At 34.5% G+C, this 143,530-nt stretch overlaps 15 protein-coding genes across 19 annotated transcripts; 8 read left to right on the plus strand and 7 right to left on the minus strand.

Moving 5' to 3' along the window:
• The first annotated feature begins 14,044 nt into the window (after window positions 1-14,044).
• On the plus strand, window positions 14,045-15,904 carry LOC133824809 (cytochrome P450 71AU50-like). Its single transcript, XM_062257781.1, has 2 exons — window positions 14,045-15,009; window positions 15,170-15,904. Exons 1-2 carry the CDS (start codon window positions 14,113-14,115, stop codon window positions 15,782-15,784), a joined length of 1,512 nt encoding a protein of 503 aa, XP_062113765.1. The 5' UTR covers window positions 14,045-14,112; the 3' UTR covers window positions 15,785-15,904.
• Window positions 15,905-16,063: 159 nt separating this feature from the next.
• Window positions 16,064-19,472, minus strand: LOC133824804 (dihydrolipoyl dehydrogenase, mitochondrial). Its single transcript, XM_062257777.1, has 3 exons — window positions 19,314-19,472; window positions 18,114-18,426; window positions 16,064-17,615 (listed from the first exon to the last, which is right to left on the minus strand). The coding sequence occupies exons 2-3, from the start codon at window positions 18,393-18,395 to the stop codon at window positions 16,365-16,367; spliced, it is 1,533 nt and encodes a 510-aa protein (XP_062113761.1). The 5' UTR covers window positions 18,396-18,426; window positions 19,314-19,472; the 3' UTR covers window positions 16,064-16,364.
• A 2,747-nt stretch (window positions 19,473-22,219) lies between these two features.
• LOC133825857 (transcription termination factor MTERF2, chloroplastic-like) lies at window positions 22,220-23,407 on the minus strand. Its single transcript, XM_062258750.1, has one exon. It carries the CDS (start codon window positions 23,405-23,407, stop codon window positions 22,220-22,222), a length of 1,188 nt encoding a protein of 395 aa, XP_062114734.1.
• Window positions 23,408-26,730: 3,323 nt separating this feature from the next.
• On the minus strand, window positions 26,731-28,432 carry LOC133824802 (uncharacterized). Its single transcript, XM_062257775.1, has one exon. It carries the CDS (start codon window positions 28,221-28,223, stop codon window positions 27,030-27,032), a length of 1,194 nt encoding a protein of 397 aa, XP_062113759.1. The 5' UTR covers window positions 28,224-28,432; the 3' UTR covers window positions 26,731-27,029.
• Window positions 28,433-33,890: 5,458 nt separating this feature from the next.
• LOC133824803 (scarecrow-like protein 14) lies at window positions 33,891-36,448 on the plus strand. The gene has a single exon (XM_062257776.1). It carries the CDS (start codon window positions 34,141-34,143, stop codon window positions 35,998-36,000), a length of 1,860 nt encoding a protein of 619 aa, XP_062113760.1. The 5' UTR covers window positions 33,891-34,140; the 3' UTR covers window positions 36,001-36,448.
• A 5,090-nt stretch (window positions 36,449-41,538) lies between these two features.
• Window positions 41,539-46,342, plus strand: LOC133824811 (coatomer subunit beta-1-like). Its single transcript, XM_062257784.1, has 4 exons — window positions 41,539-43,836; window positions 44,329-44,841; window positions 45,670-45,755; window positions 45,845-46,342. The coding sequence occupies exons 1-4, from the start codon at window positions 41,791-41,793 to the stop codon at window positions 46,047-46,049; spliced, it is 2,850 nt and encodes a 949-aa protein (XP_062113768.1). The 5' UTR covers window positions 41,539-41,790; the 3' UTR covers window positions 46,050-46,342.
• Window positions 46,343-48,405: 2,063 nt separating this feature from the next.
• On the plus strand, window positions 48,406-54,840 carry LOC133824812 (uncharacterized). The gene is made up of 6 exons (XM_062257785.1): window positions 48,406-48,623; window positions 50,742-50,888; window positions 51,630-51,806; window positions 52,990-53,088; window positions 53,220-53,462; window positions 54,162-54,840. Exons 2-6 carry the CDS (start codon window positions 50,850-50,852, stop codon window positions 54,591-54,593), a joined length of 990 nt encoding a protein of 329 aa, XP_062113769.1. The 5' UTR covers window positions 48,406-48,623; window positions 50,742-50,849; the 3' UTR covers window positions 54,594-54,840.
• An 895-nt stretch (window positions 54,841-55,735) lies between these two features.
• Window positions 55,736-58,651, plus strand: LOC133824813 (uncharacterized). Its single transcript, XM_062257786.1, has 3 exons — window positions 55,736-55,879; window positions 56,441-56,526; window positions 57,307-58,651. The coding sequence occupies exon 3, from the start codon at window positions 57,346-57,348 to the stop codon at window positions 58,519-58,521; it is 1,176 nt and encodes a 391-aa protein (XP_062113770.1). The 5' UTR covers window positions 55,736-55,879; window positions 56,441-56,526; window positions 57,307-57,345; the 3' UTR covers window positions 58,522-58,651.
• A 2,515-nt stretch (window positions 58,652-61,166) lies between these two features.
• Window positions 61,167-63,773, plus strand: LOC133824814 (rhomboid-like protein 14, mitochondrial). Of its 2 annotated transcripts, none has more exons than XM_062257787.1 (2): window positions 61,167-61,561; window positions 62,577-63,773. In XM_062257787.1, exons 1-2 carry the CDS (start codon window positions 61,355-61,357, stop codon window positions 63,396-63,398), a joined length of 1,029 nt encoding a protein of 342 aa, XP_062113771.1. In that variant the 5' UTR covers window positions 61,167-61,354; the 3' UTR covers window positions 63,399-63,773. The 2 variants fall into 2 exon arrangements, with proteins under 2 accessions (XP_062113771.1, XP_062113772.1); XM_062257788.1 differs by having other exon boundaries at window positions 61,408-61,561; window positions 62,539-63,773.
• A 4,771-nt stretch (window positions 63,774-68,544) lies between these two features.
• Window positions 68,545-74,429, plus strand: LOC133824815 (uncharacterized). Its single transcript, XM_062257789.1, has 3 exons — window positions 68,545-68,901; window positions 69,027-72,417; window positions 72,908-74,429. Exons 2-3 carry the CDS (start codon window positions 69,058-69,060, stop codon window positions 74,108-74,110), a joined length of 4,563 nt encoding a protein of 1,520 aa, XP_062113773.1. The 5' UTR covers window positions 68,545-68,901; window positions 69,027-69,057; the 3' UTR covers window positions 74,111-74,429.
• An 18,118-nt stretch (window positions 74,430-92,547) lies between these two features.
• On the minus strand, window positions 92,548-95,800 carry LOC133824817 (uncharacterized). Its single transcript, XM_062257791.1, has 6 exons — window positions 95,564-95,800; window positions 95,285-95,455; window positions 94,599-94,778; window positions 94,232-94,321; window positions 93,551-93,670; window positions 92,548-92,893 (listed from the first exon to the last, which is right to left on the minus strand). Exons 1-6 carry the CDS (start codon window positions 95,747-95,749, stop codon window positions 92,831-92,833), a joined length of 810 nt encoding a protein of 269 aa, XP_062113775.1. The 5' UTR covers window positions 95,750-95,800; the 3' UTR covers window positions 92,548-92,830.
• A 2,070-nt stretch (window positions 95,801-97,870) lies between these two features.
• LOC133824818 (uncharacterized) lies at window positions 97,871-100,135 on the minus strand. Its single transcript, XM_062257792.1, has one exon. The coding sequence runs from the start codon at window positions 100,084-100,086 to the stop codon at window positions 98,242-98,244; it is 1,845 nt and encodes a 614-aa protein (XP_062113776.1). The 5' UTR covers window positions 100,087-100,135; the 3' UTR covers window positions 97,871-98,241.
• A 15,631-nt stretch (window positions 100,136-115,766) lies between these two features.
• Window positions 115,767-118,674, plus strand: LOC133824820 (uncharacterized). Of its 4 annotated transcripts, none has more exons than XM_062257796.1 (4): window positions 115,767-115,874; window positions 116,333-117,085; window positions 117,186-117,838; window positions 117,920-118,674. In XM_062257796.1, the coding sequence occupies exons 2-4, from the start codon at window positions 116,347-116,349 to the stop codon at window positions 118,382-118,384; spliced, it is 1,857 nt and encodes a 618-aa protein (XP_062113780.1). In that variant the 5' UTR covers window positions 115,767-115,874; window positions 116,333-116,346; the 3' UTR covers window positions 118,385-118,674. The 4 variants fall into 4 exon arrangements, with proteins under 4 accessions (XP_062113780.1, XP_062113779.1, XP_062113781.1 ...); XM_062257795.1 differs by lacking the exon at window positions 115,767-115,874 and adding an exon at window positions 115,906-115,959; XM_062257797.1 differs by lacking the exon at window positions 115,767-115,874 and having other exon boundaries at window positions 115,966-117,085; window positions 117,186-117,347; window positions 117,471-117,838.
• A 3,495-nt stretch (window positions 118,675-122,169) lies between these two features.
• Window positions 122,170-123,903, minus strand: LOC133825858 (uncharacterized). The gene is made up of 2 exons (XM_062258751.1): window positions 123,673-123,903; window positions 122,170-123,552 (listed from the first exon to the last, which is right to left on the minus strand). The coding sequence occupies exons 1-2, from the start codon at window positions 123,901-123,903 to the stop codon at window positions 122,170-122,172; spliced, it is 1,614 nt and encodes a 537-aa protein (XP_062114735.1).
• A 7,547-nt stretch (window positions 123,904-131,450) lies between these two features.
• Window positions 131,451-134,487, minus strand: LOC133824821 (14 kDa zinc-binding protein). The gene is made up of 5 exons (XM_062257798.1): window positions 134,250-134,487; window positions 134,082-134,139; window positions 133,123-133,212; window positions 131,846-131,963; window positions 131,451-131,742 (listed from the first exon to the last, which is right to left on the minus strand). The coding sequence occupies exons 1-5, from the start codon at window positions 134,447-134,449 to the stop codon at window positions 131,675-131,677; spliced, it is 534 nt and encodes a 177-aa protein (XP_062113782.1). The 5' UTR covers window positions 134,450-134,487; the 3' UTR covers window positions 131,451-131,674.
• Between the last annotated feature and the right edge of the window lie 9,043 nt (window positions 134,488-143,530).

The raw sequence follows: 143,530 nt of genomic DNA on the forward strand, positions 1-143,530 counted from the left end.
GTCCAAGGTCTTAGAATAATTGGGTCATTACAGTTGGTATCAGAGCCAGGTTCCATTTACATGAAGTTCTCCTTGATACACACGCTCAAGCTCCGAATCTAACCGCCAATGTAAGTATTTATGTTTTAGTTATTATGTTTCTATGTTTAGCTAACATTTTAGTCTTATGTTTTCAGTTAAGATATGGATGGAGCTTTAACATATAACGATATCTGAGCCATTAAGGCCTTAAAAAGGATTAGAGAACCAAGAAATACAGTAAGAATATTGGAAAGAATCACTCAAAGATTACTTTTATTCCATAATCAAATAGTTCATCTCCAAATGACTAAGCAAATAATGATGAGAGCTACGGAATAATATATTTTAGTAATTAGGCTTTTTAAAGATTTTCCTTTTATAATTGCTGCTTTGGAAGAAATATGGGAGACAATAGATGTTAAAGATAAAATACCAGTGGTGATAAGATATTATTTTCTCATAATTAGGTTTACCTCTAAGATGGAATTCCAATTCACAAGAGAACAAAAGAATAGAATCTTTACGAATATTCCCCGAGGAATTTTTTAGGCTCACGAAAATGATGATTATGAAGAGATAGATGATGACACGTTAGATGAAGGATCTGATGTAGAAGATCCTGATTTTTAGAATAGATTAGTTTCTTTATTTATTTTAATTATTATTTTGCCTTTATGATTGTACTTAGTGAAAACTGTTTTTCGAAATTAATATTATTGTTATTTTGATGACATGTATGAGTTTGATTTTATTTTGCAATTATAATAAATAATGACTAAGTTCGGTGAGGGTGGATACAAATCAATGAACCAGGGTTCTATATAGAGAGTTAGGGGGCCATAGTAGTGGGAACGATTTTACTGATCCCAGCACTCCCTCGGTATGGTTAACTTTGGAACAACGATGAGTTTCGAGCCTGAGAATTAAGTCATATAGGATAATTAGAAACACCCTTAGAAAATAATAAAGATGGCTTATTTTTCTAAGTTTAGAAATACACCCTAATTACAAAGAAGGCTTATACAATTCTTTTCATAAGAAGTCATAATTAATAGGTCCGAGTTATGTTTGCTTGGATTAAGTTTTTTAAAACTTATTAAGGTATGTTCTAACATGTTTTTCTCGACTGTTAGAACTCTGCTGAAGATGTCGCTCAGAAGATCTGCTCGCAACAATGTCAATGTCTCCAACGTCGCTCTTGAGAGCAATGAAGCCCCTCCAGTTCGCAGAAGAGGAGTGTGTGCTAATGCCAACCAAAATGCACCGCCGCCAATTGACAACGTTGCAGAAATTGCCAGATTACGGCAGCAAGTTGAGGAATTACTGCAACAACATCGACAACAAGCTCAACCTCAAACTCAGCCTCAGCCGCAACCACAGTCTCAGCAAATGGCTCAAGCACCCCATCAAGTAGGTCTTTATGGGGATGGCCAATGGCGAACTATGCGTCATATCCAGCTCAGCACATGGAGCCAATCTACGAGCGGTTTCGTAAGCAACACACTCCAAACTTTGAAGGAACAACAGACCCCTTCGAAGAGGAAGAATGGCTCAAAAATGTAGAGCCGATCCTATCCCATATGAACCTCGGCAACGCAGACCGCATATCCTGCGTTTCATCTCTGCTTAGAGAAGGATGCTAGAATATGGTGGGACCTAGTACAGTAGACTCACGGTGTCGCCACCATGACTTGGACCATATTTGTGGAGCTTTTCCACAAAAAGTACTACAACTCAACTGTCATCGCTACAAGGGTCGAGGAGTTCACTGGTCTAAAGCAAGGAAGTTTATCAGTAGCAGAATATGCTCGGTAGTTCGACCGATTAGCCAAGTTTGCACCAGAGATGGTTCCAACTGATTTTCTGAGGGTGACCAAGTTCGTTAGAGGACTTCGACCAAAGATTGAGCTAGGGGTTAAGCTAGCAAACCCGAGAAATACTACTTATGACGATGTTATAGAAACAACAATAGAAGTGGAAAGGCTTCAAGCGAATGTTAGTAAAGAGGAGGCCAGTAAGCCTCAGCCTAAACAACAGAATCAACCTCAAAATAGTCGGAACAACCACAACAACAACAACTAGCAGTCCAGCAATAATAATGGTCAGAAGAGACGGCATCTTGACAATAAGCAGTGAGACAACGATAAAGGGCACTGTAACGCCCTGGATAACCAAAACCGCTACACTGTGTGTTTGAAATAGTGTGAGACTTGCTAATCAAGTCATTTAAATAAAAATGTGAACCTAACGACACAAACATGTTATGTTTAAAAGATTTTGGTTATAAAAGAATAATTTTCATTAAAATAAATGCTTGGTACATGGGATCCCAAATCAGGGTTTAAATAACATAATTACTAAATTTCCAAATCAAATAAATAATCAAGCCACTCTAATGGCAAAATACACATTTTAGGTTTTCGTCCCTGTACAATCCCTCAATCGTGGCGGTCAAGCAGCTGGCAATATACACCTCGCCCCAAGAGCTCTCCAACTCATGGTCAACTCATCTTACCCTTGCCTTTATCTGCACCACGTAGCACACATGAGCCGAGGCCGAGCAAGAAAACATAGTATCATAGCATAATCGGTATCAACAACTAAATGGTTTACAGAGTATAAACAAATGATCTATAAGACATTAATCAATTACCCAGCAAGACATAGCATTCATTCAATCCAGGACATCAGTCAATAATCAATGATCTAATTCCAGATATTCAACATATCATACACAACATTTAACAATGGAATACAAGTTAAGCAACCACTAGGGTTAACGCCCGTAGGTCGTACCCTCTATTTAAAACACTGTTTATGGCTCGCTTAGGCCAAGCCCAGTGTTATACCCACTGACTTCGGCCAGCTTAACCGAGCTTAGTGATTATTAAGTTGTCCTCAGCTACTAGTGGCCAAGTCGCACCCTGTGCGCAAGTATTGATTTCGGCACCCTTAGGCCGATCATCACATGTCCCCATGGCATCATACCACTTTGTGACATTCATATAATTATAGGGAGTCATTAGTCCCAACATATTCACATGGTTTATCACAGTCATATAACAATGCATACAAATATAGGGAACACTTATGTAACGACCCAAATTCGCTAATAGGGCTTAAGGGCCTTGATTAGTGTGCCGGGAGGGCATAAATGGGATTAGAGTGGATATTGTTGACTTCAATGTGTGAATATGTGATTAATGTTGATTATATGATAGTTGATGATATTATGTGATAATATAAAATAAATATGTGATACATGTAAGAACCACATTATTATGTGGGCAGGTTCGCAGAGCACGACTCAAGACGATCCTAGGGTCAGATAGCGGGAAAAGTCACAACGGGACTTGAGATATGACTTTGGATAAGTCAGGGGTATTTTGGGTATCAGGTAGCGATTTGGACTATCGGCTTATGAAAATAAATATATGGAGATATATTTGAGGTTAGGATGTCTAGGCGGAAATATTGGGGGATTTTACCGTTTTGGCCTCGGGGACGGTTCCGGCACCCCGAGCCTTGGGATTGACTTAGCAATAAGATAGACTTAAGGAAACTTTTAGAAGAAAAGATAAACCGACCAAAACTCTCTACCTCAGTTCTCTCTCACTCTCAAGGAAAACACTGAAATTCTAAGGGAAAATCAGCTGAAGCTTGGAGGATTGAGGGATTAATCTAGAGGCTTAGCTCAGGAACCAATCAAGACTAAGGTAAGGGTTAATCCATGTGTTTTCCAGAAGTTTAATCTTGTGTACCAACTGGTTATTGAGATGCTGTCCAATTAATGATTAGGGTGGAAATTGCGCTGGGAACTTTGGGAATCAGCTAGACTTTGGATAGAGGGAAGATTCTGTTAACAAGGTAAGCTCTTCTTCATGAATTAGAGGTTTGAATTTGAGTTCTTGACTGGTTGTAACAGGGTGTTTGTGTTCATAGAGTCTCAAGGATTGGAGGTGAATCTTCTATGGTTTACTGAGCTGAATTTCTGTTGAAATTGTGTAGCATGAGTTGGGGATATGTTGGGTGTTGGAGTAGGAAGCTTAGGGGTGGTTTTGGTTGAGGTTTTGGGCTTTAAAATGATGGGTTTTCTGGGCACGAAGAGAAGGGCCGCGGCTCTGTTCTAGAGCGCTGCGATCCTAGGATGAAAAAGGGCCAAGGAGGCTCGGCCATGGGAGGGCGCCGCGGCACCCAAAGCAAGGGCCGCGGCGCGTGTTTTGTTTGAGATGGCAATGGTTCTGTTTTGAGGCTAGGGCCGCGGCTAAGCTTCAAGGGTCTCAGCCCTTGGTTGCACACATGAGCTTTTGAGGGTTTTAGGCACGGGAAAGAGGTCTAGTGTGCTCGGGATTGATTTCACCACCGTGCTTGGTGGAATTTGGAGTCCCGGGAGTTATTTTGGTAATCGGAAACCTATATTCGAATATTGATGGCACTCTATACTTTGGTTGTGACTAGGTGATAAAGGCTTAGGCTCGGGAACAGATTGTGCCTGAGGGGAGTGGCTCGTAATCAATAACCGTACAGACTAAAGGTAAGAAAACTGCACCTGGTTGAATATATGTGACGAGATTAAGGGCTCCCTATTGTAAACACTTGAAAAGATGGTATTAAGCCATGCAATCCATTTAGTGAACCAACAGCCTAAGGGTGCCAAGGGTTTCACTAGCGCACAAGGCGCATGTAATGCCCCGAATTCTCCGATGTGTTTAACGGTGTGAACAGTAGGCCGGGAGGGCCATACTTGCTTAAATATGTTATTAATTGATTAAATGCATGTATCTGTTGATTATATTATGATATAATGTGAAATGCATGCATATGTGTCCATATTTTTTTATTACAGGGGTGTGATGGTAATTTGGCCCGTTGATGGTAAATTAATTATTTGTACGCATGTTGGTAATATAGATTGAGACCACATTATGATGTGGGTTTGTTCGAGCCATTTGGCATGAGACGATCAAGGAACGTTGAATATCGGTTTGGTCATAACGGGCTTAAGCTCGGGGCTCGGGGTGAGTCTCGGGGTGTTTTAATGATTAGAGTGTTACCGGGCATTAAAGGGTAACAGGATGTAAAATATTGGTGTTTGAGAATATTGAGATTAGCGGGAATTGGGAAGCGTTAATTATCATTAACGGGATTAATGGAAAGTGCCAAAATTACCCTTGAGTTGATTTTAGAAGCTTTAAAGGACCTAGGGGTATAATGGTCTTTTGGCTTGGTTATATGAGCTTGGAAGGCTGTAGAGAAAACAGAACCAAAACAGAGTGTAAGCTTCTTCCTTCCCGTACCTTCACCTACCTTCATCTTCTTTGTGAGATTTGGTGATCTTGTTGAGGATTTGAGCTTAGGAGCTAAGCCTTGGTACTTTGGGAGAGTGTTCCACTGTGGAAGAGCACCATAACCTGAACTTGAGGTAAGTTTTTAGCCTTTAGTTTCCATGTTTACTCTGTTTTCATTTTAGGATTTCAGCTTTAGAATTTGATGTGGAAAGTGAGGATTAAAGGGAGTTTTCATGTTGTTTTTTATTGGGGTTTGATGAGGGTGAGCTATGGGTGTTATTTGGGGGTTTAATTGTGTGTTTGGAAGAAGTTTAGAGAGGGTTTGAAGGGCTGGTTTGAGAGGAAAGAGCTCAGGGAAGAAAACTGGTTCGTGTGGCCGACTTGGCCATTCTGGGCTGAGCGCCGCGGCGCAGCAGGGGAGCGCCGCGGCCCTTGGCGTCTGGCAGGGGAGGCCCCTTCTGTCTGAAGGGCGCGCCACGGCGCAGCAGGGGAGGGCCGCGGCCCTTAAGGCCAATTTTGCCAAAAATGTGTTTTTAGCATGGGGATTCAAACCTAAGGTCTCGGGATTGAACCTACTACCCGGTTGAGTAGTGTTTAAGGTCCCGGAGGTTAAGTTTTGGTTTGGGAACCTTTTATTATTCATTTTATTGATGGAATCCCATAATTTGGTTATGACCAGGTAACCGCTAAAGGACCAAAAAGTCGATCGTTCTTAGGGTCACTCTTTTATTTGTTCTTGCTCGAACCGGAGGTAAGAAAACTGCACCCCAAGTGTGACATGCATGGATAGTTGTAAGGCATGTTGATTGTGTAATATGGACACGGATTGAATATGGATGCTTAGCGTATGTTGTTCGCTTGTGCATAGCACTGACTAATTAGTCAGGTTTGGCAAAGGTGCTAGTATCAACTGTGAGGCTGTGACTGATTAGTCAGGTTCGGCAGTGGTACTGGGCACTGGTCACGTTGTACTGACTTGTCAGTCAGAATTGGCAAAGATGTTAGTGTCAGCTGAGAAGCTGTGACTTATTAGTCAAGTTTGGCGGTGATACTGGACACTGGTCACTTAGCGCTGACTTATTAGTCAAGGATGGACTTAGCGTGGTTCACGCTAGCCAATAGAGATTAGATCTAATCGATTATTAGCATTGAATGACTCAAGGAGCATTAATGCCTGACCGACCCTGAGGGTCGATGAACAAACAGAGCTTGGAGGCTAGTGGCTTACCTAACAGCCACTCTCCCGCTAGAAAAGAGAGCTTGGAGGCTAGTGGCTTACTTAACAGCCACTCTCCTGCTAAAAACATGTGATGTTCATTTGCTTGTTGAAAGCTTTATGTTCAATATGATTATAATGATAATCATTTGATAATGTTTATGAGAAGTGTTATGTTTTCTTGCTGGGCTTTGGCTCATGGGTGCTATGTGGTGCAGGTAAAGGAAAAGAAAAGCTCACCTAGCCTTGAGTGGAGAGCTGGTGTGGTGGTGTGTACATATGCGGCCGCTTGACCACCACGGTCAAGGTATTCTCAGAGGAACTAGGGGGTTTACCCTACTTTTGCCGCTTAGGTCGGCGGGATTGTAAATTTAAAACTGTAATGACCATTTTGTACTGAGAATCACTTGTAAATGTTTTGTTTAGCTCTGCAGAGCAGTTTGTAATAAAATCTCCATTTCCTTTTTATTGGTTTTGTACCCTAACCTGTTAATCACACTTAGAGCACGTTTTTGACCAAATGACTCAGGCAATGAGTCAAATTTCTGGTCCACCGTTCACCGTAACTGTTCTGGGGTAGCCAGGACGTTACAGCGCAGCTCGGCCACTGGTAGCCGAGGACAGCTTATTATGCACTGAGCTCGGTTTAAACGGGCCGGAGTCATTGGGTTAAACAGAGGGTGCGGCCTAAGTCGTCGGCCCTAAATATTTTGTGATATGAGTGTAATATGTGATTGATTGTATCTTGAATCTGAATGTATGTGCTGAATATCTATTGTGAATTATTTGATGGGAATACATGCTTAATGAATTAACTATCTATTATCATTGATTGAGTTGTATAAGATGTTTTCTTGCTGGGCCTTGGCTCACGGGTGCTATGTGGTGCAGGTAAAGGCAATGGCAAGTTAGACCAACCTTGATTGGGGAGCTCAACGAGCAGAATGTACATAGCCAGTTACTCGGCCGCCACGGTTGAGGTTTAGGCAGGGACGCGAGACCTGAAGACTGTCTATTTTGCCTTAATATGGCTAGTGATTACTCATGTACTTTTGGGAGTCTGTAAACTTATTTTAACTCTGTTTCTTATGGGAGTCTGTAAACTTATTTTAACTCTTCCATCAAACAAACAATTAGATCTAGATATTCCCATTGCATTGAGAAAAGGAACTAGAATATGCACCCAACACCCCATTTCCAAGTTCATCTCTTATTCAAAATTGTCATCTTCATTTAAAGCTTTTACCTCTAGTCTATCAGATGTTGTGATTCCCAGGAATATCGAAGAAGCACTTGATTCTCCCCAATGGAAAGCAATAGTGCTTGAAGAGATAAGAGCAATCAAACATAATGGAACGTGGAATTTAGTGGAGTTACCACCAGACAAGAAGGTAATAGGGTGCAAATGGGTGTTCACAGTCAAGTACATTGCAAATGGATCTCTTGAGAGGTACAAAGCTCGATTAGTTGCCAAGGGATTTACTCAAACCTATGGAATTGACTACACGGAAACATTCGATCCAGTTGCCAAACTCAACACTATCAGAGTTCTTCTCTCGCTAGTTGTTAATCTGGATTGGGAATTGCATCAACTTGATGTAAAGAATGCATTCTTGAATGGGGATCTTGAAGAATAAGTGTATATGAGTCAGCCTCCGGGATTTGAAGAGTCTTTCATGACAACCACAGTTTGCAAATTGAACAAATCACTCTATGGCTTAAAACAATCTCCTCGAGCATGGTTCAATCGTTTCTTGAGAGTTGTCAAAGGGCTTGGATACATACAAAGTCAGACTGATCACACTCTCTTTGTTAAGCACTTAGGAAGTGGAAAAATCGCGGTATTGATCGTATATGTTGATGACATAATTATCACTGGTAATCACACTGAGGAGATGAACTCAATCAAATAAATGTTGGCAAATGAGTTCGAAGTTAAAGATCTCGGTGCTCCCAAATATTTTCTGGGTATAGAATTTGCTAGAAGGAAAAAAGGTATTTCTGTGTCCCAGAGAAAATACACTCTAGACCTTCTAAAGGAGACAGGCATGCTCGGAAGCAGGCCCAGCAAAACACAATTGAGCTCGGAGATAAAAGGAAAATGTTTGAAGGAAGTCCAGTTGACAAGGGGAGGTACCAACAGCTGGTAGGAAAACTCATCTACCTCTCACATACTAGACCCGACATTGCTTTTGCAGTGAGTCTAGTCAGTCAATACATGCATGATCCGTGTCAGGGACATCTCAATGCAGTGTATAGGATTCTGAGATATCTCAAGCAAACACCAGGAAACTGTATTTTCTTCAGGAAGACAACTAAGAGAAAAGTTGAAGTGTTCACAGATGCAGACTGGGCTGGCTCAGTTGATGATAGAAAGTCTACATCTGGATATTGCACAATGGTATGGGGGAATGTTGTCACATGGCGAAGTAAAAAGCAAACAGTGGTCGCAAGAAGCAGTACAGAAGCAGAGTATAGAACCATGGCTCATGGAGTGTGTGAAGCTATATGGATCAAACGTCTACTAGAAGAATTGAGGATTGAATATGAAGCCCCTATTCAACTCTACTGTGACAACCAATCTACCATCAGCATTGCACATAACCCTATACATCATGACAGAACTAAACACGTGGAAGTTGACCGTCACTTCATTAAAGAAAAAATTGATGGAGGAATTATCAGCATTAGATATGTCCAAACTGATCAACAATTAGCTAATATTCTCACAAAGGGACTTTTCGAACAAGCATTTGATTTCCTAGTAAACAAGCTTGGACTCATCAATATTTATACTCCAACTTGAGGGGGAGTGTTGACAGTTAGAGAAATAGAGTATTAATGATTTGATCTTTTGGGTTTCCTAGGGGTATAGGAATCGTTTCCTATTCTGTTTTTTAATGTAGTGATTCGTGTATAGCCTATATATAGTTCTAGCCATAAGTTGTATAAAAGTATATCAGAAATAAAATATAAAAAAAAAAGTGTGATTATTTCTCACCATTTCATTACTGTCAAATAATTATTTGATCCATATACTCACAAATTGTACAATCTTCATCTACTATGCTATGCTGGGAGAAATCTTTGAAGTTACTATAATTTTAATATCAATTTACAAAATATGCATTAGATGTAGAATTGAGAGACATTAATGAGTATGTAGTAGTTAGAATATTAGGAATCAACCTAACCCCAACCCAAAACTATTTTAATTCCCATGTATGGAACACAGATTTCTCCATACCAGAGATTGAAAAAACTTTGAATTATAAGAAAAATGGTTAAAAATGTCCCCTTTAAAAAATAAAAAAATCTCAAGTTTGTTAATTATAAAGCAAAATTATTGAAACCAATAAAAAAAATTACTACTTCTTTCCATAGCAAAATACTTACAAGTTAGCTAGGTTCTTCACTTTGGCAAAAACAAGAAGATTTAGATTTTTTTTAAAAGTTTTAATTATTTATTACTTATTAAATATTATATAAGAATTTTTTTTGTTTATACTTTATTAGACATTGTATTTTGTGTTATTAACTATTTAGATTATATGTTTAGATAAATTATTTTTTGGACCTTGTGCTTAGCAAAATACTTCAATAAATTATGGATGTTTAAGTCTTTTTTTTTAAATATATATATAGTGATCAAAATCGAGTTTATGATTTTATTTTTTTTTAACGTAGGGTTGTATTTGAGGAAATTTTTTTAATTTAGCTTTAGATGTAGAAATGAGAGATATTATAGAACATCCATTATTAGTTTCAATAGAATTCTTATCGCTGTTTAGATATTTTAGATCAATTTAATCATGTAGGTATTGGTCTTTGTCTCAAAGTTTCTCTTTGGAAAAATAAATTTGGCTCATTTAATTAAGTTCGTCCTTTTTTGAGTTTTTGCTTATTTTATGGAATAGTTATTTTCTAGTTTTTTCTTTTGTAAGAAAAATCTTTGTTAGTAATTATGAAAATGGATTGATTAGTAAACTTATACTATTCTTTAAAAAGAATACACAACTAAAATTAGCTCATTAAGTTGATGTCTTTTATTTTATGTGATGAAAATGATTTTAAAAAATATTTTATGGTATGTTTTACTAAAAAGTTTTAGTAATCTGGTCAATTTAATGACAATTGTGTCAAGACATGTATTGAGGCTTACCCTAATGAGCATTTCTTATGAGAAATTTACATAAATATGGGAAATATAAACATAGTTTCTATATTTATGGGGGAAAATAATTATATAAAATAGGGCTCTGCAAAAATTTTTACAACCCGAATAAACCGCCCAAACCAACTAGAAAAAACCGCCAAAAAACGCAACCCGAATAAACCGACCAAAATTTAAACCGTCCAATTGTTACATTGGGCGGGTTGAAAATAATTATCAACCCGCCCAATTAAGAATTTATTATTTTTAATATATTCAAATAAATATATAAATTAATTAATTTTTGTTTTAATTTTTTTACTATAAATTTAAAATATTGTTTTAAGCTTAAAAATATAAACTTCACACTATTAGTACTAGTAGTTAAAAGAAAAAAATTACAAAATTGTTAAAAAAAAAAATACCACTTTTGTTTAGGCGGGTTGACCCGACCAACCTGCCCAACCCGACCAACCCGCCCAACCCACAAAAAAAAAATACAATTTCGGTTTGGGCGGGTTAACCCGACCAACCCGCCCAAATTATTGGACGGGTTAAAAAAAATATTTCTTAATTGGGCAAGTTACGGATCACTTTTGCTAACCCGATTATGACATTGGACGGGTAAAAATGCTTTGTAACCCGACCAACCCGTCCAATGCTCAGCCCTATAAAATATGGTAAGTTTTGAAGAAAAAAATGTTTAAAATATGGTAATTCCATAGATTATAAAAAATAAATTACCATAATCATAAATACACAAAACTCTCTCTCACTTTCTCATGTCTCTCCCTCACGACATCTCTCTCTATTTTCTATTTTCTTCCTCTCCCCTCTCCCATTTGGTTCTCTCATCTCAGCCCTTTGTCGGCGATGCTACCTCCGCCCCTGCCCTTAACGATGATGACCCACCTCCGCCCCTCTAGTTCTTCTTCTTCTTCTTCAGATCTAGTTTTATTTTTATTCTCTTTATTCTTGTTCTTCTTTTTCACATCTGGTTTTGTCATTTCAAATATGATTTCGCACTCCATATTTAATTTTTTTTTACTTCTAAACCTAACTGTAACCAGTTACAGTCACGGTCTGTTATGAATTCTGGGTTTTTTTTCCAGATTTGTTTAAGTAACCGGGAACAATGACGTCTGATTCTTTTTATTCATATCTGATTTTTTTTAGATTTAGTTGTAACCAGTTACAATAACGATTAATTAAGATTTGTTTGTTTAGATCTGATTTTATTTTCACACCTGACTAGGTAACCAAGTACCATGGCGATTGGTTCTTTTTTTTTAATCTGAATCTGTAACCAGTTATGATTATGACAAGTTTAACTTTTTTGTTTGTGATCCTATTTGTTTCCAGGTTTGGCTAAGTAACCAATTACTATCGCAACTGGTTCTTTTTTTTTTCATATCTATTTTGTTTTTCGAGACCTATCTGTAACCAGTTACCTTCATGATCAATTTAGTTTATTTTTTACATATCAGTTTTTTTCTTCCAAATCTTACTAAGTAACTAGTTACAATTCAGTTGATATTTTGATAACGGTACATTACTAAAAAAATCAAAATTATTTTTATAGCTGTAACTAGTTACTACAACACCACTTTAAAATAAAACTTATTTTTATCGTTATAACCAGTTACCACACATTACTAAAAAAATTGACAATGGCATAGGATTACTATCACAAAAAAAATCAAAATAGTTTTGATAGTGGTAACCAGTTACAGCAGATAAAAATGTTGATTGAGGAAGATAAAAAATGGAAGAAAATAAGAAGTAATGGGAATAAAATATATGGTGATTAAGGTCTCAGATTTTTTTTCTTCAAAGAATTATGTAAGAAAAATATATTTTATAAAATATGAATGATAAAAAATAATACAAATAGATTAAAATTATAAAAATAATCTCAAAACATATCAAAACTAACTACTAAAAATGTATAAAAGATAAAATATGGTATTCAAATAAAATTTTATAAATATATGAGGGAAAACTCCAATAATAATGTAAATAAAAAAAATATGCCATAAAAAACTGAAGGAAAAAAAATTGCCATATGTTTCAAAGTTTAAGAATAAATCTCATATATGGATTAATTTCCTCATTTCATATTTGAACTTGTTGAGTTTTTTGTTTTTTAATTTGTTAAATAATATTTTCATATATTAGTATTTTTTTTTATTAGTAATAATACTTTCACATGTATATTTAGTATTTAAAATGAGTATAAAAATCAATTTGAGTTTCAACAAGTACAATTAGACATGGAACATGTATAATATATGCTAACTCAATTTAATTAAAAGAAATTTTTAAAAATGACCTCTCTTTTTTAAGTGATTTTGTACTTTGGCCTACATTTGATATTTTTTTGCAAAATGACATATATCTAAAATTCGACTAGTTATCTAAATATTTTGACCAACTGTCTAAATTTTCAACCACCTGTCTAAATTTTCAACCACCTGTCTAAATTTTCGACTAGCTGTCTAAATTATGAGATGTCATTTTGCAAAAAATTATTAAAACTAGGCTAGACTACAAATAACTTAAAAAAATATATGATATGAGCTTTATGAAACGCATTCACATCAGCAGCAAAATAAGTCCACCAAACATATATGTTACACATATATTGTACAATTTTCAAGTTTTAATTTAAAGATAGATCTATTATATTATTGTATGGTAGGGGCTTCAAAAAGATCCCACCGGTGGGGATCTTTTGTATTTCCGACCTGTGAATAATTTTCGGCGCGATTTTTTTTATGATTGTGTCTATTGTAGTTATTTAGAGCAACCTGCAAATTTTTAGAAAATTCCGAATAATTTACAGTGTCGAAAACTAGGTTCAAACATGTTATTTTCCACGCACGTAAAAAAATTAGTCACACGTGCAACAACCAGTTTTTAAACTAGTTTTCAGTACTGTAAATTATTCAGAATTTTTTGAAAATTTGTGCTCTAAATAACTACAATATACACGGTCATAAAAAAAATTGCACCGAAAAGATTGAGAACACAAAAGAGCCCACAAGTATGCCTCTTTTTGAATCCCCTACCACATAAATTTCCTGTACTCTTTTTTATAATTTTTAATTTTGTTTATCTGAAAAATATCAAAGGCATCCAATCCACTTGTATCCTATCTTCACAGCTAAGTGTCAGCTTGAAAATCCATTTATTGATCCCAAGTTGTGTGGATAAATAACTAAGCCAATATCTCAATCAATTGCCATGAAGATCTTACATTGGAAATGTCTTGTTCTTGTCGGCCATAAAATATAAAACAATAATCCTACATTTGAAAAACATGATATCTATCCCAAGTTGTGCGGATAAATAACTAAGCCAATATCTCAAATAAATAACTAAGCCAATATCTCAATCAATTGCCTCAATTCTAAACACACCCAAAAGAAACAATGACTGATTGGCTATGGAAAGTAGTAACTTTAGTGCTCTTTCTAGTTGGTTTTGGTTATGTTCTAAGGAAGAAAACCAAAGAGAAGAAGAAGAAGAATCTTCCTCCTGGCCCAAAAGGGTATCCATTTCTTGGAAGCTTGAACCTATTAGGCAAACTCCCTCATCGAGATTTGCAAAAATTGTCCCAAAAATATGGTCCAATCATGCATATCAAACTTGGTCTAATTCCCACCATTGTTGTCTCCTCTCCTAAGGCTGCTGAGCTTTTTCTAAAGACTCATGATCTTGTTTTCGCCACTAGACCACCTCATGAGGCCTCCAAGCACATTTCTTGGGAGCAAAGGAACCTGTTATTTGCTCCATATGGCTCTTATTGGCGCGACATGAGAAAAATGTGCACACTCGAGCTTCTGAGTCCTCTCAAGATCAACTCTTTTAGAGATATGAGGAGAAAAGAGATCGGCCTTTTTATTGAGTTTGCAAAAAATGCTGCTTCTGTTTGTGTTGCGGTCGATCTTAGCGCCAAGATCACAACAACCAATGCCAACATGAGTTGTCAGATGGTGTTTGGGAAGAAGTACTCTGATGATGAGTTAGATCCAAGAGGTTTCAAGGCAATTGTCCAAGAGTTTATGCACTTGACAGCCACTCCTAACTTGGGAGATTACATTCCTTTCCTTGCTCCACTTGATTTGCAGGGCTTGACAAAGCGCATGAAGGCTGTTAGAAAGGTGTTTGATGACTTCTTTGATAGGATCATTGATGAGCATCTTCAATCCAAAGATAAAGATCATGACCATGAAGCCAAGGATTTCGTCGATGTCATGTTGAGATTCATGGACTCTAAACAATCTGAATACTGCATTGACCGATCGGATATCAAAGCTATAGTTCTGGTATTTACTTTTGGTTATCTAGGTCTCTCAAAAGATTTCATTTTTTAAAAAAAAAAATATTTCAAAAATACGATCTATAAATCTAAATACCAATTAAACAAAAATATAGTTGTAAAAAATATAATTTTTTATGAATAAAAAGTCATACTTAATTATGCAGGACATGCTTGTAGGATCAATGGATACATCAGCAACAGCAATAGAATGGGCAATGTCAGAACTCATCAAGCACCCAACAACAATGAAAAAACTCCAAGAAGAGCTCAAAATCATGGTGGGCATGGAAAGAATGGTGGAAGAATCAGACTTAGAAAAGTTGCCCTACTTAGACATGGTGATAAAGGAAAGCATGAGGCTTCATCCAGTGGGACCATTGTTAGCTCCCCATGCAGCCATGGAAGATTGCACAGTAGATGGCTTCCACATACCCAAAAACTCACGTGTGATCATAAACATTTGGACAATTGGGAGAGATCCCAAGTGTTGGAATGAGCCAGAAAAGTTTTTCCCAGAAAGGTTTGTGGGGAGTGACATAGATTTGAAAGGTAGGGACTTTGAGCTCATTCCATTTGGATCTGGAAGAAGAGGTTGCCCTGGAATGCAGCTTGGGCTGACTGTGGTGAGGTTGATGGTGGCTCAGCTTGTTCACTGCTTTAATTGGGAACTCCCTGATGGTATGGTGGCTTCTGAGTTGGATATGAGTGAGGAGTTTGGTATGTCTATTCCTAGGGCTAAACATCTTGTGGCTATTCCTAGTTACCGGCTTAAGATGTAGAAAATGTAAGCTTTTTTTTAACTCTGAAGTAAGATGTAGAACATGTATTTTCATTTGGGAAAGATGAGAATGTTATCAAGTAAATTCTTGGTGGTATTAAAGAGTTTCTTGTTTGATATATATTATAATGACTCTTGTGTTGAGTGCATGATCTATCACAATAAATAAGTAACACATTATATCTAAGCAGTAAGCAGAAGCAACTTAACACTGTATATAAATGAATTATATTGAAAATCTTACCAAATGCGGGATGAGTATTTTCAAGTAAAGAGTACCTAAAAAAAGTATTATTCAATATAAGAAATATATTGTAGATGAACCAATATAATAAACCTTACACAGACCAATTAGTAGAGCTCAACATACCAAGTTATTAACACTTTGATGAAAAACAGCATACCAAGTTATCTGATCATCATGGCCGAAGAGAAAATTAACAAAACAAATTTGTATTCAAGCACTTGAACTTGATCTGGCAGCTATATAATAACAGGAGAAAGAAACTTGGTGGTGGAAAGTCTTGGCAAGTCATTTCCAAAAATCACAAGAATAAAGAAGTAATTGAGTTCTGTAAGATCTACATGTGAATGGGTTTGTCATAGGTAGCCATGGCAGCCTCCTTCAATGCCTCGCTCATCGTTGGATGCGCATGGCACACCCGAGCAATGTCTTCACTAGATGCATCGTACTGCAATGCTATTGCCGCTTCATGAATGAGCTCTCCAGCATTTGGGGCCATAATGTGAACTCCCAAAATCTTGTCAGTTTCCTTCTCGGCCAAAACCTTGACAAGTCCTTCAGCATCATCAATTGCTTTGGCTCTGCTATTAGCTAGGAAAGGGAATTTTCCAACACGGTATTCAACACCAAGTGCCTTCACCTGCTCCTCGGTCTTTCCCACCGATGCAACCTCAGGGTGAGTGTAAACGACACCAGGGACCTTGTCGTAGTCCACATGACCAACCTTGCCAGCAATGAACTCTACACAAGCAACTCCATCCTCCTCTGCCTTGTGGGCTAACATTGGCCCGGGAATGACATCCCCAATAGCAAAAACACCAGGCACATTTGTTGCAAATCTCTCATTGACTAGAATTCTCCCTCCCTTGTCAGTTTCAACTCCAATCTTGTCCAGACCAAGTCCAGATGTGAATGGGGATCTGCCGGCGGATACAAGAACAACATCGGCATCAAGAGTGGTCTGGTCACCCCCAGCTGCTGGTTCGAGTGTCAGCTTCACACCACTACTAGAAGTGTCAACTCCAACAACCTTGGTGTTAAGCTTAAATTTCATCCCTTGCTTCTCAAGCGAACGCTGAAATTGTTTGCGAATTTCTCCATCCATGGAGGGGACAATCTCTGAGGCAAACTCAACAACAGTTATCTCAGAGCCAAGACGGCCCCATACAGAACCCATCTCCAGGCCAATGTATCCAGCTCCAATGACAACGAGTTTTTTGGGGATTTCTTTCAAAGCCAAAGCTCCAGTTGATGAGACAATTCTCTCCTCATCAATAGTAATGCCAGGTAAAGATTTTACATCAGAACCAGTAGCAACGATAATATTCTTTCCTTTGACAATGGTATTCCCACCATCTATAGTGTCAACAGAAACTTCCGAGGGGGAGATGAATTTACCATACCCCTTGACATAGGTCACCTTATTCTTCTTGAATAAGCCTTCAATACCTCGGGTGAGGTTAGAAACAGCTTTATCCTTCTGACCCATCATGGCAGGTAAATCAACTTCAACAGATGCAAACTTCACTCCATGGTTAGCAAAAGAATGCATAGCTTCATGGTACATATGGGAGGAATGAAGAAGTGCCTAAAATACGAAAAGAAACAACAAATTGGAAAAAATTAATTTTCTTTCAATCACAACTCAAATCACTACTAAAACAAAATACATCTATTTATGAACTATGAACTCAAATTTTATTTGGTTTTACCCCTCCTTTTCACTCCATTTCGTTCCATGCAGCATTAACATATTAAAGTGAACCTTTTCCATTTCAAATACATAATAATAAAAACCATCCATGCCTTGTATAGTTACACCAAACTCATCAGAAATCACCATCCATGTTGTGTATACAAAAATACAATCTACAGCACACCCAAAAATTATTTTTGTTTTTGTTTTTTATTTTAAAAGCTTCAAAATTTTCCTTCAATACTAGATTAATAAGAAAACTAAACTATCACAACATCTAATGAAACAAAAATTACACAAATAGATCTGAGCAAAAGTTGCAAAACCAATCAAATGATGATAAATTAGAAAACCAACTAAAAAATATCACCCAAAAAAACAAACAAATACCTTAGAGGGTATGCAGCCAACGTTAAGGCAAGTACCTCCAAGAGTCCCACGCTTCTCGATGCAGGTGGTCTTGAGTCCAAGCTGAGCGGCCTTGATTGCAGCCACGTAGCCGCCAGGACCACCACCAATGACCACTACATCGCTCTCATCAGATCCCGAAGAGGCAAAACCCCTGGAGAAGGAGGTAAGAGAAAGCGAGTACCTGAGAGCTTCAGAGGTCTGGTTGGAAAAGGTTCTAGAAAGAAGGTAACCCTTTCTTCTGGCCAAGTTTGCCAAAGCCATTTGATTTCAAGACCACACCACCAGTCTGCGACTATATATAAGATAGACAAGTTGTATATCAACATCAAGCAAGAAAGCAAATTCATTTTTGGCGTTCAACTCGATTTTAGTATATATATGTATATATATAATATAGTTATGAATCAGTATTCCAAATCTCAGACAGTAAACAGAGCATTACCATTAGGCAGCTAGTCCTAGTACACAATCTGAACATATACTAACTTAAGAGAATATACAGAACAATACAATCACAACAAACTCTTCAATCTATAGCCAGCCCATATAAACTCATAGGGCCACACAATGTAGAGCATACATTCATTCTCCATACAGTATACAATAAACATATTAAATGAAAAAAATAAATAACGCAGATAAAGGGACTGTTGCAGAAGCAAACTAACTAAATAAGTCATAAGTTGGAGCTAATTATATGCTATAATTAACAAGTTGAGACAAATCACAAATGTCTGAAACTGTAGTGGCCAAAAGATTCTTGCAGCAATCACTTCTAAAGGTAAAGACCTAAATTTTATTCAAATGATAACTGAAATAATAGGTGGAACAATGGAAACTAACTAAATAAGTCATGAGTTGGAGCTAATTATATGCTATAATAAAGAAGTTGAGACAAGTCACAAATGTCTGAAACTTCAGTTGCCAAAAGATTCTTGCAGCAATCACTTGTAAAGGTAAAGACCTAAACTTTATTCAAATATTTTATAAAATGATAACTGAAATAGGTGGAACGATGGGAACATTAACAGGGAAAAGAGTGACCAAAAGATTCAAATATATAATAAGCTCTCATCCAAACAAATATGATACAATATAAACAAATTTCTCATCCAAACAATATATATAACAGATTACAAACAAAAGTAGAGAGAATTCAAGCTCTAAAATATTGAGCACCTTGGGAGAGGAGGGGACTGAGCTCCGATCAGAACCACCGTGACCGTGGTGAAGGGGCTGGTGTTAGGCCGGCGGTGAAAGAAAGGATTTTTAGGGTTAGTTATGCTTAGAGTTATGCTCACGCGTGTTACTGTTTTAATTTAATTAGTTTTTTTTTAATAAAAGTCAAATTAACTTGTTTCAAGTTTTAAAGTAAACTTTAACAGCCTAGTTTTAATAATTTTAATAATTTTTTGCAAAATTCTATCTACAATTAGTTAAAAATTTCGACAAGTAGTCGAAAAATTCAAATAGTTTGTCGAAAATTTTAGACAGCTAATAACAAAATTTAAACAACTGGTCGAATTTTAAATAAACTATTTTGCAAAAAATTATCAAAAATAGGTTAGAATTCAAAATCAGTTAAAAAAGTGTCATTTTTCACCAATTTTTCTTTTTTTTTATTAATTTTAATTTTAAAATAATATCATTGTATGTATCTATTTTATCTTCTCTTTTTGTGATTTTTAATTTTGTTTATCTGAAAAATATCAAGACATCTCCTCCACTTATAATACATCCTATATCTTTGAATCCATTGTCTTCTTTATGGTCAAGAAGAAGATATTGTTAGGGAAAATAAAGAGGATGAGTGGAGAAGAGACTCTCACAATGAATAGACATAATATAAGAATAACACTCTTTCAAAGCTTTGAATAAGCTTGTAAGAACTTTGTCTAAAAAAAATATTTCATTTCTCTCAAAAACACTACACTAATCACAATAGAAAACTTTTGGGGTTTATCTTAAGTGAGTATGTAATATATCTCATGTGACTAAATGATCTTTATTTATAGAGTTTACACTTCCTTTCATAATTTGAATGTGATCTACCAACTCCTTGTTTGTTGCCAATCATCAGTTAGGTGATATGGACTTAATTGGGTTATTTTAGGTTATTAAACTGGAAAAACGGCTCAAAAACGTTCAAAGTAGGGGTGCACACGGGTCAAGTTTTCGAGTTTCGGGTACATCGGATCGGGTTTTGCAGGTTTCAGGTTGGGAAATAGGGTACTGAACCCGCTCTGAATTTTTTGGTTTCTTGGGTAATTTCAGGTTTCGAGTTAGGTGGAGTCGGGTTTCAGGTGGGATTGAGCTTAAAATGAGTTTTTGGCAGAAAATGGGCCTTGGTAAAAAAAATTCAAAAATACCAATTTTTTTTTCACTTTTCACATGTTTTTTTTAAACTTTGTTGTTAGTTTGATTCAATTGATTTTTTACAAATTGGACCTTGGTAAAAAAATTTGAAAGGGTAGGGGATTAGGGTTTTTTTGTCATCAAATTTGAATTAAAATTAAACTAATTTTTTTTATTTGTTCGGATACCCGAACCGTGTATGTATTTTCCAAACCCGAACATACTCGGGTTCGGGTCTAATCTGACCCATACATACTCGAGTTTGGGTCTAATCCGACCCGAAATTAACGGATTTTGTAAAAAACTAGGTTTTCGAGTTGCGGGTCGAGCGGGTTGTGCGCGTTTTCGGGTTTCGCAGGTCAAATGTTCACCACTAATTCAAAATGCTCGAGTTGTTACAACATGTTGCGATATGTCGTCTGGTATATTACAACTTGTCAGAGATACTCTTGATTTAGCTCTTCCTTTGATACCGTCGGAAGTAAGATGAAGAACATGGATTTTTTGTTTGGAAAGATGAGAATGTTATCAAGTAAGCTTGAAGTTTATAATGAATCCTTGGCTTTTTATGAGAAGAGATGAAGTTCATGTTATCTATAACTTTCTAATTATGAGAACATTTTCATATGCTGTGAAATAATTAGATCTATAAAGTGAATTTTTTTTTTTTATATAAAAAGAAAATCATCTACTAAGCATGCTTGCTTGAAACTCAATTATTGTCATAGAAAGGAACATGTCATTGACCATTTTCTTGAAACAATAGATGCATGCCATTTGAGTATATAACCAAATGTTTTGGGATAAGATAAAGTTTTGGATTGTAACTAGGGTGTATAGAACCAAGTGTTTTGCGGGGTTTCCTTTTTCGATCTTATTAGAGATTGGGGCTATTTTTGGCTTTAAATTTTGGGGGTGGGTGTCTATTAAGGGGTTTTGGTGGCTTGTTTTTCGTGTTTGCTTTGTAAACAGGTTTTCCTCCGCCACCTCTGCCATAAGTGAGGGCTCTCAATATTGTTGAGAGGGGGTTGGTCTCTGACTTAAGCCTCTGTCTCTTTTTCAAAAAAAGTAGAATGTCATAAGAATAATGAATAACCATTCTTGCATGGTTCCATGTGCTTATTGTTTCAAACTACAGGTCAAGGCTATTCTTCTGATGATGATGAATCAGTTTTACAGTAACTTGTTGTCACCCAATCATCAACAAAGAAGCCCATAATCTATGATAGCCTTTTCTTCATGCAAGGACTATAAATATGATATTCATTTTCAAACATTCTTATTCAATTGTAAATGTCAATAAAAAATTTCACAATAAGCAATGGACTTGAGTCATTGAATACAATTTCTAATACTATAAGCACATCACTCACCAGCTAATCCTTCCTATCAACCACAAGAAATTTCCCATTAGAAACATATAACTTAGATAAACAAATGAGAATGAAAATATAAAAATAAAAGAACTTGACTCTTTTTCCCCAAATTTCCTCATACTTTTTTTTGCTGACCACTCTAGCTATCTATTAATTATGATGAGATCAATACAAAGGGAAAAAACTTAATGAGTGTCTCTTCATGTTCTCTTCAATCAAAAACCTATAGCCGAGATTTTAACAAGCTAATTCACTTAAATTCTGTTTATCAATAGATAAGTTCATACCATTCTACAGATTTGAGTGACTGCCAAATCAGAGCCATTGCTGCTGCCTTACTTTAACATTGGCTCATTAAGATTCTTCTTCTTTTAAACTACCAATGGAGCCTGACTTATGACCCTTGTAAACTACCAAGAGTTCATCTGCATAATTTTGAAACTTCGATATAAAGTTCAGCAAGAACTGGCCCTCTGTTTTCTGCAGCATAGTGTAAAAACTAGGCTCCTTCACTAACAGCCTTTTCAACTTCAAAACTTGTAAAACCTTGTACCGAGGAATCACTCGTTTCTCCATGCTAGACATCAACAACCATGGCGATCGAATCAACACTGACCTTTTAAACTTAGCTGTATTCAAATAGAAATCGACTCCAAATCTCAATTTTTCCTCTGAAGTTCTTAACACAAGAGGTGCTCTTCTAAACATCTCCAAGGATTCGCCCTCTGAAAAGCCAAGACTTCCAAGCAGTTCTAACTTTTCTGTAACTGTCTCTTTTCTCAAACCACCAATTGCGTGGAGTGCGTGGGGGAACATGTTAGAAGCTAGTGGAACTCCCATATCTAAGACCCTGGAAACAAGATCTCTAAGTTCAGATTCATGCATAAGGCAAATACGAGGCTCCATCTTCAAAACGAAAGCGAGCTGAGTACCAACAAGCCCACAACTCTTTAGAAAGGTACGGTTGGCCAATAACCTTTGATGGTCTGCCCACAAAATCCATCTGCATTTGAGAATACGCATAAAATCTTTGCTGTTAGCATCATCTCCCAAAATGTCCTTAAGAAGTTCAATACCCGGCTTCAACTTATTCTCCAGACTACGTGCTAATACTGTTGGGTTCTTGGAAAGAAATTTGCCTAAATCATCACCCTTCATTCCCAACTGCACCAAAGCCTCAAGCTTTCCTCTGAGTGTCTTGTCAGCATCAGCAAACAATGTTTGAGGACACCCGAGGACTGCAGACCTTATATGAGTGTCCGACAAACCGTACTCCAGAAAAAGTTTATGAACTGAATGTGGCTTATCAGTGGACTTAACTGATGGGAAGCAATCAGATATGGAGAGAGCTTGTACTTTGGTGAGTTTGTAGGTATTTCTAAGGCAATCAACCAGAGCCAATCTTGAGTCTAAGTTTGTGGTTGTGGTGGGTGAAGAACGAGAGGAGAAAAGGCACAGAAAACTTCTTGATGGGTTCGAAGCCATATGTTGCAGAGTGAAACGTGAAGAGAAGAATGAACGAGAAGTAACACGGGTTAGCATTTTTACCAAAAGATACTCAGAGTGAAGCAAGCAAGTGAAGGTTTAAGTTAAATCCGTGCAAACCTCACCGAGACGACATAGACATTAAATCCAAAATTAAGAGAAAACTCAACCCAGCAAACAAAACCCAGAAAGATTAGATTTAAAAGCAGCCAAATCTCTTACAGGCATTTTCTCAAGCACGCGGTGTGCATCATCACAGTACCAAATTGAGAGCACTTCACAAATATTATACTAAATCTCGGCCGAAAACACATGAGAAATAAACAAATTTAGAGATCCACGAAAGGGTTGTGAATGGTTTGAGAGTCTCTGAGACTGAAAATATGAAGTTTTGGGGTTGCAAAGGACTCAACCATGCAAAGCTGAATGAGACTGAGGAGTTTCGACGTGCGCCGAAGAAAGGGGTTTTGTCTGGGTTTTACATTTCTTAAATATTCTCTCTAAACGACGCCGTCTTCTGACGAAGTAAAGCATCAAATTTTTTTCTTGGATAAAAAAAAATAAAGACTATGTTAATAAAGGGTTTATATATTTTTGGACCTGTAATTTTTTCTATTGTCTGTTTGGATCCTGTATTTTGATAAATTAATTTTTGGACCCTGTGTTTTGTAAAGTAGTTAAAATAGAACCCTAAATCCAATTTTAGTCAATGTTTTCTAAACTAAAATCACCCATAATTTACCAAACTAACAATTCAGAACAAAAATAAAATCATTCTGCTTAAAAACTGTGTTGTTATATTCAATTTTTTCTTCATCACAATTGAGTTTAGGGTTCTATTTTAACCATTTTACAAAACACAGGGTCCAAACAGGTAATGGAGAAAAACACAGGATCCAAAAAGGTATAAACCCATTAAAAAATTATCTTCGCGTGATAATAATTATTTTAATATCGTAATAAATTATATGGAAGACTTATCAATGGTTACTAGATCAATAGTTGTACTAATAATTATGATGATGACTTAGTATAGCAAGTCTCCAATAAGTAAATATTTTTTTTTATATTAATTTCAAATTTAATTAATTTTTTTTGCTATAATTAATGATGTTTCGAACCAATGAAAAATAATAGTTATATTTAGAAATTGGCATGCATTTAAAAAATGAAAAGCTTACAATATTATATTTTCATAATAAATACATGTTTTTCATTAGGTAATTTTTTCAAAAATTTGAAAAAAATCAAAATTTATTCTTAGAAATATTAATTAACAACTATAAATATGAACCATTGATCTTAATTAATCCAATAGTTATCATTAAAGTAACTATCTATGGTAGTGACCATTAAAAGTATACCCTAAAAATATTTATTTAATTTCTTCTTTAGAATTATTATGACTTTTTTAAGGTAATAAATATTTTTTTTAATTGAATATATATATATATATTTCAGTGATATCTCTATTTTTAGGTTTTAATTCTTCTTAATAATAAAATTAGTTTATTCTCAATAATATATAGAAATTTACATCAATGTATATGATATATACAAAAAAATATATGATATAAAGTAAAGTTATATTATGTGCATATCAGAGTTCTTATATTGTTGAGTTCAACCAAGTGATCCCTTGTTTGATAAAATCAGTGAATAAGATGATTTAAATTTGTTATCTTTTGATGTAATTTTTAGTTGTATTGCTCATTGGGTTGATGTTGATATAATTATTTAATCTAATAAATTTATTATTTGAAAAAAATTGCATTGTCACTTCCAAGCTAAATGAATACTATATGGTAAACCAAATACTTGTAAAAAGAGGAACCATTCATTGTCACTTCCAAGCTAAAAATTAAGAATATAGAAATGAAAAATAAAATGCATTAGGAACAAATCAATAAAATAAAAGAAGAAGAAAAATAATTAATAGAATGTCTATATATATATATATATATACTAGATACAAGAAACATGTTTGGTTAGTTTTATTTATAGAATTTATTAATTATTTTTATTAAATTTATATTAATGTTATATAAATTTTGAAATAAATATTGTATTTTAATTAAATAATTTATTTATTTTGTTTAAGTTTATGTTTGTTCTAGTTTATGAATTTGGGAGTGACAACAAGAGACTATATATTATATGTTTAATGTAATATTAAATATTATCCGCAGATTTTAAATTTAAGTTTCTTTCTAGTTTTTTTTTTTAAAAAAAATAATTTGTTGCTAATTTACAGTAAATTATATTATATGTTTAATATGATATTATTCTAATAAGTGAGTTTAAATTTAATTAAATATTTATTTAAGTTATAAAACATATGATTATATTATTTTTAAATAATTATCATTGTAAAACATCTCAAAAATATCATATTTTAATTTGTTTAATTTTTTATTATTTAAAAATAATTATCATTGTAAAATATCTAAAAAAATATCTTATTTTTAATTTGTTTAATTATTAATTATTTTTAAATAATCATCATTGCAAAATATCTCAAAAATATCTTATTTTAGTTTTTTATTTTATTTTAGTTAAGTTTAAGTATTTAGAAACTAGGGTTAAATATAAGAATATTCTGTTAAATATAAGAATATTCCGTTAAAGTTAACCTTAAAAAAATAAAAAACCGTTAAAACCAAGAATTTCTGTTATCTACACACTTATTATATAGAAGATATATATATATGGGTGCACTCTTAATGGTTACTACCTATAGATAGTTAAATATGTATTTATTATGAAAATATAATATTGTAAATTTTTTCATTTTTTAAATGTATGTCAATTTCTAAGTATAACTAGTGTTCTCATTGGTTGAATACACCATTAATTATGGCAAAAAACAATAACTAAATTCGAAATTAATATAGAAAAAAAAAAATTACCTGTTGGTGACTTGCTATACAAAGTCACTATGTTGTCACATCATCATAATTGTTAGTACCCATCTATGGGTAATAACCATTGAAAAGTCTTCCATATATATATATATATGAGTAGATACCCATTTGCTACCTTGTGTTTTGTCAAAATATGGACTTGGTATCCTAGGTTTTCAATAATGATTAACTGATACCCTATATTTTGAAATCGTGCATATTTGATACCCAGCACTCTAACTTGATTAATAAAATTTTCTCAATATAATCAAACTTTTATTAGTTATATGTAATTAAGTAATTAAATTTGAATATAAAACTCATTTATACAATGACAATTTGGTCATATTGATAAAATTTTATGGATCAAATTTAGGTCGAGAATACCAAATATGTATGATTTCAAATTACAAGTACCAGATGCACATTAGTAAAAATATAAAGTACCAAGTCCACATTTTGATAAAACACACGATATTAAATAAATATTTACCCATATATATTTATATAGTCTAGTTTCCCATGAAAACTTATATTTTAGAAAGAAAAAAAAAACAATACTTGTACCCAAAAAATAAATGAAAGAAGTGTTTTTATAGGATTAGTGAGAGTTTGATGTAATTTTTTAGTACTGAAAACTAAAATAAGTAAATTTTGAAACAATATGTTTCTCTTTCCAGTTTCTAGTCTTTCCCCTTGTAAAATTTCTACTTACACAAAGCCTTAAAGTTATTGGAGAAATCCTAAGTTTACTTAGACAAAGCCTTTAACTTGAACTAAGATTCTTCTTCTTCTTCTTCTTCTTCTTCTTCATGTGAATTTGAATCAGACATATGACCCCTGAAAGCAGCCAAGAGTTCAGCAGCATCATCTCCAAACTTCAGCACAAACTTTTGCAAGAACTGAGCCTCAGAATACACCAACATAGAGTGAAAACTAGGACCATTCTTGAACAGCTTTTTCGTCTTCAAAACCTCGAAAACCTTGTACCTAGGAATCACCCTCCCCTCCATGCTGAACATCAACAACGCAGGCGATCGAATCAACGTCAGCCTCTTGAACTTAGCCGTGTTCAAGAAGAAATCAACTCCCAACTCCAACTTCTTGTCGGACGTCCTAAGCAAATGCGGTGCTCTTCTAAACATCTCCAAGCTTTCTTCTTTGGCAAAACCAAGATTGCCAAGAAGCACGAATCTTTTCTCGAGCGTCTGTTTGTTCAAGCCGCCAGCTGCATGGAGTGCGTGGGGGAACATGGTTGAACCAAGCGGAACGCCCATGTCTAACACCCTGCTAACAAGCTCTCTGAGCTCGGATTCCTGCATAAGACAAACACGAGGCTCTCTCTTCAATAGCGAAACGAGCTGAGGGCCAACAATGCCACAACTCTCTAAGAAGGCGCGGTTGGCCAACAACCTTTGAGGGTCTGCCCACAAAATCCATCTACTCCTGAGAATTCTCATGAAGTCTTTGCCTTTTGCATCAGATCCCAAAATGTCTTTAAGAATTTCAATGCTAGGCACTAACTTTTTCTCCAAGCTACGTGCCAAGACTGTTGGATTCTTGGAAATGAACTTGCCCAAATCATAACCATCGATTCCCAACTGCCCCAAAGCCTCGAGCTTCGGTCTGAGTACCTTGTCAACATCAGAAAACAAGATCTTGGGTGAGCTTAGGATCACTGACTGTATGTGTTTTTCTGATAAGCCGTGTTCTAGGAGAAGTTTGTGAGCTGATTGGAGCTTATGAGGGGATCTAAGTGATGAGAAGGGAACAGAAATGGCAAAGGCTTGTGCTTTGGTGAGTTTGTAGGTGTGTATGAGGCAATCGACCAGAGCTGAGTTTGGGATTTGGATTGTGGCGGGGGAAGATCGAGAAGAGAAAAGGCGGACAGAATTCCTAGCTGGGTTGTTGGTGAATTGTGAGGTGAAGAAGAAACGAGAAAAAGTTACACGGGTTATCATCAGAGGCATTTTCTCGAACACATGGTGTGCATCTCTGTAACTGATTGCACCACAACCTCACACAAATCAAGGATGCTATTACTTGCAGAACATACTTGCAAGAACAAAACAAAACAAAACAAAAAGAACAGTCGTGGGTCTGATGATTTGCGGAGAATCTGAGGTTGAAAAATGTGAGATTTTCAGGTTGCAAAGTCGTGAGTTATTTTTTTCCCTCTTATTAATATTGATTTCTATATAAGTTAGAAATTTGAAGCACTAAATATACTACAAAGACAAAATACTAAACATGACATTTAAAAATTATTTTCATGGCAATTTTGAAAATATGATAATATTTTTATAAATTTAAATTAATATTTTATTCAAAAAAAAATTCTTCAACTCATATTTAAATTTTAGCAATGTTCATGTCCAATTTTTTTTAATAATATAACTTATATTTAATTTATGATAAGAATTACGAATCCTCATCTAAAAATCAATTAATAATTATTATGTTCTTAACAATAACTTAATATTCTTATATTTATTTTATCTTAAATATCATATTCTCAAGATGTGACTCATTTTTAGTGTTTATTTTTATTTTTTATCTCACGTGTCTTTTTATACTATTCGGATCTTGTACGACTTATCTCATTATTTTGATCTCAAGTATTTTTTTGTGCTATGCATATACTTATTTCATGTGGGACATCGTGCTCCAATAATTTAAAACGTGATTCTTTTCTTAAAAATGTACTATGATTTCTTTTTCTTTTTTAAATGGATGTACCATGATTTCTTAAGAAATGATAATTAGTCAATTAAATTTATTTCTAGTTTTATACTAACATTAATAAATTAGTCAAAAACAATATTTTAATAATTAAGTATGTATATTTAAATTATAATTCAAATTAAGTTTGATAAATATATTATAATAATGAGATTTATCCTACTCCCCCTTCACTTTTCCCAAGTGTAACACTTTACCCCATATTATATCACTGCTAAATGAATGGTGTAATGATAATTAAAAAAAAAAGGCTTTCCATGGTTGTGTTTGGTAAAATTTTTGTTTTTGAATTTTTTAAACACAAAAAAGGAAATAAAATTTTATTTTTGTTTCTTTATTTTTAAAAAAATGAAAATATGTTTGGCAACTATTTTTGTTTTTAAAAACAAAAAATAATAAATGTGTTTGATAACTTTTATTTTTATTTTTTGTTTAACAATATAAGGTGTTGATTTGAAGAAGAGAAGAAAAAAATGAAAGGAAAAAATGAAAACTATTTAAAAAAAATTTGAAAGTGAAATTTTTTATTTTCAAAATTTAATAAATTTTAATTAAAATTTAAAAAAATAATAAATAAAAATAGAGTTATCAAACACATTTTATGTTTAATTTTCAAATTTCTAATTAATTAAATAAAAAACTATTTTTTTAAGTGTTACCAAACAGCCCCATATTTTTGAACTATTTGTTTTGTCTCATTATTTGTTTGGACTATGTGTTTTGATATTTTATTTTTTGAACCCTATGTTTTGTAAAATGCTTCAAATAAAATCTTAAACCCGATTTTGGACAAAGTTTTCTCAACTGAAATCACAAATAATTAACCAAACTAACAATTCAGAACAAAAATAAATTAATTATGCTTAAAAACTGTGTTGTTATATTTATTGTTTTCTTCATCAAAATTAAATTTATGAGTCTATTTGAACCATTTTACAAAATATAGGATCCAAAAATGAATTTTTAAAACACAATATCAAAACAGATAATCGAAAAAAACACAAGGTCAAAAAATATATAAACTCATTAAAAAATCTGTTAGCCAAACAAAATATAACACAATTATGTATCTGAAATCCTGCTTGGCTATATTCAAATCTCTCATATTTAACTCCCACACCACATCTATGGAATGGTATAGATGAGATTTGCAACCACTTAACAAAAAATAAAATATTATGAGATAAAGTGATATTAATTAGGGATGAAAATTTTACCCACAAACCTGTTTACCCATGGGTACCCTACCTTGATGGGTAGTGTTATCCAATAAATTAGATTTTAGGGTAAGGTGAGGGTACGAAAACATGTATCCGATGCGGTATAGGGTAGGGTACGGGTATAGGTGTACCCAACCCTATTACCCTACCCTACTCTATTATGTTTAATTTTACAAGTATAAATAATATATCGTATTAGCATTTACAATCTCTAATACATTTTAGTATATTCCTTTTAATTTTATAAGTATAAATAATGTATACTATATTTCATTTAATTTTATAAATATATTTTATTGTTTTTTGTCTTTTTAAATATTTTTATTTTAAATTTTATTAGGATAGGGTTACTTATGGGTTTCCTATATCCATTAAGGTAATACTCGCACTCTACCCGCAAAAAAACTATAAGATAATAAAGTAGGGTATGGGTAAATCCTCTTTGGGATATTTGCGACGAAAATACATAAGTTTTTTACTTTATAATACTTAAATACCTAAGTCTTATTTTTTGCGGCTAAAATACATTCCGTCAACATTTTTGGCAGCCGTAGGTACCTGGGCGTTAAGTGTCAGGTAAGCGCCTACGTGTCAACCTCTAATTGGTTCAAGTTATATAATTTCTATTTTTTTATTTAAAAAAATCATTTAAACATTAAAAAAATTATTTAAAAATTTAAAAATCATTAAGAAATAATAAAAAATATAAAAAAAATCATTTATTCCCTTTCCTTCTCTCTCTCTCCCCTACACGATACCCCCTTCTACCCAATCTGTTTTCTTCAGTCCCACTTTCGACTTCAATGTCAGACAACTTCAATGGCACCTCGTCGACTTCAAGGTGTGCACCGTCCACCGTATGCAACGGAGCTTGGGGGATTTGAGATCTGATTATTTGAAGCTTGGGATCTTGGTTTGTGGGTGACGGATGAATAGGTCTGTGAGGTTGTGGCTGATGGACGACAAGTTCGTGGGTGGTTAATGGACGGATGGAGCTGGAAAGTTGTGGCTGACTTTCTTCTTGCATTTTTTTTTCTTGCTGGCTTGGAACTTTGGTGGGTGAAGATTCGACAAGTGCTTCTCTTTTGGATTTTGTTCACATATGAGATCGAGTTTAATTTTTTGATTGCTGAATTGATAGTGGAGAAGATGTCTAGATGGGTTTTTGGATCTCTGTTCTTGTGATTTTATTTATATTGAGATTTGAATGTAGGTTCAAATTTTAATTGAGTTATAGAATATTTTTCTTGTGTTGCTTACACTCATTTGGATTGAAATGTTGAACTTTTTATGATTTGGGAATAATGATATTGTATTGTTCTTGAATCTTGCTTTTCTTGCATTTTAGGATTAGTTGAATCTGAGTTTGGTATTTGCTTGAGCCCGATCTTGAAAATTCTGGGTTCGTTTTTTCTTTTCTATTCAAATTTGTTGAAAAAATTATAGGTTGTTGTATTTGAGATAAGCAAGAAGAGTTTGACTTGTTTGTAGAGACCAATGGTCGATGGGTTCGGAATGATTCGTTTTGGGTCAATTCCATTTTCTGTTAAAAAAAAAATTTGCAGCATTCCGTTTTCTATAATTAGTTATGAATGTAATGGACTCTTCAATAATAAGCAAATAAGATGAACAATAATTTTAGTTAGTTTTATGGGTTTGAAACTTTTTGAATAATTTTGGATTTGTATTTGATTTGTTATAAATGGGTTTTAATAAATTTATTGATTTAATTTGTTTAAATTAGTTAAAGGAAAATTTTATTTTTTAATTTTTAAGTTAATTTAATTTATTTTTTGTTTAAATTTAATTTAGGTATTAAGTTTTTAAATAACTTTTTAATTTTTATAATAATTTTTAATTTTTATAATAATTTTTAATTTTTTATGATATTTTTGATAATTTTAAATGTTTACATGATTTTTTAAATAAAAAATAAAAATTATATAACTTGAACCAATTAGAGGTCGACACCTAGGCGCTTACCTAACACTTAACAGGCAGGTACCTACGGCTGCCAATAATGTTGACGGAAGGTATTTTAGCCGCAAAAAAAAAAAAGACTTAGGTATTTAAGTGTTATAAAGTAAAAAACTTATGTATTTTCGCCGCAAATATCCCATCCTCTTTTTACATGATAAGGTCATGGAATAGACATACCCTACTTATATTTTACTTGTTGTCATCCCTAATATTAATTTTGACATTATTTTAGAGTAAAATGACTCAAAGACCATTATTTTGGGGTAAAGTGTTACACTTAAAGCATCTCTAATAGAGTGACAAAAAGCTAGTGCACTGTTATATTTAGCACACCTTATTAAAAAATACATCAAAAAGTGTGCCAAACTTATCACATACTAAAAGTTGTGCCAAATTTAGCACCCGCAGTTTTTTTATTTACCATATTACTACTAATTATTATAATTTAGTAGTTTACAATTAATAACAAACCATACAACATTTTTTATTTATTTTTTAATTAAATATATGATTTGGATAATAAGAAATAATAAAAAAAATTAATTTTTATATATTTGTAAAATTTAGCACAAAAGTTGCATATTAGAGTGGGAGATGGTCTTAGCAACAAAAGTGGAAGAAGAGATTCCTGCTCCTTGTGTGCTGGAAAAGAATTGAAGACTTTAAACTCAATAATTAAGCTTCAGTGGACTACATGACTCATAATAATTCTTCTCATTATAATATAACATATTTATGTCCTTTCATTTGTCTTTTTCTTTTCATGCACATATTTAATATAAAAGATATTTAAATATATATATAGAGAGGACAATACTTTCACAAGAGTTCCCTTTATGCCTTATCAGTGGTTATTAATGTGGTCGATCAGTGGACTTTTTTAGTGTAAGTTTTTTTTTTTTATATGTACGTATGTAATCTGGCTATTTAAAATATTCTACAAATTTTTAAAAATTTTAAATAGTTTAAGTTTACAGTACCAAAAATTAAGTTTAAACATATTATTACACGTGTGACTAAATTTTTTTATACATGTAGAAAATAGCATATTTAAACTTAATTTTCGGTATTATAAATTTTTATAAATTTTCTGAAAATTTATAAAATCCTCTAAACAATTACAATATACATAAACAAAAATTATGTCAACTGTTGTTCACGGATAAATAGCACACCGAAGAGTAAACTAGTAGAGCTGAGCTTGACTGTGCTATATATATATATATATAAGGTAATTTTTTGGTAAGACTTTCAAAAAGAGCCCTATCGTAGGACTCTTTTGTGTTTTTCAACCCGTGAACAGTTTTCGGCGCGATTTTTTTTTATGATCATGTATATTGTAGTTATTTAGAGCATCCTGCAAATTTTCAGAAAATTCCGAATAATTTACAGTGCCGAAAACAGATTATTGCATGCCGAAACACAAAAGAGCCCTACCGTAGGGCTCTTTTGTGTTTCGGCACTGTAAATTATTCAGAATTTTCTGAAAATTTGCAGGATGCTCTAAATAACTACAATATACACGGTCATAAAAAAAAATCGCGCCGAAAACTGTTCAAAAGTGGAGAAACACAAAAGAGCTCTACCGTAAGGCTCTTTTTAAAGCCCTACCAAGAAAACCCCTATATATATTTCAATCAACTGTCCTATATATATATATATATTTCTATTAACGGGCACGTATTTATATGCATAAAGAATCAGTCTTTACATCCCTTTTCGTTGTCAATCTCTAAGCCAGAGCCCAGAGCCTTCTCTTTGCTTTGTTAAGGTTCTTCAACTCTGACTTCCCTTCTTTCATTTGTCGTTTCTTTCTTCTCTTTAATTCCTTTTGTCTGATAAATTCTTTGATTCTGGTTATCTAATAAGTTTTCTGGGATTTCATGAGCAATAATTTTGTCAGAGAAACATGGAGTTATATCTGGTTTGGGTTTGACTAGAGATTATGGATCCAAGTTTCACTGACTACTCAGATTTCACAAACAGTTTCATAATACAAAACCATTCCATCAACTTGTTCTCTTTCGAAGAGCCATCTTTTCCATCGACCACAGTGAGCCCAGGTGAAGAAGAGGGTGACTCCAACGATGAAAACGAGTTCTCAATCTACGTTCTCAAGCTCATCAACCAGATCCTCATGGAAGAAAACATGGAGGAGGAGGAGACCAGTATGTTTAACGACCCATTGGGTCTTCAACTCACGGAGAAATCATTCTACGATGCTCTTGGCGAGAGCTATCCCTATTCAACCAATCAGTCTCTCGAAAACCCAGATACCAATTTTCCAGTAAGTTCTTCATTGCAGCCCTTTGTTCCCATGGACAACAATTTTCAGCTTGATTTGGCCATGGCCCAGAAAATATTTAGGGAAACTGATTCAATCTCCCAGTTCAAGAGAGGGTTTGAGGAAGCAAGTAAGTTCCTCCCCAAAGGTGATCAGCTCATCTCACCCCAGTTGAAGAATCATCAGAACGAAGAAGAAGAAGAAGAAGAAGAAGAAAGAAGTAATAAGAAGTCTGCACATTACATAGACGAGAGTCACTTATCAGAGATGTTTGATAGAGTTTTGCTTCAAGTTGACCCTAGGTGCGACCAGTGCTGTGAACCAAGCAAAGTCAGTGGTAGAAAAGGTCGTGGGAAGAGGCAAAAGAAGAAGAAGAAGGAGATTGTGGACTTGAGAAACCTCTTGATTTCGTGTGCACAAGCAGTGTCCATTGATGATACAAGGGCTGCACACAAGGTTCTGAAGCAGATTAGGGAGCATTCTTCTCCTAATGGAGATGGATCACAGAGATTGGCTCATTTCTTTGCCAATGGTCTTGATGCTCGTTTGGCTGGAATTGGAAGAGGAGGAAGCAGTGTCTATAGTCCCTTACTTGGTAGAGTGAAAGCTTCTGATCTTTTGAAAGCATTCCACCTTAATCTGTGCTCCTGTCCTTTCAGGAAAATGGCTATGTTGTTTGCAAACAAGAGTATTATGCAGGTAGCTGAGAAAGCAACAACTCTTCACATCGTTGATTTCGGTATCCTCTATGGTTTTCAGTGGCCAATCTTCATCGAACGCCTCTCGAAAATGCCTGGCGGACCTCCTAATCTGCGCATTACAGGGATAGAGTTCCCACAAGACGGTTTTCGCCCCAAGGAGAGAGTCGAAGAGACGGGTAGGCGCCTAGCAGAGTACTGCGAACGGTTCGGTGTGCCTTTCAGGTACAATGCCATAGCAACAAAGAATTGGGAGAGCATCAGGGTCGAGGAGATTGAGCTCGAAAGCAACGAAGTTGTTGCTGTGAATTGCATGATGCGGTTGAAACACATCATAGAAGAAAGCGTCGAAAACTGCCCGAGAAATGCTGTTCTGAGCCTGATCAGGAAGATGAATCCAGCCATTTTTGTCAACAGCATTGTGAATGGTTCCTACAACGCTCCATTCTTTGTCACTCGCTTTCGCGAGGCGCTCTTCCACTACTCTGCCTTGTTCGACATGTTGGACGCCACGGTGGGCCGCGAGAACCAAGTGAGGGTGTTGTATGAAAGGGAGATATTTGGCCGGGAGATTGTGAATGTCGTAGCGTGTGAAGGTGAAAAGAGAGTGGAGAGGCCGGAGACCTACAAGCAGTGGCATGTTCGGTGCTCGAGAACCGGTTTTCGCTCGCGCCCTCTCGACCAAGACATCATGAGAAAATTTAAAGAGAAGTTGAGAACATGGTACCACAAGGATTTTGTGATTGATCAAGACAGTAATTGGATGCTTCAGGGATGGAAAGGAAGGATTGCTTATGCTTCCTCATGTTGGCTCCCTGCATAGGAAGGAAGGAAGGAAGGAACCTCATTCAATTCAACATTTACTTGTTCAAACACTCTACTCATTAGTAGAGTGTGTGTATGGCTACAAGAGATGTAATAGATTAGCTATGAGAGGGTATCAATTCAAGTTTTGATGTACTCTTTTCTTCTGTTTTGAAACTACAAATGCAGTGGTTGTTACCTCTTATCAATATGGGCTCTCCCTAAGCCATTTTTAGGATAAAATTTAGGAGTCGTTTGGTATGGTGTAAAGTAAAGGTGGGAATGAGAATCTAAAAAGCTTTCTCATGTTTTGTTCAAATTTGAAAGGGTAAAGTTAATAATTTATGTGAGTCCCACATGTATTTTAAGGAGTGTTTGTTTTGACTAGTTGAGTTGCATTGAAAAGTATAGATGAATTTTAGGATGGAGGGAATATTAAACTCTAATGTACAAAAATGTTCACTTTACCCTTAAACTTAAATTACATGTGGGATCCACACAAATTATTAATTTTACCTCTTTAAAATTGAACTAAACATAAGAAGGGTTTGAGATTCTCATTCATATATTTACTTTACCTCATACCAAACACCCCCTAAGGGTAAAGTGAACATTTTTGTATGCAAGAGTTTAATATTACCTCCATCCTAAGTCCCTCTACATTTTCTAAGTCAACTCAACTACTCAAAACAAATATCCCTTAATGAGTTAACAAGCTAGTTGTAAAAGAAGCCAATATACTATTTGTAGTAGGGCTGTTAAAAAAAATTCGTAAACCACGCAAACTGAATTACCCGTGGAAACCAAACCGAATACATCAGTAAAAAAACGAAACGCAACCTAGATAACCTAACGAAAATTTAAACCATTCAATCTGATTATTGGGCAGTTTGGAAATATTTTAACACACCCGAATAAAACAAATAAGAGTTTTTTTTATACATATATATTATATGATATTACATAAATTATTTTAAAAAAAATAAAGATAATGAAATTCTATATTTTAAACAATAAATTTAGGATATAATATTTTTAAGGCTTTATTATTTATTTTTTTTACAAAACTATACTTTTAGTTTTATTGAAGTTGATTATTTGAAAATTATAAAAGAAACGTTGAAGATCGGTTTAAACTGGTTAACCCAACCAAATCGCCAAAATCATTGGGTGAGTTAATTTTTTTTTTTATTATTTAGGTGGGTTACAGTTGAATGTTTGCAACTAAATATTTACATTGAGTTACTTAAAATATACTATAGACTATACATGTTTTAGTACTATCAATTAGTACTAGTCACCTAGGTGGATTACTAAACATGAAAATAATCTATTGATGAATATGTGTTATAACAAACAAGGAATCAAACAGCCTAACATGCCTCCTTTTTTTATTAAACTCAATTTTAAATCCAACCATGCCTACTTAAATAGTGATGGAGAACATATGTGCCTTAATAAAGATTGGAATCTAACAATACAAAAAATAAAACTTTTGCTAGTGCTTAAAGTTCACCAATAAATATCAGCAAAAGCTTATTTTACTAAGTCATGATGGAAAAAACTTTGATGAAAAAAGTCTAAAAAAAAATAGGCTTTTGTCACCTGCAGATATTCTCCTTGGTACAGTAAAAAAATAAAAAATAAGTAAAAGCTGCTTTCTGAAAAAAATTGTGTAATAATGATATTTTGCTTTCTGAAAAAATTGTATAATAATGATGTTTGGTAAACAGTCAGAAAATAGTTTATTAAATAATTTATGTGGAAGCTATAATTATGCAAAAACTCATTTATTATATATTACTCAAAATAAAAATATTTTAAATAAATTAATATTATAATAAAATAAATAATTTTTAATTTTTAAATATTTTTTTGTTCAAAAAATATTCTTATAATTTATATTTATTAGATATTATTTTATTTTGGTAAGTTTAAATTAATTAAACACATAAATAGTGAGAGTTTTGAGATAACTTAAGGTTTACATATTTGTAATTATTAAATACAAGCAACGTGCAATATGCACGTTTGCTTAAGTTTATTTATAGAATTTATAAATTATTTTTATTAAATTTTTATTAATGTCATATAAATTTCAAGTAAATATCTTATTTTAATTAAATAATTTATTTATTTTTGTTTAAGTTTGTGTTTGTTTTAGTTTTTGAATTTGAGAGTGACAACAAGAAATTATATATTATATGTTTAATGTGATATTAAATATTATACATGGATTTTAAATTTAAGTATCTTGCTAGTTTTTAAAAAAAAATCATTTTGTTGCTAATTAACAGTAGATTATATTATATGTTTAATATGATATTATTCTAATAGGTGAGTTTAAGTTTAATTAAATTTTATTTAAGTAATAAAACGTATGATTTTATTATTTTCAAATAATTATTATTGTAAAATATCTAAAAAAATATCATATTTTAATTTGTTTAATTATTTATTATTTTTAAATAATTATTATTGTAAAATATCTCAAAAATATCTTATTTTAATTTATTTAATTATTTATTATTTTTAAATAATTATCATTATAAAATATCTCAAAAATATCTTCTTTTAATTTTATTTTATCTAAGTTTAAGTGTTTACAAACTACTGTTAAATATAAGAATATTTTGTTAAATATAAGAATATTCCATTAAAATTAACATTAAAGAAATAAAAAACTGTTAAAACCAAAAATTTCTGTTATCTACATACTTATTGTATAGAAGAGATATCATGAACAAGATATAATCCTATTATCATTATAATTTGAATCTTAGCTACATCAACTAGTTATAATATATACACACAACAATATATATTATATAATATAATATTTTTGTTTATGATTACTTTATATTAGTCTAATATCAAAAACATATTTAATTTAAACATGTGAATTTATTTTAATAAAATAAAATAAATATGACATCCTGATACGATTTTTCCAACTCATAACACTTTAAAATTTGTAATTTACCAATCATTCAACAATTTTTCCCCACAACACAGTTGCAGCTCATTTTCCCCACATCACAACTACAACTCCTTTTACCCACAACACATTTATACCAAACCTATCGAGGCAATGCAAAATCAGAATATATCTAACTCTATCGAGACCTAGCGAGGCAGATGCAAAAATCAGAGTATGCCTAATTCTATCGATGCCTATCGAGGTACAATCAAACACAGAGCCTAACATATACTATCGAGGCCTATCAAGGTGAATAAAAATCTCGAAATAAAAAAACTCATATTTCTTCATTCCCCAGCCCCGATCTATCCTAGGAACAAAAAATTAACAAATAAACTAGGCCCAAACAATTTATTGCAAAATAAACAAGTAAATCCCTCACATTTTTCTATTTTGGAGTTGTTTCATCGATCTCTTGGGTTTTCTCGCCTACCCGTCTACTCCGATCGAGATTTCTTGCCACTGATGTGCAGTCGTGGTTGTGGAAGACAATGCCCAAAAGGAGAGTGAAAGATTTTGGAAATTTTGGAGATTTTGATTTCGAGACTGGGAGAGTGAGGGAGAGAATAGAGAGAGTCCAATAGAGTAGAGAGAGAAAGTGGGAAACAAATGATAATGATATTTTTTGAACTAAAGAAAATACTAGGATCAAATGGACATATATATAGTGGGAAATATATTTTTGTTATGGTACCTTATTTAATGCATCAATAATCAAATTTCCCATATTAAAGCATATTACAAGGCTAGTTGGCTAAGATTTTAAAACTCTTTTATTTTTTTTTACTTTTGAAGTGATAGAATTACTTTTAACACTGGTTGGGTTTTCAATACAATTTGATTTTTAGTTCTATCAACTATTTTGTAAAATGCTTTTTGAGAAGCTAAAAATTAAAACAAAAGACGTGCCAACCAAACTCCTACAACAACCTAGCTAGTCCACTCATCACTATTCTCATTTTTAAGATGTGCAGATTCTATATATTTTCTTTGCTTAACAATATTGGGTGTATGATTCTTGTTTGACGATAACATTTATTATGTTGCTAACTTTTTTCTTAATATGTTAAGGATAATTTGGGAAGAAACTACTAAGGTGTTTGCCTTTTGGTTTGACAACACTCTTGTGTATTTTGAACCATATTTTTTATAATTTTGATTGCAATATTTATAAAGTAACTCATAAATTGGTTTAGAGTGATAGGGGAAGAAAGGGTTTATATCGCTTGAGGTCCTCAATCTTTGTGAAAAGTATCACACAGGTCCCTAAATTTTATTTTGTATCACTTAAGTCCCTAAACTTACTAAATGTATATCACATAGACCCTTTTAGTTAGAAAATGGTTTACAGAACACGGAACGAAAAGCGATTTATGGCCTAGTGGAAAGGAATTTGTAATTAACTGGGTCATAAATCACTTTCCTTTGTCTATTATGTAAATCATTTTCTAACCGATTGGACTTATGTGATACACATTTAGTAAGTTTGATGAAGTAAGTGATACAAAATAAAGCTTGAGGACCTAAGTGATACTTTTAAAAAAGATTAAGGAAGAAATGATAATCTAGCCAATAATGTGGGCCTCAAGTTAGGCCTTGGCTTAAGCTTGACAGGCTGATAAAATGGTGGAAATGAGACCGAGTACTCATTTTAAATGATCCACTTTAATTTTTACCCACTATTTTTAACTCTTATTTTAGTACCCAAAATTTCAATTAATGTACCCATTATACCCATTCAATTACATGCTTTTTTTTTTCTCCTTAAACACATTACAATTAGAATGTATTTCCAATTTAACTATAATATGATACATATAATACGCATTACAACAACACTTAGAGCCATGTGCTCAAATAAGGGTAATTTGGGAAGTGTCACGATAATAATGAGTAAAGTTTAACTAAATATATTTAGTGTCTATAACTACTCAGTTCTCAACTTTACAATGAAATTAGATGGAGTACCCAGTTTTATAGAGGGAGATTTTAATTTCTAGCTACTTTCTAATACTCTTACTTTTATACCTAATATTTCATTAAATTTACCCATTATACCCTTTTATCAATCTTTCTCCCACTCAATCCTTCCACTAACCCATCATCTTCCATTTACCAACCCAAATTCTTCCAGTTTTAGAGGGAGAAATTAATGGCAGAGATTTACATGAAGGTGAGTAGGGTTTTTGAGTAAGGGTACCGTGGGAAATGTGGTTATAAATCTAGGTAATACTAAACTAAATATATTTATTGGCTAATTATGACCTAGTGAAAAGTGATTTATAATTAACCGGGTCATAAATTACTTTCTGTTGTCTATTCTTGAAACTATTTTTGAAATGATTGGACCTCTGTGATACACATTTAGTAAGTTTGAGTTAAGTGATACAGAATAAAATATGATCCTTTTAAAAAAGATTAAGGAAGAAATGATAATCTAGCCAACAATGTGGGCCTCAAGTTGGGCCTTCGCTTAAGCTTGACTGGCTGAGAATGTAGATAGAGATTTGGGCCTAGGCCCAAATATGTATAACAAAGCAAGTTAGTTACCATGTCAACTTGTTCAGCCAATTTCCTGGTTTAGAAATTAGATCAGTCATGTGATAAGTCCCAAGGCCAGATCTCGCCATTGTTGTCATCTTCTTCTTCTTCTTTCTCTTCTGGTAACCATAGCCACATCCGTACATTCCCAATTCTCCATTCAATTTTTCTCAGTGACCAATCCAAATCTGAAAATTCAGCTAAGCTACACTCTACTGTACTCCAGATCTGAAAATCTGAAGCTTTGAATTGGATTTTCAGATCTCGACTCGATCTCAGGCGGCGACAATGGAGAAGTCATGTACCTTACTGGTTCACTTCGACAAGGGAACTCCAGCTCTGGCCAACGAGATCAAGGAGGCCTTGGAAGGAAACGAAATCGAGTACAAGATCGATGCCATGAAGAAAGCTATTATGATCCTTCTCAATGGCGAGACCATCCCCCACCTCTTCATCACCATTATCCGATACGTTCTTCCCTCGGAAGACCACACTGTTCAGAAGCTTCTCCTTCTCTACTTGGAGATCATCGACAAGACCGATTCCAAAGGCAAAGTCCTCCCTGAGATGATTCTCATTTGTCAGAACCTCCGCAACAACCTCCAGCACTCTAATGAGTACATCCGCGGTGTTACTCTTCGATTCCTTTGCCGCCTCAATGAGCCGGAGATCGTCGAGCCTCTCATCCCTTCTATTCTCCAGAATTTGGAGCACCGACATCCCTTTGTTCGCCGTAATGCGGTTCTCGCCGTTATGTCTGTCTACCGCCTTCCTGGAGGTGACCAATTGCTCGTTGACGCGCCGGAGATCATCGAGAAGTTCCTCTCCTCCGAGCAGGATAATTCGAGTAAGCATAATGCCTTTCTTATGCTCTTTACTTGTGATCAGGACCGTGCTGTTAGATATCTTTTTACTCATATTGATAAGATTATCGATTGGGGTGAGCAGCTTCAGATGGTTGTTTTAGAATTGATTAAGAAAGTTTGTAGAACCAATAAGGGAGAGAAGGGAAAGTATATTAAGATTATTATATCTCTTTTGAATGCACCTTCCAGTGCTGTTATTTATGAGTGTGCTGGGACACTTGTTTCACTGTCCTCGGCCCCAACTGCTGTTAGGGCCGCAGCTAGTACTTACTGCCAGCTTCTGATTTCTCAGAGTGATAACAATGTCAAGCTTATTGTGCTTGATAGGCTTAACGAGCTTAAGGCCTCCCATAGGGAGATCATGGTTGAGTTGGTCATGGATGTGCTTAGAGCTCTGTCCAGTCCGAATGTTGACATTCAGAAAAAGACCCTTGATATTGTGCTCGATTTGATCACCCATAGAAATGTCGATGAGGTTGTTCTCATGTTGAAGAAAGAAGTTGTCAAGACTCAGAGTGGCGAGCATGAGAAGAATGGCGAGTATAGGCAGATGCTGGTGCAAGCCATCCACACTTGCGCCATTAAGTTTCCTGAGGTGGCAAGCACTGTTGTGCATCTTTTGATGGACTTCTTGGGTGACAGCAATGTGGCTTCTGCGATAGATGTGGCTGTTTTCGTACGTGAGATTATTGAAACCAACCCGAAGTTGCGTGTTTCTATAATAATGAGGCTGCTGGATACTTTTTACCAGATTCGTGCCTCCAGGGTGTGTGCCTGTGCACTTTGGATTATTGGTGAGTACTGCTTATCGCTTTCAGAAGTAGAGGGGGGAATTACAACCATCAAGCAATGTCTCGGGGACCTACCGTTCTTCACAGCTTCCGAGGAAGTTGAGGGTCAAGATACTCAGAAGACCTCCCAGCCTGTAAATTCCACCACTGTGTCCTCTAGGAGGCCTGTGGTTCTTGCAGATGGTACCTATGCCACCCAGAGTGCTGTACTGGAAACAGCCATGTCTCCACCGACACTTGTTCATGGCTCGGCTTCTATTGGAAATTTGAGATCTCTTATTCTGTCGGGTGACTTTTTTCTCGGGGCAGTAGTGGCTTGCACATTGACAAAGCTTGTCTTGAGATTAGAAGAGGTCCAGACCTTAAAAACTGAAGTTAACAAAACAACAACACAAGTTTTGTTGATCTTTGTCTCTATGCTTCAATTGGGTCAATCCTCAGCTCTTCCACAACCAATGGATAATGACTCTCGTGAGAGGATTGTATTGTGTATTAGATTGTTATGCAATACGGGTGATGATGTGAGAAAGATATGGTTGCAGTCCTGCAGAGAGAGCTTCGTGAAAATGCTTGCAGATAAGCAGCGTCGTGAAACAGAGGAATTAAAAGCTAAGGCCCATATATCTAATGCACAGCCAGATGACCTTATTGATTTCTACCATTTGAAGAGTAGGAAGGTAAGGAGACTCGTTTATTTTATCTTAAAGGCATTTAATAAAACAATTAATTTTATATTTTTTCTTTTCAATATATTCACTAGCCCATTTGTTTTTGTAATTTTAATTTGGGGTTATGAATGTGTACACACACATTGCACCTGATTTACTTTCTTTATGCACTATTTATTGTATAATAATATTTCTCGACTTGTAGTACCAGTTAGCATGTTTTTCCTTGTTGAACACAGGCTTGTCTTGATATGTGAATGTTTTGTACATTCTAATCGGGATATTGAATTTTATATAGCTTGTAAATTTTGGTCATTCTTTAGTTGGGTTTATACACTCTGTGATCTTCTGTTTTATTATTTTCCAAGTAAAAAACTTGTTTAATGGAACTTTTTCACAGTTCTCAACCTTTTCCCCCTGCCTGTTGTCCTTCTCTCTTTCTTTTTCTATGCATATGATATCATTTTTTTGAATGATTGTTTAAACCTGCATAAATTTCAGGGTATGAGCCAGCTTGAGCTGGAGGACGAGGTTCAAGATGATCTCAAACGTGCAACCGGAGAGTTCACAAATGATGGAGATGATGCGAATAAACTTAATCGCATTCTTCAGCTCACAGGATTCAGCGATCCTGTTTACGCAGAAGCATATGTCACAGTTCACCATTATGATATTGTACTAGATGTTACTGTCATTAATCGAACAAAGGAGACGCTCCAGAATTTGTGTTTGGAGTTGGCCACTATGGGCGATCTCAAACTTGTAGAGCGTCCTCAGAACTACACTCTTGCACCTGAATCAAGCAAACAGATTAAGGCAAATATTAAAGTTTCGTCCACTGAAACAGGAGTCATTTTCGGCAACATTGTGTATGAGACTTCTTCAAATGTGCATGACAGAATGGTCATTGTTCTCAATGACATCCATATTGATATAATGGACTACATTTCTCCTGCATACTGTGCTGATGTGGCATTCAGAACAATGTGGGCTGAATTTGAGTGGGAGAATAAGGTAACACCAATTTCTCATTACTTTAAATTTATTATTGTTAACTTCTCTACATTATTCATTAATTTGAGCTTACTTGAGATGCAATTCTCTTTATAAGTTGTCCTTTCGTTCTCCAATGACCTCTGTGTAATTGTGTTTTATCTGATGGGTTAAATAGTATATTTTCCTTCTTTTTTTAAAAAAAAAAAAATGAATGACAATTCTATTATAGGGCTTCAGTGTTCTCGATCCGTGAACAGTTTTTTGATCGATTTTTTTTTATGGTTATGTATATTGTAGTTGTTTAGAACATCCTGCAAATTTTCAGAAAATTTCGAATAGTTTACAATACCGAAAATTAGGTTCAAACATGTTGTTTTCCACTCGCATAAAAATAATTAGTCACGCGTGCAACAATATGTTTGTACTTAGTTTTCGGTACTGTAAACTATTCAGAATTTTCTAAAAATCGCGCCGATACTCTAAATAGCTAAAATATACACGGTCATAAAAAAAAATTGCGCCGAAAACTATTCAAAGGTCGAGAATACTGAGAGTCCCACCGGTAGGAGAGTCCCACCGGTAGGGCTTAAAATGAAGCATCTTTAGGAGAATTCTTCTATATATATATAATAATGATAGCTAATCTTTTGAATGAATTGGTGGATTATATTAACTCTCTGGTTTGTCTTGGGTAAATTTATGGCTCACCTTTTCTTCTTAACTTAATTGTTCATAGACTTAGGTATGCTGAAACATGTTTGTCACTAGCATCGCTTTAGCACTACGCGATTCTGATTCTAAATGCATTGCCTTTTATCATTTCGTGGGACGGTTTCTTTAATCCAGGTTGCTGTTAATACCGTTATCCAAAACGAGAAGGAATTTCTGGACCACATCATAAAGTCCACAAACATGAAGTGTCTGACTCCAATGTAAGTTGTAGCTCTTTACGATTACCACAATGAGCTTTTAGTTCCACCCCGCCATACAATCGCTAACCTTTGTCTCGCATTTTACTTAGATCTGCCCTGGAAGGGGAGTGCGGTTTCCTCGCCTCAAACTTGTACGCGAAGAGCGTCTTCGGGGAGGATGCTTTGGTGAATGTAAGTATCGAGAAACAAACCGACGGTAAGCTAAGCGGGTACATCAGGATAAGAAGTAAAACACAAGGTATTGCTCTGAGTCTCGGGGATAAGATCACCTTGAAACAGAAGGGCGCTGCTTGACCCTAAAACCGACCACATTCGTCGTCGGTTTTTGCTTCTTCTCATACCTTTTTCATTTTAATCTGGCAAATGATGTTGTTATATTTTTTTTTCATGGAGATTATTCAGTTTTGCTATGAATTATTTTCTCCTGTTGTTACTTTGAGTTGTTTCAATTTCAGATATAGACAAAATATTATTGTTACCCATCATCACGACAACCATTATGGGTCTTTTGGCTGTTAAATTTTCACATCAAATTTGTAGCAATACACATTCTTCCTATCAATATATTATTCTTAAGTTGTAATGTTTCTTTCTACGCATACTAATGTGTAATTAATTTTAATTTTAGTCTTTCATATTTTCACGCAAAACTGTATTAATTTTAAATGCGGTCAAGATTATCTACACATCATCAAGTTATTTTCGGTCTAAATATTATAGGATTAGATTCTTGATTAGACTAACCTTAGTTCAAAAGCAATAGCAAAAATGGCAAATAATTGTTGGAGAAAGCAATAGCAAAATACACCTTAAAATTGGGGAAAAGTAACAAAATTTCTATGCAATTCCTTTCATTTTCTTTTCTTTTGGACTAACTTATTATGGGTTTGGTTGCGGTAAAAGTAAACCAAATGCTGTAATGTAAGGGGGTGTTTGGTATGTGGTAAAGTAAAGATGGTAATGAAAATCTAAAATTATTTTTATGTTTGTTTCAAATTTTAAGATGTTAAAATTAATAATTTGTGTGGGTCCTACATGTATTTTAAAAGTAAAGTGAATCATTTTGTACTCCTAATTCTCTCTACACTTTCCAAAGCAACTCAACTACTCAAAACAAACACCTCCTAAATGTAACAAGATGGAATATAATTCTTATATAATTCTTATTCGCTTTCCAATTGAAACTTTTATTTTTCTTTCTAAAAGTTTTAAACTATATCTATATATATATATATATATCTCTTTTATATAAAAAGTGTGTAGATAGCATAAATTATTGATTTTAATTTTGTTAACTTTAACGGAATATTCTAAATATTTAACGGAATATACCTTTAAAACTAACTTAAAAATAAATATTTATCAATTATATTGATATAAATTTAAATATTATAAAATATCATTATTATAATAATATTTTATATAAAACTACATATATAATAATTATATTAATATAAATTCAAATTCAAATTCAAATTCAAATGTTATAAAATATCATCATTATAATAATATATACTACAAATTTAGATATTTAATAACTATATTAATATAAATTTAAATGTTATAAAATATTATTATGATAATAATATATAATCCTATTTTATACTAATTATATTAATATAAATTCAAATATTCTAAAATATTATTATTATAACAATATTTAATGCAAAACTAAATATTATAAAATATCATTATAATAATATATAATATATAATCTTAATTTTTATTAAAAAAGTTATCATATTTAAAAAAGTTATCATATTATATATATAAATTTAAAAAAATCATAAATATTGTTTTGGTTTAATTTTTTATTTATAAGACAATGATACAACTTTAATAAATTATATAAATAAAATTAACCAAATGTGCATTGTAAGTTATTTGTATCTATAAAAAAAAATGTATGCATGATTTCAACAAATTTATAATCTGTGAATAAAATCATAAAAATATAAAGATTTTGTTTAGCATAAATTCTGCATGTATTTTTCCTTTTTTGACACTTTAGTCTTTTTGAAAAGAAAAAATTGGCAATCAAACCTTTTTCAATTACTTTCTCATTATTAATTTTTTAACAAAATTTTAAAGTTTTTTATAGGCAAATTATATATACTGGAGTATTCTGCGGTAGGGGCTTCAAAAAGAGCTTCACCAGTTGAACTCTTTTGTATTTCCGACCCGTGAACAATTTTCGGCATGATCAGTTGAACTCTTTTGTATTTCCGACCCGTGAACAATTTTCGGCATGATTTTTTTATAATCGTGTATATTGTAGTTATTTACAGCATCTTGTAAAAATTTTAAAAAATTTACAGTGCCGAAAACTTAGTTCAAAACATATTTTTAAACTAGTTTTTTGCATTGTAAATTATTTAGAATTTTTTGAAAATTTATAGAATGTTCTAAATAACTACAATATACACAATTATAAAAAAAATCATACCGAAAACTCTTCACAGGCTAAAAACACAAAAAAAAAAAAAACCACAAGCAAAGACTTTTTTTTGGAGGCCTACCATAGAAATTTACTAAATATAGAGACCAAGTTATCCCAACAAAATAATAATTAAAAATAAATAAAAATAACCGTCCTAATATGGTTTGGTTTGGGTCCCAACTCAACAACAAGAAAATGAGTTAGGTAGAGAATAATAGAAGAGACTGCTGAGCCGTTTATGACTCGTGACTCGTGACTCGTGACTCGTACGAGTTGTTTGGCCGAATCGCTTGGCGCTCACATAACTCATGACAATACAAAAACCCTTCTCTCTTTCCTTCTTCTACAATTGAATTCACTTCTCCAACACGCTAAATCGCCATTGGACCTCTGAAAAAGCATCGACTCCTCCGCCTCCTTTCATCCAGGTACCATCGTTTTCCCCATTTTTGGAACTTTTTTTTTTTTTTTTTCTAGTTTTGGTGAACTGGAAGATTATCCTGAATCCATGGAATACGAGAAAACACAAATGTTTTTCTTGTTTTATTAGTGTTAATTGGTTTGTTGTTGTATGCAGTATATGTGTGTTTGTTTGTTTACATGTATTGGATCAGTTGCTTGAATGGATGAGATGAGATGAGATGAGATGAGATGGAAAGGTGTTCAAATCGAAAATTGGGTTTAGGGATGTCTGTCTTGAGTTTTTGCTCAATCTGGAATAGAGTTGATGGGGTTTTAAGTAGTCATCTGCACCACCTTTTGGTTGGGAGTGAAAATGGAGGAATGTGAATGGGATAGGAAAGGGAATAGAATAGTCATTTCAGGTAGTGTTTGGTTGATAGGAATCCATTGGAATGGAATGGAAAGGGAAAGCTTTCTTATGTTTGGTTCACTTTTTCACAATGGAATCACTTTTCCATTGCAATTGCTTTTCACCCATCCATAAGAATTGAGATTCCATTAAAAAATGGATGGAATTGTCATTCAAATGTAAAATGTGTTTTGTCCTTTTTGGTGCATCAATTTTTTTTTTTAATTTTCAATGCATCATGTTTTGTTGTTACTTTGTTTAAAAAAAATATTGTTATTTTTTTTTTTGTTTCTTTTATTTTAAATGTGCAGGACTAATGATATTTTATTGTACTTTTATTAAAAAAAATATATATCTTAATAAGATTTAAAATAAAATTAGATTTTACAATTTTTTTTAATAAAATAAAAAATTTGAGTACTAATGATATTTTATTGTACTTGGTTTTACAAAATATTTAAAAGAAATATTTAAAAACAATGATAATTTGATTAAAAAAAATCACATATAAGAGTAGTGTAAACTATATTTTGGTCAAAATAATATAAATTTCATTTCATTCCATTCAATTTCATACTATACCAAATATAATAATCCTTATTCAATTATTGATTCCAAAGTCTCTACCAAACAAAAAAATTAAAATTTCATTCCATTCCATTCCTATTACCATTACCATTCCATTTTTATTTTGCAACCAAACGCCACCTAAAGGGCTTGAATTTTGTCCCGGGATGAATTCTGTTCAGCCCACAATTGTTCGATCAGTGATTGGATTGATCAAACGGCTGTTTACTAGTAAAAGCCTAAGTACATAAAATAAGCTTGAAGCTCACAACAGGTGTCCCCGGATGAGACAAAATCCATAGTGGGAAATCATGTCATTGGAATGGAATGGCTTCCAATGTGCTAACTAGTAACCAGAGAGGAATGGAATGAAAATGTCTTCTTTTGGTAGTCACAGATTTGTCATCGTGTTAATGGTCAATGCATATGAAAGTATTTGAGCTAAGTTCACGATAGTGTCATCTGAGCTGTTGATGCCACCAAGGTTCAACATCTATTTGGATAGTCATAAATCTAATGTTTTTTAAAGAGCTTGGTTAATAGATAGATGCTAAACGAAAGAATTTGGTTTTACCAATTTTGATGGTTTTGTCTTTTGCCTTGTAAGAAACTTTCTCCATATAAAAATAAAAGTAGCTGAAATATAGAGTTATGCTTTTTTGTCAATGCTTTTATCATGACTGAGTATCCATCGCTTAACAGATTCCTATGGGACAAATTCATGGCCATTTTAGGCTTATACATTACTTTAGTATCATATTTTTTTGGGTTTATACATTTTTAGACCCTGTGTTTTACCTAATTACCTGTTTGGACCTTGTTTTTGACAAATTATTTTTTTGACCCTGTGTTTTGTAAAATAGTTCAAATAGACCCCTAAACCTGATTTTGATGAACAACAAATTAAATATAACAACACAGTTCTTAGGCAGAATGACTGCATTTTTGTTCTGAGTTGTTAGTTTGATTAATTATTTGTGGTTTTAGTTAAAAAAACTTTGATCAAAATCGGGTTTAGGAGTCTATTTGAACTATTTTAGAAAACATAGAGTCCAAAAAGTAATTTGTCAAAACACAGGGTCCAAACAGGTAATTACGCAAAATACAGGGTCTAAAAATGTAAAAACCCTATTTTTTTTACATATGCTAATATCTTTTCATGAAACAGGATTCTGGCATTTAGTTTCCGGTTATCGATTGCCTTGGATACTATCATTTTGTTGTGGCCTCATTATAGTTGTGAAAAATCTCTCTAAAAGAGTGTCATCAAATCTCCATGGAGAAATGTTTGTCCCCTGAAGAGCAGCAGGCAAAGGTACATTTGACTGCTATATTTTATGATTTTAATTCTTTTGTATTCCCTCATTGTAATACATAATGTTTATGTTTGTGAACATGCCCTTCATGTAGCAAACAAGAGCCTCATTTTATGTGAATATAACCATCTTAATAAATGTGCTATTCTGGGTTCTGATTACAGTATCTATATAGGGTGAATTCATATGGAGTGGGATGTTTTGTTGCCACTTGTTGTACTCTCTGTTCTACTCTTGTCCTGCTCTCTTTGTATACTACCATAATGCAATTAAAATTGTCTGCATTTTGTTGCTTATTGCACATAGTAGCAATTTGTATGGGTGGAATGATTTTTCTTGTGTTGAGAAACATTTAGATTTTGAATCATAAGGATGGATGAGAAGATGCCTTGCTGGGGATTTTCTTCCTGAAAAACACACACACACACACAAAGGCTAGATCAACCACACAATTAGAATAAATCCCTGAGTTTGACGTAAATAAATTTAAATGATTACTATTGACCTCTTCTTGGTAAGTGAAAAAGCTACCCATATTATATCACGACTTTACTCTGAGTAAATGAGACAGGTATATCCCGCCCCACCTTGCAGGTTTTTTTATTTTCCATTCCTAGTTCGGCATACTCATGCATTGTAGTTTTGTCCAGTACGAGTAGTTATTCACTGTTTTGTTTATTGCCGTATAATTGTATTTACTGTCATCTTATTTCTGATAAATAGACCTTGAGTTTCTGCAGATGAATGAAGTCAGAAAGATGATAGGTTCTATTGCTGATAAGCTTCCAGATATCTGTTCAGATGCATCCATATCAAGGTATCTCAGAGCACGGAACTGGAATACAGCAAAGGCATGCAAGATGTTGAAACAGACCATGAAATGGAGGCTAGAATACAAGCCAGAAAAGATTCGATGGGTATGCTCTATATTTGCACTTGCAAGTTTTCTTTTACTTACTTTTTTCTAGTTATTGACTTCTATATGGTCTTCATTCTTTGTTTAGGATACTTTGTTGTTCAAGCCACATTGTGAACCAATTTGCATTGTAAAATATCTCCTGATGAAATATCATTGGTTTTAAGAGAATTATCTTTGTAGAAACTCAAGGCTAATGCAATTTAACTTATAAATAGGAAGGCTAATGTTTAAGTTGAATTTAAGAAAACATCCTACTCTGCTGTTGTTTCCGTGGTAGGATAGAGGGCTATAACATTCATTGTATTGTGTGATTGAGTTTTATTCAAGTTTTTGGTTCTTCGGTACATTGATTTTGGATCATTAGACCTGAATAAATTTACGAGTCTGGATTTCACTTTTACTAGCTGTATTACCATTTTAGCCATTGCTATGTATCCTGTTCTTTGACTAAATCTGGTAGAATTTCAAAGGCTTAGTCATAAACTCTTCTTTCTAGAAAATGGGAGCACTTTGAATTTTGAAGTAGTACAGTTTGATCCATAAAATCGAGTTGTTAGTTCATCATAGACATCCATGTCTAGATTTTCCTTTTTGCTCCATTTTTTTTTCACTAGCAAGATTATGTAGGACCAAAAGATACTTTCTTCCCGATCTTATCTGCTTTCAGCTCCAAATGAAGTCCTTTACTTACCCTATTAAAATGATGCAACCTTTAGCCATCAACTAGGTTTTATAGGAGCTTCAAATATCCTTTAGGTGTAGTTAGTTTTTCAAGCACTCATTTGTTTCAGTTTCTCCAAACCTTTTACCATCGGACTTTCAAATTGCAAAACATGCTTGAGTTTTGATGCAAGTACTAACATAATTTATTTGGTGCCACAATCTCTCAGGTCATAATGTTAAATGAACCAATACTGGGATTTGTGGGGTTATAATGTTATTATCAATTCCATTGAGATTTTTGGGCAAAACCATACTACACATATATACATTATTAAGGTGCTGCTCCTGAGAACATAAATTCAGATGGTTTGATTTTCTTTTCTTTTTTTTATCATAGAAAATCAGTATGAAATTCATTTAATTTCTAGGCCTGTTTTATAGCCTCTCACAGTTTTTTATATAATAATATTGGGACTCATAATCTGCTTATTCAAAGTAGTTTCCTCCCATTTTTTCAGGAAGATATTGCTCATGAAGCTGAAACGGGAAAAATCTACAGAGCTAACTATGTTGACAAATTTGGAAGAGTTGTTCTTGTCATGAGACCTGGTTTTCAGGTACCTAATATAGAATGATTGTTCTCTGTTTATGCTGTCTTCTTAATGAACATCCATATCCAAAACTCGAATAATTTTGCTCATTTCATTTTGTGCTCTACTGCTTGTGATTTTTTATCTCTCGCTGTCAGAACACAAACGTTGTAAATGGACAAATCAAGTTCCTAGTTTATTGCATGGAGAATGCAATAATGAATCTAAAGTCAGACCAGGAGCAGATGGTCTGGTTAGTCGATTTTCAAAGTTGGAGCTCGTCGAGCATATCAATAAAGGCGACTCGGGAAACAGTGAATGTCTTGCAGAATCACTACCCTGAGAGATTGGGTTTTGGAATCCTCTACAATCCGCCAAAAATATTTGAGTCCTTCTGGAAGGTATTCATTTCTTATTTCACTTTCATATTATACCATTCCTTATCTTTATATTTAGTTCTAATATTATCTACCATTTCATATTACTCGAGTGGAGTGTTTGCATAATAGTTAATTTTTTATAATTCTTTGCAAAATGACTTTACACACTAGACACCTTGTCGAAAATTCTCAACACCAAGTCAATTTTCACAAATTACTCTCTACTTGAGAGCTGTGATTTAATGCTGAAGAAGTAGAGAACTAGGGATATTGTCCTGTGGTGGTTAGTATGAATATCCTCTTGTTCTCAAATGCTCCTAAGCCATTTAGAGGGTGTTTCGGTTGTGGCAATGTACTGTTTTGGCGACCTTTTGGGCAATTTGGCTGGAGAGAAATAGTAAGATTTTTGAAGACGCTTAACATTTGGGACAAGATCAAGTTTTGGGTTGCCACTTGGGTGTTTAGTTCGAAAGGTTTTGAGGGTGTCTCTTTTTTGGATCTTCGTAGGGAGTGGAGTAGTTTGTGGTAGTTTTAGTTGTTTTCGAGATTGAGTCTGTGGGTGTTCATCTTAGATTTTGGTTTTTGTTGTTGTTGTACCAAAGTTTTCCTCTGCCACAAGTGAGGGTTCTAATGTTTATTGAGGGAAGGTCAATGTTTTGACCTCAAATTGTCCTAAATTTTATTGTTCACAAAGTTATAACCACACCTTTTTGAGTGCAGATGGTGAAACCATTTATTGAGCCAAAGACATTCAAGAAAGTTAAGTTTGTGTACTCTAACAACCCTCAGAGCCAGAAGATCATGGAAGAGCTTTTTGATATGGATAAGTTGGAATCTGCATTTGGAGGGAGAAACTCAGTGAGTTTTGATTATGAAGCTTATGCACAGAGAATGAAAGAAGATGAAAAGAACATGTCTAATCCCATCAACTCTAGTTGTTCCACACAATCCCTTGTGTCCGAATTGCAGCAGCCGTCAGAAACTTTGGCTTCTGATCTCGGTTCTGATGGCGAGGAAGGTGGGTTTTCATCCGATGACGAAATAACTTCTTCAGACTTGTTACTCGCCGATGATGAGATACCGGACCAGTCACAGCCACAGCCACAGCCACATGATGATGACAAAGATGTTGTAATTAGCAGCACCAAGTAGTGTTTATGTATTTGAGATTTGGTTGCTTCTTTTGAGGAGTAAATTCCAAATTTATACATGACAACACCACAGATGTAACCACAAACTAATGCATAAGTGAAATCTCATTGGTTTTATTGGTTTCCAAGTGAGATTGTAAAATTAGTTTATAAAACTCAAAGTCAGTGAATGCAACACTTTGAAAAAACTAAAAGCTCAAGTTTGGGGACAAGGTTATCCAATTAAAAAAAGAGAATTGCTAAGGTTATCCTTACGGTGTTATCAGGTTCCACATATTTGAATTTAATAAGTATTATGAGGTATCGCTAACTAATTATGAGGTATCACCTCGTGTGGTATTGGACAGCTTAAGGTGTAAAATAACAATACTCTTAACACACTCATCAAATAAATTTTGTTATGTAAATAATAAAGACAATTCAAGTCAACATTTTTTAGGGGTTGTTGTAATCTTCAATGTTCTCACGTTTGGTAGGATATTTTTTTTTAAGTCTTATGTTTGGTATGGTATGGGAATTTTCAATTTTTAAGTTTCTTTAGAAAAATGAGATTACTCAGTGAGATATTTTAAGAGTGTTGCTATTTGGTACTTTAAGGTGTCCAATACCGCATGAAGTTTCGTCTCATGATTTGATATTCCATAATCCTTATTAAATTCAAATAAGTGGGACCCGATATTAGATTGTACTAATACGATATGTCACCTAATTGTGTTGTTAGGCACCAATGGTGCCCATTAGTAATTCTCGATATTTTAAAAAGATAGATTCTAGACATTCTTATCAATCATAATACAATCTAATCTACATATTATTATGAAATTAACTTAATATTTTCATGCACAGCTAAACACAATTTATGTTTCCAAACAATCATAATTTAAAAAAAATATATTTTAGTTGACTTTTCGTATCAAACACCTTTTAAAGTAAAAAAATATATAGAATTTAGGATAAATGTACTGTAGTTTTTTAATTTTTTTTATTAAAAATATGGGAATCCAAAAAAAAAATATATATGTATATATAATTATATATATATAAAAAAAAAAAGAGTTTTTGGAGCTTCAGTGATTGGGCTGATACAGAAATCTGGCCCAAATAAGAGAAAGCCCAGCCCAGAAGCTCTAAACCTCCAAAATTCTAGAGTTTTAGGTTTAAGGTTAAACCCTACACAGAATGGGTCATCGTCTTCCTCTCGCAGCTTCTCTCTCTCTGTCTATGTAGTTTCTCCTCTCGCTTGAAGGAAACAACCTCTCCACCACGCTCATCTCGCTTCCCTTTTGGGTATGTTGGTCAATTTCGCTAATTTTCTGATACACTGTTTCACTCCTACGAATTGGCTATGAAATCGTTCTATACATGAATTTATATGTACAATTATCATAATGGAACATGTTTATGTTTGTTCTTAAGCTACCTATACATATTTTAGTGTTGAAAGTTAGCATAGAAGGAGGTTAAGAGCATGTTTATCTCATTAACTTGAAAATTTGTTTTTAGAAAACAGTGTAGGGTGTTTAGCCTTATTTTTTTCTATAATAGTTTTTTAAATTTTGTTTATATTTGAAATCTTGGGTTTCTTTTCTATTTCTGATTTGATTCTTAGTGGTTTTAGGCATAATGATTGTATTTTTATAAAATTCTTAACAAATGCACACCGTGTGTTTGTAATAATGTTACATTGAGTTGATCTGGTTTGGGTGTTCAATTTTAGTAGTAGATTTCCTTTTTCTAATTTCAAATATATTAGCACTACTAATTTTACATATTGCCAATAATTTATGAGGAGTTTGAATCTTTGATCATGTGGGGTTTTGTGTTTCAATAAACTCATCACTTTTGCAGACGTAGGAGCCCTTGAAAAATATCCTGGTTCCCCTTTTCTTCCATCCAGTTCTGACATCTTATTAGACTCTCCAAAGAATATATAGGTAAGGTCTATAGGAATTAATTTAGTTTTTCTCCTGTATTGACCTTGTGGAGTATTCATATAGCTCACTTGTGAAAGGCAAAGGCTTATGTTGTTCATCTGAACCTTACTTTAGAGTAGTTTAGGGACATAAACAAATTAGTGATATGTGAAACTCATTGGCCTTTACTCCTTGGTTTTGCTTATTGCTTGCTACGTGTGATGCTGTATGTGTTTGTTGTCACTTGTGAGTGATCTTGTGGTTTGGATTTTGACTATTACAACTTGTATCTACTATCTACTATCTATATTGATAAGAGCTTTTAGTATATCCATAATAAGATTGAGTAATAAACTAAAAACAGAAAAACTGCACTTCTGTTAATATATTTCCTGGTAAATTGCATTTTTTTTAATGTCCAGTTTTTATAATGATCTTGTAGTGCATTTTAATATTAACTACAACCTGTTATCACTCATGTGGTGCGATCTTATAAGTAAAGGAATCATAATCACTTTGGTCCAGAAGAGTCTAATGCTCATCAGTTATTGTAACGATTTGTTTGAGGCTAAATGTTGCCATTATCTACATTGAATATTTTGTTCATTTCGCCATTTTCATAGTTTTTGATTTAGAAGCTTTATCCAATCGCTGATTCCAAACTTCTACTTTTAAACCATTGCTTGAAAACACCAACAGAACATGAACCAAATGATCCCTTAGAATTTTTGGGTTTGAATGGAGCCCAACAATCTATGAAAATTAATTTGACTTCATGCATTTTTTTTTTAATGTACACAGATTTGAGAAAGATTAAGGTTTTTGCCATTTTAAGCTGCAATGACTTTGCTTGAGCTGATAACCAAGGCGTCAGTCAGTGCCCAACCACCCACTACTCCACCAGACTACCCAGTTGTTCTTGACCCTGATTCTATTTTTCCCAATTTGAATCTAAAAGACAATGAATTGAGTGCCTCAAATCTCGCTGTTCCAATTACCGGATGGAAAATCTCTCAACTAGATTCTGAGGTTATTGACTTGTGCAAGCAGTTCTTCACCAAGCTTCAAGGAAAACTCAAAAATCGAACTACTTTTGCCAAAGAGCAGTTTTTGGAAATTCTGAACTCGTTTCTTGAGAATTTCAAGGAGAAACTTGGACTTTCAATTAGGGTTGCTTCTTCCAATAGTGGGTATACTAAGGTCTTAGTTGAGAAAGTAGGGTTCTATATGGGCACAGATGTTGCTGCTTTGGTTTTGGAAGCTTGCATTGTTTTTGAGACTTGGGAATTGGTAGAAACCTTGATTTCCAATGGCCTTGTTGTAAATTCTTGTTATCCTAATTTGGTTCCCAAACTTGTAGCAAGTGAAAGATCAGACCTTCTTTGTCATTGCATTAAGCAGGCGTCTGATCTTGGCTCATCAGAGTTGCTTACCATCTTGAAGTATTTTCTTAGCTCCTCCAAACAAGCTGCTACCGGTACTATACTAAATGTTCGAAACGAATGGGAGAAACAAGCACTGTTTGCTATAGAGAAAGCCACCGACAAAACTCTCTCGGTAGCAAATTCTATCCTCGCAAAGGAGGCTGCGGTTTTGCTCATGGTAGCATATGATGGCTTCTCTTCACCAGAGCTGTGCTTACATTATCTATTGGCGTCGGTGAATGTTGACGAGGTGATCTTGTCATCAGCATTTAGCAAGTTGAATGGTAAAGAGATGTTGACCTTGATTCGGTACTTGGGAAAGTGGCTGAAGAAGTACGAGAGGTTTCCTCAAGCCGTTCCATGCCCAAAGGCGTCGACCTTGTTGGGTTTGAAGGCTTGCGATTGGGTTCCTAAGCTCGACGATGTTGTGAGATGTGTTGGTTTAGTGTTGGATGGGAACTTCTCTGCTCTGGTGTTGATTCCGGAGTTTCATGAAGAACTCAGATCCATAGAGTCAGTGGTTGCTTCTTTAGCCTTGGAATCAAGACTGTGCTGTTCTGTAGCTAATGTGATTGAAAATTTTGAAAAGTGAAGTTCAAGGTAGCTAAGTTAGAACAAGTTATAGTTACTTTTGAGTTAAAAATTTTGCAGTCATTGTAATGCTAATCATTTGGGAATGAATTATTCATTATTAAAGAAATTTACAATTTCCCTTTTTTTAATGTTTTTCTCTTACTCAAGTTTGAACAAAGTTGGTAAGATTGCTTCTCTGGTTTGGGTACACAAAAAAACCGCTAATCTGCCCCATCCGTCCAATCCATCAAAATCTGTCTGTTTTGAATTCGCTCACTAAAATACCTGCTGAAATTGGGTTGGTGTTGAACTCAACCTGCAACAAGATGAGTTGGGTACAAGATGCAATGATATAAAAATAGTCCAATCTGCACCAGTTACTTTATTTTTTGTATATACATTTTTAGTAATAATCTAAATATAAAAATACAATCCATAAAGGAATCATTAAAAATTATAAAGTTTGTGATCTTTTTAATATGTTTGATGAAGATATTAGATTTTAGGATATGAATTGTGGTATTCTTTATATTTATACAGATATATATATATTTATGGTAGTCCAAAGATTTAATTTTTTTTAATGAAAACTTTCGTTGCTATGAGATTAATGGTGGTAACTTAGTAATTGTATATAAAAACTTGTTTAGGAAAAATAGATGAAAAAATAAATAGTGCTACTTGTATTGATGGTTTAATATTAGTGAAATTTTCCATAACAAAACTCAAACTGTTGAAATTATTAATGTGTGGACTGATACGTTCAATACCATTTATAATTTGTATAATTTAGATAATTATTATACTAATTATTATGATTTTTTTTATAAAGTTTTAGATTCAAGTTTGAGATAGTATAATATTTTATCAAGTTATTATTTATGATGACATTGATAAGTAAATATGGTATAAGTTTGAATTTTATAGTCTACAATTTTTTGTTTTTTTTTTAAATATCATAAGTTGATAATTTTGATCTTTAAATCAATCAAACCCTCCCATAAAACTGCAAAAATCCGCCCAGAAAAAAAATCACTCAAACTGCACACTTGTTAGCCAATTATAGGTTGCATTTTTCTTAAACCGCCAAAAATCCGTCCAATCCGCTCGCTATACACCCCTATTATAAAGTAAAAGATTTATTATAAAAAGTAAGATATGCTTTTTCTAAACTTCTTCCTAGGTATAATTCTTTCTCATAAAATGAAGGAAAGAAAATAATAAAGAATATGTAACTAGGAAACTCTTAACAAATTTAAAAATTAAAATTTTATGATAAAGCCACTTGGGACTAAAAAAAATAAATAAATATAAAATTTGTATAATGTACTCTATTTTTTTTATGGCATTTAGGAAAAAAAACTTTTTTGATGCATTAAGTTACTAAGTTTTTACAAATCTATACAATAATGAAAAAATAGTTACATAGTAGAATACCTTAAAGTAATAAAAGAATTACAAATGTCAGCATTGTCTATTAAAGAATTCAAAATCATAATCTCACTAGTTGTTTGACCAAAAGTTTCTATTTTAAAATATTCTCAAATAAGATTGATTATAAATTACAACTTTGCTTAAACATATAAAAAAAATTATATTTACCAAGATCTCGTTTTGGCTAAGGTTTTTTTATTTTTTATTTTTTTGAAAGCTACTTTTAGTTTTGAAAAAGTAAGTGTTTGGTAAAAAAATAAAAAATATATTTTTAATTAAATTATCTATTTTGAGATGCTAAGTGTTATTCTTTTTTAAAAAAACTTGTGAAACTATTCTCTAAATTATAATAATTTTTAATTTACTCAATTTTTTTATCGATTGTGCATAGACCTTAAAACATAGGGATATTTACGTCGAAAATATCCAAATTATTACGTTTGTAGTACTTAAGTACATAAGTTTTTTTTTCCCAACAAAAGTACATTTCGTCTATATTTTGTTGCTGTAATTTATTTTATTGCTAAGTCCTTCACGTGACGTCAAATTTGTTAATAACCTGACTATTTTTGCCGCAAGTATCTCATAATCTAAGTGTTTTTGCTGCACATATCTCTTAAATTGGATACTTTCACTACAAATATTTATTTAATTTGATACTTTCGATAACCTTTCACAAATGCATTTAACAGTTGGAATAGATGATTGCAACAAAACATGGATAGAAGATATTTTTGTTGTCAAAAAAATAACTTAAAGTACTTAAATACTACAAACATAATAATTTAAGTGCTTTTGTCGCAAATATCCATAAAAAATATTTAGTTAAAAAAATATTTATAGTGTTATGGGAAGACAAAATATTTTTGTTACTTTTCAAATATAAACTAAAGTCAAATATATTACTTATAGTTTTTTGGGTTTATATATTTTTAGACTTACCTGTTTAAATCTTGTCTTTTGACAAATTATTTTTTGCACCATGTGTTTTGTAAAATAGTTCAAATAGGTCCCTAGACTTGATTTTGATGAACAAAAAAATAAAATATAACAATATAATTCTTAGACATAATAACTATATTTTTATTATAAATTATTAATTTGATGAATTATTTGAGATTTTAGTTAAAAAAAAACTTTCATAATATATTTTGAAAGAATAGGTAGAAAGTTCTAAATATTGATTTGATTTATTATAAAATATACTTTAAAAATAAAAATAAAAATGAAAATAGAACAAGGAAGGAAGTGTCTAGAACATGTGATGTGCTTTGCTTAAAGGCCAAGATTTTCACATTCCGCCATTGTTGTACCTTCAATTCCAATTCCAATTCCAATTCAATCTTCATATCATTCTCTTCTTCCAATTCCCAAATTGAATTTTATTGGGGGTAAAGCTAAAGGTTTTTTTTTTTGCTATGGCGGGAAGAGGTGGCAGAACGAGGGGTTTGTTGCCATTTCTGGCTCTGGAAACGGTCCTTCATTATCAGAGGCTGGAGAGGAAGCCTCCCATCACCGCCGGACTTATGGCCGCCAATTGTCTCATCTACTTGAGGCCAGCTTTTCTTGATTCCATTCTCCCTACCATTGATGAAGTCTGGTTCAATCCTCGTCTAATTTTCAAGGTACCTCAATTAATTTCCTGTCTTTTTCATTATGATTGTGATCTTTAGGGTTTTCGATTATGCTTGTTTCTTGAATCTGCTTAGTGTTTTTTTGAAGATGAGATTAGTGAACTTGTGGTCATATACTCTGATTGATTCTTGTTATTATTTCTGCTGATCTTTTCACTGTTCACGATTCAGTCCAATTCAATTCAGCCACAAAAGTTTTCGATCATTAGAGTAAAACGTTTTGTAGTGATGATTTCAATAATATACTATCATATAGGAGTTAGAAAATTGGGAATAGTTGGTGGGTTTATGATTTTGTGTTTTAATTTCTGAGTTCTTATGGTTCTGAATCCAATACAACAATCATACAAGTAGTTAAGATTAAAGAACTTATGAAGAAGATGAGATTAAAGAACTTGTTATGTAACAGTCATATAAGTAGATTATGATTAGAGTAAACAGAAAGAATCAGAGGAATTCTTTTGTATGACTGATTTTTCTTTCATGGTATTTCAGTAGTTTTTTTTTCTTTACCAATGTAATCTATGTTTTGTAGTTTGATCATTTTAAGCCTGGGAATTCTTTGACTTTGATGGAAACTATGAACTTTTTGAATTTGTAGACTAATTATTAGCTTCATATGGTGATTACTTCTAACAGTATGGGGACTTGAATTTGTTTATAATGATCATTAGATGTAAGGTTTGTAATCATATTCATATAGGAGTTAGAGAATTGGGGATAGTTTCTTTGTGTGTTTTTCATTTTCGAGTTCTTAATTTTATGGTGCTGAATCCAATATTACAACCATATAAGTAAGTAATTTATGATTAGACTGAACAGAAAGAATCAGAGAAATTCTTTTGTAGGACTGATCTTTTCATGGTGTTTTAGCACTTTTTTTCATTTAAATTTTGTAATTTGATGATCATTTTAAGTCTGGGAATTCTTTGACTCTTATGGAAACTATAAATTTTTTGAATGTGTAGACTAATTATTAGCTTCATATGGTGATTATTTCCAACAGTATGGGGACTTGAAGCGGTTTTTCTTGTCGCCATTCTATCACATTGGGGAGCCTCACTTGTTTTACAACATGCTGTCCCTCTTATGGAAGGGGGTTCAGCTCGAAACTTCAATGTCGAGCGTCGAATTCGCATCCATGGTTGCTTCTTTGCTTGCCATGTCCCAAGGAATAACCCTTCTGCTTGCCAAGTCCCTTCTCTTGTTCTTCGACTATGGAAAGCCATACTACTCCGAGTATGCAGTTGGATTTTCTGGGGTCCTATTTGCCATGAAAGTCGTCCTCAATTCACAGTCCTCAAACTACACCGACGTGTATGGACTCTTAGTTCCATCTCGCTACGCCGCCTGGGCAGAACTGATTCTTATCCAAATGTTTGTTCCTGGTGTTTCCTTCCTCGGTCATCTCGGTGGAATTCTTGCTGGGATTGCCTATCTGCGCTTGAAGGGTAGTTTTTCTGGTCCTGACCCACTTGCTATCCTCATTGGAGCTTTCGGTCAAGGTCTCACCAATTTCGTAACCTGGCCCATGAGAATTGTTAAGGACTTGTTTCGATGGAGGAGGCGACGAATATCTGGTCGAGGAACTGTTGGAGGAGGAGGAGGTGGCGGGAATAGGCGAGGAAGAGCTGAATCTCGGACCACTTGGAGATGCCCTGCGTGCACCTATGATAATTATGGCTTGTTAAGCATATGTGAGATGTGTGGCACCAGTCGAACTGGGGATGACCTATCAAGTTTTAGTCCACCATTTTCGAGGGGATCAGACGATCGCCTTTCTTTGGAGGATCTTCGCCGCCGGAGAATTGAAAGATTTAACAGGTAAAGATTCAATAGTTTTTGATGGATTTGGGGTTAGAGACTGTCATATAGTTCAGCAAAGATGTATATGAAGAAATTGATCTGCCATTGATGGTTTCTCATCCCTCCCTGAAATTTCAGAATGTACACACAAACAGAGCTCATTTCAGACTCAACTTTGCACTCCTAAATGGCAAAGTTTGATGGGAAAATATTAGTGATAAATCTCTTAGATAATAATGGATATATAGTTTTTCATGGTTAAGCTGATACATAAATAATTTTTTTTAATAATATAAATATGTAAGTTTCTTTGTGTAATAAGTTAGAGGATTTTGTTGGTAATTTGGTAGAGAAGTTTCTGAACTTCAAATTCAAATTCAAATTCACTTTCACTAAATTGTTTATTTCCAACCAAACTACCCTAAAACTTTTTTTTCATGTAATTTGATCTAAATGACAAAATTTGGGCCCTAATGTATACTTATTTGTCAAAACAAATATATATGCTGAAGTGTAATATATATTTATACAATTATTTATGAATGGGTTTATCTTTTTTTGGATCATGTGTTTTGTTCCATTATCTGATTGGACTCTGTGTTTTGACAAATTACTTTTTGGACCCTATGTTTTGTAAAATGGTCCAAATAGAATCTTAAACTCGATTTTGGTCAAAAAAAATTCAACTGAAATCACAAATAATTCACCCAACTAATACTTCATAACAAAAATAAAATCATTCTGCTTAAAAACTGTGTTGTTATATTCAATTTTTTCTTTATTAAAATTGAATTTAAGGGTCTATTTGAACTATTTTACAAAATATAAAGTCTAAAAATAAATTTTTTAAAACATAAAGTCTAAACAGGTAATCAGAAAAAATACAAGGTCCAAAAAAGTATAAACCCTTTATAAAATAGAAGGTTTCACATTTGATTATTTTAGACTTTTGTATGTTGTAGGTTTAAATTTCAATTGTTAGTCAAAACAGAATTAACTAATTCAATCGATTATTAAATAAATAAACTTACCCAAAAGGAGGAGGATTAAGATAAAATTTTGGAATTTTATAATAGAAGTTGTTTGGAGTAAATTAAAATAAATTTGGGCAATGAATGAGTTGTATTTTTCTTTTTTCAGTAGTGACTTACATAATTTTTTTTGGACCATTATAAATTTCATTAACACCAATGACAAATAGTTAGTATGATTAATAATATTATTGTTGCAACACAAAAATAATAGGACCAATTTTTGATAGGCAGATTTTTTATTTTTTAAATTATTTCTTAATATGAATTAAACCTATAGAGGTAGGTGACAATCCTCTCAAAATTTAGCCAAATAAAATGCCAATACAATTTTTATTGGACTTTGTTAATTTTTTTTCTTAACGAGTATTGAGTCAGCGAATAATTAATTATATTATGCCAACTCCGTTTGTGATATTGTTACAAACTAAATGAGAATCAATTTTCATATCATTTACATCTTCAATGAATATTTTTTTAACAATGTGTAAGAATATGTCAACAATATTGTGTTATGCAATGATAGTCAGACTAATCAACCAATCACTTCGACTTGTTATTCTTTGCCAAAATTAACCACATATTTATGATTACATTTCCCTCTGATACCTGTCATATAAACTTGCATCAACACCTAATCACTTTTTATTTCTCTTTACACGATAAAACATTTGTCACTTCTACTACTTTTATAAAGTTTGAGAAATATCTAAATTTTGCTCTCCCCTTTAAAAATGATTGGAGCACTATTTCTAAGATACAATTTCTTTATATATTATTACTATATAGATTTTTTCTCAATAATATAATCATGAATTATGTCATTCTATTTGGAGTATTGCTAAGAGCACTTTCTTTAAAGGAGTTGCTTCTTTTAAAATTTGAAGAATTGTAACTAAATAGCTTTACAGAAATTCTATAGTTTTTCTATTTTTCTTCATATTTAAGGATATTTTAGAGCTCTTCTAAATATTTTTTTATTCACTTTTCATTCTTTCTCTCTCCAAATTTATTAGATTTTTAATATATTTTTTATTATTTTAATTAATAAAATGTCTAAAGATGTGATATTTAAATAATGTAAAAAAAATATAGAGAAACAGATATTTGATGTAATGTAAAATAAAGAAAATGAAGTTTTAGTGATATGTTTTGAAGAAAATGAGTGCTATAAGGACACTAATAGTGTCCAACGTGACATGTCAAACTATTATTGGTACAATTTAATATCGTACAATACATATTTTAATTTAAAATAAAATATGTAGGATCTAATACTTAATTACACAAATCAAATAACAAAGTGCTATTGGGGACAATGTTGCCCTATAACCATGCTCTTATATTTGGATCAAATTTCTTTAAAAATATTTGTATCAATACTCATAAATTAATCAAACTTAATCATGCTCTTTTGATAAATAAAATCCACACTATTATTACAAATATTAACCAAATGTAAATGTCTATTGTAGAAAAAATAAAATAAAAAGAGCAATATGATTTAGGTTTTATACTATTTTGGTTGCTTCTTCTCTATACCATTGTGGACACTCATTTCAAATAATAATAAAAAAAAAACTTTAGGTTTTGTAAAAAAAAAAAACTATGAACTAAACTAGATTTTAGTCAATATAATTTAAAACAACCAAAATACTCTTTGTTTAATTTTATTAATAAATTATTAATCATTCTTAGGATCAAATGGGTATAGAGAAAAAAAAAAGTATAATTTACCAAACTTTAACTTAAACCAAAAATGTATAACTCAAAAGTGAGCCACATTCTCATTTATTGGAATGGGAATGGATCTTGTGATAATTTAATACCATTTACACTAAATTATTGATTCGATCATTAAAAAGAAGATTAAAAAAAGAAGCTTTATAATCAATTATTATAGATAATATAATAGTAGTATTATTTTATTAGTACATAGAAAGAAAAAATGGAGAAGAACGTGAAAGAAAGATTATTTGAGAACAAAATCAGTGTCAAACACAGCTTCCAACCGCCAACTTGTAAAGAAAGCAATCAAAAGATAAAATATTTAAAAGAGGCCAAACACCAAGAAACTCTAATCATCACTCCACTCCACACACAAACACATTCTCTTTTTTTTTTTTTATATTAATTAATTAACATTCTTCATTTATATAAATATATATATATATATTAAATTAAGCTCACATCTACCCATTAACATTCTCCATTTATATATTCTATTAAACTATACAATAGTGTATTAAGTCAAATTTAGTAGATTCTTTTCTATTATAATAAATAGTAATACATATTTTAAGGTGCAACTAATACTATGTAAATAAATAATTATTTGTGTACCAAAATATTATACAAATTGATGTGATAGTGTTTTTTGAAATAATAGGTCTCGTCTGAAATAAATTTGATTGATTAATTGAAATTATCTCGTTAATTATTGTCATGTTTTGGTACACGTATCATTAATCAGCTCAAAATCAAATGTCTCTTTCTTGGCGTTGACACTTTTAACTTTATAAAACTCTTCTGAAGTCTAAAAGTTACTTCAAAGATTATTTATGTGAATTTTCAAAAGTATTTGTTTCTTTTCAAAATTCTATTTAAAGAAGTTTCACTGGCTTATCTAGAAAGCTCTTTCAAGAAACAAATGAAGCAATTTTAAATTTCCTCTTTTTTTTTTTGTATAATATATATAGTATTCTATAGTAGGGGCTTCAAAAAGAGCTTTATCGGTGGTGTTTTTTTGTATTTTTGACCCGTGAACAATTTTTGGTGCGATTTTTTTTATGATCGTGTATATTGTAGTTATTTAAAGCATCTTGCAAATTTTTAAAAAATTCTAAATAATTTACAGTGCCGAAAACTAGGTTCAAACGTATTTTTTTCACACACATAAAAAAATTAGTTACACGTGCAACAACTTATTTTTAAACTAATTTTTGGTACTGTAAATTATTCATAATTTTTAAAAAATTTACAAAATGCTCATAAAAAAAATCGTAGTGAAAACTATTTACGGGTTGAAAATACAAAAAAGTTTTACCAGCAGGGCTCTTTTTAAAGTCCAGACCATAGAAATTTCCTACTATTTTATTCTTATTCCAATTTTAAAAAATAATTATATTAAAACATATTTTTTGAGATTCCAAAAGATTAATTTGAATTAGACTATCTAAACCATAACTAAAATAAGTTTTTTTTTAATATATATATTTTGTTTAGTGAAATTTGTGTTATACGAGTCTTTTGTCCTTTTAGAAACAAACAAACCAAAATCTTTTATCCAAGTATCTTAACCTAAAAGTACTTTTTTAATTTCACTCTAAATTTCAATATGAACAAAGAGACTAATACATTGTGATATTGAATATTGTGAACTTATCCCAAAGTTAGAGTCTTTGATCACAACACTCAACAAATAATGAGTGTCATAATTTTCAATCCCTTGCTTCTCAAGAGTGATGATTATTTTGAATGAGAAACTCTTTAGTTACCTAACAATAATTTCCTAAAAAAAAATATGATGGTGATAGAAATCATAATTGAAAACCATAACATGTGATGTTTTTCATCAAAATGGTTACAAATACATTGTAATTTTGTGCATTTAGAACTAAAAATTGAGTCTTTATCATTAAGAATCACAATAGAGAAAGATTATATCCCAGTCCCATGATCCCATGATTAATATGATAGGAAATTTAGAGTAATTTTGTATTATCAACTCGTGAACAGTTTTTGACGCGATTTTTTTTTATGACTGTATATATTGTAGTTATTTAGAGCATCTTGTAAATTTTTCAGAAAATTCTGAAGAATTTACAGTGTCAAAAACTAGCATAAAAACAGGTTATTGCACGCGTGACTAATTTTTTTATGCACGTGGAAAATAACATGTCTGAACCTAATTTTCGACACGGTAAATTATTCGAAATTTTCTAAAAATTTACAGCATACTCTAAATAACAACAATATACTCGATTATAAAAAAAATCAAGCCGAAAATTGTTCACCAATCAGAAACAATAACCAATATAATAATATGATAACCATGAATTTATTTATTTAAAAAAAATAAGCAAAAAAGTAGACATATTTATTTTATGCTTTTCTTTTCTTATTTTCCCATTTCTTTTTCTCCTTTACTTGCCGCCCCATTCTCTAGAAAAACAGCTACCCATGGCTGTTTCATCTCTGTTCTAAATCATTTCATTCTTCTTTTTTTTTGCCCAAAAATCAAAAAAATTATACAGAGCAAAGCCATAGCACCACAAAGATTCTGTCTTTTTCCCCATTTGCTTTCATTTTCTCTTTATTTTTTCCTTTTCGTTTTCCATCTCCCTGGTCCAAGCTGGATAGTATCACCTTAATTATCTCTGCTAGAAATAGAAATCGCTTTACACCTGACTTGCTCAGCCACTTCTTTTTTGTTCACTAGATTCATCTCCGTCTTCAGATTCTTCTGCGATTTTCAATTTTCCAACTTTTGAGGTGAGTTTCTCTTTGATCATTCTTTTTTTGAGCTGGGTTTTGTGTTTTCTGTAATGGGTAATTCGTTTTCGTCGATCTGTAGTGTTGGTGATTCATTTCGTGTTATCATAATTTGAACTGTGTAGGAATTTTTGACAAAGAAGTTAAGAAAAAAAAATGGGATCTTTAATGGAAATTGGTGTCCGGACCAGGAAATTGGCAATAGTTTCGATCAAGGCTTGTTTCAGATCAGCTAGATACCATCCTTTTCTTGTGGGTATGGTGTTGTTTTTGATGTTTATGTACAGATCATTTCCTTTTCTGTTTTCTTTGTTGTTGTCTGCTTCCCCTGTTTTGGTCTGTACTGCTATTTTGCTTGGGACCCTTTTGAGTTTTGGGCAGTCCAACGTACCCGAAATCGAAAAGGAGGAGAAGATTACACAAGATGTTGTTTCTCTTAAAGCTGGGGTTTCTGGGAATGGTACCATTGTTGTTGAGAAAGATGAGAGCTTTGTCATAGAAAGATATGTTGAAGATGATAGAGGAGGAGTAGGGGGTTTAGTAGAGAAGTCTTTTGAAGATACAAGGTCATTGGATGAAAGGGTCAGGGTTGAGTTGGAGACTGATGTTGATTCTCTTGATCGTGTGCCTCTCATTGATGAGACTTCAAGGGGAATTCATACTGAGAAGGGAGAGATTGAGGAAGTGGAGAGAGAATTTGTTGGTTTTCAGTTTGAAAAGAAGAGGGAAATATTTGATGAGGAACTGAGGGTTGAAGGGGTTTTGAGTGATGAGAGAGCTGTTGAGAATGAGTATTCTTTGGTTCAAGATTTGGGGGATGAGATTCTTTTGAAGGAATTCGCTAAATCGCTTGAAGAGTCTATCAGTGCTCACAAGGAAGATCACTTGGAGTCCTCTCTGCCTGCTGGTGGTGATGATGAAGCTGGTAAGGATGAGGACGAGGATGATGATGATTCTTCGTATTCGGAGTCTGATAGGGCGGAGAGTTCGTCACCTGATGCTTCAATGGCTGACATAATTCCACTGCTTGATGAACTACACCCTCTTTTAGATGAAGAAGCTCCACTGGCTCGTCATATATCCCATGGTGATTCTGATGGTGCATCCGAGCACTCTCATCAAAGCGGCGATAGTGTTGAGTCTGATGCAGAATCTGAAAACCATAGAGATGAGGTAGAAGAGGATGGTGCCGAGGACAATGACGATGACGAAGAACCACATGTTGGCAAGGAGGATGAAAGTAAGTCTGCAATCAAATGGACAGAAGACGACGAAAAGAATCTTATGGACTTAGGGACTTCAGAACTTGAAAGGAACCAACGTCTGGAGAATCTCATTGCAAGGAGAAGAGCACGAAAAAGCTTCAGATTATTGGCTGAGAAGAATTTAATCGATTTTGATAGTGTTGATCTTCCTTTCAACGTTGCACCAATTTCGACAGCCAGACAGAATCCTTTTGATGGCCCCTTTGATTCCTATGAACATTTGGGCTTACCACCAATTCCTGGCTCTGCTCCTTCTATTTTGTTGCCAAGAAGAAATCCCTTTGATCTTCCTTATGACTCTACTGAAGAGAAACCTGATCTGAAAGGAGACAATTTTGAGCAGGAGTTTTTGCCATTTCACCAAAAAGACATGTTTCGCAGGTATGAAAGTTTCACCATGGGACCATCAGGCTTGGGAAATTCCAGGCAAGAGAAGCAAAACATTAAGTGGAAGCCTGTTTTCGTGCCAGAACGAATGGCTTCGGAAGGAACAAGCTATCCATCATTCCAGAGGCAATCAAGTGAACTTAGTGATTCAAAGTTGAGCTCAGTTCCTGATACAGAATCCGTGACTTCATTAGCGGATGCAGATGAGAAGAGGCTCATTGAGCAAGATTTTTCTAAAGATGCTGAACTACTCTCCACCATTTACCAGGCTTCTGATCTTCTCGAACGGGGAAGTCGATCCTCTGAAGATGTAGAGACGGTGGATATGGTGCAGGCTTCTGCAAGAGATATTCAACATGATGATGAAGTCGAAATAGATTTAGGGGAAGTGGAAGATCACCATGAAATTGACCTGAATGTGTCTGAAACAGGAGAGACAGCTGGTCATGTGGAACCAGAACAAGTTGGCAGGGAAGATTACAGTAGCAGATCTAGCTTATCTTCATTATCAGAAGTGGATGACCCAATTACCGATATGAAAAATAAGGACGATTCAACAAGTTTTAGGGTAGGGGGTGATCTTGTTGACGATTCTGTCATTTCGGCAGAACGTTCTTTGGAGAACTCACAATTCCAAATCATAAGTGGGGTGGTTGAGGACAATCAGATTAAGGACCCTGTTTATGATATAAGCCCCCCAACAGCTGAAAGGTTACTCTCTTTGTCTGATTCTTCGGACTTGCAAGAAGAAATGTCTGATATAGTTAAATCTCCCACCTCAGCAGAAAATTCTGTTTCGTTTGAATACCGAGAGTCTGAAGTGCGTGATGAGAGAATAGAGAAGGATATGCCTGTTTGTGAAGAGATGGTTTCTTCTTCTTCTAAGGTAGATGCAGCAGAAGAAATTCCATTGGACTCAGGAGAAGTTCTAGAGTCCAGTGAGTTTAAGGATTCAAAGGTTGCTTTATCAGGGGTTGGTCCGGAAGATAGTGATCAAAGCGAATCTGTAGAGCCTGAAGCTTCACTTGTGCATGTTACAGTTGAATCAGGTTCAGTTTCTTCGGAGGTTCTAATAAGAAATGTTGATAATATAAATGAGGAAAGCGAAATTCCTGATGAGCATGATCATGTCTGCTCGTCAAATCGTGATGTTGAAAATCCCATTGCAGTGCCCCAAACTGAAGATGAGAAATTGGATACAGCGGCTTTAAGTGATCAGATATCTTTGGAAGATCTAGTTGCTCCTGCACAACTGGAACATCAGTCTTCAACTGTTGCTGAGCGGGCGTCGGTTTGCTCCAATCTGTCTTCTTTAGAATCTGAATCTCTTGTGGAACATCTAGTGGCTCAAGAAGAAATGGTTCATCTTGATCAGGATCAAATCCATTTAGATGGTTCTTCTGAAAGATCATTGGTGGAAGAGACATTCAAAGATGAAATCATTCACCCTGAAGAGAATCAAGTCCAGTCACTGATTTCTGATTCAGAGATTCAAGCTGAGAGCTCCCAGGATTTGGCTTTGCAATTGAATATGCTGGAATCCACGTACCAGCATTCACCTCGCAATGATTTAACTCTTGTTGGTTTAGAGAAAGCTTCTGTGATCCATCCATGTTCATTTGAGAATGACCATAAAATGGAGCAGCCAATACATGAGGAAGAAATTACTCAGGCTAAACAGGACCAACTTCACTCGTCATATTCTGATGCAAACGATGGCGGTGAAGTCAGGGACTTTGATTTGATGGTGGCTTCTTCAAGTACTGATTATGAAGACATGGCTTTTGCAGAAAAGTCTCCATCAGAATTGGAGAAAGAGCAACCTGTGGTAGATGCATGTGCTGGTGATCATGGTATACTTAATGTAAGTCATACAATTATTTTTCTTGTTTGATTTTTTTCTTTTTGAGTTTGTACCTTTTTTTTTCCTCCTTAAAAGAGTGGTTTTCTAACTATACATTGACATTGAGTTCATGCACTTGTTTTGTCAAATAACATAAAATAACTTCTTCCTTGTCATTGAAATGGTATTTACTGCCTTTAGTGGAGGATAGAGTTCTTAGTTCTTACTAAAAAATCAAAAGAATTGGAATGCCCTTGCATTTATTGTTTATGTAACTTGTAAGTTTTTCAAAATTGAGCAAGTTAAAATGATTGTTTATTTTATCAAAGGTCTTTTATGTTTGTATGTCCAAAATGCACAAAATTAAACCAATATTAATTTCTTATCTAAAGCATTTTTGTTCATAGTTTTGCTAAGTGCTTTTGATGTCTGCAATCAACATCAAGACTTGGCCAGAACTATTTTGATCGTTGCATGGACGATTAATTGTGAGCGCTTTAATATCTTGTAGGAACCAGCTATTATCGAGGAAAAGACTAATGAGGATTCAAGCGTCCATGGTGATGCTTGTGATCTTGTGGACAAAGTTTCGACCAACTTATCTTTTGAGGCTTCTAATTCTGCTGCAATTCCATGTGACATTCTTGAATACAAACCCTTCGCTAGTGAAATTGTTCTGAAGGATGGCATCCTCGGTGGAAATGAAAATGATAACGACACTCAGCTCGTGGAACACTTTGATTATGAACCAAAAGCCCATGTTGAACAAGAATATATCAAGGAAGAGGTTGATGAAATAAAGGATATTGATGAAGAGTTACTGTCTGAGTTGGATACAGTTGGGGACTTCAGTGTGAAAGATTTTGATGAGTCACTCCGTTCCGAGCTGATACTAGAGCACGCTAATGTTGGAAATACCAACCCTGAACTGATGTTATTTCCCAGTAATTTAAACCTGACAGAAACAAGCTCGGTACTACCGGTTCTTGAAGCAAGATCGCTTAATGATATTGACTTGGCTTTTAAGCAACTTCATGAGGGAGCAGATGTTGAGGAAGTCATTCTTCCTAGTGTAATTGAGGAACAGCAAATCCTGGAATATATTAAAAGTTCCCCCGAAACCACTTCTAATTTGGACGTCGTTGAAGCTCGATCTTTGGATGATATTCACATGGCTATGAAGCAAGTCTCGGAAAGTAGTTCTTACGAGCTTTCAACACCCTTGCACTCTGGGAATACATCAGCTGAAGTTGGAGTAAATGAAGCGAGTTCCCTAGAAACCACTTCTAATTTGCAAGTCGCTGAGGCTCGATCTTTCGATGATGTTCACATGGCTTTGAAGCAAGTCTCTGAAAGTAGTTCTGATGAGCTTCCAACACCCTTGCACTCCAAGAATAAATCAGCTGAAGTGGGAGTAAATGAAGTGAGTTCTTCCGCTGAAGTGGAATCAGACAACATAACATCTGGCGTCAAAGAAGGTAGCTCGACTGCTTCTGATGAACCGAAACATGAATCCTTAATTGTTGCTGATGAACCAAAACATGAATCCTCAACTGCTTCTGATGAACCAAACCATGGCTCCAACATCTCAATGGATAATCCAAAGGCAACCACGGACGACGGTAAAGATAAGCCAAGTCCTCATAAAGCAAAGTCTGGTTCCAGCTCCAGCTCCAGCTCCAGCTCGAGCTCGAGCTCAAGTGATTCTGAGTGAGAACAAAAGTGGTGAAACGATTTTTTTATTTTTTATATCTTTTTGGTGGTTTTCTTTCATAGTTATGAGTTTCATTTGGTCTCATTTTTTGATCTTGGTAGTGTGGTTTTCTTTGGTATTTTTTGATTGATCAACATCTTCTTCAAGAATGAGTTTTGGTTTGATTTCTTGAGGTTTGACAATGTGAGGGTGAGCTGTTCAGTTTTATTGAGAAAAATGTTTATAGTTGTTGATATTGTACTATGTACTATGTACATTGTATTTTTTTTGGATGTAGATGTTGAGATTTTGATCTTTTCTAAAACTTGTTTTCTGCAAATATTGTTTCTTCAATAGATTCTTGTATTGGATTAGATTGCTTGACCAAACTGGGTATAATACAATTATGGGAACAATAATTTCTTGACCAGTTTTGTTTTGGCTTACTATGTTGCTGTTTGGTAACAATAAAAATAGTTTTCGGTAACTTTATTTTTATTTATTAGATTTTAAAATTTTAAACAAAATTTATTAAATTTTGAAAATAGAAAATTTTCACTTCCAAATTTTTTTTAAACTGTTTTAAACTTTTAGTTTTTTTTTTTTTCTCTTCTTTAAATCAGCATTTAATTTTATATTGTTAAAAAATAAAAATAAGAGTTATCAAACGCATTTATTATTTTTTGTTTTTAAGCAAAAAAACAAAAATAATTATTAAACATATTTTTAATTTTTAAAAATAAAAATAATATTTTTATTTTTGTATTTAAAAAATTTAAAAACAAAAATTTTATCAAACACAACTTATGTTATTTGTAATTTACTTTTCTTTATGTCAAGTGATTTAGATATGTCTCTTAGAACACTTACATTGGATGAGCTAAAATGTGTTATTCTTTATAATAAAGAGAAAAAATAGTTAAGTAGTCTTCCATTGGATGATGTAAAGTTATATTTTTTTACCTAAATGAATAGTATTTCTTTATATGTAGTGAAATACTATTCATCAAGCTATAAATATTTTTTTATTTTTGTTATACCCAGATTTCGAGCCATAGTAAGTATGACCTCGAAAGCTGAGTTCGCATTAAATGATCTCGTGAGGGTTAGGGTAAGCTCTAGGATGGTAAATCGAGCATGCAAAGTATGATATATGATCTCGAATGCGATGACCTCGAAATGATCTCGATCTCGAAAGGTAGCTCCGAGAACACCTTCATCTTCAGGAACTTCGGAGCATGGGTCTTGAGCTCGATGTACTATTGAAAGCAATGTTAGCTCGGGAGATGTCAGTGGCTCGCACAATGACATGAAACCTGAGATGCTGAAGCCTTGGAGATACGCTATAACCACCTTGAATATCTACAAGTATTGTAGACATGAGATGTAATCCTCATTTATTGATGTAAATCCCCAAGAATCGTGGGATATTATTTAGTCAGTTATGCGTCCCCTGGTCTTCAGGGATGTTTCCTTTTTTATCTGATTAAAGGCATTTAAAGTCATTTATTTTATTCACAAAAGAGTAACTACCCAAAATATGTGGGATAGTATTCTGCATCCTTCTCTATAAATAGAGAAGCCATGCACCATTGTAAGGGACCGAAATTCTGATCCTTGAGAGAAAACTCTAGAGAATTCATGCTAAATAATTGTTCAGAGATAATCTTAAGATTAATAATAGAGACTCGTGGACTAGGCAGAATTAACTGCTGAACCACGTAAAAAAATCGTGTGTTTGATTTGTTTGTTCCGTTTGGCCATCGTCATCCATTGTTTTTGTGCTCTTCTTTTATCTGTTGACGAAAAACGGCGTCAACAGTTTGGTGCTTTCATTGAGAGCCTTAAGCATTCATCCCTGAGAGATTCATGGTTGCAAACAATCAGAACACTCCTGAAGAAAATTACCTAAGACGTCCTGGAAAACAACCAATGGAGAACCCAGAGTCTGATGAAAGAAGTGGGTCCTCTGATTCCCGGGGACCACCTCCACAACCAAGGGATGAGGACATGTACTACAATCCTGAGCGTTATGTCCCTATTGTAGAATTGGAGAATCGGCAGCTGAAACAGTTGTTGGCAGAAGCCAACAAACGTAATGAGGAGTTGACTAGGATAGCCGCGGAGGCGCAGGTGGCTCAGCCCCCGCCTTCGCGCGAAAACCAAGCCCCTCCTCCAAGGGACGTGCATGTTCCTCCCCGGAGGCCCCGTGGAAGACCACGAAAAGATGCTGCCACAAGGAGGCCGACTCAACCTCCGGCACCAGCAGAGCAATCCGCTCCTCCTAGGCCCCAGAGGAGTACTCGAGCTCGGGTCCCGCCTAACCCACCTGCGGAAGCACCTGCAGGAACTGAGAATAACCGAGCTCCTACCGAGGCTCGGACTCAGGTTCCTGGTAGCGCACCGAACGCGACTGGCCCATCTCGGGCAAATTCTGGACCCTCTAGGCCGAAGCAAGGGAGGCAGCCACCGTCACCTATACGGTTCCCTCCATCTCCCGTAAGATATCCTTCACCTCCCCGCAGAAACGCTCAACCTGTTCAGAATCAGGATCAAGGGCGTACGGGGGATAGGCAAGGACACAGGGAGACTTTCCAGGAGCGGAGAGGCGCACAATCTGAGAGAAGTCAGACGTCCCAGTCTCGCACTGCGGAGACAAGACGACATGGGAAGAACCCATCTTGAAACGACTGATCAATAAGTTTCACCAGTGACGAGTCCGGAGAAACCAGGTCCGTCAGTAAACGCGACCAAGGTCGTAAAAATACTAGAAGCCGCAAGACCCGTCCCGACCTGCGGAATCATCTGAATCAGAGCAGGGGGAAGGAAGATCAGACGAATCCGGACCTAAGGAATCACCTAAACGGGCGTAGAGATCCCTCACGGAGACGCGGGCCTGGGATCATAATCAATGACTGGCAATTCCAGACACCGCCTAAGGACCCAGTCCAAGAAAGGGTTGATCAGCTCGAAAAAGCCTTTAGGCTTTTAAAGAATGAACGAGGGAACGGTCGATATGAGGACTCTGATGAGGAGCTCGAGCCGTTTGCTCCCAATATTTCTAACACTCAGTTTCCCCAAGGGTTCCGGATCCCTCACGTCCCAGCGTTTGAGGGAAAAACCGACCCATGTAGCCACCTGAGTACATTCAACACTATTATGAGAGCTAGTAACGTGGGTTACGAGCTCAGGTGCATGTTGTTTCCAACATCATTGGCCGAACCTGCCAAGAGTTGGTTCGAGAAGTACAAGAGACACTCGATAACCTCATGGGATCAGTTGTCTAGGGACTTCAAGAAGCAGTTCCGGGCTATGATGGGAGTCAGACCAGAGGCATCCACTTTGACCAACGTCCGACAACAGCCGGGCGAAACACTGAAAAGCTATCTGACAAGATTTAATCTTGAGGTCGCCCGAGCTCGAGATGTGGATGACAGTGGGCACCTAATGGCTATCCGAGCTGGTGTTTTACCCGGGAGTGCCCTTTGGGATGACATGCAAGGGAAACCGGTGAGGTCGATAACCGAGTTTAACAGACGGGTGCAGAGATTTGTCAATGTAGAGGAGGCAAGGTCAACGCTCAAGGCGACCTCGCAGACCGAAACTACAACGATAAACATTAACTCCGCCTCAACCTCGGCTGACCCAATAGCTCCACAGCCTACCTCGGAGAATCCCTCCAAGAGGAAAAAGAGCGAGGGAAATAACCCCGAGGCTGATGGAGGAAAGAAGAAGAAAGGAGAAAGGTATTTCTCCGTATATAAAGTGCACACCGAGCTCAACGAGTCTCGGGAAAACATATACCTGGCTAATGAAAACCAGGTCCCCTTCAGGCGTCCGGACCCAATGAGGAATCAAAAGTCCAAGAGGGATTCCAGTAAGTATTGCCGGTTTCATAGAGATACCGGACACACAACTGATGAGTGCCGACAGCTGAAGGAAGAGATCGAAAGGTTGATCTCGAGAGGTTATTTTAGGCAGTATGTCAAAAACCAGAATACTGGACAGACCACTGCAAGCCAGAGAATAGCCGCGCCTCCGGCGGCACAGAATAATAACTCCCGGTCTCGGGAAGATGACAGGCCCCCACCGATTGATGGAGATGATGTAATAACCATCTCGGGAGGGCCTCATCTTGCAGGAGGGGGTAGAAATGCTCAAAAGCGATACGTGAATGAGTTGAAGACGGGGGACGGGTCTCCTTATGAACCCGAACCAAGGGCATCAAAAAGCCAAAGGGTTGAAACTCAACCTATAACCTTCACCGAGGAAGATGCCTCCCATGTCCAGTTCCCTCATCACGATCCACTAGTCATCACCCTGCAGCTTGCCAACAAAAGAGTGCGCCGAGTTCTCATAGACAATGGGAGCTCAGTTAACATTCTTTATAAAGCAACACTAGAGAAAATGGGACTCTCCCTTCGCGACCTGAAGGCTTGTGCAACCACTTTGTACGGCTTTTCTGGAGAAGGAACCGCCTGTATGGGGTCCATCGAACTCCCTGTGACCTTGGGAGACTATCCAGTCTCGGTGACCAAGATGATGGAGTTCGTGGTAGTAGAGTTACCATCTGCCTACAATGTACTGCTCGGGAGACCCGCCCTGGTCGAGCTGGGGGCAGTTTCATCTGTAAGGCACCTAGTCCTTAAGTTCCCAACTCCGAGCGGGGTCGGAACATTGAAAGGAGATCAATTGGCAGGGAGAGAGTGTTATAGTATCTCTTTGAGGGGAAAGAAACAAACGAGCGCTCAAGCACTCGTTATCATACAAAATAAGGATGGGACGGTTTTAGAAATTGATGAGGAAATCGATCCAAGGATCGAGGAGAAGGTTGACCTCGAACCATTGGAAGAGCTCGAAGAAGTTCAGCTCGATGATGCTGAACCCTCGAAGAAGGTAAAGGTCGGAAAACACCTCCAAGACGAAGCAAAATAGCAATTAATTTGCTTCCTCAAGAAAAACCAGGATGTCTTCGCATGGTCACACTCAGACATGGTGGGGATAAGCCCAAATGTTGCGAGCCATACATTGAATATAGACAAAAGCTTTCCCCCGAAGCAACAAAAGCGAAGACAGCTGGACGAGGATAGAAAGAAAGCACTAAAGGAGGAAGTTGACAGGCTGAAAGCAAACAATTTCATCAGGGACGCTTTTTACCCTGACTGGGTAGCCAATCCAGTGTTGGTCGCGAAGCCCAATGGGACGTGGAGAACCTGCATTGACTACTCGGACCTCAACAAGGCCTGCCCGAAAGACTGTTTTCCGCTGCCAAGAATTGACCAGCTCGTGGATGCCACGGCGGAGCATGGCCTGATGTCGTTCATGGATGCCTATTCTGGATATAACCAGATTCCCATGCACGCCCCCGACCAAGAACATACGAGCTTCATCACAGATAAAGGGCTCTACTGCTACAATGTCATGCCATTCGGACTCAAGAATGCCGGAGCCACGTACCAGCGGCTCGTAAACATGATGTTCTCAGAGCAAATAGGGAACAACATGGAAGTTTATGTTGATGACATGCTTGTAAAGTCTCAACTTAACAAGAACCATGTTGATGACCTCGAAGAGTGCTTTGGCGTGCTCAGAAAGTACAACATGAAGTTGAATCCTCAGAAGTGCACTTTTGGGGTGTATTTAGGAAAATTTCTGGGTTTCATTGTCAACTCTCGTGGGATCGAGGCTAATCCCGACAAAATAAAGGCCCTGATCGATGTGCCTTCGCCTCGGAAGCATAAAGATGTTCAAAGCTTGACTGGCAGGATGGCAGCTCTGAGCAAGTTCATCTCGAAGTCAACGGACCGCGGTCTCCCATTCTTCAACTTATTGAAAGGAAATAAGAAGTTCGAATGGACAGACGAGTGCGAGCTAGCCTTCCAGGAGCTCAAAAAGCACTTAGCCGAACCGCCCATCCTATCGAAGCCTGAGACGGGAGAAGTACTATTCCTATACCTCTCAACTACCGAACACGCGATAAGCGCGGTGCTCGTTCGAGAAGAAGAGAGAGTACAGAAACCCGTCTACTATATCAGTAAAAGATTACTGGGGGCAGAGTCAAGATATCCACTGATGGAGAAGCTCGCCCTCAGTCTAATCCACTCATCTTGCAAGCTCCGCCCTTACTTTCAGGCACATCCTATCCATGTACTAACAGATCAACCACTAAGGCAAGTCTTGTCTAAACCAGAGGCGTCTGGTCGACTCCTTAAATGGGCTGTTGAGCTCGGACAGTTCAAGATCACCTACCATCCGAGAACGACCATTAAGGCACAAGCCTTGGCAGACTTTATAGTGAAGTGCACTGGTATAGCCGACGACGAGGTAATAACCACGGCCCACGAGCTGTGGAAACTCTACGTCGACGGCTCGTCAAATGAAAATGGAGCGGGGGCAGGAGTTATTCTGATCACTCCTGCAGGGAGCAAATTTCACTCTGCTTTAAGATTTGGCTTCAAGGCATCTAATAATGAAGCTGAGTATGAGGCTCTACTCGCGGGACTACGAATAGCAAAAGAGCTCAAGGCCAAAGCTATACATTGCTACAGCGACTCCCAGCTCGTGGTTAATCAAATCTTGGGAGAATACCAGGCTCGTGGCACAAAAATGGCAGCTTATCTGGAGAAGGAAAAATCCGCATTGGAGTATTTCGAGTTTTATGCAATCGAGCAGGTTCCCCGAGAACAAAACTCAAATGCAGATGCCTTAGCTCGGCTCGCCACTTCCGCCGAAAATGAAGAGCTGAATGTTATACCCGTAGAACACCTATCAGCACCCAGCATTACTGAGCCAGACGAGGAAGATGTGTGTATGATTGAAACAGAACCAACCTGGATGAGTCCGATAGTCGATTATCTCGAAAATGGGATTCTTCCGAGAGATCGAAATCAAGCTCGAAGGTTGATGTATCAACTTCCTCGTTACACCATTCTGGATGGAAAGTTATACAGAAAAGGGTACTCCATGCCGCTGCTTAGATGTGTAACTCCTCTCGAGGCTAAGAAGATCATTGAAGAAATTCATGAAGGGTTCTGCGGAGACCATACCGGGGGGCATAGCCTATCCAAGAAAATTATACGCCAAGGATATTTCTGGCCAACCATTAAAACGGACTCCTTCGAGTACGTGAAAAAGTGCGACAAATGCCAGAGATTCGCCACGATACCCCGAGCTCCACCTTCCGAACTGACCATGATGACATCCCCATGGCCTTTCGCGGTATGGGGCATCGACCTCATAGGATCACTCCCAACTGGCAAAGGCGGAGTTAAATATGCTGTGGTCGCCGTTGATTACTTCACAAAATGGACGGAGGCTGAACCATTGGCGACCATAACTTCGAAAAAGATCATTGATTTCGTGGTAAAGAACATCGTATGCCGATATGGAGTACCAAGAAAGATCGTATCTGATAACGGAACCCAGTTCGATTGCGACTTATTCACCAACTTTTGTAACAAGAACGGTATAATAAAGAGTTTTTCGTCAGTGGCTCACCCTCAGGCGAATGGTCAGGTCGAGGCCGTTAACAAAACTCTCAAGAGTTCTCTAAAGAAAAAGTTGGAGGAGGCAAAGGGACGATGGCCCGAGGAATTACCCCAAGTCCTTTGGGGATATAGAACTACAGCTCGGACATCGACAGGACATACTCCATTCTCTCTAGCGTACGGCTGCGAGGCGATGTTGCCCATCGAGGTCGAAATTCCGACGATCCGAACTCAGATTTACGATCAAAGTTCCAATCATACTCAGCTCGAGGAAACCCTAGACTTGATCGAAGAAAAAAGAGAAGAGGCTCAGCTGAGAAATGCTGCTTACCAGCAACGAACCACGAGATATTTCAATAAGAGGGTTCGAGATCGAAAGTTCGGAGTGGGAGACCTGATTTTGAGACGAGTATTCTTGGCAACCCGAGATCCAGCAGCTGGGGTGCTCGGGCCGAACTGGGAAGGACCATACCAGATAGAATCAGTCATCCGACCTGGCGTATACAAACTTGCGAGATTAGATGGGAGCCTGATACCTCGAGCATGGAATGGCGAACACCTTAGACCATATTATCATTAGTGTAAAAAGTGTCGCCTGTAACCATGATTTTCTATTTATATTAGTTTATTTTTGCATTTCATCAAATAAAGGGTCTACTTTGTTTCACATGTAATTTATTTTTATTTTTGCAATCTCTCTTAATTTTATAACCTATGGTCACACTCATAGGATATTAAGGGGGCATCATTGGTATACATACCACCAGCTTAAAAAATAAAAAAATATATATATAAAGTATTTGGATATAACCAAATACACGAGCTTAGATAGTTCGGACTTAACCGAACGAGCTTAGATAGTTCGGACTTAACCGAGTTATCAAAAACATTAAGTATTTGGAAATAACCAAGTACGCGGGCTGGGATAGTTCGGACATAACCGAACTACCAAAAACCTAAAACGTTTGGAGTTAACCAGATGTGCAAGCTTAACAGGTTTGGAACAAACCAGCCAAATTAATCGATCGACGATAAATGGGAGCCTAAACCTATTGCGAGATAAGTCAAAGTCGAGGCTGGAATATCTTAGAAAAATAGTTTCGAACTCTTAACCTCGGAGCCAAAATACTGAGGATGAGGAAAAGTGACTAAAAAGATAACCAAATCATTCATATTACATACCATATAAGTACTTTTCAGTTCATGGTTAAAATAATATCCGACCTTGATAAATAACGAGGTCGGAAGCGGATAATTCGAATAAACTATGCATGAATGCATCGAATTTCGAGCCTAAATCCAAATTGTGTTTGTATGAATTAAATAAACATAACTAGCTCATCAATATAAGAATATGCAAAATATTTCGAGCCAAGAAATGTAAAGCATATAAAAGGGATAGTTAAAGAAATTGTGACAGCCCCGTGGGCACGAATTTAAATAGTTACAGAAATAAGGGGACGCAGCCCCGATAACTGATTTCTTCCCGATGACTGATTTCTCCGAGATCGGATTTAAGGAAGAGGAATATCCTTGGCCCTCTCAGCATCAGTATCACCAGACCCTCCAGGACGAATAGCATGGCTATCCTGCTGGGCCGCCTCTCGAGCAGCTACACTTGCCTCGAGACGGGCATTCCACCGCTCAACATATGTGGTTTCGAGAGGACCCAGGAAGCTGGTGTCGAGGTCGGCATTGTCGGCCCAAAGCTTGTACATGGCCTGGTCGACTGCTTTCTCCTTCTGCTCCTTAGACTCGTTCAGGAGGCGGACCTTCTCGCTCTCCATGAGGTCGAGGGTAGCAGATTTCTCCTCTTCGAGCTTGGCATTGGCCTTCTCGAGCTTAGCATTTGACTTTTCCAGCTCTTCGAGACGGGTCTTCAATTTTTCAAGTTCAGACTTCGAGTCTTTGAGCTCGTCAATCATCTTAAGCTCGAGATCCTTCGACTTCTGAGCCAGAGACAAGCTCGTTTGCACCTCGTTGGTCAGTTTATAGTTGAGTTGTGCTGAAACAACAAGGGCCTGAAACACAAAGAACGAATCAGAATTGCGAATTAAGGCATAAATACTTAAAATAGAGTTGAGAAGGCTACCGCGGCGGTGAGTTCGATACTCTTCTCATAAAGAGTGTTGCAGTCCGAAGCCTTGCGCACGAGATCCCAGTGGTCGGCGCCGAAGCCAGAAAAGCTCTGACCTACCCGAGAAAGGACGTCCGAGCTGAGTAAAGCCCCTTCTGTCCCAGCGGCACCATCAAGTACATACTCCTCAGTGTGGGTTCGAGCCATTGGCAGCTGAACCGTTGAGGTAGAAGGTTTTTTCGGGGGCCGAACAACTGTTAACCGGGTTTCGGTGGGAAGCAGCGAGATAGATGCAGTCGGGCCTGACCCATCAATCTGGGCAGTCGGTTCCTTGGAGGTGTTTGCAGTGGTCTGGGTCGTGGGAGTCGTCTCGCGATGTTTAGGTACCTTGGACGGTCGGTCGGATCTCTTTGGTATCCTTGGGCGTTTACTCTTTTAGGCGCCAGCTCCCCCATCGCTAAAAAGCACGGCGTCAAGGTCGGGATTCATGGCACCTGCACAATGACAGTGAGTTAAACAATAAGAATAACTTTGAAAAAAGATGGAAACCAGTTGAAGAAAAAACCTAACTGGAACTCTCCCCCGAGCTCGAGCTTGGGGACCATGAAATTCCCCCGTCTTCAGAAGAGGCGGGGGGAGTGCCTTCCCTATAAGTTGGTGATAACCTCGAGAGGTCCCTATAATCATTGGTCCCATACTGCACAGCTATCCCATTCCACACCTTGTCCGTGGTGTACATAGTGTCGTATTTCCCGAGCCCACTATCAAACTTATGGACACAGTCGTCTACCCAACTCCATATGTAGAAGTGGTATCTATCATGTGGGCGCGAGACTAGTCTATTGGGCCTGTGTTTTAATAAAGTGGGGGACCACATTCGCGAAGTAGGAAGGGTTTTACCTCCATCTGAGTCCGAACTCGAGGCTTCGTCATTGGCCTCGTTCCCCGACCGCGAACTTCTCGAGCGAGTTGGGAGAGGTGCCCTCCTTTCCCTCCTCGGAGGAAGGATGCCTGTGGGCAGTGGCACTTCCTCCCAGCGTTCATATTTTTTACTGGACTAGTCAGAGGTTGACTGGCCCTGTCCCAACAACCCACAAGCTCGTAGCTTGTCCTCATGTAGTAGAAATGAGAGAGATCTCCTGCCGTAAGGGAGCCGGAGCAAGGTCTCTCTGTGCCCCTTCATTGTCTCGTCAGGGGTGGGACGCTGAAAGTTAGCTGAAAGGCGAGATACACTTCAACAAAATATGGATTTAAGGGCTAAAATTCCGAGCTCAAAAATAGAAGGTAACGAGAATACTTACGAATCCACCTAAACGAACGATGTCGAGACGGGGACAGACCGTCTGTCCAGAAAAAAGCCTTCTTGAAGTCAGGAGGGTGGTTTGGAAGATCTTCAAAGATCTTCGTCTCTTTGGGGTAGCTCGAAAGATAGTAAAAACCATCTCCTCCCCGAGCTCGGGAGGGATTACTCTTCAAACAAAAGAGATATAAGATCTCTTGGGGTGAAGGCCCTGTCCACTCTAGCTCGTGGAACAAGGACCTCAGGGCAGACAGCACCCTGTATGAATTGGTGTTGAGTTGGAATGGAGCCAACCCAACGAAATCAATGAAGTCTCTGAAAAAGGACTTCAGGGGCAGTAAAGCTCCTGCCCTTATATGTTCCTGGCTCCAGGCCGCGTATTTTACACTGGAATCGCGGCCCCCAGGGGCGAAACAGCTCCGTTCATGCCTAGTCGGAGCTCGACACTTCAGTGTGTCCAACGAACTAAGGCCATGGAGGGCCAAGATATCAGTTATTTGGTCGCTGGTGGTAACCGAGCTCTGGTAGAACTCGGCTTCAAACATCTCCCTCCTAGGCTGCGAAGACGAAGGCTCCGCCATTAAGGAAAACTGGAGTTCCCCTGGTTGGTATGCAACCGTGACTTTTAACGCAGGGTCGAGGGGAACTGGCCTAGGTCCTGGGTTGGGCTCCGGATAGATGGCTTCCCGAAGAACTCTTCTCTTCTTTTCAATAACCTCGTCTATCTGGCGACGATAGTGGGCTCGAATGTCTTCTTGCTCGCGTGCGATCTCGTATTCTTTAATCCGACGTTGGTTCCGGGCAAAGACCGATTCCGGGCTCGGAGATTTGGGCTCGTAAGGGATTGCTCGTAATGACCCCCACCGTCTTTCCAGATTCTGTGACATCTAACGAGAAAGAAAAAATGGTGAGGGCCATGCATGCAAGAATCACAAGCTCGATGGGAAGAACTCGGAGATTTAAGGACAAGAAACTAAGTATTAAGACCCTTACTAAAGAGTCTGAGCGTGTGTTCCACAGGAAAGAAAAGGAGCGTGGATGATTTTTTGAAAATCCCGAAATTCAAGGGAAAGAAAGGTGGCGGTTAGCTAGGAAAGGGCATTTTTGGGTTTCGTGCAATTGTCAAGAACAAGGGTTTTTACCCGAAAACTTAGTATACAAGAAACATAGCCTAAAATTTTCAAAACCCAGAAATTTGAGACTTCGTTCAAACGACAAAACTGGGTACAAACCAGAGACGAACATCCAAAATGAAAGTCTAGAAGGCATAAAAGCCCATTGGTTCAAAACTTCCTATCGTATCATTCTAAGAACGTAAACTAGCATACACAACAAGAACAGTATGGGTAAAAAGCTGAAAACAAAAATGGCATACTTACATAGTGATGGTGATTGCAGCGAAATCTTCGATTGGAGGAGAGTTTGCAAGAAAGAAATCACTGACTCGAACAGACCATGATTTCTTTGTTTCTTGGGTCGAGAAAACATGCACGGGACGGAAGCTTCTTGATAACTCTACAAAATAGAGTTATTTTACCATGTTTTACATGCTAATTGTTGCTTAGTTCATGAGTTTTTAATTAACTTATTAAGTTTTTATGTAATTTTTAATTTATTAGTCTTATTGTAGTTTTCTAGATTTTTATATGTTTTTATAGATATGTTATTATAATATGTTGTAGTTTAATTATTTAAAATTAATATTGTTAGTTTGAATGCTAAAAATATGATTTTATTGAAATTAAATGTTATGTAAATTAAATTTTAATTAATGTTTTCATGGGAGTTATATGATATATTTTATTAATGAAAATATTTAATTTTAATTTAGTTTATAATTTATTGTGTAGGAAAATTATTGCCCTTGAAAAGCAAGAAAATCAAAGGAAAGATGGTAATTTTGAAAGAAAGTAACAAGAAAAATGGTGTTTCTCCAAAAGCCCAACCACGTGAGGCCCACTCTAGGCCCAACCCGTGGCCCCCCCTCCAACACCCAACCACCACATTGCTGCCATTTCCCTTATTGAGCCCAACAAAAATGCATTTTGTCCCTTTGTCCCCTATGACAAAAATGCCAACTTTTTACCCTTTTTCCTACACATTTTCACCACAACATCATCATTACACCCTATAATTTACCTCTACATACCATATTTATTTTATTTAATTAATCTAATCAATTTAATTAATTTAAATTGATTATTTTAATAAACTCACTTTGGCTATAAATATGGACTTTCAAGACCATTTTTGGTGTGCTTAATTTTTTGGTTACCATCTTTTTCTCTCATTTTCTCTCTACCATTCTCTCTTCCATTTGGGTTTTTCAAGAGCATTTTGCAAGTATGTATGTCATTTATTTTGTAATTTCTATTCTAGTTATGTGCTTCTAATCTTTTTCATAAGATTATTAAGATCATGATGAAGCAACTTGTAACTAGGTAATATTTATGTTGTATGTTGATTTCCCTTGTAATGCAACAAAGTCTATGGATTTTTCTTCTTCATATATTTCTTTCATCTTAAATATCTTGTATTTTAGATTGTTAGAACATTTTTACACTTTGTTCTTCATTAGTGCATAAACATAATATTCTTTGTGTAAGATGTGTCATTAAATTGTACACATCCATGCTTAGAACAAAAATATTATGTTTTGCCTTATAAATAATGTTCATTGATTTATTTGTTATTTCATTAGATTGATTTACACTAAATGCTTTGAAATTATAATTTTGAAAAGTGAAGAAAAATCCTATCTTTTTATAAGAAAATTGTGCTTAAAATTATAAATATTTTTGGAAAATGATAGTTTAAATTATTTTAACTATCACTAAAACTTGGGAATCAATATACTAATAAATATTATTAAACTTACATTTTGTGGATTCTAGTATCTTAATAATCTTTTCTTTTAATACTTATTTTCAACTCATTATTGGTTTATTTTCATTATCTTAAAAAGCTTTATTTTTCAATATTTCATTTTATGTTCATACTATTAAAACTTATCAATCTTTGGAACTAGGTTAGAATTTATTACTTTTGATTTAAAATAGTTTCATTTTCGATTTTAGACAACTCCTTTGGGTTCGACATCCTTGCTTACGATCACTATTCTATATGGACAATTCGTGCGCTTGCGATATATAAATTTTTAAACATACCCGTTTAGGGTCCATCACTTCTTGAGAAAGTCTCTGGTTTTCTTGTTTTTCTTTTTCTTTCTGGTTACGATGAACAAACGTAAAGAAGAAGACGAAGAGGGGGTCTTGTATATATAGGTGGGAAAATGGAATTAATCAGGAGCATCGAATGGAATTTTCACCAGATCAAACGGATGGGGATCAATGACAAGATGGCGCCAAAAAATTGTCAGACGGACGATCGTGGGCGTGTTCCCAAGGTACTCAAGTACCTAAAGTAAGCAATACCCATCTGGCACGTGTCCGTTTTCAAAAGCGTATGACGGTACGGTTCCCAGAGAAAGTAGTTCAAAAGTTTCCTTCTCTTAGGATTCGAACAAATACTTTTGAGGGGGCAAGATGTTATACCCAGATTTCGAGCCATAGTAAGTATGACCTCGAAAGCTGAGTTCGCATTAAATGATCTCGTGAGGGTTAGGGTAAGCTCTAGGATGGTAAATCGAGCATGCAAAGTATGATATATGATCTCGAATGCGATGACCTCGAAATGATCTCGATCTCGAAAGGTAGCTCCGAGAACACCTTCATCTTCAGGAACTTCGGAGCATGGGTCTTGAGCTCGATGTACTACCTCGAAAGCAATGTTAGCTCGGGAGATGTCAGTGGCTCGCACAATGACATGAAACCTGAGATGCTGAAGCCTTGGAGATACGCTATAACCACCTTGAATATCTACAAGTATTGTAGACATGAGATGTAATCCTCATTTATTGATGTAAATCCCCAAGAATCGTGGGATATTATTTAGTCAGTTATGCGTCCCCTGGTCTTCAGGGATGTTTCCTTTTTTATCTGATTAAAGGCATTTAAAGCCATTTATTTTATTCACAAAAGAGTAACTACCCAAAATATGTGGGATAGTATTCTGCATCCTTCTCTATAAATAGAGAAGCCATGCACCATTGTAAGGGACCGAAATTCTGATCCTTGAGAGAAAACTCTGGAGAATTCATGCTAAAGAATTGTTCAGAGATAATCTTAAGATTAATAACAGAGACTCGTGGACTAGGCAAAATTAACTGCTGAACCACGTAAAAAAATCGTGTGTTTGATTTGTTTGTTCCGTTTGGCCATCGTCATCCATTGTTTTTGTGCTCTTCTTTTATCTGTTGACGAAAAACGGCGTCAACAATTTTTTTATAAACTTTTGTATATATATATGAGTGTGATACTATTATGTTTAATTATTTTATTTCTTAAAATGAATAAAATATTTTTAAAAATATAATATATAAATAATGTAAAGAAGTAGATGTATGGTATAATGTAAAAGTTTTGAGGTAAATTATAAAAATGTATGTTTTTGTGATATATTTTATAATGCACTTTCTTTATAATATTTAGCTAAAACTCATAAAAACATCTTCCATCAGCTCCTTTATACATATATTTATAATAGCTATGCACAAACTCCAATTAATCCATCTCTACATTTACATAACATTTACATATCATTTATATAATATTTTAATATTATTATTTTTCTGTATAAATTTTCTCTCTCCATTTAGTATATATTTATTATTTCTTTTTTATTTTTCAATTATTTTATTTTACTTTAAGTAATAAAATATGTTTAAAGATATAATATTTAAATGATGTAGAGAAATATATAGAGAAGCTGATGTATGGTATAATGTAAAATTTAGAGGTAAAATAGAAAAATGTGTGTTTTGATGATGTATTTTAAAAGATGGAGTAGAGCATCCAATAAGAGTGATCTTAGAAGTAAAACCAAATAATGTGATTGTGTTGCTTTAATGGTTTTTTTTCACCAAGGGTAATAAGTAAAATTCAACCAATACTTTTTTAATTTGGGCTAAAAGTCAACTTAGTAATTTATTGGGGTTTTAGCAATTTAGTCTTTCATTGTTGTTTATTCTTTTCACAAAATTATTAGTTTTTGTTTTGTTTTTTTTTTATATACCATGATGTGCAATATATAATACATAGAAAAATAATAATTTTACTTTATAACCAAAAATTTGATTTAAAAACAAATCTTAAGAATTAAATTGACAAATAATTAGAAACAATGATGAACCTTTTTTATATATTTTTTTAAAAGTGAATATATCACATAATGATTGACAAAAAAGAAAATATAAAGTGGGGGAATGAATGATAAAACTTGTTATTCACTATTTTCATATAATTATTTACTATTATAATTAGCAAGACTATATTAAGAATAAGATTAGTCGTGGAGATAATTTATAATTAAATTAAAAGAACTATAATGCACCACACGATTCTCTTTACCATAAGTTAGTGTAATAGGTGTATATATATATACATATATCTTCTATATAATAAGTGTGTAGAAAATAGAATTTTTTTGTTTTAACAGTTTTTTATTTTTTTAATGTTAACTTTAACGGAATATTTTTATATTTAACGGGAGTTTGTAAACACTTAAACTTAAATAAAATAATATAAATAATTAAAAAATTATATTTTAAAGATATTTTATAATAATAATTATTTAAAAATAATAAAAAATTAAAATATGATATTTTATAATAATAATTATTTAAAAATAATAAATAATTAAACATGATAAAATATGATATTTTAAAGATATTTTACAATGATAATTATTTAAAAATAATAAAATTATATATTTTATTACTTAAATAAAATTAAACTCACTTATTAGAATAATATCATATTAAATATAAAATATAATCTACTGTCAATTAACAACTTTTTTTTTAAAATTAGCAAGAAACTTAAATTTAAAATCTACGTATAATATTTAATATTACATTAAACATATAATATATAATCTCTTGTTGTCACTCCCAAATTCAAAAACTAGAACAAGCATAAACTTAAACAAAAATAAATAAATTATTTAATTAAAATATGATATTTATTTGAAATTTATATGATATTAATATAAATTTAATAAAAATAGCTAATAAATTCTATAAATAAAACTAAGCAAACGTTCATATTGCACGTTGTTTGTATCTAGTATATATATATATAGGAAATTTTCACTGTAGGGCTTCAAAAAGAGCTCTACCAGCATGACTTTTTTGTGTTCTTAACCCGTTAATAGTTTTCAGTGCGATTTTTTTTATGACTGCATATATTATAGTTATTTAGAATACCTTGCAAATTTTTAAAAAATTCCAAATAATTTACAATGTCAAAAACTAGTTTAAAAATATGTTGTTGCATGTGTGACTAATTTTTTTATGCGCGTGGAAAATAACATGTTTGAACCTAGTTTTCGACACTGTAAATTATTCAGAATTTTCAAAAAATTTACAGGATATTCTAAATAACTAAAATATACATGATTATAAAAACAAATCTCGCCGAAAACTATTGACGGGTCAGAAATATAAAAGAATCCAACAGTGGGCTCTTTTTGAATCCCCTGTATATATTTATAGTTATATATGACTTTGTGTATATAAAACAAAATAAATCGAGCAACAATTAATTGTAATAAATGTCCCACTGTAGTATTTGGAAGTTGATATTATTGGTTATTAATTTGATATTAATTGTGACAAAAAAAATAAATGACAAACTTATCTAACTGTAAAATGATATTAAGAGGGGATTTATAATGGATTCATATGATTGGATTAGATCATACCTTCAACTATAGTTTTTTCTTCTTCTTGAATTTCTTAAACTATAGTTATGAATACTAAATACTTGTATCACATTGATCCACAGAAATGCAGAAAAAGAAGGTATTTATATTAGAAATTCTAATTCATTTAAAGTTTTTCTCTTTAAGGAGTTGAAAAAGAAATGAGAGAATGTAAATGATAAAAATACTAAACATCCTCATTGAAAATTTATAACAGACCGATGTGGTATTCTTTCAAGGGTAGGTAACCATTTGGTATCTTGTGTTTTGCAAAATATCATTTTGGTACCATCTGTTTTCAATAATGAACACATGGTACCCTGTATTTTAAAATTGTACATATTTGGTACCCTAAACTTAGATTTAATTAATGAAATTTTACCAATTTAATCAAACTGCTGTCAATTATATAAGTTCCAAATTTAAATTTAATTACTTAATTACATATAACTGATGACAGTTTGATCATATTGACAAAATTTTATCTATCAAATCTGAATCTAGGGTATTAAATATGTATAATTTTAAAATACAGGGTACCATATGAGCATTATTGAAAACAGAGAATACCAAAATGATACTTTGAAAAAACATAAAGTACCAAATGAGTAAGTAAATTCCCTTCTTTTAATTTGTGGCTGATACTAATTTTATGACAGGTAGAACCCAATGAGTAGAAGCCATATTTAGCTTAGTTATCCAGAGTGAAAGTTTAAAAAGGATCATAGAGACTTTTATTTGAAATCCACAATCTATTCCAATAAAGACCTCATGAAAACAACAACAAATATTCATATTAGAAAAAAACCAGCCTGAGATTTTTTATTTCTTGATTTCACTGTAAAGTACATTACATTCTTCTGATCAAAATCAATAACCCTTGTTAAAAAAAAAACAAATGAACATATACATTGTAACTGGTTTTGTTAAGATTGTCATTAAACATAAGATTCTACAAGGTTTCTAGTGTACCACATAAACCAAATTTGAGATATTTGTGTCTGTGTATGGTAAATCTGTACACTGAAATCTGAATGAACCAAACAAAATCAAACTTAAGCAGAAGTATCTGACTGCTTTTGCTTCTTCTGTATCGGCTCCTCCGAAGAACTTCCAACCTGTCGAAAACATGGTGTTTTTGTATAGTTAGGAAGTTGTGTATGTCAAATAGTAATTATGTTTCTATTTCTATAACCATGTTTGACAGAACAGTTAGTAACTACACCAGTAATTTACAATATAATAAAGTTTTTACATTTTCAATATAATTAATTGTAATCGAAAGTTCTCAATCACCTCCAATTACATGATTACAATGTAATTTTCGTTATCAAACACATCTAACCTAGTAATTGTCACTAATTACATCCAATTCCAATTACCACATGGCTTACCAAATGAACCCTTTTATGTTTTCTATGTAAAAAAATATCCCATTTCTCCATTATTACAACAAACAATCATGAAACTAGATCTCGTTTACACCTTACAAAGCGAGGCTTTCTCTTAATTTTTTTACTTTATTTTCTTATGAATGTCGATTTAAAGTTGCATTACTATGTTATAATGCAACAAAGAAAGAATGTATGGATTTGTTTTATCAAAATAAAGAATCCAAACTACTTGAAGTTATTTTTCTTTGGGATCGATGATTAGTGTTCCTCTTGACGCTCCTTTTAAGTTGGATCTTTATTTGAAAAAATAAGTTAAATAAAACTAATAACTAGCATCAAAGCCTAATATTGTTTCAATGAAAAACATCCAGCTTAGCTTACCATTCCAGAGAGCTGATCATTAATGTAAGTCATTGACCTCAACATAGCATCAAGTGTATCTTTAGTGAGTTGAAACTTCACTTCCATTTCTCCCGAAGAAGATTTCGAATTGTCTTGCAGCTGCCAAAAGAAAAAGGAAAAAGTTTGAGCGTAAGATAAACAAGAAAAGAAAATCGGTAAAATGATGAGAGCCAACCATCTGAAAAGAATTTACAAACCAGCATTTTAACTATAATGGTAAAATTCTGAACTACACATAACACAGAGAAGGAGAAGCATAGAAGGAAGGAAAGTTCGACCAGAAGGAGCAAAACTGCCTTGGCCTTAACAAAACTATCAAAGGAAAAAATAATTGGTTCCACAAGTCTTAATCTGGCATATAATGGGCTATATTGGACCTACTTAGGATCTCACATAATACAATATGTGCTGAAGTTGGATACCTGGATGTAATCTTAACTATAATGATATGGCTGGAGTGGTTTCCATTCTTTAGTTTGTCAATGATCTTGAATATGAAATCAAATATGCAACTCTGTGTAATTACACACAGCTACACATTGATACCCTATTTCACATTATATGGTTCCTTTCCCTTTCATTTTAAAATTCGATTAAGACATCAAACACGAGATTGATTCTATTGTAAAAAATATGCATACTCTTTCAAAGAATACAAACCTTTAGCGTGATGACCGCCGTTCTCCTTGCTTGGTCCGAGCTGCAATTTTCCATGTTCCAAGTCATCGACTTGAGGTGCGGAAAAATTCCCTGAATATTAGTTGAAAGCCATTTAGTAAAATGTGAGTCTCTAGTAGTTTAAACAAAGAGAAACTCATAATGAAGTTGCAACCTACTAAACCAAGAATTGATAAACCTCTAGCTCTAATGTCTGATATCATAACAGTTTTGATAAATCCACATTAATCGATGTTGTTTACCAGGATTGTATGTGCTAAGAAATAGGTTGTCCAAAGCACAAAATACAATAAATCAAACCCCAACAAAGAAATAAAGAAACAAACAAGTGAGAGCTTCCTCCTCCTACCATGTTTTCAGGAATAATTGGTGCAGTAGCAGTAGCCCCAATATTATTCTGATCTAATTGAGCAACAGGATCGATCTGGCGTGAGAATGCTGCCGAAGTATTCGAAGGTAAGAAAGGTGTGAAAGTTGTTGGTGCGCCCATTTTATCATGATAGGAAACACTGCTCCTCGGCAATAAAAGCTAGGGAATTTACAAATGAACAACAAAAAAAGAGAGCTATCAAGAAAAGCTAAGACCATAACATCACCAAACTAAAGTTCAACACCACAGAAAGAAACAAGAAACTACGATTAGAAACACAACATGGCAAATCCCACATATCATCTTCTCATTCAGCTCACTTTAGTTGACAATTTCTTGTTCACTTTAGCATATAAATATTTGATTTCGATGTACTTGCCAAAGAGAACACAATTCTACAAAACCTCTTTCACTAGTTAATAATCAAAATAATCAACCTCACTCAAAAATATGACTCAAAATGTCACATTAAAATTGTATAAAGCACCTATTTTCCCAACAACTACTTCTATTTCAAAGTGGAAGTATAGCTTAATATCAACAGAGCATTGTCTATCAAAGATAGTTAGAGCAGATGTTTAGACTCTTCATGAGAAATATCACAACTGAAATCTATTATCAAGTATATTGATTCAAGGCAAGAGATTCGAGAGAGAGAGGGGAACCTGTTCCTTTGAAACATCCTCTTTCCACTGACTCCGATACTTCTGGAACAAAAGCAAAAGAATTTGCTGAAGATCAACGGGCAAATCAGGCGGAACAAGCTTAAGAAGATCATCGCCATTGAAGTTTCCATAGGCGCATTTTCTAATCATCGAACGAAGGCATGCCAAAACCTGTTCAAGCACTACAAAAATCAAAACTTTCTTCACAAGAACACTAAGCAACAAAAACCCACCAAGAAAAAAACTCCATTTGAGAAGAAAAGAGAAGTGGTTCCATACAGGGTCGAGGTCGGAGAGAGAAGGCAGATTGAGGAGGGTCTGGAAATGGGACTTGTCATGGTGACCACGGAGGCCAGTCTTCCTGGTTTGCCAGAGAGCAGAAATCAATTGGTCAAGAGCTTCTTCGGACTTCACCCCTGATAGCTTATGAAGTTGCTGGTACAGTGAGTTTTCTCCAACCTCCATTTTTGTTTTCTGTAAGCTTTTTTTTTTCAGCTGCTCTTCTCTTCACTATTTTGAAATATTACTTCCATATACCTAAATTTTCTTTATCATATCACTTGGGTATCTCAACTTTTTGTTTATATCATTAAGTCCTCCTTTTTCTATGTTTTGTAGCACTTATGTCCCTAACTGATAATTTCATGATTTTATCCGTAAACTTGACCCCAAAAAAAAAAAAATCTAAGTACTTTTTTTCAGCTTGTATGTGAAAAAATTATACTTTTACTTATCTATTTTAAATGACTAAAAAATAAAAGTAAAATTTATGTCAAAACAAGATTAAAATCTTAACCTAATTTAGATGATTATTATTGACAATTACTAAGGGTCATTATTGATGCTCAACACCACAAGAATGTGGTATAATATTATTGGTGTACACCTTATGTAAATTTAATAAATATTATGGAATGTCGCTAATCAATTATAGGGTATCACCTCATGTGGTATTGAACACATTAAAGTATCAAATGACAACATTCATTATTATTTGCAATTGCTATTGTTTAAGGGTTTATATATTTTTGAACCCTGTGTTTTGTCACATTACTTGTTTGGACTCTATGGTTTGACAAATTACTTTTTGGACTCTATGTTTTGTAAAATGGTTCAAATAGATAAACCTGATTTTGGCCAAAGTTTTCTCAACTGAAATCACAAATAATTCATCAAACTAACAATTCAGAACAAAAATAAATTCATTCTTCTTAAAAACTGTGTTGTAATATTCATTTTTTTCTTCATCAAAATTAAATTTAGAGATCTATTTGAACTATTTTATAAAATTTAGGGTAAAAAATAAAATTTTTTTAAAATACAAAATCCAAACTGGTATTCGATAAAAATGTGCAAAAATGTATAATTTTTTTTTAATAAATTAAATCTCAATTTAATATTTTCTTACTCTATTAGCAAAAGACTACTTATATGTTAGATGAGACATTTACTTTAGGCTACTATGGACATTGACAATTAATGACAAAAAAAAATCATAAATAAAAATCACTCTATATAGTCAATTTCTTAGATAACGGTATAAGTGTTTTTTATGATTTTATGTTGAAGATTGGTTAACCTATACCTACCTAGTAAATAGGTGTTTTATAATTCAATTTGAAAATAACAAAGAGTACATTTTATATTTTATGTTTGATGATGTGCTTGGCTAGTAGGGACAAGAAGCCTATTGAATTTATTTATTTTTTCTCCAAAAAAAATAAAAAATAAAAAAGATTGGTGGTATACTCAAGCAAGTCTAGTGCCATTTCAAAAATTTATTGGTACCACATATGGAAAAAAGAGAAATTGTCTCATGTTTCATTTGATCATCAACTTCATAAGAAAAGACACTAAAAAATAATAATTTCAATCTTAATTTGGTCAATGGAATTCGACTTTTAAATAATCATTGAAAAAGTCATATTAGGTTTCTATCTTAAGTAAGATATATGGCAAAAAATATGAGGTATGGGTTACTAATTTATAAGATTTTATAAAAAAGAATGTTAGTGTGGAGTTTTGTGATAAAAATGATTGTTAACTCAAGACACTTTGATTGGATATATGTAGACTTAGAGAACTTAATTATACTTAAGTTTAAGCTCATATATATATATATATATAACTCATTATTATACCACAAGATACTTAAAATATTTACCTATATCATAATTTAAGTTAAACTATCATATTTATTAAAACTTAGAGGTACTGATAGCAACATGTATTGTATTTATAATTGCATATTTTGACGTACATATTAGTACTCTTTTTTTTTAGTTAACATTCTCATCAAAACTCATTTTTAACACATCTCAATTAATTTTTAAAAAAAAATACAAATTCAAGAAACTAAAAATCATAATTAAAAGTTGATTCTGATTCTTGTATGATTATGCACAACATTATGGTACAAATACATAAAAATTTATTCTATCACCTGAAAAGCATGATCATTGCTGATCTCCATTAGAGAAACATCATAATAATTGAGGCATTTTAGTTTCATTCATGGATCGAAATTGTATGATATCAACCAAAATGTTATTATTTAATAATAATAATAATAAAAAGAAGAAGAAGAAAATTAAATATTAATACATAACAGACACAAATATTCCACAAACCCAACAAAAACATTAAAAGCACAAACTCTAACATAAAAAAAACAAAACAAAACACATAACATGACCACCATGGAAAATAATGTCTACTACTTATTATATAAACAAATATAAAAGAGTTAAAATAAATAAAATTTGAATAAAACAAGAATACGATGAGAGAGAAAGAGAGAGAGAGAGAGTGGTTTAATGGAATGGATAGGGGCCTTTGGTGGCCATGCAGCCATGCACACTACATGTTTGTGAAATGTCCACAAAAAGAGCCTAACTCCAAGTCCAACTGTTGCCAAAAGCAAACACACAGCCGAGCTGTGTGAGTCCCCATTTTCATCAACCTTTGTGGCCCACCGCCCACATGGCCCTTCCATGCTCTCCTCCGCCACCACCACCCGGCCCCGGTCTCGACATCGGCCGCGGGCCCGGTCCCACGCTAACCGCCTTCTCACACCTACAGCTCATCAGCAACCCATTGCCAGAAGATTTCCTCCTATTCTTCTCCGTCTCCGCCGCATGCGGCGGCACCGGCGACAAGTATTCGCCGTAGTCCGCCTCGGACGCGTTCGCTCTGTCGAACCCCTCCGCCGTGGTCACGCTCCAATCTATGCTGGCCTCGCTTGGCTCGTAGCCATAATCGGCTCCCGGTGCTGCATCCTCTAGACTTGTCCGGCGGTGGTATAATCCGGCCATGACGGTGGAGTTCGGAGCGAACCTCCGTAGCCCCGCCGCTTCTTCGAGGGTGTCCCGTCGTTGGCGGTGGTAGAGGAACATCGAAGGGTGGGCTGCGGTTGTCGCTGTGGATGTCGTTGTTGTTGTTGTTGTTGCTGTCGTTTGAGTCGAAAAGCTTTCGATTTCGAAAAGGTCTGAGCTGGCGTCGCTTGCTCCGTCGTCTACGTCGGTTGTGTTGTTTATAACTGTGGTGTTGTTGGTTCTCGCTCTCGATGTGGGACTTGTTGTCTGGAACGTGAAATTATTAGTTGGCTGAATCTGAAGCTGATGATGAGAACGATGAGTTTTTCGATTACTGTGCGATGGTGGACTGAAAATCTCGAGTGAGTCCCGAGCTGGATCTTCAGGAATGGGATTAATACCACTCGACGCCATTGAAACTGGGTCTTTAAGCAGAGTCATTTTGATTATCGGAGACGAAGAAGACGATGAGTTCAGAATAGGGAACGTAAACCCGCCGGTTGATGATCTTCCATGCAAGACCTTCAACTTTAGAGGATCATCATCATCATCATCATCACCACCATTATTAACATGATCATTAGTACTACTATTCCTGCTCATTTCCCTGGCGGAAGACGGCGAGAGAGACCTCGTTATCGTATCACTACCGCGAGAGTTTCGTGATGAGTTTCGTCGACTTTGATGATGATGATGAGCATTGCCCCAAGTCTCTTCAAAACTGCTAGTGTTACCAATCGTACCAGATCTAATCTCCGCCATTGTTGACTTGATACTACCATTAGTAGAACCAGAACCAGAACCAGAACCACCTCTGACCACATGGCCATGCACTGAAGACGACGGTGGTAACACTATTTGTGGTATCGGAAAATGGCTTTCCGATATCGTCCGAACCGATTTCTCCTTCACCTGAACCGATTTCTTGCACGAACAAGGGCACTTCCTCCTCAGATTAAGCCACCTGACACCCGAAAACGGCGTCGTTGCAGCTGCTACCGCCGTCGTCGTAGTTGCCCTTTTATCAGCAGAAGAAGAAAGAGCAGGGTTTCGTAGAGAAACAGCCACGGAGCCAGGAGGAGCCGAGAGAAGACCGGTCTGACTATTCCAGCTGGCTTCGGAGGAGGCGGTGGGGGTGGCGGCTGACCGGAAAGAGCGGTTCTTCATGTATGAGTTTCGGTGCGTATTACTATTATTATTATTACTACTGGAGTAGCTATCGATGGAGGAAGAGGCTGAGGAGAATCTGGAAGCTTCGACGAGGAGAACGTTGTCGAGAGGAGAAACTCGGTTTCCTCCTCCGCTGACGCCGCCGCCGCCGCCGCCATTGACGACGGAGGTAGATTTGTGAGGTTGGAGAAGGTTGAGGTCGTTGAAGTACTTCTGGGCATCGAATATGCTTATCTCAGTTGGGTCGTCCATGGCCACTAGTACTGATGATGAGTTGGTAGTGAGTGAAGAAGTTGATCTCTCCATCATCGTCATCATCGTGATCTTTTTGATCACTTTTCTGATTCAGAAAGCTGAATGAACTTATATTATATATATACATAGTGTGTTTATATATATATATGTATGTATGTGTGTATAGTATAGTATAGTATAGTATAGTGTAATAAGATGTTGTATAAAAGTCACGTACATAACATAGCAAAGGAGATGATAGAAAAAGATGGTATTGAGACGTGGCTCAATATAAGCCACTTATTCATGGCTATGTTATGACCCTATATTTATATATATGTGCACATGTAATTATAATAATAATAATAATAATAATAATAATAATAATAATAATAGATTATGTGGTAGGGGAGTATTTTGGATAAATTGTAATTTTTTTTTTATAAATAAGGCCACATATGTTGTAATTAAGGTTTATATTTCCTACTACTTGTATTTGGTAAAATTGTTCAAATATATCGTTAAATTTAATTTTGGTGAAAAAAAATTGAAAATGCCTTATTATACAAAATGATTGTGTTTTTATTATGAATTATTAGTTGTGTGAATTATTTGTGAAATCGAGTCTAAGTGTCTATTTGAACAATTTTACAAAATATATAGTTTAATCAAGTTATGAGATAAATACACAATGTCTAAAAAAGTATAAACTCTTGTAATTATTACAAATTTTCTAGAGATTTTTCATAAAATTCTAAATAATTTATAGTTTGAAAAATATGGTTCAAATAGTTTTCTATTGTATGAGTGCATGTAACATTTTTATATGAGCAATGTTTGAATATTGGTTTCGGTATGATAAATTATTTAGAATTTTTCAAAAATTTATGAGAGGTCTGTTATAACTACAATATATATAGAGGTATTTGGTATGGCGTTTGAGTTTGTGTGAATAGAGTTAGAAGGATTTAGATTAAGATAATATATGATATTCAAGCGTTTAAATGAGTTATAATTACCCTCAAATCAAGTTAAAAAGTAGGATTTATTTGGAAACACAAACTTCCAAATCATTAAAAATAAAATTATTAAATATGAGTTAAATTTGACATTCTCGTTCTGGCCAAACTAAACCCCATATCAAACACTCCAATAAAAATTATAATTTATTTACGTACCCAAAAAAATCCTACATAGGAGGGTTTCCCTACCGCAAAATCATCACTAAATAGTGAATCTACTATTATTTATACTAGTATTTAATACGTCTCTTTCAAGGGAAAAAAAATGTTAACATATGTGGTTTCACATTATACTTAGGGGGTGTTTGGTAGGGGTAAAGTAAATGTGGAAATAAGAATCTAAATTCTTTTCTATATTTGGTTCAAATTTTAAGGAGGTAAAGTTAATAATTTGTGTAAGCACCACATGTATTTTAAGGGTAAAGCAAATCATTTTGTACACAATAGTTTAATATTAGCTCCATCCTAAGTCTCTCTACACTTTCTAAAGCAACTCTACTACTCAAAACAAACACCCACTTATAAGGTGCTATTGGAGTGATGAATAGTGTGATATACATATTATATATCTCAATCGGGTTGGATTTATATAAATAGAAGGAACGGTAAATATCTCTTCTATATAAAAGTGCGTAGATAAAGATTTTTTTTTTGTTTTAACGGTTTTTTATTTTTTTCCGTTAACTTTAATAGAATATTCTATATATAATAGAATATTATTATATTTAACTGTAGATTGTAAACATACACTACAACATAAATGATTATATGAGGCGGAGGCTTCCGCTGGTAATAATAGGGTATTCCGCCGGTAATACATATTACCGGCGGGGGTCCGCCGGTAATAATCTGCCGGTAATACTCAGTCGGTGATTAGGAGTATTACCGGCGGACTGACACCCCGCCGGTATTCTATTAATACTGGCGGATTAATAGGGGCGAGACTCCGCCGGTATAAAAGAATAGTCAACCTTGTTTGACTTATTTAATACCAGCAGTCCCGCCCCTAATAATATGTCGCTAATAAATAAACATAATTTAAGGAACAAAAAAATAAAATAATAACTCCATTAAAGTAGGAAACAACTTATAAAAACACAAACAAAATTTAAAAAATATAAAATCCAGAAACAAATCTCATTAAAATAATTTATTAAACAACACAATAAACTTAAGAACATCATAAATCTGAAATATGTGAAATCTGAAACATATACCATAAAAAAAAAATTCCTAAAACAACATAACAAACTTAAGAACATCAAAAATCTGAAAACTGTCATGAAATCCATGCCGTGTTCAAACCCCATCAGTAGCCAAACTCTCTGTCATGGTCAAACCCACGAACCTCACAGCCCCACTATGAACCACCACCACCTAAATATTAGAAAAACCAGTTAGAGAGAGATAGGTAGAGTGTGTGTGAAAGAGAGATATAAAGAGAGACTTACCATGTGTATCGCCGTCACATGCCTCGACCCCAACCTTCCCCCGTAGCCCAACAGTACAAGTGAGAGTCAGAGAGAGAGAGAGGGAGGTCTCAGACAGAGGGGTGGTGGTGGTGCTTGGACAGAGGGGTGGTAGTGGTGCTCGGACAAAGGGGAGGATTGAGAGAAGAGTGCGTCTGAGAGAGGGAGAGAAGAGAAATGCAAGGAACGGACGAAACGATGTGCAAATTTTTCAATATGAAAGATTATTAGAGATGGGGACCCGCCGCTATTAATATTATCCCGCCGGTAATAAACTATTAGCAGCGGACCCGCCGCTATTAATATATTCCGCCGATAATAATCTTATTATCGACGGATATTTACCTGCTGCTATTAATATAATCCCGCCGGCAATAAACTATTAGCGGCGGGACCCATCGTTATTAATATATCCCGCCGGTAATAGTCTTATTACCGCGGATATTTACCCGCCGCTAATAGTATTAGTCCGCCACTAATAAAAAAAATAATTTTTTTTATTAATTTCCACATTATTAGCGGCGGACCCAGTAGTCCGCCGCTAATAACCCGTATATTACCAGTGGACTAAGTCCGCTTCTAATTGTTCCGCCTCTAATTTTAGACTTTCTTGTAGTGATAATTTAAACTTAAATAAAATTAAAATATGATATTTTTGAGATATTTTACAATAATAATAATTTAAAAATAATAAAAACATAAGTTTTATAACTAAAATAAAATTTAATTAAACTTAAACTTCACTTGTTAGAATAATATCATATTAAACATATAATATAATATAATCTATTATCAACTAACAACAAACTTCTTTTAAAAAAATAAAAAATAACTAGCAACAAACTTAAGTTTAAAATCCATGTATAATATTAATATTATATTAAACATATAATATATAATCTTTTGTTATCACTGCTAAATTCAAAAACTAGAACAAACATAAACTTATACAAAAATTAATTAATTAATTAAAATAAGATATTTTAAAGATATTTTATGATAATTTAAATAATTAAATTATATTTATTTAAATATAATAAAGTCATACATATCATTTTTTTTATCTATAAATTTGTGTGATAGTTTATTTTTTATGAAGTGATTGAAACCTGTGTTCTTCACTAGAAACTAAAAATAGTTGATGCATGTAATACTATTCTACACTATGACTCTTTCCATTCTTATTTTATTCTATTATTAATTAATTTTTAAATATTATTGTAATTTATATATATGTTATATAATCATGTAAATATATATATCAATATTTTATTTAGAAGTCATATATGTAGAAATTATTAATATAAATATATATATACTATAGAATTGTAATTCATTGTATTATATATATATATTTTAAAAAAAAGTGAATTGTTTTTATTAAAATTATGGATAATGTTTTATCCTAATTTCTGTAACACATTTATGTCATACATTATATTAAATATATTTTATTTATTTTTATGATATTATTAATTCATTTAAAATTTATATGGTAATTAAAAAAAAATACATGTTTGAATAAGTATATTTATAATTTTAAAATTAAGTAAATGTGTATTGTACATTATTTATGTAATATCCAACATTTTCATTATACATTTTTTTATTATAAATCAGAGTTTTAATACATAAAATGTACAAGTTTACAAATTTAAGAAATAGTAATGGAAAAATAGTGTTTAAAATATCATTTTATGTTTTAATGAGATTAAAGAGAGAGAAACTTGAGTAGTCAAGTATTGGACCCAAATGTCATATAATTTTAATTGGGGATTTTTATAAAATTAAGAAAGTTTTGCGAAAGGGCTTATTTGAAAATAATTTTAGTATTTTGGGTCCAAGTGTAATTTTAAAAAATAAAAAAATAAAAAAAAGAAAAGGCTTCAGCCTTTCTTTTTACCCGAGCCCCTCTCTCTCTCTCCTCAGAAACTCTCTCTCTCTCTCTCTCTCTCTCTCTCTCTCTCTCTCTCTCTCTCTCTCTCTCTCTCTCTCTCTCTCTTTCTCTCTCTCTGCGTGCTACTGTTGCCGACGACGCAGGAGTACTTTCCGGCAACCACTTTTAGCCACGTGCCGAACCGTTGGATTCAGAGGCCTCCGAACTATCGTCCAACGCGGGAATCTAGAGCTCACTCGCCGATTAAACGCCTCAACCACTCGATTTAAGTTCGACCACCCCGCGACTTCAAAGTTGCGATTCGACCACCTCGGGCATCCGTTTGCCGATCCGTCACCACCATCGTGCTCCTCGTGTTGTGGGCTTCAAAACCCAATAACTTGTTCCTACATCTACCATAGTTGGGTGGTGGGCCCACCACGAGCCACCGCGATCCACCGTAGACTGACGGTCGAAATTTAGTGTTCGAGGTTCCGAAGTACGTTTTGAGTTTCAGAAAATCACCGTTTGACTTATTGTGGAACCCGATCATTATGGTATAATTTCTTTGACCTATATTGTGATTTAATTGTGATTGATTAGAGTAATTGTTATTATGTGTATTTATAGTATATAATTATATATTATTGATATATGGAATATTTTCTGTAATTTACTGGCTGTCTCGGATTATATGTATTTTTTATACAGGTTTTTATTTTGGGATTGTCCACTTTATAGCCGTTGTGCTGTCCAATTTTCTAGAAAATATTAGATATTAAATAAAGTATAAAAATACATATTTAATTGATTTTATATTAATATGGAAATTTTTATGATTAAGTAATTTTAATTATTATTGTTATTATTTTGTAAAGTAAATCAAGAATATAGTTTCATATATATATATATATGAAAAGTGTGATTTATAGTAAACCTATTATTTAACAATTATTCTTATATATTAATATTTTGTTAATATTTGAATATCAAAATAATATCAGTATTAGTTTCTTACAGTTATTGATATTTGTAAGACCAGTAAATTTTGGATAAAGTATATTTATTATATCACTGGAATTGATATTATGACTAATTAATAATAAGATAAATATTTATATTTATATTATTATCATTATATCGATTATTACAACTTTATGTTAAAAATATGATTTTTTTTATAAAATGACTATTTGAATATATACATTCATATATGTATTGTTATTGAAGTATTTTTGTTATTAATATTGAAGTAAGTTTATTTATAGACGATAATTATTATTCTTGTTATTATTATCATAAGAGTACATTATCTTATGAGCAAGGTTTAAAGCATGGTTCTATATGAAGAGTTATTTGTATTACGTTGATAATAATTATTATTATCATTCATATAGTTTTTATGGTATTGTTAATATACACTATCAATAGTGTATATTTACGATTTTGATAGAATTTAATAAATGATGTGCCTTGAATAGGATTTGTATGGATTTGATTGATTGACTCTTGCTGAGCAATTTTAAAATAAGCTAAGGACCTAAGGTAAGTAAATCTCACATTTTGTGTTTAAGTGTAAGATGCATGACTACATTGATTGTGTACATCTGATGAGTTAAGTATGGTATGATGATGATGCATATGATAAGTATGTGAAGAATGGTTATATGAACACCATAAGGGTGTTGTGTGATATGTAATTGATGAATTCCGTGATATGTGAAAGATGTCTTACTTGGTTAAGAATGATATGAATTATGTGCAAGTATGTGTTCTTATGTTGATGGATATGTGGATTACTTTATGTTAATGATTTGTTATATGTTATGATATATGAAGCGTTTAAGTTTTTAGGCTGGAAACCTTAGACCTGAGCCATAGCTCTACGTTAAGGTATAACAACGCCACCAACCCAAAGCTTCATGTATTATGACTAAAGATGTTTTGAGTTATATGAGATGTGATACAATGCCTTGATTGAATACCATCAACATGAATCATGAACATGAACATTGGCATTTCAGCATCAGCATGTATGCATGGCATGTACAGTTATGTGATACATTATTATGTGATATAAGACCATGCATATGAATATGAGAAAAGTTATGAAATGCCTTGAAAAGTCTTATGTAAAATTTAACATTTTAATGACACAAGACTTAAGCAAAGTGATAATAATATGTTTAAAAAGGGTGCCACTGTTTGACGAAGCAATTAAGTAAGTTCAGCAAAGAAGACGGAGGTCTATAAGACTAATAGTGGCTGCCCAATAGTATGGGCTAGGTCAGAGTTGATCATTCAGACATGCTTGCCATGTTCCCGTCTTTCTCCTCCTTATGTGTAATAAGTATGGCAGCTATGGCGACGATGAAATGAGTGTTATGATGAGCCTAGCTGAAATGACGGCTAGCCGGAGGAGAACCCATGGGATTCTATATGATATGTGTAACAAGCCCTGCAGGCATTGGCCGAATCAAACAGTGTGCACAAGTGATATTGGGCCCATAAAAATGTTAAACTAAAAGAAAGAGCATAAAAGTAAAGTTTGAAAGTGCATGAGCAATAAATGAAATGCATAAGTATATAAGTCAGCATATTAGTATATGTGCACTACAAACTCACGACATTCATGTGTATATGTATGCATGAGATTTGCTTACTGAGCGTTAGCTCATTATGTTATTTTCAAACATTTTTCCAGGTGTGGCTTTAGCTGTTGAGCAACTTGTGGAGCACGGACTCAGTAGCAATGCAATAATGGTTTAGAGTTTTCATATGGCTGCCTTAAATATAAAGTATTCATACGTGTAATAATTTCTTCTAATAAGTTTATATAAAAGTTTTAAATTTTTCTATATTTCTTCGTATCATTTTATTTAATTCTTTTGGTCAAGTGTCTTACATACTCGTAAACCCTAGAATTACGAGTATGTGGCAGACGTACACTACCCTAAGGACGTTATAATTTATACCTAGGATATATATATTTATATAATTATTATATTTCAATTAATTGGTTACCATATTTGAAAAAGAAGTGTTTGTGGTGTGATATATATATATATATATATTATATGATCCCTTATAATAAATAATTACAATATACAATAAATAAATTAAGCGTGTAAAAGAGAAATTAGAAAACAAAAAAAATGGCAATATAAATTTTATATATATATCTAATCGAATATATATTAATTGTGATAAAAAAATTATTAAAAAAAGAAGCTGAGTTAAAATTATTTAAGTACACTTATACGTACGTACGGATACAATTAGGGTTATAAACTTATTATGATTGAGTTTCAATATATTTAATATTATCTGATCAAATATTGAAATTTTTTAAAACTAATTTTTTTTTTATATATTCTTGAGAAACACTTAAATTAAATGTGTAACATTATATATTATATATACACAATATTAAAATACTTTGTTACTTTAATTAGTTCTTGTCACTTTGTTTCTTCTGAAAATAATATAGTAGATGCTCTATTCACAAGGTTAGGTTAGGTTTCAATGTGAGGTGTTACCTATCTTTTGTTGATTAAAATTACACTACAATAAAAATTGGATACTACTTCAGTTCGATTTTCGCATAAATTCGCAATTGAAATAGTTTGGAGTAAAGTAAAAAATAATAAAAAACTGAAGTGAAAAATAGACTTTTCATTTTAATTTTTATATATAAAAAGTAGGCTTTCTACTTCGGTTTATACATATAAAAAAAGTTAACACAAACAGAATTTTAAGGTAACAAACTTTATTTATTCTCAAAATCTCATCTAAATCAATATTAACAACTCCAAAACTTATATATAATCAACCCATTATATCTACATTTTTAGTGGATGTTACCATTCAGGTCGATGAGATTTTGTCTCTTATTAGTTTATAAAATTCTTTTTTCTTTTAAAAAAAAACAATATATGTTGCTTCTTACTATAGAAACTAATAATTTCATTTATTCAATATGGAAATTCAAACAAAAAATTATAGATATGTATTATATATATAATTAAAAATAACTGCCATTATGATGAACATAACTACACAATATATATATTGAAGTAAATATATATAGAAAAATTAGTGAAAATAACCCTTTTTTTTTAAAGTGATTTTGCAATCTGACTTACTTTTGATAATTTTTTGCACAAAAGGTTTCTGTCTAAAATTCAACCAGTTGTTTAAATTTTTTGACCGGCTATTTGAATTTTTCGATCATTACCATCTGTCTAAATTTTCGACTAATTATCTAAATTATAAGATGTCATTTTACAAAGAATTATTAAAACTAAGCTAGAATGAAAAATAACTTTAAAAATAAGTCATATTATAAAGAGTATATACCATATATATATAAAGATGAATTTTATTGACATACATGTGGCCTCTCCCCAAATTTGGTGGCACACAGCACAAAATTTGTAACATATATGAAGTATGGTGTGAAATTATTGTAAGTGATTGAGAATGTTTTAGAGGGTCCATTATATAATAATTATTATTGACATTAATTTAACATGGTATAGTACTGTCCATTGTCGTGGGGGCCATTTATAAGAAAATTAGTCATAATGTGTCTTGTCTAACCCTTATAATAGATATGTATATGTATGTAGGACAACCCTAAAGAAAATTGAACCAGAAAAGACTAGGCTTTGCCTGATATGACTAAAGAAAGTACTAGCACATCCCTAAATTTGAGGCATGGGAGTCAAACCCTACTTGTGTCTTGCTTTGGCTTCTAACAAGTTTTACTACATTAATTCTAGATGTTTCATAACTCGGTTATGCTTTTTTGCGTCATCATTTGGTGGGTCGCGAGATGGTGGTGGCCGACAAAGGCTAGGGTTAGGGTTGGCTGTATTGGTTGGCGATGGTGATGACCGGCGTAGTTGCATTTCTCGAGTTCATTTGCTTTTGATCGGCGATATGTATTTGTTGTTGGATCTCGCCCTGATGTTGTATTTTGTTTAGTTTTAATTTTGTGTTAGTCTTGTTTTATGTAATAATAAGATGCTTTTATTATCCTTTATCCTAATTTTAAGGATTTTTGGCTTTGTTGTATTTATTTGAGTTGAATATATAGTCAAAACTCGCATACATATTTAAGAAAAAAAATGAAAGATTCTTCCATATTGCTACAAGAAAATTTGATTCTTTGGAAAAATTGAGATGTTCTTCCACATAATAAAGATTGTTAGTTTGAGATTGTGTATTTCTATCTACATTTGTTGTACTAAGGAGGAAAAAATTATTTTTAAGAAATTACCCAAAAGAAAAGAAAAGAAGACTAAAATGAGAAGAATAGGTGTAAAGAGAGAAGAAAAAGGGTAATGAAATAGCAGCAACATGGAAAAGCTTAAGAGATATATGTTTAAGATGTGATTGGTTTTAGGGGGTTTGTAGGGGGGAGAAAAGTCAAAAACAAAATAAAGCACCAAGATCAAATAAAAAAAAAAATAGAGGAACAAGATCATTTATCTAATTTTGATGTCTCAATTCATGTTCAACCAATCATTGTATGTTAAATTATTTAAAATTTATGAGTACTTTGCAAAATAACTTAACTTATTTTTTAAAATTATTTTGCACTCTATCTTAATTTTAAATTTAATAATTTTTTACAAAATAATCTCTCATAATTTAGCTAGTCGAAAATTTAGACAGCTGGTCGAAAAATTTAGACATTCGGTCGAAAAATTTAGACAACTGGTTGAATTTTAGATAGAGACTATTTTGCAAAAAAATATCAAAAGTAAGCCAAAGTGCAAAATCATTTAAAAAAAATGTCATTCTCACAATTTTCTCTTATTTAAATCAATTGTCTAATATTATTATTTTGTTTACATGTTTTTAAATAGTGTTTTATGTTTTCATTGGTTGGACATGAATTGGAACATCAAAGTTAGACAAAGAATCTATAAAGATAGAAGAAGGGAGGTTCTAGAGTTAGAGTTGGATTAGTTGTTTTAAGATATAAATATATATATATATATATATATCTTTATCATAAAATTACAATTTTAAAGTTAAGTGATATATTGGGAAAAAATTGGACACACCCAAAATATGTAATCAATTACATCATTGAATTTTTAAAAATATAATTGAAAAGCTTTCTTTTTTATTTGTTTCAAAGATATAAAATAAAATTTTGAATATAATACCAAATATGCTAAATATACCAAGCATATAAAAAATATATATGAAAAAAAATTAAAACATGTAAAAGTTCTTTTTTCCCAAAAAAATCATAATAAAGGTAATTTCTTCTATATATTAAATCCTTTATAAAAATTAACAATTTCTTCTACACATCTAGTTATATAATGTGGGTTTTGTTTGGTGATATGAAATATTTATTTATTTTATGAAGATATCAAATTTTCTTTAATTTGTTTAAAATAAGAAGTAAATTATTATCTAGAGCTTTCTTCTTAAAAAATTGCCATTGTGGCCCCCAATATTCAAATTTACTAGTAAAAAAAGACTCTCATAATATTTTAAATTATTTAAAATATTGAGCAAAATGTTGCTAATTGACTCTCATAATATTTTAAATTATTTAAAAAATAAATAAATGAAAATACCCTAAGATATAATATATATATATATTCATTTCACATAGCTAGCTAAGTCTAGTTAAGTGTATAGTTCATGTGTGTGTGTTTTAATAATAAATAAATATGTGTATATACATTATGTATAATATTTGGACATTTTTATGCATTATTGGTAGTTAGATCCATAATTGGCCATTTATTGAGAGAATTTTGGCTTTATGGGGAGAAGAAGAAGATGTTGAAAGTTGTCAGATCTATATACATTTTATTAAAAAATATATATATTTATATATATATATATATAGAAGATATATACATGGATATATGAGTAGTGTACTTACCTCTTAAAAAAATCAATAGTATAATTATTTTTTTATGCAATTCTCACCACTTTTTCAAGTAATGCATATCCCACTATATATGATTTTGCCTTTAGAGATATATATGTTGATGCACTAGAAGATAAGAATAAATACTTCACGAGCAAAAAACACAAAAAAAAAATGCACCAGTATACCTTTTTTGGGAATTGCACTCGAAAATTTGCCTATGCTATATATCACTTGTGTTTTTATTTTATACATTTTAGATAGTAAGAAAGAATAATTAACATATAATGATGAAAATTCTCATGCAAACTAATGAATTGAAAGAATAAGAGTGACATATTGAAAATATGATTGAGATGTTTTCGATAAGAGAAAATATGTGAGATGTTTACGATAAGATGGGAAGAGAATTGGTTGTTTTGTCTTGTAATGGACTAAGTTCATCTCACCATACTCAATCATCAATTAATCAAAATATTCCAACTTCTTGTTTGACAGATAAGATTGATTCAATTCAAACCATTTGCAAAATAGTTAGTTGGCTTGTGGGGACACTCATAACACAATATACAAAATAGGCCATGTATGTATATTGACTTGTATTTTATCACATTTTCCTTCGATTCAGTGATAAAATTTGTTCAATCTAGAATCCTTTAATCAATTGGACGGTTGTTAATCATTGAATTTAGATAACCATGACAAAATTCAAAACCTAATAAATATATATATAGAGAGAGAGAGTGATTACATTGTACTTTTCTTTTGCAGCAACAGTGCAGCTAGTTTGTGTTTTTAGTTATTTAGAACATTCTACAAATTTTCAAGAAATTTCGAATAAATTATGATTGTATCGAAAATAGAGTTCAAACAGCTTGCTGTACGGGTACTTATTTTTTTGTTTACGCGTGTAAAAGTCAATTGTTTGTACCTTGTTTTCGGTACTGTAAATTATTCAAAATTTCTTAAAAATTTGCAGAGTGTCTTAAATTATTACAATATATATTGTCATAAAAAAAAATTGGAAAAAAATTTATCGAGGTGTAGAAAATATAAACTAGCTACACCAGTATTATAAAAAAAAAAGTTGATGCATTGTACTCGCTCTCATATATATATATATTAGATACAAGTAACGTGCAAATACATGTTTCTATAGTTTTATTTATAGAATTTATTAATTATTTTTATTAAATTTATATAAATGTCATATAAATTTCAAATAAATATCATGTTTTAATTAAATAATTTTTTTCTAAGTTTATGTTTATTCTAGTTTTTGAATTTGGGAGTGACAATTAATTATATACCATATATTTAATGTAATATTAAATATTATACGTGAATTTTAAATTTAAGTTTCTTACTAGTTTATTTTAAAAAAAAATGTGTTACTAACTGACAGTAAATTATATTATATGTTTAATATGATATTATTCTAATAAGTAAGTTTAAGTTTAATTGAATTTAATTATAGTTATAAAACCTATGATTTTATTATTTTTAAATAATTATCATTGTAAAATATCTAAAAAAAATATCTTATTTTAATTTGTTTAATTATTTATTATTTTTAAATAATTATTATTGTAAAATATCTCAAAAATATCTTATTTTATTATTTTAATTATTTATTTTTTTAAATAATTATCATTGTAAAATATCTCAAAAATATCATATTTATTTTTTTAATTATTTATTTTATTTTATTTAAGTTAAATATAAGAATATTATGTTAAATATAAGAATATTCTATTAAAATTAATATTAAAAAAATAAAAATCGTTAAAACTAAGAATTTTCGTTATCTACACATTTATTATAAAGAAAAAATATCCTTATATATGATTCTTGAAGTTTATTGATTAGGAAAGGGATAACAATTAAAGTACATATACATTGTGTTCTAACTCCTTACAACAAAAACACATTTTTCATTTTTATCATCTTTCATAATAGCAAAGAAATGTCTTTTATTTTTCATTTTATTTGTGCATGAATAAATGCCATATTTGGTTGAAGAGTTCTTAGAAAGAATAGTACATTGATGTAAATAAAAATTACATTATTTATTTATGAGTTTGGAAATGGGATTATTTGAACACTTTGTACATATCATAAAATCACATAATCACTACACTAGGCTGCGAGACAACATTTCTTATGGATCATGTGAAAGGAGTCTAATTATTAGAATATTACAAATTAAATTTTTGTAATTATTCATATTTTCTGGACCTAGCTATTTATGGTTTTATTATCACCAATATTGAATATTTATATATATATATATATATGCATGTATATTAATTATACACATCGATCATAAATCATGAATGCATATTTATATTATGTTCGAGTTGATAAGACAATGCATCAAGTAGATCCCACAAATATTAATAATATTCCAAGTTATGTTTGGTAGATATATATATATATATATAAGATTTATAAGATAAGTGGGATTTTTTATTTAAAAAAAAAACATTTCTATCATTTTAAAACTACAACAAAAATACCATCTTTGTATATTTGATATTAAATATATATATTGAACATATATTAAAAGTATATTACTAATGGTGTGTTTACTTACACGTAATCAGAATGATGTACAATTGAAATCATTAGTAATTGGAATGGTCTTCAATCGGATTACTGAGTCGGAGTTTGAAAAAGTTGTTTACTTAATTTGTAAGAATTGGAATCAGAATCAACATTATTCTAATGAATAATATTATTCGTAAGTTACAAAAATACTATTGATTAAAATAGAACTTTTATAAGCTAAATTTTTATATAAATATTATAGTTAAATATATTTTTAAGTTATGATATTAATTTATTTTTTATTAATTTTTAAATATTATATATAATAAAAATATATTATAAATAAAATAAATTAGTAATTTTAAATAAAACACGAGTAAAAATTGACAAATATTTAATTAATGTATTTATATTATTTTTTATTGAATCAAATAAAAATAATAAATATTTGTAGAGGTGATTTCCTACAATTGATTAGATGGGCACCAGCAACCTGTCAATAACAAAAAGAAGAGAGACGAGAGTTCAATTGGGAGCACCGGTGGGGTGTCAGCCAAAGGGACTCCGACGCTCAAGTCAGTCGGGTTGTAACGAGAGCTAATAGAAAGTAATAAAATTAAGATATAAATAGTCGAAATGATGATGGATGAAGGAGTCGTAAAATGGTCAGAGTGACGGTGGCGATGACGGAGGAGTCAAGCGACTAGGTCAGGTCCAATCAGACTGACTAATTAGTCTTGCTTGACTGGATTGCTCAGAAATAGAGTAGCCTTCGTTTCAATTAGAGAGTAAAGAAAGTTCAGTGATTATTTTATGCCTTTTCTCAACCTCTGATGGTCTTATTTATTGTCCTCCTCCTCGTTCCGTCCTCCTCCGTCTTTCTCCTTCGCTTGACTCGCTCCAAGTGGTTTTATTCCGAGATTCTTGGCGAACGTGATGGGAGCCTTGACTGTTTCAAGGTCCCTGGCTGACTGAGTGTATCCGAATTCGGGTCCGGGTATGGTTTTGGGTAATTGGATGGTACTTTGTATATGCGAGCCTATTTTACATGGGCTTTGGGCCTTCTTGGCTAGTTAGATAGCTTATTGGGCTGACTGACTGCTTGTTGGACTATTATTTTTCAAGTATACGAATTTTGTCCACTACAGTTTGTCCCTCACTCTTTGGTATAGAATTCATTCTTTTATCAAAGAGTAAAAAAGAAATTAATTCCATCAGAATTTATCCATTTTCCCAATAGTTACAGAATATACTCGATTTTACTTGTGGCCGAGTGATGCGTTCCTATGCATCCGGCCGAGTGATGGGCACCTACGCATCCGGCTGTCCGAGTGACCTGTGGATGCGCGCGGCCTGGTTGGCCGATCGGCTGTTTGGGCCGACTGGCTGCTTACTTTGCGGCCGAGTGATGCGCACCTACGCATCCGGCCGAGTAATGAGCACATATGCATCCGGCTGTCCGAGTGGATTGCGGATGCGCGCGGGCCTGGTTGGCCGACCGGCTGCTTGGGCCGACTGGATGCTTGGGCCGAACGGCCTTCTGGCCTAGTGGTCCACGGGGTGGCCCTGAGGCATGGCCGAGTGGGTCACATGTTGGCCGACTGAATGGGCTGCACGAGCCGAGTGTTCCTCCGGGAAGGCCGAGTGTTTCGTTGGCATGGCTGATTGCTCCCCCGAGTGCTTTACCGGGGTGGCCGAGTGCTTTGTCGGCATGGCCGAGTGCTCCTCCGGGTGGGCCGAGTGCTTCGCCTGGGTGGCCGAGTGACTCGTGTGTTTGGGCCGAGTGGTCTGCCGAGGAGGTAGTGTGTCCGGGGGAGATGGCCGAGTGGGCCTAGTGCGCTCAATGTGAATTTTCATTTGTCTCTGAGACTTTAAGTGTCCTTAGGAAGTTAAATCCTTTTTGGTAGGGCCACCTGATGGTTGACACTTGGCACTAATCGGGTGGATTTGTGTGCCTATATAAGGGTGGTTTGTTTTTACTATTGCATTCATTTGAGGAAGGCTTGGAGAGGAGGTGCAAGGTGTGGAGTAAAAGAGCTTCTCAAGAGGTAAGTTTTCTCTCATTTGTTTTCCTTTCAATGTCCTTATGCATGTTCTTTGTGTTCTTCGTGTTCTTCATGTTCTTCGTGCTAGGTTAGTTTATTCAACTGTTATTTTTGTTTGATCCTGTAGATTTTCTGTTTGCGTTTGATCTGATTGCAATGGTGGCATATGAATTTCTGTTGTTTAGGCGTATGTCTAATTCATGTGTTTCTGTTCCTTGAGCTGAGTGGTATGTCTGACTGATTAGTAGAGACTTATAGGCTGACTGCTGTTTAACTGAATACTTTGTAATCTAATTTGATATAGTAGTCTGTTTTGCCTCGTTTAATCATATGTTTTTTATGTTTGGTCCGTCTGACTGATTGATTGATGAGTCGTCCAGCGCTTCTTGATTGTGTATCGAGCTAAATATTCTTCATGTCTTTTTTGTGTTCCTTAAGGCTTAGCTGTTGTTTTGCTCTAGGTGATCAGCTCATTATGTCTACAAGTAGGTGTGATAGTCACGCTGATTCAGTCTGTCGACTGTCTTGTTCGTTTAGTGAAGAAGATTTTAGTTCTCTCTTTCAAAGTTCTGCTGAGATGGTTGATTGCAACCGAATTACAGTAGTAGAATTGGGGGGTCGTCCTTTAGGTGATGTTACTGGAAGGGGAATAGATTCTAACGAACCTATTGATGGTGGTATGCCGGGTTCTGGTAGTATGCTTAGTTCTAATCCTAGGTCTTCCATAAGTTTAGGTGAGTTGACCTATCTTCGTCGTCATTATGAGATCCCTGATACCATCAGTCTGCATGCTCCTGCTAAGGCAGAGCGGCCTGACTGGCACTTACCTGGTTGGGTGTGTCTGTATGAACTTCCCTTCAAAGAAGGGCTTCGGTTTCCCATCCCCCGATTAGTCGTTGAGTTGTGTGAGTACCACGAGATTTCGCCCGGACAACTAATGCCAAATTCATGGCGGATTTTGATGTCTCTCGAAGTCCTTTGTGAAAGGCACAAGATAACACTTGGGGTGGCTGACTTGTTGAGAGCTTACTACTTGAAGGCACACCTTAATGACAAAGGTAGGTACCAGTTAACAACTAGGGGGAAGGACCCTCCTTTAATTATTAGTTTGAAGAGTGGAGATAAGAGGTGGAAGGACCGTTACTTCTTCGTCCCTTTCGTCTCGTTGGGGTTACCTGCTGATAGTAGGATACCTTGTTCATGGTCTCCTGCATGTGAGTCTTTTATGCTTGCCTACTAATCCGTTTCCTTGCATATACATGTTGTTGTTGTTTTTATTTTATTTTGTGTGCTGATACTTCTATCATTTTGCAGGTAGGCTTCGAGTTGAGTACCTTTGGGATTCGAGGGAGTCTTCTGGTCGACTTAAGAGTATTCTTGCTATTCCTGAGGCGGAGCGTGAGTGGAGTGATTTGCTGTCTGAATCGAGTCTTCGTCAGAGTTCTTTGTGGCGCTCTGTTGAAAAACTCCCTGAAGGTATTCCTCTTCTACAGAGTCCTGATAATCCTCGTGTTGTGTTTATCAAGAGAAGTTTAGAAGTCTTGGGATATACTCCCAATTTTTTGACTGAATTGACGACAAGTGAGCGGTTGTTTGCAGACGTAGCTATGTCCCGACCCTTTACACTTCCTCTAACCGGTTCCAATGCCTTGGAACGTTTGCGTCAAGCAAAGAAATCGTCCGTTGGGAGCTCAGAAGCTGATAGAGAGGTTGTTGTGCCTCCGGCTGATCCCCCTGTTTTGACGCGGAGTCAGACGAAAAAAAAGAAGAAGGCTGTGCGGGATGATTCTTCCGACCCATTTAGCGACACCGTTGCCCTTTCGTTCCCTTCCAATGCTGCGGCCTATAGTGAGATTGGGCCTCACTTAGGAGAGATTGATAAGTTGTTGTGGCCCGAAGATGATCACAGAATGGAGCAGGTTGGTACGGATGGGTCAATTGATACCACTGTTTCTCATTTGTTCCAGGTACGAATATTTCATTTAGTTTTGTTTGTGCCGACTAGCTGATTTCTCTTGTTGTCTTACATTTTCTTTTTTATGTGTCAGGGTTTGCAAGGGGTCATTTGGCTGAAGAAGAAAATCAAGTCCTTAATGGCAACTCTAAAGGAAGTAAGGAGTCAGAGAAATGATCTTCGGGGTGAAGTTAGTCGGCTGAAAGATTCCAAGAAGGAGTCTGATCAACTCATAGCTGATTTGAAGGCTCAACTAGAATCCAAGGAAGCTGATGTCGAGAAGCTGAGAGTGACTCTTGGTCAAGTTGATGATTTGAAAGCCGAGGTTGCTTCGTTGGAGAATCGGATGTTGGTCATTGGGCTGGAGGCTGAGATCCAATGCCGTGGCGTAATGGCTAGTGAGTTTCGGGATGGTAAGGCTGATAGCTGGGATGTTCCCAAATACATTGCTGATCTTGAGGAATTGGAGAAGATGAGGGCTGAAGAGATAACCCGGGCCGAAGAGTTAGCCACTTCTTTTGGCATCATGACTACTAATGATCTGGTTGTGGATGACTGATTCCTCTTCTACTCGTGTTCATTGTCGTGGGATAACAGAGTTTGTCGGGCCTTTTCTAGTTGTAGTATGAACTTTTTCTTATGTAGTATTGTATCCTGATCTAACTGACCTAGTTTTGTTGTATTATGGCTTGTTGTAGCTTTTGTTAGTGTTGTTTAAGTTATTGTTCTGGTAGCTTTTGTAGTCCTTGTATCGGATGCTGATTGGCTGAATGACTTATGGAGTATTAGTGTCTTATTCCCCCAATCTAAGTATAAAGTGACTTAGTCAATTTATATTTAGATTTGTTATTGAACTGTTCGTAGTATATATATAAAGAAAAAATGGTTGTGATAGGGGGCTGCGCTCCGTGGAGCTGCCTACATACCCTTTGCAGGGATCAAGCCCAAATGTAGTTCTGACACTTCCTGCATTATAAGTGTCAGTATGTTGCTCGAATGAAGATCTTGTGAGAATACTGATGAAAGAAAATGAAAGTAGACTGGGTTAAGTTAAGAGTGATACAGTCTCAAGTGGATATCATTCCAGCTGTTGTTGATATCGCGTCCCTCCTTTGTTTGTAGCTTGTATGCTCCATGTCCGACTACCTTTGTGATGAGGTAGGGACCTTCCCATGTCGGGGCGAGCTTACCTGCTCCAGCTTCCTTAGTGTTCTGGAAGACTCTTCGTAGAACCCAATCTCCTACTTTGAATGTCCGAGTGCGGATGTTCTTGTTGTAATGTCTGGCTATGCTCTGTTGATAGGCTGAGACTCTTAAGAGTGCTTTGTCCCTTCTTTCGTCGATGGTGTCGAGTTCATGGCACATGTTTTCCCAATTTTCTTCGTCTGTAGTTAGCTCATATCTGGCTGTCGGAACTTCGCTCTCAGTTGGGATGACTGCCTCCATCCCGTAAGCTAATGAGAATGGTGTCTCCCCTGTCGCAGTCCTGGTTGTGGTTCGATAGGACCACAGGACTCCTGGCAACTCGTCAGCCCATCTTCCCTTAGCTTTTTCGAGGCGCTTCTTGATGTTGTTCATGATGGTCTTGTTGGATGACTCTGCCTGTCCATTTGCTTGGGGATACCTTGGTGTCGAGAAGCTGAGCTTGATGTTCCAGAACTTGCAGAAGTCTTGGAAGTCGAAACTGATGAATTGAGAACCATTGTCTGTCACAATTTCTTTTGGTACTCCGTACCTACAGATCATATTCTTCCAAATGAAACCCTTTACTTCTTTGTCTCGGACTTGGTGGAATGAGTCTGCTTCGATCCACTTGCTGAAGTAGTCGGTCACTGCAAGCATGTACATTTTCTGTCCTGGTGCGGTTGGAAGCTTGCCTACTATATCCATCCCCCATTTCATGAATGGCCAAGGGGACGTGATTGAGATGAGACGCTCCGGAGGTTGGTGGGATATCTGAGCGAACCGTTGGCATTTGTCGCATCGTCTGGCATAGTCAGAGGCATCAGCTCGCATGGTTGGCCAGTAGTAGCCTTGTGTTAGGGCACGGTGCGCCAAGCTTCGTCCTCCAGAGTGGTTGCCGCACTCTCCTTCATGCAACTCAGCCAGTACGTATTTGGCCTCTGCAGGGTTAATGCATTTCAAATATGGACCAGAAAATGAACGTTTATATAGTTTACCTTGTATAATAGTGAAGCGGGCTGACTGAGCCTTGACCCGACGTGCTTCGTTCTTATCTTCGGGAAGTATGTCATGTTCTAAGTACTCGACTATTGAAGTCATCCATGTTCGGTTGTTGGAGATGTCATTAACTTGCTCTTCTTCATCTTTCCAGACAGCTGGCCATTGGAGATATACTACAGGTATTGTCTTGGGGTCGGTTGTCTGGATGGAGGATCCAAGGTTTGCTAATGCATCTGCATGGCTGTTCTCCCCTCTTGGTACTTGGTTGATAGTGAACTCGTCGAAGACTGACTGCAACTCTTTAGTCTTGTTGAGGTAGGCAGTCATCTTGTTATCCCGGGCCTGGTAGCTACCTTGCATTTGGTTGACTACCAATTGAGAATCACTGAAGACCACGATCTTTTTTATTCCCATGTCTTTGGCTAGTCCGAGTCCTGCTATCATTGCTTCGTATTCAGCTTCATTGTTGGTAGCTTTGAACCCGCATCGGACTGCTTGTTCGATTATGTCACCTTGGGGTGAAGTCAGGACGAGTCCGAGTCCACTTCCTCTGGTGTTACTTGAGCCGTCTACTTGCAACTTCCAGATTCCGACTGATTGTCCCTCGGTCAGACAACAAAGTTCTTTTTCTGCCTGCACATGCATGTTAGGTGTAAAATCTGCAATGAAATCAGCTAATACCTGAGATTTGAGGGAAGTTCGTGGCTTGTATGTTACTTCGTACTCGCTGAGCTCTACCGCCCACTTGGTAAGTCTGCCTGACAATTCTGGTTTATGGAGGATTGTTTTGAGTGGGAAGGTGGTCAAGACCGTTATTGGATGGCACTGGAAGTATGGGCGTAGCTTCCTTGCTGCGTGGATGAGTGCTAGTGCAAGCTTCTCCAGCTGGCTATATCGGGTTTCTGCATTAAGCAAAGCTTTGCTTACATAGTAGACTGGAGACTGCTTGCCTTCCTCTTCCCGGACTAGGACTGCGCTAACTGCCGTCTCGGATACTGCTAGATAGATGAATAATGTCTCATTGTCTTTTGGCTTTGAGAGGAGAGGCGGGCTGGTCAGGTACTGTTTTAGCTGGCCCAGTGCCTCTTCGCATTCAGCTGTCCACTCGAAGGTTTTTGATTTCCTTAGCGTGTTGAAGAAGTGGTGACATCGTTCTGAAGACTTTGAGATGAATCGGCTGAGTGCTGCAATGCGTCCAGTTAGTTTCTGTACGTCTTTTATGCACGTTGGGGAAAGAATCCTTTGGATTGACTCTATCTGTGCTGGGTTTGCCTCGATTCCCCTTTGGGTTACAAGGTACCCAAGGAACTTTCCTGCAGTCACACCAAAAGAACATTTAGTTGGATTCAGTTTCATATTATATTTCCTGAGAATGTCAAAAGATTGTTTTAAATGGTTGATATGGTCCTCTGCAATGAGGGATTTGACGAGCATGTCGTCAATGTAGACTTCCATCGTCTTCCCCAGTAATCCGGCAAACATCTTGTTGACTAGTCTCTGATATGTTGCTCCTGCGTTCTTCAATCCGAATGGCATGACCTTGTAGCAGAATATGCCTAAGTTGGTCATGAAGGCTGTCTTTTCCTGGTCGTCTGGATGCATCAGGATCTGGTTGTATCCTGAGTATGCGTCCATGAAGCTTAGGAGTTCATGACCGGCTGTGGCGTCTACTAGCATGTCTATGTGCGGTAATGGGAACGAGTCTTTTGGACACGCCTTGTTGAGGTCTGTGAAGTCAATGCAAACTCGCCATTTGCCATTCTTTTTTTTCACAATGACTACGTTAGCCAACCAGTCGGGATAATGCACCTCCCTCACGAACCCATTATCAATAAGCTTTTGAACTTCTTCGTTAATGGCTTTGTTCCTTTCAGGGGCAAATTTTCTTCTTTTTTGCTTCCTTGGTGGGTAGTCTGGATCAACCTGCAATTTATGGACAATTATTTTGGGGTCAATTCCAGTCATGTCCGCATGGGACCAAGCAAAACAATCATAATGGGCAGATAAAAAGTCAATGAGCTTAGTTCTGATGTCAGGATCCAATCGTGATCCGATTTGGACTTTGTGATCTGGAAAGTCCGGATGTATCTGGACTTCGTCCAACTCCTCCATGTCTGGTTGGTTCAACTGGGAGTCAGTCAGTCTGTCTTCCTGTAATTGCTATAACTGAGCGGGTTTGGGTTTCATGGTAGTCTGGTAACACGCTCTCGAATCTTTCTGTTGGCCTTTAATTTCTTTTACTCCCCACTTAGTTGGGAACCTTAAAACTTGGTGGTATGTTGAAGGGACTGCCTCCATTTCATGTATCCATGGTCGTCCCAGTATCACGTTGTAAGCAGACGGAGAGTCTACTACCAGGAATCTTGTGCATAGATTGACTCCTTCGGCATAGACAGGTAGCTCGATCTCTCCTAGTGTGTTCTTTTGTTCTCCACTGAAACCGATGAGGATTGTAGTCTTCTTTATAATCTTTGATTCATCTATCCCCATTTCCCTGAGAGCACTTAAAAATAAAATGTTAGCTGAACTACCATTATCAATAAGTATACGTTTAGTAAGACAATTAGCAATGTAAAGTGCAATGACAAGAGCATCATGATGTGGGTTGAGGAGTCTGGTTGACTCTGTTGTTGAGAAACTGATGGTTTGAGCTGGTAGGTTGATGGTATTCTTCTCTGTCTCGTCGGACTCTCCTTTGACCCAGTTGGTCTGCCTGGCATGTCTTTTGGCTGCTGAATGGGTGACTCCGCTTACCTCAGAGCCACCAGTTATTACGTTCACCGTCCGTTCATGAGTAGGTGGTTTCGGCGGGGTTACTTCTCTTCGGACGACTGACCTGTCTGCCTCCTGCTGGAATGTTCTTTTGCCTTTGTCTGTAAGTAAGTCAGTCAGGTGACCACGCTTTAACAGGTTGGATACTTCGAGTTTTAAGGCAATGCACTCATCCGTTCGGTGACCGTGGTCATTGTGGAATTCACACCATTTTGCTTTGTCTCGCTGGTCAGACGGAGTCCTCATCCTTTCCGGCCATTTCACTTTGTCTCCGAGTCCTTTCAGTACGCCAACGACTTCAGCTGGTGAAATTGAAAGATTGTATTCTGGTATCTTTGGTCCATCTCGCAGACGTGTCTCGGACGACCGGTTGTACTCCCTCCTTCTGTTCTCTGATCTGTTGGGATATGGGTATGGCTCGGATCGTCTATCACTCTGCCGTCTGCCTGCCCTCGAGTCTCTTCGAGTGTCTTTCCTCGGAGAAGAGTGATAATAGTTAACTTCATCCTCCTCCCACTTGATCTGTGCCCAGGCTTTGGCGAGAACATCTTCCATCGTCTTGCAAGGATACTTGGTAAGTTCTTTGTATAGGTCTGAGTCGTACCGGAGTCCCTTGCGGAAGGCTGAGATGGCTGTGTCCTGATTACAATGGGTTATAGAAACCTTTTCTTTGTTGAAGCGGCCTACGTACTCTCGTAAAGGCTCACCCCGTCGTTGAACTATGATGTAGAGGTCTTCTGCAGACTTTTCAAGTTTCCTGCTACTAGCAAACTGCTCAACAAAAGTGTCAGTCAATTGTGCAAAAGTAGAAATAGAATTATTAGGTAAATTAGTATACCACTGGAGGGCTGGTCCAATCAGACTAGAACCAAACCCCTTACACATGCATGCTTCCCTCATATCACGTGGGATGGCAACGGTGAACATCCTCTGCCTATACTGTGCGATGTGATCATCCGGGTCAGACGTCCCGTCAAACATCTTCATATTTGGGAAGTTGAACTTCTTTGGCATTTCCACTAGTGCAATGTCGTCTACGAATGGAGAGTCCGCATAACAGCTTGCTGCACTCTTCTTAATCGGAGCCGGCATCCCAGGAATCCGTTGAATGAGCGCCTCCATCTCAGCTAACTTTCGAGCCAACTCAGGATCTTGGATTGGAAATGAGCTTGTGGTTGCTCGGCGGATTGGCTCGCTCAAGACTGGGTGATTAAATCCGATTGCCTGTTACTCAGGTATATTCTGACCAGCTCCAATGATGATCTGGCTGGCTCCAATGGTAGGCTGACTAGCACTTGGAACCTGCTGCTGTCCGGGTCTAGTGACTGGCTGACTGGCTCCTGGAATCTGTTGCTGTCCGGGTCCAGTGGCTGGCTGACTGGCTCCTGGAATCTGTTGCTGTCCAGCTGCACCGGCTGGCTGACTGGCTCCTGGAATCTGTTGCTGTCCAGCTGCACCGGCTGGCTGGCTGATTCCCGGAATCTGCTGTGATCCGGGCGCAGATGAATGTCCATGTTCAGTCATGGTTACCTGTTCGCCTGTATTGACAACATAATTTTGAATGTTAGACATGGTGGGTGGAGTTTGATAATTCCTTACCGAGGGTGATGGAACTGTCTGATTCGGTCCATCACTGTTAGAGATAGGAGTGAGGTCTCCCAGAGGTTGCATAGGGCTGACTGGGCCTCGGAAGCGGGATGGCTGAGCCTCGGTGGCTTGAGAGGACATGGCCTCCATTCGTACGAGCAGGTCAGCATTTTCAGTTTCGAGCCTCCTCATTTTCTCGCGTTGTTTTGTCTTGTAATGGACTAAGTTCATCTCACCATACTCAATCATCAATTAATCAAAATATTCCAACTTCTTGTTTGACAGATAAGATTGATTCAATTCAAACCATTTGCAAAATAGTTAGTTGGCTTGTGGGACACTCATAACACAATATACAAAATAGGCCATGTATGTATATTGACTTGTATTTTATCACATTTTCCTTCGATTCAGTGATAAAATTTGTTCAATCTAGAATCCTTTAATCAATTGGACGGTTGTTAATCATTGAATTTAGATAACCATGACAAAATTCAAAACCTAATAAATATATATATAGAGAGAGAGAGTGATTACATTGTACTTTTCTTTTGCAGCAACAGTGCAGCTAGTTTGTGTTTTTAGTTATTTAGAACATTCTACAAATTTTCAAGAAATTTCGAATAAATTATGATTGTATCGAAAATAGAGTTCAAACAGCTTGCTGTACGGGTACTTATTTTTTTGTTTACGCGTGTAAAAGTCAATTGTTTGTACCTTGTTTTCGGTACTGTAAATTATTCAAAATTTCTTAAAAATTTGCAGAGTGTCTTAAATTATTACAATATATATTGTCATAAAAAAAAATTGGAAAAAAATTTATCGAGGTGTAGAAAATATAAACTAGCTACACTAGTATTATAAAAAAAAAAAGTTGATGCATTGTACTCGCTCTCATATATATATATATATATTAGATACAAGTAACGTGCAAATACATGTTTCTATAGTTTTATTTATAGAATTTATTAATTATTTTTATTAAATTTATATAAATGTCATATAAATTTCAAATAAATATCATGTTTTAATTAAATAATTTTTTTCTAAGTTTATGTTTATTCTAGTTTTTGAATTTGGGAGTGACAATTAATTATATACCATATATTTAATGTAATATTAAATATTATACGTGAATTTTAAATTTAAGTTTCTTACTAGTTTATTTTAAAAAAAAATGTGTTACTAACTGACAGTAAATTATATTATATGTTTAATATGATATTATTCTAATAAGTAAGTTTAAGTTTAATTGAATTTAATTATAGTTATAAAACCTATGATTTTATTATTTTTAAATAATTATCATTGTAAAATATCTAAAAAAAATATCTTATTTTAATTTGTTTAATTATTTATTATTTTTAAATAATTATTATTGTAAAATATCTCAAAAATATCTTATTTTATTATTTTAATTATTTATTTTTTTAAATAATTATCATTGTAAAATATCTCAAAAATATCATATTTATTTTTTTAATTATTTATTTTATTTTATTTAAGTTAAATATAAGAATATTATGTTAAATATAAGAATATTCTATTAAAATTAATATTAAAAAAATAAAAATCGTTAAAACTAAGAATTTTCGTTATCTACACATTTATTATAAAGAAAAAATATCCTTATATATGATTCTTGAAGTTTATTGATTAGGAAAGGGATAACAATTAAAGTACATATACATTGTGTTCTAACTCCTTACAACAAAAACACATTTTTCATTTTTATCATCTTTCATAATAGCAAAGAAATGTCTTTTATTTTTCATTTTATTTGTGCATGAATAAATGCCATATTTGGTTGAAGAGTTCTTAGAAAGAATAGTACATTGATGTAAATAAAAATTACATTATTTATTTATGAGTTTGGAAATGGGATTATTTGAACACTTTGTACATATCATAAAATCACATAATCACTACACTAGGCTGCGAGACAACATTTCTTATGGATCATGTGAAAGGAGTCTAATTATTAGAATATTACAAATTAAATTTTTGTAATTATTCATATTTTCTGGACCTAGCTATTTATGGTTTTATTATCACCAATATTGAATATTTATATATATATATATATATATGCATGTATATTAATTATACACATCGATCATAAATCATGAATGCATATTTATATTATGTTCGAGTTGATAAGACAATGCATCAAGTAGATCCCACAAATATTAATAATATTCCAAGTTATGTTTGGTAGATATATATATATATATATAAGATTTATAAGATAAGTGGGATTTTTTATTTAAAAAAAAAAACATTTCTATCATTTTAAAACTACAACAAAAATACCATCTTTGTATATTTGATATTAAATATATATATTGAACATATATTAAAAGTATATTACTAATGGTGTGTTTACTTACACGTAATCAGAATGATGTACAATTGAAATCATTAGTAATTGGAATGGTCTTCAATCGGATTACTGAGTCGGAGTTTGAAAAAGTTGTTTACTTAATTTGTAAGAATTGGAATCAGAATCAACATTATTCTAATGAATAATATTATTCGTAAGTTACAAAAATACTATTGATTAAAATAGAACTTTTATAAGCTAAATTTTTATATAAATATTATAGTTAAATATATTTTTAAGTTATGATATTAATTTATTTTTTATTAATTTTTAAATATTATATATAATAAAAATATATTATAAATAAAATAAATTAGTAATTTTAAATAAAACACGAGTAAAAATTGACAAATATTTAATTAATGTATTTATATTATTTTTTATTGAATCAAATAAAAATAATAAATATTTGTAGAGGTGATTTCCTACAATTGATTAGATGGGCACCAGCAACCTGTCAATAACAAAAAGAAGAGAGACGAGAGTTCAATTGGGAGCACCGGTGGGGTGTCAGCCAAAGGGACTCCGACGCTCAAGTCAGTCGGGTTGTAACGAGAGCTAATAGAAAGTAATAAAATTAAGATATAAATAGTCGAAATGATGATGGATGAAGGAGTCGTAAAATGGTCAGAGTGACGGTGGCGATGACGGAGGAGTCAAGCGACTAGGTCAGGTCCAATCAGACTGACTAATTAGTCTTGCTTGACTGGATTGCTCAGAAATAGAGTAGCCTTCGTTTCAATTAGAGAGTAAAGAAAGTTCAGTGATTATTTTATGCCTTTTCTCAACCTCTGATGGTCTTATTTATTGTCCTCCTCCTCGTTCCGTCCTCCTCCGTCTTTCTCCTTCGCTTGACTCGCTCCAAGTGGTTTTATTCCGAGATTCTTGGCGAACGTGATGGGAGCCTTGACTGTTTCAAGGTCCCTGGCTGACTGAGTGTATCCGAATTCGGGTCCGGGTATGGTTTTGGGTAATTGGATGGTACTTTGTATATGCGAGCCTATTTTACATGGGCTTTGGGCCTTCTTGGCTAGTTAGATAGCTTATTGGGCTGACTGACTGCTTGTTGGACTATTATTTTTCAAGTATACGAATTTTGTCCACTACAATATTTAAATTATTAATTTAATAGATTATATATGCTCTTTTATTAAAATAATTATATATTATTTTAAAAAATAATATACATTTTTTATTTTTTAAAATTTTATTCAATTTTAATTAAATACGAGCAAAAATGACATTTTATAATTTGAGTAGGAATAAGAATGACAATCTCCAATCTCGCAGGATTGTCAATCTCATTCCTCAATTCCAAATTAGTGTGTGTCAAACATATTTCATTCTCATTCTTAACGAAAAAATTAGGGAAGTAAATAAGGTTAACAAAACTCATTTCCCATTCTCATTCCTTAATCTCATAAGTACACACTAAGGCTGAGCATCGATCGATTTGGGCGGTTTTTTTCTATTCTAAAATCCAGATTTCGGTTTTCGGTTAGGATTAGTGCAATCCAAAAACCAACCGACCTACTTACAACACAAAAAAAAACCAACCGATTTAGACCGTGATTCGGTCGATTAAAACCGCCCAAACCGAACTTAATTTTTTTTAAAAATAATTTTTAAAGAAATTTAAGTTAAAAAAATGTAAATTATTGGAATCCATTTTTTTAGCTTTTTTTTAATATGAAATTGATTCATTTAATTTGTTAACTTATAGATTTTAACTTTATGATTTGAAAACCTTAACACATGGTTACATTGTTATATCTACAAATTTGGAACCTAATCATATTCGGTCGATTTCGGTTTGTACGCTCGGTTTGCGGTTTGCGACCAACTTATAAACCGACCGATTTAATGTCGGTTTTTGCCAAGGCAGTTTCAACGATTTTTAGTTCCGTTGGTTTCGATTTTTTCGTTGTTCGGGCAGTCGGTTTGAGCAGTTTATTCGGTTTTTTTGCAAGCCCTAGTACACACACCATAAATATATTTTATTCATCTTAATGTATGTTAAACTACTATTTTAGTCCTTTTTGTCGCATCACAATTCATATGGATAAACATCCAATAAATTTTTAGAAACTACCAAGTAACTAGAAAATTTTGGGAACCAAACTAAAAATTATGCTAGAATTCAATTTTTAACTATTCAATACAACGATAATTATTTTTCTTAAATATATTAAGGTACCAAACTTGAGAAGTGATTGATCAATTCAACCAAACATACTTTGAGTCCAACAACATAAAACAAAAACTATGAAGAGAAAAAGAAAAGTTGATATAAATTCTATGAAAATATTTAGAGGTCATAAAAATTAGAGGTGGGAAATTGTGCTCTCATTCAAGGTTACCAAATTTTAGTGCTTGAATCCAACAACAAAAAACAAAAACTATGAGTTGAAAAAAAAAGTTGATATAGATTTGTATTTGAAGTTCTAATGAACAATTTAGTGTGTTATACAAATAGTAGTCAATTATTGAATTTTGAGATATGTGGAGTGAGATGTGGATGGAGTTAACATTCAGTGTCATTTGGTGAAGAAAAGAACAAATGTGAAAAGGGCATTTTGGTGTGGGGCAAATGCCTATAGCAATGTCGGTGGTGTTGAATATATCAGCAAAAGTATTGAAAAAAAAAATGTTCTTGATTCGTGATGAACTCATATTCGAACTGTGTAGCACTGATTTGTTTGTTTTTTAATTTTTCTATGGTCCAGAACCTAGAGTACTCAACAAACTAAGTTCTTGCATATCAAAGTAATTTATGGAAGGAACAAAATCATCCACTTTTTTTACTGGTTCATTTTCTATAAGATACTCCCCAAAGAGCTGAAGTTGAAGTTCGTAGTTTTAGTGTGAGTCTATAAATATATATATATATATATATATAAAGGGTTTATACTTTTTTAGACTTGTGTTTTGTTTCATTACCTATTTCGACCATGTATTTTGACAAATTACTTTTTGGACCCTATGTTTTATAAAATTATTCAAATAGAACAATAAACTCAATTTTGGTCAAAGTTTTCTCAACTGAAATCACAAATAATTTATCAAACTAATAATTCATAACAAAAAAAAATCATTATGCTTGAAAACGGTGTTGATATATTCAATTTTTTTCATCAAAATTGAGTTTAGGTGTCTATTTGAACCATTTTACAAAATCCAGTGTCCAAAAATAAATTTTTTAAAACACAAGGTCTAAACAAGTAATCGGAAAAAAACACAGATCCAAAAAAGTATAAACCCATATAAATATATATGGAGAGAGAGAGAGCAATTATGATGTAAGAGATATATTAGGCAATATTATTTAGAATAGTTTAGAAGTTTATTTTGTCATTTTATTAGCTTTATTGTAGTGACTATATAAGCCTAAGAAAGAATGTACATATTTAGGGTTTTCCTCACCTATCCAACCCACTGCATAAAAAAGGTGCACCATGCTCATCAAAAAACAACCATTGGATAAAAATCTAATAAATCTCATCAGGAAAGAAGAAGCAGAAATAGTAGGCCTAGGTGAAATCAAGCAGTGTTTCATCTCTTTCAAAGAATGTGTAAAAGACTAAACTCAGATGAAAGCAGCAAAATTCAAAATTGACACTAACCTAGAAATGGTTATGGATAATAGTTGAGTTCAGCTTTTTTAGAAAAGGGGAAGGACGTGTTTGGTTCGGTCTTATTAGTGTCGGATTTGGAGAAGACAGGAAAGCAAAAATAATTTCACTTGGAATTAATATCTACAATGCACTTCAACACTTGCAAATGGGAAGAAAGAGATAGAACCAAGGGCTTCCAAGTTTCTATGGTTAGATTTATGCGGTTCACCATGGTGGAGGAGCCACCAAGTTGGATCGCAACCACGAATCTTTTCATAAGGAGGAGAATCTTGAGTCACACAATTGGAGAGCTTTTCTTTCTCCTTGTTTCTGTGTGTACAATCTGCTACACTTAGGTCCCATGAAAGCCAATTAGTCTAAAAAAATCACATTCTTTGGATCTATATCCAAAGGTGTCCATAGATGAAGTGTTTCGGTGAGTACAGTACAACCCAAAAAATAGAATTACCCTATATAAATATACACACAAAAAAGAGAGAACCTAATGGGAGAATCATTGGATTGAACAAAGGCTCCTCACAATAATGGATTATATTCACCTACATAACATAATCCACCAAGTGATGATTTCATGGCAATTGAATGAATTAAATCACCTTTATCAATAGGGTGATTAAGTTGGATTAATCTAATTTAAAATGTAATGAAGACACTCACAAAGATCTTTTTAATGTGGTTCAGTTCAAGGTTGGCCTAATCTATGGTTAGGAAATATGGCAAACAACTTCCCAAAATTATCAGTACATAACAATCTGTTGGTCCCTCAGTATATCCTCACGAGTACCTACTTTATTAACAAGCACTCGAAAGCTGCAAGTGTGTTGCTATTGCTAGGTACTCAAGTACTGCCAGTGATCGCACAGAAGGTACTCAAGTGCCATATATAGCCGCTGTGATGGCACAGTGTGCACACAAATGACGTGCACACAGCACAGACGCATGGATGGACCAAGTAAGCTGACTGCATACCCCATAGCATCAAAAGCTTAAATAAAGCTTCAAAGTTTCATATGATTGCACAAACTGAGATCATTACTGTATTTGTAAAGTTCCAACACAACAAATGGCCATCAGAAACAATCCAGTTTATTGTTAATGCTAGTTTTGACATGTTGTAAACCATCTATTAAAGGCACAATCTTCATATCATCACAAACAGCATTCCAGATAGTAAATGAATAAAGAAGAGTTATAATAGTTTATACTTCTGGTAAGAGCAGAATAGTGACTAGCGTTACCCTGCAAACCATGCTCACTCACCCTGATGGCCTGAACGTCCAACCATGCTTTAGCCAGGTGGCCAGTTCATTTGCCGTCCCCCAAGCAAGTGGACGTGAATATGATAAACAGATTGACCTGCAAAGCAAAAGATTTGGTTGTCCTTTTAGTTTCGGATATACACTTAAGATGTGAGAGAACTATCATAAACATTAGAACTCCAAGCTCTAAGAATACAGACATCCATTTGGCCCATCGTTGATCACAATTCTGTAGCCATCATCGAGGCCCTCCTGCTTGGCGACTAGCTTGGCTGTGTAAAGAAGTCGGCCAAGAATGTCACAGTGCCTCTCCTCAGCCTGGTAAGCAAAGTGCAGAGAAATAAGAAAATGAATTCATGTTGCCGGACAGCATTTGTCATTTAATTTCCTGCCTAAATAAAGAAAATGAAATCACGTTTGAAAAGATTCATACGTAAGTTTGGCATAGTGAAAAATTCAGAACAATATTGTAGCACATACTAACTTCCGTCGATTTTAATAATAGGCATGTTATGGAAGAGCAACATTAAATGCCGAATTTTGGTCCACTAGTCACTCCAAATAGTATTTGGTTAGTTAACATTGAAATGAACTAAACAGAGATGATAAGCCAAAGTAATGTTATCAACGTGTTCCCTTCATCTTGTTACAGAAAAGATAAGTTTATTCCATCCACAGAACATTGTGAATTTGTGACCGTAAAGTGAGATTAAGAAAATGACATGAGCTTGGGGTCACCACCACTCACAAGAAAACACAAACTTGGTCTTGTTCAGAATATGAAAGATACCTGTAGTGAGCACATGAACATCCTAAATTTTTCTACTCCATTTCAACTTCAACCTTCATCTTTTTGCAATATTACAAGTTCTACATCCATATGCATAGAGCATTTTTCTTCCTTCTCTTTTCACTAAATTGTTATATCATGTTACAGCCAAAACTAGTGAAAGATGAAACTGCCAGAAACTCTCCGAATGCTGAGTTCTCATTTTGAAGCATAAACTCATTGAACATGTCATCATATTTATTACTTCCCCCAATAGTACTCAACCTATCTTCCAAAGCCAAACTTCAATATCTAAAGTCTAAACCCTTGGCCCAGCTTAACTAATCAAAGAAACCTTAGTCACCAAATATAGAAGTAGAGACTAGAAAAAATATAAGCTTCTCTCAAAAACATAAACCAACAGAGTTTTAATTTCTTTCAATCAGTTGACAAAATAGATATATTTAAATAATTAGTCAACCCGAAAGAATCCTTCCTTGGCAAACTCAATATTCGAATGATTGAATTCAGGATAGTATCAACAAGACCGCAACGATTAGGGCCCAAAGAATATATTAGATTTCATACAAACAGAAAAAAAAAATCTTGGTTTACTAAACAAGTTTAGTTTCAGTCCAGGTGTTTCCATTGAAAGAACAAGAAACTATGCCTGTGAGGGCGAGTGACAAGGAAGAAACTATAAAATACCTGGGAAAGGCCAGTTAAACCATCCTTAACTTTTGGAATGATCAAAATGTGTGTGGGAGCCTGTGGAGAAATATCCCTAAAAGCAAGGACCTGTTTCAAATACAACAGAACTAAATGATTCACTACTGAAGCATCACTCCAGGAAAAAAAGAAAGAATAGCTACATCATATCAAGTAATTGATAAGTTCACTTAAAACAAGTATTATGGGGTATGAGTATGTAGTAAGACATGTGTTAAAAAGAAACTCAATAGGAAATATCTCAATATAATTATTTACACCACTGACCACTCCAAAGCCATCAGATTGCAATGAAACAAATTATGACATCTAGCAAGCAAAACCGAGTTTGCTAGAAATGAGATCCGCCGCTCAATTATTAAGAGAGAGGCTCAGAAAATCACACATTCGGATGACTGTGACACGAATTCATATCTACAATCTGACACAGCTAAAAGCTTGAAAACACTTACTTTTCCATTGAAACTGCACTTTTTATGGCTTTGGCAACTCAGTCAAATTACTTTCTATAACATGATCAAAGAACTTAGCTCAATAGACAACCACATTCTTGTACAACAACAACACAAATCCCTTTTCCATTTCAATGTAACTACGTTCAATTTTAAATGTATTGCTACAAACTAATCACACTAACTCATCATACCTCTTTAGGAGGAACTCCAACAGTGGAATTTTCCTCACACTAACCCAACCCAACCCAACCAGCGCTAATTCCAGCAACTCAAAGCAAATTCGTTCAGAAAATATTCAAATATCATACACAAGTAAATCGAAGGAAAAATCAAACACAATACATAATACCCATTTCTCAATTTTCACTTATTCCAACATAATCAACCAGGCATAAACCCAGAACAAGGGCATAATCAAACACAAAAATATTCTCATACAAGAAAATCCCAAAACAATTTCACACACACAAATGGAATGAGTACCTTATCGTCCTCAAAAACCACAGTGGAGGGAATTTGCTTGTTGATAATTTTGTCAAATCTGCACATTTTAAACAAATAAAAAAAAAAAAAAAAAGACATTGATGATTCTGAATATTAAAACAAAAGAGATGAAAGGAAAGAGAGTGAGAAAGAGAAAGGGAAAGAGACATGGTGGGAGAATCGGAAGGAACAGCAGCCAAGGCAGCGTCTTTCTCAGAGGAAGCCATGGAAGTAAGGAGGGAAGGTTTGGGTTGAAAGAGTTTAGCGTTGAAATGTGAATTTAGTACTGCAAAACGGCTCCTATTTATCATGAGATTCCGACTCGATTGTAGTAATGGAAATGAATGGAATAGGAAAAGCTTTGCCATTGTAATGCCTTTTCTTTCATTTCACCCAATTCATCTAATTCTCATTATTAATATATGAAATTTAAAATAGAGAACATTTACATACACATATCAATGGATAATAATAATATTTATATTTGAAAACAAAAAAAATTGGATAGTGATAAGTACTTTTAGTATTTTTTAATATCTCTTGTAAAATTTTACAAAATTATGGATAGTTTAGGATACCGAAATCAGGTTTTAGATAGTCGATTGCACGAGTATATATATATATATATATATATTAAAACAAATATGCGTGCAATAAGCTATTTGAAACATAATTTCGACATTTTAAATTATTCAGAATTTTCTAAAAATTTATAAAAAGTTGCCCATTAACTACATTATACATCGTTATGTATAAAAAAAATTAAAGTTACAACTTACTTATGTACCAAAAATACTTAAAATAACTATAGGTAGTGATGATTTTTAATCACTACTATATTTTTAAATAAAATATATATTTTGATAAAAAATATTATAAAATTAAAATATATAAATTTTGTAATAGTTAATGTGAATTTTATTTTATGTAAAAAGTGTTTATAAAATAAATAATGTTATTTAATACTTAAATTGGTTGAATGTATATATATTATGCTTGAGATATTTTCGTAAAAAATAGCTTACTCCATTTTATTCTAGGTGGCGTTTAGTTAGGTTGAATGAAATAGTAATGGTTATGGGAATGGAATAAAAATGGTAATAATAATTTATTACTATATTTGGTTTGTTATTAGAATAAACATTGATATCAATATTATTTTGTTTGGTGTGGAAATGGAATGGAATAAATGATAAATTGACAAAAATGTCTCCACTTCAATTACTTTATTTATACTTATTAAAATCTGCAAATTTTGAGTAATTTAAAAAGAAATTTATGATTTAAATTTAAAATAAAATTGTTTACCCTAAAACGGACTACCTGATGACGTGGCAGGATTGATCTACACGTGGGATGCGCGTGTCAGTTTTAAGTGAGCGTATCTGCTCGGCCATCGACCAGGAGATCATTGGCTTATCGGGTATCATAATTATGGGCAATCAGCCTGGTCGCATATACTCAGTTATTGCCTTCAAATATGCAATATTGTAAGGGAAATTTGATTTTTAATGCAATAAGTGACACTCCGTTTGAAAAATACCCTACCCCTATAAGTCTCTCGTTTTGGTCCTACTAATCCCGTTACTACCCAAAATACCCCTGGCATAATTTTCTCAAACTCTTTGTATTCTCTCCCAAAATACCCGAACCAAGCAAACTTTGAAATCGATAGGACTCGATTGAATCCGTAGAACCCAACCTTCATTGTCTTCCACGAACACGAACAAGGGCTCCCAAAAGGTCGGACTTGACGATCGGAGAAGGGGAAGGAGAAAACGTCGAGCAAGGCAACCAAATTTTTAGGAAACAACCTCAAAGAAAGCGAAGGTGAGGGTTTTCTTTTTTAATTTGCAATATGTGTATGTGCCTGGTTTTTTTTGTTGATTTTTGTTCATAGGATAGATCGAGGCTGGTAATGAAGAAATCTGGGTTTTTTTTTTATATTTTAATGAAACTCGATAGGAATTGATAGTACTCGATAGTATAGGATGAGGAATGGATTAGACTGTGCCTCGATAGGAGTCGATAGGAATCGATAGGCCTCGATGATACACGACTTTGGGAATTTTTAGAACCTACCTTGATAGGAATCGATAGGACTCGATAATACACAGCTTTGGGAATTTTTAGAACGTACCTCGATAGGACTCGATAAGACTCGATGATACACTGCTTTGGGATTTTTAGGACCCTTCTTGATAGGAATCGATAGGCCTCGATAGGACTCGATATGACTAGACTTTGGTTTTTTTGCCTTACCTCGATAGGCCTCGATAAGACTCGATAGTAACCCGATTATATTATTCTTTGTGATTTTAGAATCCACCTCGATAGGCATCGATAAGACTCGATAGAACTCGATTGTTTCTGCCTCAATAGTAACTGCCTTACCAGATTGTTTTACATTTTTAACATTTTTTTTAACATTTTTTTTGTTTTTTTTTCCAGATGCCTGAACTTATTGTGCCGTTGGAGAAACACTTTCCTGGTCGTGTCACTTATAAGGGTAGTGCCTACTTGGATACCCTTATAGAGCAGTTTAAGAGGCATGGTCTTATTGAAAGGGCACAGGCATGCCCGTTGGGACAGTTCTTTAAGGCAAAACCGTTTAGTTTTTATGGGGTTCTGCTGCATCAGCTAATGTTGCGTAAGGTAGAAAGTAAGAAGCCTGAAGAGGGTCAATTCTACCTGGCCAACACTCTGTGTAGATTTGGTATTGCAGAGTTTGCCCTAGTTACCGGGCTAAATTTTGGGAAATCACCGTCCCCAGATGAATTGAAAGAGCATCTTTCAAGTGATCGGATCATCCAGGAATATTTTAATGGTGATTCGAAGGTTAGTTTTGGTCAGTTGGAAGATGCATTGAAAGCCTCCACAAACCCAGAAGATACATTTAAGCTGGGTTTGTGCTATTTGATAGAGGGGGTACTGAATGCCCCAGAGAAGACAACAACGATATGGGGAGATTCCCTGATGATGGTTGAGGATATTGATTACTTTTTCAAGTATCCTTGGGGGAAGTTGTCATTTAATAAGGTTAGCAAAGGCCTTCAAAAGGACATGAAGAAGTAATTGAAACACTATGAGGAGAAGAAGAAAGAGGGGTCAAGCAAAAAACAGAAGGAGGCGAAGTATAGTTTCACTTGCTATGCACCCGCGCTTCTTTACTAGGCTTTTGAGGCCATGCCTTCTCTCAGGAGTAAGTTCGATGAGAACAGTGGGAATCAGATTCCCAGGATGCTCAGCTGGGCTACGAAGACTGATATCACTATTTCGACAGCTCTGTTGGCTCCTATATTCGCCAATCATCGAGTAAGTTCCATTTTATCTTGTTAAATGTCACAAATTAATGCTTTAACGATTTATTTTATTAAAGTTTTTCTGACACATGTTATTCAACTATGCAGTTAGTGGTATTTTCCATGCTAAAGCCACGTCCTGGTGAAGTAGTCTACTACAATAGCCTCCCAGAAGTTGATTCCAGGTTATTCCGTGAGTTGGAGGCTGGGACTACAGTGGATGAAGTAGTGGTACCTGAGAAGGAGGCAGAGAAGCTAGCAGAAGTTGCAAAGGAAGCCTCCCTTTTTTATGAGGATGTCCCGAGGGTTGATGAGGGCACTTCACAGGCCTGTGCAGCTTCATCTAGTCAGGTTGCCCAGCCTGATTATGAGTAACTTCTGCAGAGGCTCAAGAGGGTTGAGGAGGGCCAGGCAACCTTACTACAGAATCAGACCACGATCATGGCTCAGTTGGCGCAGCTGCTTTCACTGGTCTCAGGTCGATCCACCGACGTAAAATCAGATACAGAGTCTGATATCTTGCCTGCAGACTACGAGCGCAGTGATCAGCCCTCCACTCTACAGGCCCAAACATCTGTAGCTCCCAGTGATCCTGACAGTCCCAGTGTACGAGTACTGCAGCCCGAGGAGGCAGCTGGCCTTGAAGTTGTCAGGAAGAAACGCAGGCCCAAGCGTTTTGATGACTTCACCGACCCAACAAAGAAGATCAGACTAGATAAACAGGGGCTAGTTGCTGAACCACTGAGGAAGTGTGACCCACAGCAAGAGAAGAGCTTCCATAGGTGGATCGTCGGGAAGATTGACAATAAGAGAGACCGCAACGTGTATACTGGGACGCACGGTGTGGCATGGTTCTTACAGTTGCTGACAGTCCAGACTTGGCTTTGGGATTCGGTATGTAAATTACATTTATATTTTCAATTCAATCTTAAAATATATTGATGGTACTAACAAATTTTTATGTTTTTTTAGCATATTGATGCCGCTTTGCACATGCTACGCCGCCGACGCCACTTTTACCATGCTGCATTTCGGCAGAATGCTGCGATCATGAACACCACCTTCCCCCAAGTGTGCTAGGTCGTTGGAATCATTTCAGAGAGACCGGCACTAAGTATACATGGGACGACGATGTGCTGAGAATGTTGAAGGGCGATGATAATCAATTCCTTGTATCATGGCAAAATGTGAGAGAAGTATATTTTGCCTTGCACGTCGAGAAAGCCGCACATTGGATCGCCATTGAAGTCTCCATTCCAATGTGGTGCATCAACGTTTATGATTCCAACCATAGCGTGCTCAGTCCCGCTCTGATGGAGGAAGCGATCAAGCCTTGGTGCTTATTGTTGCCTTCGTCGTTATGGTGTTCTGGCATGTTTGACGACCACGAGGACCTCCAGGTATATCCTGAGCAAAATGCAAAGCCTTTCTCATATTGTCGTATTCCTCCAGAGGAGTGTCCTCAGACTAAGACAAGGTATTCCCCTATTTAATTAGTGGATTTTGAAATTGGAAAATTAAAGTTATTTTTATCTTCTATTGACACAAAATCGATTATATGCAGTGGGGATTGGGGTATGTTTGCCATCAAACATATTGAGCATCTGGTTGCCAGGCTACCACTTGATACTGTTATCGATGAGAACATCCAGCATTTCAGGACCAAGTGGTGTGTGGACCTGTTCTATCATAATTTGGCCCCGTGATGCTCTTTACATTTTTGTCTTACACATCTTGTATAGTATATCATATAGTTAGTTTTAATATTTTCATGGAATTTATGAGGTATATTTGATTATTGAAACTATTTAGTTTTAATTTAATTTATATTTGTTTTATAGGGAATTTATTGTATTTTATTTGCACTTGAAAAACAAGAAAAATGAGAGAAAAATGGTATTTTTGGAAGAAAATATAGGAAAGTTGGCATTTTTGAAACATTGTCAGCCACAAGGCCCAAGTCTCCAGGCTCATCACGTGAAGCCCAAGCTTCCAGCCCCAAGTCCCAACTGCATCAATGAAGCCTCTCTGTTTCAGCAACTAGCAGCCTTCCTCCCAGCTTCAGCCCACGGTCCCATGTCCTCCAAGCAGCCGAATCCCCACCTGCCAGCATCAATGAAGCTTCTCTCACCCAGCTGCTGCCAAAACAAGACCAAGCCCATTTTTCCCCTTCCTAATCCGTCCCTGCCACCCACGCCCAGCACCCAACAGCCACCACAAAGCTGTTTTTTTTCCTCTTTATTTTTTCTTGAGCCCATAAAATACCACAATGTACTTTTGTTCCATGTATTAAAAAATGTCACTTTTTACCCCACGTTCTACATATTTTACCCCAAAATATCATTATTACACCCTATAATTTACCCCTATTTGCCATATTATAATTAATTTAATTAATTTAATCAATTTAAATTGATTATTTTAATACTCATCTTTTAGCTATAAATAAGGGATTTGGGTGTCAATTTTAGAGAGATGTTACTATACCATAATTTCTACACATTCAAAACCTCTCAATTCTCTTCATCTTTTTATTCTTTTTGGTTACTTTCTATGTATTTTTAGAGGAAAAATTTGGGGGTTTCTCCTCCAAATTTTCCTATTTATGTTTGTAATTTTTAGTTTGTATTTTTTAGTTTGTATTTGCTATTCTAGTTATGTGTTTCTAATCTTTTTAAGATTATTAAGGTGATGATGAAATAATTTGTAACTAGATAGTATTTATTTTGTATGTTGATTTCCCATTTTGTGCAACAAAGTTTATGGAATTTTCTTCTTTAAATATCTTCTTTCATCTTAAATATCATATATTTTCGATTGTTAGCACATATTTACACATCCATTAGTGCAAAAACATAATATTCTTTGTGTAAGATATGTCATTAAATTGTACACATCCATGCTTAGAACAAAAATGTTATGTTTTGCCTTATAAATAATGTTCATTGATTTATTTGTTATTTCATTAGATTGATTTACACTAAATGCTTTGAAATTATAATTTTGAAAAGTGAAGAAAAATCCTATCTTTTTAGAAGTAATTTGTGCTTAAAATTATAAATCTATTTGGAAAATGATAGTTTGAATTATTTTAACTATCACTAAAACTTAGGAATCAATATACTAATAAATATTATTAAACTTACATTTTGTGGATCCTAGTATCTTAATAATCTTTTCTTTTAACATTTATTTTCAAATCATTATTGCTTTATTTTTATTCTCTTAAATAGCTTTATTTTTCAATCTTTTATTTTATGTTCATAATATTAAAACTCATCAATCTTTGGAGAGAGGTTAGAATTTATTACTTTTGATTTAAAATAGTTTTCTCTTTTCGATTGTAGACAACTCCTTTGGGTTCGATCTCGTGCTTACACGAACACTATATTCCATATACGATTCGTGCGCTTGCAAGTATAAATTTTTAAAACATACCCGTTTTGGGTCCATCACAAGGTATTCCCCTATTTAATTAGTGGATTTTAAAATTGGAAAATTAAAGTTATTTTTATCTTTTATTGACACAAAATCGATTATATGCAGTGGGGATTGTGGTATGTTTGCCATCAAACATATTGAGCATCTAGTTGCCAGGCTACCAATTAATACTGTTATCGATGAGAACATCCAGCATTTCAGGACCAAGTGGTGTGTGGACCTGTTCTATCAGAATTTGGCCCCGTGATGCTCTTTACATTTTTGTCTTACACTGTAACACTCTCACTTATTTTAGTTAAAACCATATTTGAGGTGTTACGTTTTAAAACTATATCATAATTTATTACTGCAAAAGTCTGGACATTTTTTTTTTTTTAAACTTGAAAACTTATTTCACATTATTTACATTAAACATAAAGTGGGTCTCAAACATATTATACATAAGTATTAAATAACCCAATTTGTTTTCAAAACATAACTTCATACTTTATTACAAACATCTCACTGATAACTGAAATAACCCACAAAAAGGTCGATATGTTCATATGTACAAATCAGGGTCAGGACCATGCTTCAGTTCTCCTCATGTCATTCACACATTTCTTTATCTACCTGCAACACAAGACAACTGTGAGCCTAAAGCTCAGTAAGCAAAGTAATGCATGCAATGCTAATGATTATCCAATATCAATGGACATACACAACTTCTTTTTAAATTTTGGGCCCCTTAATATTGTGCACACTGTTTGAATTGGTCAATGCCTGCAGGGCTTGTTACACATATAATACAAAATCTCATGGGTTCTCCTCCGGCTAGCCATCACCACAGTAGGGCACATTAAAAACCTTATTCCATCGTTGCCCCGTCGGGCTCAAGAGTTAAGGCGGCCACACACTGTGGTGTCAATACATATAACAATAACTCATATGGAGGAGAAATAAAAACGGAAACATGGCAAACAATATAATTGGTTCACTAAAACCTAGCCCAAATTATTGGGCAGCCACTATAAGCCTACTATAGGCCTCCGTTTACACTTATTAACACTTTAATTTGCCTTTTCAAAACAGTGGCACTGAACTTAAACTTCTTATAACAACTTTCTTTTATGTTGCACAAAACTTGCAAAGGCATCATATAATTAATCATCATAATATCATGCATGGTCTTATATCATATAATAATTTACCATATCACTATTATGCCATGCATACAAATTTATGATGAAGTGTCACTGTATGTTAATACCACTTACTCACAAAATATTCATATAATGCATACTTTCACATAACACATAATTCTTGTGTTGCAGTTGAGTACTTTACTTACCTTTTTGTCCAAAATATAGTTCACCGTGTAACAAGTGATGTCTTAGGTATTGATGTGTTTATCCTGACAATGGCATGGATTTCTCATCATAATGATGGCAGTAATACATTGAACTCTCATTTAAAAATACTCATTAAACATCATATCAAATTTCATACCCAAAACATGCCTAAAATGCCTTAAACCACCTAGATCGAGCATTAGATTTATCTTAGACATTTGGAGAAATTTTGACAGAGTTTCCCCTTAATTTTAGCTATCCTCAAATATCAAAATCAACCAATAATCAACATCAAATAACCTGCCATAACCATATATCCCAAATACCAACATGATTCATCATAAAGTTATCATATACCGATTTTGATAAAATTCTTATCTCCTAGATCATCACCCAAATTAAATGAGTCTCCACATATATTCAAACATTTATAAACATATATACTCTCTTATAAACTCAATCAAATAACCAAAAATCATCTTGTGCTCCAAGAACCCCAAAAACCTCATAAAACACAAAATTTCACTTACCGAGCAACTTTTCGGCGAAAATAATCTCTTCAAGCTTTTCTAAACCTCAAACCACTTGGAAAACCCAAGAAATATCTTAAAAAGGATAAAACACCATATATAAGCTCTCAGAAAAATTCAAAAACATAGTTTAACTTCCAAGTACAAGAACTTACCATAAAAAGGCTAGAACTAAGTTTAATCTACTTCTTTGGCTTTGCTTTCACTTTGGTCTCCTTAGAATTTCTTCAAACCAGCCAAGAAATGGTTTTTGATTTTCTTTTCTCTCTGTTTTTCAGAATAATGGTCGTGCAAAGTGATAAGGTTGATGAAAATTCCTTATTTTCAATGATTTAGCCTTATTGTATCAAAATTTGACACCTTTCATCTCATCATTTCACCTTTTGACTTATGAAAACCTTATCACTTCAATAATTTCGACTTAATCATCTGCTAGGCCTATTATCCTTATGTGTAAAACACTCACACCAAACCTTAGGTCCATATGACTTCATACCCAATAGTTATGCTTACCCGATCGAGCGTAGCGCACTTATGCTAAGCTCGTTTTGACTTTGGATCAATACCACTGATTATGTATACCTCCCATCAAGAATTGATCTAATGGTTCTAAAACCATTTTTACATCATCAATGAGACCTTAATCATACCTCGATTACATTTGGTAAATCCATAAATACTCAATTTTACACCAAAATACTAGTAATCGACATTGTATTATTTTTCACTACTTAACCTATTTTGCCTTCTATATCTCACTTTCATCACTTAATTCCATGCCTTGTCCATATTTTTCATACTTTCTTATATCTTGAGCACATCAAACACCCATAAAAGACAACTCA

This window comes from Humulus lupulus, chromosome 3, assembly GCF_963169125.1.
Source record: "Humulus lupulus chromosome 3, drHumLupu1.1, whole genome shotgun sequence".
Taxonomy (NCBI): Eukaryota; Viridiplantae; Streptophyta; class Magnoliopsida; order Rosales; family Cannabaceae; genus Humulus; species Humulus lupulus.

What these genes read in the sequence shown, in the direction of transcription:
- LOC133824813 (XM_062257786.1), top strand. Translation starts at nt 57,346, where the DNA reads ATGACTTTGCTTGAGCTGATAACCAAGGCGTCAGTCAGTGCCCAACCA.
- LOC133824814 (XM_062257787.1), top strand. Translation starts at nt 61,355, where the DNA reads ATGGCGGGAAGAGGTGGCAGAACGAGGGGTTTGTTGCCATTTCTGGCT. An exon ending in ATCCTCGTCTAATTTTCAAG is followed by an intron (nt 61,562 to 62,576) that starts GTACCTCAATTA and finishes TATTTCCAACAG; the next exon opens with TATGGGGACTTGAAGCGGTT.
- LOC133825857 (XM_062258750.1), bottom strand. Translation starts at nt 23,407, where the DNA reads ATGCTAACCCGTGTTACTTCTCGTTCATTCTTCTCTTCACGTTTCACT.
- LOC133824802 (XM_062257775.1), bottom strand. Translation starts at nt 28,223, where the DNA reads ATGCCTCTGATGATAACCCGTGTAACTTTTTCTCGTTTCTTCTTCACC.
- LOC133824812 (XM_062257785.1), top strand. Translation starts at nt 50,850, where the DNA reads ATGGAGAAATGTTTGTCCCCTGAAGAGCAGCAGGCAAAG. An exon ending in CTGAAGAGCAGCAGGCAAAG is followed by an intron (nt 50,889 to 51,629) that starts GTACATTTGACT and finishes GAGTTTCTGCAG; the next exon opens with ATGAATGAAGTCAGAAAGAT. An exon ending in AGCCAGAAAAGATTCGATGG is followed by an intron (nt 51,807 to 52,989) that starts GTATGCTCTATA and finishes CCATTTTTTCAG; the next exon opens with GAAGATATTGCTCATGAAGC.
- LOC133825858 (XM_062258751.1), bottom strand. Translation starts at nt 123,903, where the DNA reads ATGGAGGCGCTCATTCAACGGATTCCTGGGATGCCGGCTCCGATTAAG. An exon ending in TCCCACGTGATATGAGGGAA is followed by an intron (nt 123,553 to 123,672) that starts GCATGCATGTGT and finishes TTTGTTGAGCAG; the next exon opens with TTTGCTAGTAGCAGGAAACT.
- LOC133824803 (XM_062257776.1), top strand. Translation starts at nt 34,141, where the DNA reads ATGGATCCAAGTTTCACTGACTACTCAGATTTCACAAACAGTTTCATA.
- LOC133824809 (XM_062257781.1), top strand. Translation starts at nt 14,113, where the DNA reads ATGACTGATTGGCTATGGAAAGTAGTAACTTTAGTGCTCTTTCTAGTT. An exon ending in ATATCAAAGCTATAGTTCTG is followed by an intron (nt 15,010 to 15,169) that starts GTATTTACTTTT and finishes TTAATTATGCAG; the next exon opens with GACATGCTTGTAGGATCAAT.
- LOC133824804 (XM_062257777.1), bottom strand. Translation starts at nt 18,395, where the DNA reads ATGGCTTTGGCAAACTTGGCCAGAAGAAAGGGTTACCTTCTTTCTAGA. An exon ending in TTGGCTGCATACCCTCTAAG is followed by an intron (nt 17,616 to 18,113) that starts GTATTTGTTTGT and finishes TTCGTATTTTAG; the next exon opens with GCACTTCTTCATTCCTCCCA.
- LOC133824821 (XM_062257798.1), bottom strand. Translation starts at nt 134,449, where the DNA reads ATGGCAAAGCTTTTCCTATTCCATTCATTTCCATTACTACAATCGAGT. An exon ending in TGGTTTTTGAGGACGATAAG is followed by an intron (nt 133,213 to 134,081) that starts GTACTCATTCCA and finishes TATTTGAAACAG; the next exon opens with GTCCTTGCTTTTAGGGATAT. An exon ending in GTTTAACTGGCCTTTCCCAG is followed by an intron (nt 131,964 to 133,122) that starts GTATTTTATAGT and finishes TTTGCTTACCAG; the next exon opens with GCTGAGGAGAGGCACTGTGA.
- LOC133824817 (XM_062257791.1), bottom strand. Translation starts at nt 95,749, where the DNA reads ATGGAGGTTGGAGAAAACTCACTGTACCAGCAACTTCATAAGCTATCA. An exon ending in CTCTCTCCGACCTCGACCCT is followed by an intron (nt 95,456 to 95,563) that starts GTATGGAACCAC and finishes GTGCTTGAACAG; the next exon opens with GTTTTGGCATGCCTTCGTTC. An exon ending in AGGATGTTTCAAAGGAACAG is followed by an intron (nt 94,779 to 95,284) that starts GTTCCCCTCTCT and finishes TAAATTCCCTAG; the next exon opens with CTTTTATTGCCGAGGAGCAG.
- LOC133824818 (XM_062257792.1), bottom strand. Translation starts at nt 100,086, where the DNA reads ATGATGACGATGATGGAGAGATCAACTTCTTCACTCACTACCAACTCA.
- LOC133824811 (XM_062257784.1), top strand. Translation starts at nt 41,791, where the DNA reads ATGGAGAAGTCATGTACCTTACTGGTTCACTTCGACAAGGGAACTCCA. An exon ending in AATTTGAGTGGGAGAATAAG is followed by an intron (nt 44,842 to 45,669) that starts GTAACACCAATT and finishes TCTTTAATCCAG; the next exon opens with GTTGCTGTTAATACCGTTAT. An exon ending in ATGAAGTGTCTGACTCCAAT is followed by an intron (nt 45,756 to 45,844) that starts GTAAGTTGTAGC and finishes CATTTTACTTAG; the next exon opens with ATCTGCCCTGGAAGGGGAGT.
- LOC133824815 (XM_062257789.1), top strand. Translation starts at nt 69,058, where the DNA reads ATGGGATCTTTAATGGAAATTGGTGTCCGGACCAGGAAATTGGCAATA. An exon ending in GTGATCATGGTATACTTAAT is followed by an intron (nt 72,418 to 72,907) that starts GTAAGTCATACA and finishes AATATCTTGTAG; the next exon opens with GAACCAGCTATTATCGAGGA.
- LOC133824820 (XM_062257794.1), top strand. Translation starts at nt 116,287, where the DNA reads ATGTCTTTTTTGTGTTCCTTAAGGCTTAGCTGTTGTTTTGCTCTAGGT. An exon ending in TTGTTCATGGTCTCCTGCAT is followed by an intron (nt 117,086 to 117,185) that starts GTGAGTCTTTTA and finishes ATCATTTTGCAG; the next exon opens with GTAGGCTTCGAGTTGAGTAC. An exon ending in CTGTTTCTCATTTGTTCCAG is followed by an intron (nt 117,839 to 117,919) that starts GTACGAATATTT and finishes TTTATGTGTCAG; the next exon opens with GGTTTGCAAGGGGTCATTTG.